This window comes from Gymnogyps californianus, chromosome 9, assembly GCF_018139145.2.
Source record: "Gymnogyps californianus isolate 813 chromosome 9, ASM1813914v2, whole genome shotgun sequence".
NCBI lineage: Eukaryota > Metazoa > Chordata > Aves > Accipitriformes > Cathartidae > Gymnogyps > Gymnogyps californianus.
Window position 1 is genome coordinate 10,109,849 of NC_059479.1, and position 144,179 is coordinate 10,254,027.

Consider the following 144,179-nt stretch of genomic DNA (forward strand, 5'->3'; position numbering starts at 1 on the left):
ACAATATCTTAAAGCAGAACAAACAACATTTCACTACACCCTTCCTCAGGCAGGAGTGAAAGGTAATTCTGGTATAACAGAAAATCACCACTGCTTCTGCAGTAATGACTTGGAAAAAACGTACTGCTGCAGGCAAGAGATGCAATTTGGTGCAGTGGAAACGGAGCTCCCCCCTTCCTTGGTGCTGGGGCAGAGCAACCCTGGGGTAGCAGCGGCAGGAGGGGGTCCGGCACTGGGTGCCGTGCTGAGGATGGCACCCATGGGCTCCTCTCCACCTCCTGTCAACTGGGTTTGGGTGTTTCCACAGTGCCACGGCACTGCCACGTGCAGATGGCACTGCTGCGGGGGACTGTGTGTTCATGAATGCAAGAGTCATGCTGCAGGCAGGGGGGATATCTGCTGCCAGATCCCCTGCAGAGTCATTCTGCCTCTAGAGCCAAAGCAGCATCAGGCCCCCGAGCATTTGACATACAGGCTGCTGGAGTTTTGTCTGAATACCTGATTTGGAAGGCAGTTTGCAAAGCCGTGGAGGGCCGCTCCTCCCCGGCACAGTGCTCGCAGGGCGATGCTGGCATCAGGAGAAAGGGCACTGCTGCAGTGCAGTAAATCCTGCAGGGATTGCCAGGGCTAAGGGTGAGTGGGCTACACCACGGGAACATTCTGTGATGTCTTTCTGATGCCTTATGGTAATAAACACATTTTTATCAACTGCTGTCATTAATGTTAGGAAAATACTGCAAATGCATAGTTAAAATCCTAGCAAACACTCTTGCAGCCATCCCAGCCTCTAGATCTCCCAAATGATGTTGCAGAACTTAACAGATGTCCATCCATGGTGTGCTTGCAGGTGATTGTCAGTCATAAATCCACCCTCTGCCCTCAGCACAGGATATATGAGAGAAGGCCTTAGCACGGAAGACCAGAGTCTGTCTGGTGTCCTATGGCAAGACAGAGTAATGTAAATGGATTAACTCCTGCAAGTTCAAGGCAATTCCCTGTAACAGAAGGACCTCTGTACATTGTTGTAATTGAGACTGGTGTGCACAAAGAGACCAGATAACTTGTATCATGTGGAAAATCATATTCACTATGGTTTTTATCTGTCTCCGTCAAATGCTTCTCTGCGAGACATTGTTTTTCTGTTGTGCCTCAGGTGGCACAGCCGTCACTGCTTTTAGATGTAAAACCTTGCAGCATAAGCGGGATGGATGAAAGCTCATGGAGCAATGCTCCAACTGTGCCATTCGGCAGGGTAAGCCGTGCACCCATCTCTGCCTGTGCTGGCCTGGATCTGGCAGCTGCTGCAGGCAGGCACCCTGCTTCACCCTCACTGCTCCCTCTGGCCGTCGGGGCCACCTTCTCCAATAAGGTTCTGCTCCTTCAGTGCAGGCTGTGCATGCCCTGCATGGTACTTGGAAACACAAGGTAGGATCTTCCTGCCTTGCAGATTTTAACCCCTCATTTGTTTTTACAACAGCAAAATAAGCAGCTGATTCTACCAAGCCCATGAAGAAAGACTTGCCCTTTCTGGGACTGAGTATACGTCCCCAGGCAGATAAGCTCCATGCATGCAGCACAAAGAAATATGTCAAGGAACAGAAGAAAACACTTTAACAGATAACATCTGTGTATAAAAAGCCCAATGAGTAACGACTAGTATGAACTTTGAAATAAAGGAGCCAGACCCTTCCCGGAGGAGCCGCAGCTCGATGTGCGGGGGGCAGCTCCCAAGGGCACCAGGCCTCAGAAAGCCTCTTCTGGGGGGCTCAGAAACACCGGCTGGCAGCTGAGCACATGCAATTTGCAGTGCTATTCAGCAATAAGCGTGAGGTGCCCTGCCAGCTTGTAGTAAAAGCAAATATTGACATTTTGGTGAGGAGAGAAGAGGAACTTGTAAATAGCATCTGGGATAAAACTTTATTTAAGCAGACAGAACCTTTACGCACACAAGCAATGTGAAATCCAGCAAAGACCAAATGTCAGACCATAGCCTTTAAAGAAGACAAATGACCACAGTAAAGGACACATTACAATAAGTAAAGCTGAAATTGTCAGCAGCCCTCAGAGCACTTGGAGGAAATAGAAGTTGCTTCAGCAAAGCTCCAGTATCAGCATCCCCCCCCATCATGATATGAGGCACAGTACATGCAGCAGAAGCCAATTTCCAGCTCATGCTACTGAGGATGACGCTGAACCAAAGGCAGATGATTTCTCCTCCTTCTCCAGTGCATGGCGATGTCGGCAATGTGCTGCTTCACAGCACAGACCAGCTGCACCGGGGAAATTTTCCATTGAGCTGTTCCAAGGCAGAAAAGCAGTGTTTGCCCAGGGGCAAAACTATGGGGCTCACACGCCAGCACCCCAATGCTGAACACAGTGAAGTTAACCCCTGGCACTGGCGAAGCAAGACAGGCACCCACCTACCCAAGGGGGGTCTGAGCTGGAAGGAGCTTCTCTGTATGAAGCAGGCACTGCAGAGCATACTCTAAATGAAAAGGGGCACGGCTGAGCACGGCTGCGTAACAGCGTTGAGGCTTGTGGCATCCTTCGTGCCTGGGCGGTGCAGGTCCCGGCTGGATGCACTGGTAGGGCAGGGAAACATACTCCATGCTTTGCCAGCCATTCGCTTGTGCCTCTAGCTAGCACTAAAAATAGTTCACTTTCATCAGCCTCAAGTTCATCACCAAAAGAGAGCAAGCAGATTTAATTCATTTGAACAGAGCTTCGTCTAGTCTTCAAGGGGAAAATACAAGCCTGGCTTATTGCATTTATTATTTATATGGGATGGAAACATTTGGGGTGGAGTGGCAGGGCCAGGCAGGGACTCCTCCTGATGGCAACTGTGACAGCCTGTCCTTATTCCTGCTAATGAGGGTCGGGCCAGATCCAGTCCTGTCTGTGGCAGCAGTTCTGCTGAACCCAGGGGTTACACCAATGCTCAAATTACTTCCCATTAGTCAAGGACTGAATAAAGCAAGCTCAGTGATGCTTAAAGCCCATGCAAAACCCCTGCACAGCACACCAAACTGTGCACACTCACATGCAGAAATGACTTGTTCACCTCTGTGTAGGTGATAGGTGATGGCCAAGTAAGAGACTTTCACAGGGGGTGGCTATCGCAGAGCCATGGTCTCAGGGACACAGCAGAAAGTGTAGCTTAGTCTGTGTTTCAAAGCATTTAACTCAGGTGGGTGCTGGGAAGAGCAGCTTGTTAGGAAACACGATGTTGGTACTCTTGTTGGATGCATCTGGCCCTCAGCATATTGAAATTTAGACTCCAGTGTCATCTCAGCCACTTGCATTTGATTTACTCCTCAGCCAGGAAGGATTTCTGTATTTCTGCCTATTGTAGTTCATTAGATCTAAAGAATAACCATATTGCTTCAACCTGAGGACTCATCCAATTTTTTATGCTGCTGTACACTGACACAAAACCAGTTAGGAATGTGAAACTATAGCAATATTTGCTTTGAGCCCACTAATGTGAAGTACTCGGGGACTGAACCGTGCCTGGATGCCGACCCCAGGGCTCTGCGGTGCAGCGGTGCCGTGCTGTGCTGTGCCGAGCACAGGCACTCCTGTTCCAGCACCACGGTCCTAATCAAAGGGAACATCAGGGCTCTGGCTCAGGGACTGACTGCTGCTCTGATGCAGATAAGACTACAGACCTGGCCTTAGACCACAGCCATGTCAAGGGTCTGTGGTGTCCACCCCACAGGGCTTGGGGCAGGGAAAACCCTGGGCCAAGCTGCTTTCCCCAAGCCCTGAAACACCCAGCAGCCCAGAGAAGCAGGCGGCATTGCCGCAGGGAGGACCTTGCATACTGGTGCCTGAACGCTCCCATTCCCAGGGGTAACACTGCTGCTGATAAAAGACCATTTCCCACACATTCTGCAGTTTACATAGTGATTAGCTTCTATGCTAATTCCCAGGGGGGGTAGCTGAATTATAATTGGATATATGACGTAGCAAGGGTGTAACTTGACTCTCAGAAGCCTTTTCTGAAGCAGATGGGTATCTTGATTATGCTGTCTGCATTTCTAGTCAAATGTTTGTTGAACAAGGCATATTTGTTATCTAGATCCAATGCACTCCCCTCCTGCAGCCGGGTGCTGAGGCAGCAGCTCTGAGCCGATGGGGGAAACCACATAGGTGCAGGTAGGTTCAGGAGCAGCACGACAGCCCCGGGCGTGCTCCTTGCGGACACGGGGCAATGCACAGGGACACGCATAGGCACAGCTCCACTCCTTGCTTCTCGGTCGCAAGCATTGCAGTTTGAAATAGACAGCTTTTTTTTTTTTAATATGTTTTTCTAAAAACCTTACACAATAGCTGGGGTTTTTAAATTGACATTTTTCTGATACCTTTATCAGGTAATTTAAATTTTTTTTTAAACCATCTACAATTTCAATCACCCTTTGCATATGTTCTGAAAGGAAAAAATGTAGGAAAAAGGGGAAGGGAAAAGAGCTGAGGTTCACTTTCCCGGCTGGCAGCTGCAGAGCTGTTTGGCCGGTGAGTGATGTTGGGGCCACAACTGGCAGGCAGGCACAAAGCAAGGGTGGGCTGGGAACATCACCGTAGCTCTCCTGGCCTGAACTGGCTTCCTTCAGGCCCAAGGAGACCTGGAAGGACACCGCAGACAGCTCAGCCCTATCCAGAGGAGACACCTCTCAAAACAAAACCCGGAGAAGCCGCGTCGCGGCTGTGCTCAAAGCATGGCCCCATCTGCCCAGGGCGTTTAGGGCAGCATCTCCCTGCATCAGAGAGAGATTAATGTGGGATGGAGCACTGAACTGTGGTGTCGAACTCTAGCAGCCATTTCAAAGTGCTGGGTTACATGATAAAAGCTTTAATCATTGAAGAAAACAGAGAGGGATAAAAATAGCACCGAATGCATGTAACACACTGTGGCACATCTGCTTACATGAGTCACTTTTAAGCACAGAAATTTTTTTGAAGGATTGGGACCTCTGATGTTATGTTTGTGAAACTTTAGCAGACGGGCTTAATAGCAGGGGAAACAACTAGAAAATCATCTGAATACAAGTTGGCACAAGGTACTATATATATGCTACAAATATATATATTTTGGCAGCGGAGATTTAAGGGAATAGCGTCCACGTCTGATTTCCAAAGAATCACTAAGTACTTATTTTTGTCAGCCAGTTTCTCCTTAGGGAATCGTTAAGGAAAAAACATCCCGGGGGCAGCAAAGCAGTACCTCAACAAACTCCTGAAAAGAGAAGCTGTGATTTTTAAGTTAGAGGAATCATTTGAAAAGGCACAATAAGTACCTGCCAACTGCTCAGATGTGGCTGGATTTCCACGGGTCTGTTTTCCCTTTGCTCCCTTGGGAATGTCTCCACAGCAAGTAGCTTCACACCGACCAGGAGGCTCAGACATGTCCAATCCAGAGCAGCCACACGCAGCGAGACCTGCAATCAAAGTCAGAGCTGGGGTGTTATCTGACCAGTGCTGGCAAGAGCTACCTCTGATTTTCCCAGCATTTAGAGGCTCTTAAAACGTTTATTGTCACTGGCCTCTCGGAGGTGGCAGCAGGTCTAGTGCTGAATGTGGGACTGATCTCCCCAAAGACACAGACTGCTTTTGATTTGAATTAAGCTTAAATAAACAGAATTAAAGAGCATCTACCAGAGAGATTGCAGGGGAGCAAACCAGCAGAAAAAACAAAAGCAAGGTGCTAACGTTAGTGACAGCTTTTGAGCAGAAAGGCCCTGGAGGTTGTGTCTTTGTCCTAATTTTACACTATTGGTTTCATACATTTCCTTGTATCCTGAGGAGTGTTATTACAAGATATAAATAGCTGTGACTGAGAACAGAGCAATAGCTTTGTCTCTTCTGCAGCAGAGACAATAACAATGGAGCATTAAGCAAGCAAAAACCCCTTGAAATAATAAGCAAAACTGATGAGATTCATTCACGCTTGTAAACACAATTACATTCTGTGATGGTACGTGTATGTTCAAATGAATCTCAATCCAAGGCTGATGGATGGATGAAAAGGGACTGCTCTTCCCTGTGAGCCCCAGGCAGACGCCCGAAGCAGGCAGAGCCCAGCCCCAGCGATGCCCCATCCTCCTCAAAGTGGGGCAAACGCTTTGAACAGAGTTGCGAGGATGTGAGAGTCACACGAAGCACTTCAAATTAATGCAAAAAAACAGTATGGATGCGGCTCAGTGCTGCTGGATGGCTGCAGCGAGGGAGCATGTTAATGCCTGTGGCCATTGGCGTAGCCATGCCTGAGATGAGCAGGACAGAGGTAGCAGCAGCATGTTTCAGTGAGGCCAAGGCATATTTCAGAGCAGAAGCTCAAGGCTGACACACTGCACCCATGCTTCTGCCTGCACTTACCTCCATACAGCCTTCTCCCTGCTTCTGTTGGCCATGTCTGTCCTATTTGTTGGACTATGCACTTTATCTCCATTTTCTTCAAAAAAATGCAAGGAATTCCTATTTGAAGAGCATTTCCCCAAAAGCTGAAGCTGTGGCATAGAAAGTAAAAAGCTTTCATAGAAAAAATTTTTAAGTGTCCTTTTACAGGTCAAGGCTACTTACAGAAGTAGCAGCAGCAAGAATGATGCCTGGTGGAGGCCTCAGCCTAGTCTGTAAAGTTTCTCGACGATTAGCCAGCAGTGGCAGGTAACAGATCTCAGTGGAAATCATTTCAGATGATCATCTCAGACCCACATCTCCCTTCGAAGGAGTTCACTGGTAGAGGCAGGGATCTGCGCTGTGCTGGGCATCACCTCTGCGTGCACATATTCTACTTGCATTTTCTCTCTGCATATTTCCTTGCCTGGCATTTCAACATCTCTTTTCTGACCTTCAGTGCTTTTTGTTGTAGATCCCATTGCTCAATAGCCTCCAGAAGCTGTCACAGGACAGCAGTTGACCTCTATGAGCTGCATTTTGTGTATCTCTTCCTAGAGATTTCCTTTCCCCAGCCAGTCATGTTTTCTCCCCGATCACAATACTCGGTCTCTTTTCATTTCTTACTTTACGACTTTTCCAGTAAGATACAGTGTTGCAGTGAGCAGCTTTTTGCAGTTCTCCAGCACTCAAGTGCAGCTAGTAACACCTCTTTTGTGGGAATGCTTTTCCTGGCTGAATTTGAGTGTCAGCTGTTACTCCTGCAGCTTGCAAATGCTCACAAGGGCCAAAGGCAATGTGCAGGACACTGGCACGTGTCCCCAGGACAGCAGAGCTCAGTCTTCTGGGGTCCCCAAAGGTCTGAAATGGCTCCTGTGGGTAGGGGGAGCCTGGAGTGTCACTTGTCCTCTGCTCCCACCGAACGGAGCCGGTGCTAAAAGTGCTTTGGGATGATTAACGTAAATGCCCCAGTTTGCCCTACAGTGACCAGTGTCTTTGCGTTTTTGCTTTGTGCATTTGTTACGCTCAATATTAATTGCTGCAATTAAATGCTGCTCTACCGTTATTAAAGATTTATAAAATTCTGCCGGTTTTATCTCGGGGCTCCCCGGGGAGGAGCTGGGGCTCTCCCGGCTGTCCCCGGTTTCCCTTCATGGTGTTCCCATCCCGACCTTGGAGATGCTCTGAGCCGGGGCCCCTGCACGGAGCTGGGGTGAGCCAGGTCCACGTCCAAGCCTTGTCCTGCCATCGCTGCTCACAGCAACCCCCTGAGCACCCGAGAGGCCGGGGAGTGAGCTTGGGCCAGTCTCCAAATGCTGCCCCAGGAGGGTGAGCAATTTCTACCCCAATGCCACTAGCTGGAAGTGGCAGAAGGGCTTAAATCCCTCCTCACTGCCTCAAGGAGTGGAGCCAGCCATGAGCCAGCTGGTGCTGCCATGGTGCAAGGCTCCTTGGTGACCTTTCATTTCTTAGGAGTATTATTTTTTCCTTTACACAAATAATATTTATATTCTACCTCACAGGCATTTCAGGGAATTGGTGAGTGGACCCTTGTTTGTTCATCTCTTCCATGCACGTTAAATGACTCATAAAATACACAAAATGAATTATGAAATGTCTTTGTGGACGTTGCTGGATAGGATCCCTGGAGCTAAACCGGGAAAATGGTTCCTCTTCCAACAGTGAAGTGGGACATACTAGGGAAGTTTTGCTCTTTAATGTAAAACTGCTTCTTACACTTCTACGACTTTCTTAAAAGCAAGAACCTCCCTGAAAAAAACAGGAAAAACAGAAAAATGGCTAGAAAATGCTCAGCAGTGGCACTCCTGGAGCTGTGGTGGTTTGAGAATGGAAGTGGGACAAGTTTCATGAAGACACAGTTTCTTCCATGACATTGATAGAGCTGCAAGAACTGAGACACTTTTGCACATACAACCCACAGTTCAGGTCTGAAATAGCAGCCACAGTCTTCAAATGCAAATAGAGAAGTGCCCTGGGGTTAACTGATGGTGTTGGGCAGTTAAACTGTCTGGAAAAAAAAAAGGTCAATCCCCATGGAGAAGCAGCGATGCATTGCACGATCTGACACGGGCAGCCGCACTGCACCGCGACGTTGCACCCGCGCTCACAATTTCATATGGACCAGTAAATTTCATATGGACCAGTAACATAAACAAGGGCTGGCCAGAGGGGGACATTCCTGCTCTGCAGGGAAGATATGGAAAATGTGACAGTTCCTTCCAGGCGCTGCCTCTGCCGTGAGCAGAGCTGCCAGAGCCCTTCCTCCTCCTCCTTGCCTGCCCCAGCAAGCAGCTGGGAGTGCAGGAGAGAGGCCCTCTCCTCCCGCTGCAGCTCACAGGGACGGGGATGGAGCGGGCACGGATGTGGAGTGGAGAATGCAATTATGTCTTGTGGGAAGCAGCTTCTGCAAAACCCAAATGTCTCCTGTTCCTCCTGGCGAGCAGCAGGTTCACATCAGCTGGGAAGTGTGATGTTAACCTCACGTCTCAAATACGAGAGAAATCTATTCTGGCAACAGGATACTCTCCTTTTGAAAAACAAAAGCTAGACACTATTTTTAGCATTTTGATTTCAGAGGTCGGTATATTCAAATATTTATTGGATCTCCACTCTTGCAAGGGTGTGTCCATTTGTAGCTGCTCCATGTTTCTGATTGTGGTTTTTCTTGTTCTTTTGTTAATTTCCAGCTAAAACGGCAACTTTTACAACCCTCCTCTGTGCATTTTCCATGTTCATGCTACGCGTAGAGTAACTGAGAACAATGGTACTCGCGGTGAGAACTAAATCACGCCTAGAAAAGAAGCAGAGCGAGTGCAGTTGCTGTAGCAGAAGGAGGTTATATCAAATTGCCACTCAGGAGGGCCCAAAGCCTCCACTGACCACCACAGTCACCACCGCCGGCGCCTCTAGTGCATCAGCAAGCTGTCACGGATGCGCCGGGGACCGGGCATCCTGGCTGCTCTTCTCTCTGGGGTGCTGCGTGCCCAAAAACTCCAGGCATGGGGATGAGTGTATCTAATACCTTTTTGTTTCTGACACCTACTTTGTATTTTGCAGCACCAGGATGGAGTCATGCTGCAAAACCCAGGCGGGATGAATTAAGTGGGCCAGCATATATTCAAATCAAATAAATTTGCAGCTGCCACTGAATCATATTCAAACAGCAATTGATTTGGGGAGCTACAAAGTGCACAGTGACTCATATATTTTTGAAGTGGTCTGTGCTATTTATTTATTGTGCTTTTTAGCATATATAATATTTATCTTTTTATTTGGTTTCTGCAGAAGCTTTGTGCACCCACAGTGTGTATATGCGTCTGTCTGTGGTTCACGCTCCCTGGCTACCTTGGAGGTGCCAGCCCGGAGGCTGCCTCCCATCTATGGCACTGAGAAGGGAGTGGAGGGCTGTGGCTCCTCGAAAAAGCTTTTCTGCCAACACTTCGCAGGGGGACTGATGACACATGCGCCGTGTTGCTGGCCAGACCCCTTTCCCTGGAGCGATGCCGATTTCTGTCCTGCTTTGGCTAAGCAGGGGCTCCACACTGGTGGAGGCTTCTAGCTGGGAAGTGAAGGGGGAGAGATGATTCCTTAGACTTCTTTAGCTGCAAAAAAAAGCAGGCACATTTTTGGCATAGCTGCCCTTCTCTTCTGAAGCAAATGGAGTGAGCTGAAGTGCCTAAAACCTCCCACCTAAAACCTCCCACCTAAATGGATTTTGCTGTTCATTTAGACAACCTTCTTAGAGAGGTGTCTTTCTTTTAGATTCAGATTACGCAGTCACCATCCCTCTTTATACTGAGGGATTATCTGTAAAACCTTGTACTTACAGCAATCCTCATTAAAATATAGTTTACGTAGAAAATACGTGTGGTTCAGCACTGTCAGCATCAGGCAGTGGTTTGAGTGGGCGTCACTGGGACACAGTCCACATTTCTGTGACCTGCCTGTGAAGATGTACCAGACTACTGGAAGGGGCTCGCAGAGCCACGGGTGAAGAAAGAGACAATATAGAGAGAGAGACATGTTCAATTATTTCAGAGGTACAGTGGAACATCAACTATACAGTGAAACGCTGAAGTTTGATTTTAATGTCTTTCCATTTAGCTGCAGGCTACTATTCAATTAAAATTCAGATGCACTGTATTAAAGTGCGATTCTTCACCGCCCCTCAGGAGCTGCATAATAAAAAGCAGGCAGCGTCCAGGACACCTGCCTGCATTTCTGAGCATCAGCAGCACCATGGGCAAGTATGAAGGATGCAGTGAGGCAGGAGCAGTAATTTCTCTTTTCAGACTTCGTTGCCGATAGTGTGACAGCACCAGTGAAAGTTTCTGCTGTCAGAAATGTGTGTTTTTAATGGTAAGTCTGTTGATGAAAAAAAATCACTGGAAGTACCTCAATGTCTTTTTTTCTCCTGAAAAGCTTTTGGGAGCCGCCACTGGGGCACTGCATACAAACAGTTCATGCAAGAAGACCAAACAGAGGGTTAAGCAGCTCAGCAATGATGCCTTGAGACAGAGCAGCTCTGAGGATGGACATGATTTTTCTCATTTAACGAGAATCCTCATTTCATTTTTTAATAAACTGACTCTCTGCCAGGAGGAGTCACAGAGGAGGCACGTCACCCCACCGGGATGCACAGGCTGGCCAGGAAATAGAGTTAGATATAAAAAATATAAAATGGATATTAAAAATATTAAAAAAAGATGCTCTAAATTCCTCCCTAAATAAAAAAAGGAATAAAGTCATCAATATTTTCAGGCAGCCCTGCATGGCCCAGCGTGGCTCTGAGCATCCCAGCAGGCTGGAAACCGTGCACAGCGGCGGCTGATGCCCCCCTGGGTGCACATCTGCCCATGCAAGGAAAACCGATTGCCGCTGGTGTACCCAGGGCGCACGAGTGAAAGGAACAGCAAGAGCCCCTCTGCCGGATAATGGCAAGTGTGCCAAGGTGGGGAGGGGAGGCAGAGGTTTGGCGTTAAATGGATGTGATAAATACAGCTAGGCGCTACAGGGTGGTCAGCATCCTCGGGAAGGCACCCAGGATGTCAAGGGATCGTGCTCGGCCATGAAATTAAAAAGGACCATTAGCTGCATCCTTAAGCATGGACTCGACAGGGCTGCCTGCAAGGCACAGCCTGTGGACTGAGCACATTGCAACCTCTGCTCCTGAAGGGAAATGTAGAACCAGTTTTATTTTCCCCTCTCTGCCTGACCACCTGGGTTAGAGCTTCCCTAAGGATCCCTCCCTGGTGCTGAAGGGATTGCTAGAGAGCAGATATTCAGGGCATCTGAAAGAAAATGGAGCATCTGCCTCATAAAGCCCCCCGAATTTCCAGCTGTGCAGGCTCCAATCATCACATAAAAAACACTGTCACGGAGCGCAGACAACAAAACGTTGGAGAAGAGACAATCAGGGCTCGCTTCTACACCTCTGGTTTTAATGGCACAAAGAGGAGCACTAGCTGTGCTTGCTCATCAGGTGCTTGCAACTATCTCCAGGAGCCTTTCAAGAATACTTTGAAAATGCTTGCTGTGTAGTTTAAAGGAAATTATTTTCAATGATGTGTTGAACCAAACGAACCGCCACTTCACTGAACCAGCTATCCTACATATTTATTTTATTTTCGATGCTGCATTTCACTGTTTTGTGTATGGGTTTGCCTCTGTACCCCATGGACAGATGTTCTGTGTGATCCCTGTCCCATTATTCAGGAGCGGTGTTTACAGCCATCACCACCCTGCAGCTGGGGCCAGCAGTAAATAAGGAGTTTCGAAAGCAATTGGCCGGGTTCACCTCCAGTATTTATTGTGCTGCCGAGTACCTATAATTTCCCTGCCAATACTCATGACCTGTAATTTACAACCCCCACTTTATGCTAATTCATTTCGTCTCATTGAAGGGAGGATTGCACGCTGCTGAGAACTTCTGCCAAACACAGAGGATCAAATTTTAAAATTAAAATAATCTCCCCCTGGCAACAAAGCAAGCAGAGTTTTACAGGCACTGGGGCACAGCGGGGAGGGCCGGTGGTGATCCAGATTTCTGTCAGCATTGACCCCCTCTTTCGCTGTGCCCCCTCTTTCGCTGTGCCCCCTCTTTCTCATACACAAAATTTAGGATGACCTATTGATGGATACAGAGCTCGTACACACAGGAGCTTTTGCTCATGCAATCTCTACATGGCAATGCACTGTATGGGAGATCGACCAGAACTGATGAAACCATGATACTACGGCCTGATTGCTGTTGTTTATGGCCAAACGTGCCTCACTAAATGAAGCCCACGTTAGAAAGCTCATAAAGAGAGTAAATCTCGGCGATCAGAACAGACATCCCCGGGCAGACCTTGCGTAGCAATCAGTCTGTTCAGGAGCTGGGCTGTGAACCTTGCAAGGAGTTCAGGTTGTTTCTTTTCTGATGTGTGTTGTGTTGTTATTTTTGTGAGTTTTACCTTCCTTGTGCCATTTACTCAGGCTCAGTGGTGGTCTCTAAAATTCGCCTCTGTCCTCTCTGGTCTTACAGACCTTGGTCTTACCAATTCAGTATGCAAGTAGCTGAAATGTTCCCCTATTGCTAAAATATTGGACTGAACGGCTTCTTTGTTTTCCCTCCACAGTCGATATTCTTGTGCTGGACAGAAAGACAAGGGCATGGACTTTTAGTGCAGTCATGACTCAAAACTGAGGATTTATACCCGTACGGCTTCAGCAGTAAAATACCCTGTTACGAGATAGCTGGTTTCATTAGACTCTGCTGATACTGTGCACGCTGCAGTATCTCAGTGGTGCAAGCACATTTCACCACGATTTGTTTATCTCTGAAGAAATAACTTAGCAAATAAACCCTTCACTGCGGCTCCTGCAGTCCTGTTTAGCCTTAGTAGATGTGCCTAAGTCTGCCTCAGGGCAGGAGAGCACGTGAGTTTGACATGTGCTCCCTTGCTTTTGGGAATATCATGATGAGGCACTACATTTTATCCTGTGGCAACTTGAAACTTCTTTTTGAAGCATTGCTTTTGGAAATGTCCACTGGATAGTCCCACATTGTTCCCCTAACCAGGTTTAGGAGTAGCTCAGAGGGTACTAAGATGCTTTACTACTGGGTGAGCTCAGCTGATGAATGGAGTACTTCCACATCACTGACAGTTACTATATTTGCTCCACTTGGAACCATTGAGCTGTTCTTGCTTGGAGACAGATTTGTTAATGTATTTCCTGACAGCGATCAATACTTTATTTTATATTCATTGTGATCTTTAGTTGGGAGTGAACCTAAAGACGGATTGCTTGGATATAAGAACTATTGATTGTTGCAGAAAGCCCACTTAGCAGCTTACATTCTGGAGAACAAGAGTATACAGTTGCTTGCACTGCTTTTGTAATTTTAGGGGAGCAAAGAGGCAGCTTTTCTGCCAGGACATAGCTAGGCTGTGTCATAACCAACTTCAGTCAGATCTTACGACTTTCACATGAACAGTGCTCCAGGGATCAGCATGAGTGTTTGCAAAAAGCAAGCGAAATCTGGCTTTTAATACTTTTCTCGTGATAGTAAAATAATATATGATAGAAGTTTGTATCTTGTTTTGATATCATAGTGATAAATGATAATTTATTAAGACATACAGGGGTTGTTAGAGTTCCAGATTTTCTATCCTTAGTGCTAATTACAAGGAAACAAAGGTGCATTGCTTTCTTCTATATGGAAAGAAATTCCCAGGTACCAAGCTAGCATATGTATTATGCCATGTGCCTTGAGCAAAAGAACAGTGCAGTGCTGTACTGCACTGCTATATTGCCTCATCAAAAGCCACTGCTCTCCCTGTTGCTCCAGAAGGAATTATGTACTTAAGCCCTCCATCTGGCACAGGCCACTTTTCCTGCACCCTGGTTGAACTGTGTTGGCTGGAGCAGTTTCCTCCACTGGCACTTGTTCCTTGTCCATCCCCACCTCTGGGAACGGGAAGGAAGATGAAAGTGATCTTCTTTATCCTGCCGCATTCCTGGCAAGATGAGGAGTGTTGAGCTCCCTGTTTCCTTTGTGTGATAAGAAAGACCTGTATTACTAGTTTTAGGAGCCAAAAGCAAGGTGATTTTGCTGAAGTTTGAGAATTTGGTTTTTTTTAATTCCTGTCATGTTTTTAAAGCTGACCTGCAGTCATATGAGAAGAGCTAGTACCATTTACCAGCGGGGAACAAAAGCATGTAAGCGTGCAATGATAAATTGTTTATCCTGGAGAATATACAGTCTACAGAGGTGGAAGTAGTTATCTGCAGTGACTAGTAATCCTGTGCAAAAAGTGTTGTTGCAGTTATTGCCCAAACTAGAAGAACAGTGAGGACTTGCAGAAGACATTGATTAACCCAGCATTTCTGTTGGCTGTTGGAACTTGTATATGGTAAATAAGAACGTAATTATTTAATGAATCATAAAGCATCCCCATGCTGGCACATCAAAGCTCGATGCTGGTACATTCTGCTGTACAGACATTTTAAAAAAAAAAAGAGAGATTGATGGGAATGATATTAAAAGCCCTATTGTAGTGCATTTTGGAAATGTGTAGAGTTGAAGCTGAGTATTGTATTTTGCTTTTTTCCTCTGACATTTGTTGGAAGCATTTCCTTACTTGCACTACTTCACTTATTGCCTAACAGTGAAAAAGAATTACATCTGGCTATTTTTTTCCAAGATAGTAAAAGCTAGAAAAAAAGCCAAACCTTGGAAAAGAGACAATGAAGATACAAAGCTGGCTTAAAAAAACCCAGATAACTGAGACTTTGGACTCTCTGAAAATCTGTGACTCAGACTTCAAATTCCCACCCCTCTCTGAACTGTCTCAAAACGTGTATAAGAAATTAAGAAAAAAAGCAACGTAGAGAAACAGTACAACTGAAATATTAAGTTGCCCCATTCCTCTTTATAAATGTGTATCTCAAATAGAGCAAGCAAGGAAAGACTTTACAAGAAAATTCCTGTATGCCTTACAAATAAAGGCTGTTGTGGAAGAACACCTGAATTACCAAAGAAATGGCTTGACCGAGTTGTGCATTGAGTTCTCGGGCATGACCTGCAGCCTTCCCCAGCTCCCCAGATGGCTCTCTACCACGACTAAGGAAAAGCACTCACTGGTCGTTTGTTAGTGACATTTTATTGTAATATTTTGTAGCATAAAGAAAACTATTTTAAAAATAGCTATTCCTCCAAATCTAAAATTCTGCTTCACTGAGATTAGCTGGAGGAAAAATACGATAAACTCCAAAATGACTTCAGAGGAAATGGCAAGTTCCACTGCTATTTATTTTCTTTGAGTGAAATCCTTTCGGGTAAGGGAAGACTAGGGGCTGGGACTGGCAGACTGCAGTTGGTAAAGGCTTGTTATTTGTCAGTGCTTATGTTCCCAAGGAAGGCTTCCAAAACAATTTAGTCAACTGAAGATGAGGAAGTCCTTGTTACAAATGTAAATGTTGCATTCATACAAGAATTTGCAAGACAAAGTGGGTAAAACATTTTGTGTGTCCACCATGATAACTTATACTCTGGGCAACGGACCTCTGGAGATGAAAGGGAGCGAGGGACTGTCTGATCCTTCTTTCACCCATTTATATGAAGCTGGCATGATACAGCAGGTGAGATCTACTGCTATTTCTTAAAAAGAATAGCTCAATCAGCAATCTTATCATACATGAGTTTAAAAAATAGGATTAAGATGTCAGTTTTACTTTTATTTTAGTCCTTCATGTTCTCAAACTATAGAGGTTACTGTAGCACTGGACAATGTAAGGATGCAAGTGGCGTATTTAGGTCAGTTACTGTCTTTGTAGTTGCTATGTTAAATTTTACAGCCACTCCAAATTCCTGAGGCACTTAAACCTCCGCTTGCACTGGATGGCCTCCTTTCTGCCTGAATGTTAGTTACGGACTGTGCTCCCTGCAGTAGCCTTCTCTGATTTCCCCATCTTTCCTTTCACTCCTTTCACATTTCATTTATCTTTCCAAACTCCTAAGGTTTGGATCAATTGTACCCTGAATGTTTTCAGCTTTTGTTCCCCCCCACACGATGAATTTTAATGCTCAGTGGCCAAAATAATTCCCCTTTCCTACATATTTTAATATTTTGACTGTGTCTCTCCAGTGAGATGCTCCATTTACATTGGAAATGTTTCTCTGAGAATAGCAATGATGTTTACGCCGATTTCTTCCCTGTTCTGCTGCATTTTTGCCTGGTAGAGAAGGGCAGGCTGCCAAAACAGCCTATGACTCTCTGCTGTCCCAATAATTATCATTTCCATGGTGGGAGACTGTACGGAGGGCAAAGAGAGACGAGACATTAAAAGTGGTAGCAACAAAAATTAGTGTTTAGGTTGGTGTTTTACCCTTGTTTTTACATTTGTGGAAATGATTGTGGATGATGAAAAAAGGTTGAAAATCAAGGCTTGCACACGCAGGGTCTATCTGTATTATAATTGTAATTTAAAATGCTAATGTGTGCCAGCACATACCAGGCAGTTATTTCTTCTTCCAAGCACAGGGAAAAACTCTGATATTTGGTAGTTTTGTAATGTAAAGGCACTGACTTTGCAAGGAGAGACATTTCAAATATCTTTTTCACTAAGCTTTAATAGATATTTTAGTGTCATTTTCTTTCGAGGGCTGCCTGCAGCTGTCTAGGCAGGCACGGCCGTGGCTCAGTGAGCTTCAGCTGGGTCTGATCCTACCAGTGCTGGCGTGGTGAGGAAGATAATACCTATTTCTCTGCCCTAAAGCATGAGGCTGGAAGCTGGTATTTCTATTTTCCTCTGTGGGCACCAAGAGTGTCTGGCGCTCGCAGCTCTGGGCCAGGAGAGAGGCTGCGAGGCTGTCTTTCCTTGCAGGAAATATCTGGGAAATGGGAGAGTCTTTCCTTGCTGGTGTTCCTGGAAAATGGCTGGTGCCTCCTGGGTGCTGCTGGAAGTGGAAACGGAGTAGGACAATGGGGTAGAGCACTGCTGGGACAGGGAACCTCCCTCCAGGGATTTTTATTTCGGTAACCTCCTTGGGGAAATTTCCAATTCACACCGTGGGAAAACAGCAAGAATAGGATGTAGGTATGCTCTACTCTGAACAGATTTTTTATGAGGCTTCATGAGCCTCAGCAAACACAATTTATTGCTGCTCAAATCCCTTTCTCCTTCTTGGAGGCTGAGGTAATACTCACGGACCCGCTCCAGATGGTCGGCTGCTGAGCAGCTTCCGTCTGCATATCCCGGCCTTCGGGACGGGATGCCAGCCTGCCACGAACCGGCTGCCTGCACTCAGCAGATGTTCCTTTTTACTCCAGGTCAATAAAATGACTTGGAAAAACCAGCTCTGTAGGATTTGTTGTGCATTAGCAGGGACCAGAGTAGTCAGTGAAGTTTGGAAATGCACTGTGTATGGCTGGAATCAAGCTGTCTATAGCTGGGGGTGAGGGGGAAAGTTGAGGGCTTTACAAATGCTTAAAATGAATTATTTTTTATCACAAAATATTTGCAGTATTTACTGCTTGACAAATATGAACCTCACCTCTCATTTAAAATGATTTTAATTTTGTGAGGCTGTTACTGTGGCACGAATATGCAGATCTATCCGACACAGAACATTTTCAGTATAGAAAAAGTGTAAATCCTGAAAGTAACTGTTTTCTAAACTGCAGAATGCAAAAGGTGAGAGGAAATAAAAAGTGCTCATGCAGCAGACGAGCTCGCTTCAAGAGCTGGAAGCAGGCAGATGCACCTCCGTCTGCAGCCTTACACTTAGAGAAGGGGTCATGGATGGTACAGTTCACTCTGGCAGGCGATGCTAGTCGAAACAGCTGGAGAAATGCTGCCTCAAATACACGTGTATGGGTACTCCCACTGCAGCTCCTCACGTGCTCAAATTCAGTTCACCAGTGATTATCTGCAGAACTGCAAATAGTGAATCTACCTCGTCACAAGCAATTGAAGCTTAATAGAGCTTAGTTCCTCTTCTACCCAAATTCTGCGTTCGGCTTTGTAATAGATTCTGTTATAATTTATGGCAAATGTTCAGAGTGAATTGTTTCGAGCTCAGGTGGTGGTGGGTATGCGTTATCTTTTCTTTTTAGATAAAATCAAGCTGTAAAATTTCTAAACAGGAAATACTGTTGCTTAATGGAAATTGTTCTCTCTATATAATCTGTAATATCAATGCAAAATGATTGCGAGGTGAATATAAACATGCTCTGTCTGAACTGGTAATTTTGTTCATTCTTTATACTGCTGTTAGATGGCAAAACCATATCTTGCCACAGCAAATTGTGTTCAGTATAATTATCAAATGTCAGATTTGTGAGCATAAATACTTAGAATGATGTTTTGAAAGGAACTATGCTGTAAGTAGACTTCAATAGGAAATGTCCGTGATTACAGTCTTGCGGTAAAGTTATGTATAAAAACTTACCTTGTAAATTGCTTTGTATTAGTAATTTTGTATATTTGTCTTGTGTTGTGTTTATACTTTGAGATGCCTGACAGAGAGTCTACAGCAAATTTAAGGTGGATTCCTTGCAGAGAAATATGTTATGAACAGAGACATCAAAGCTTTGTAGAAAAGTATGCTTAGAACAATTTTATTAACGACAAAATAACATATGAGCAACCCTAGTACACATATTTTCAATAAGGAATCCTTAGTGACAAAGCCTAGGTCTGCTGAATGGAGCTTTCCAGCCCTTCCCCTGCGCAGCTGGGCTGTCATCTCCTGGGAGCTTCCAGAGGTACGTCTATGGGTTTTAGGGCTGAGAGGTCCCAGGTAAAGCCTGGGAAAACTTGCCTAGTTTTCAAGGTGGAACCGTTAGAAGAACACTGGAGTACTATTAGCACTTGATTCGTTTGCCAAGTCCTTAGCAAAAAAAGTGGGTATATTCAACTGTGAAATGAGATGGAACCTGGGCTGTAAAAAAACCACCTTCTGCCATGTAAGTAAGCAAAGAGGGTCAGAAAGTTTCTGTGTGGTTAGAAGTGTGGGTTTGAAACTTGGACAAGAGCCCATGTTAAATGTGCATTGGAGACATTACCTTGCCTTGGCAGTAAAAAGAGCTGCAAGAGCATTATACCTAGAGGGGCATGTGTTTTATAGCTACAGTCTATTTAAATGGCAAATTTCACTTTCTTTCTAATGGAAAGAAATAAGTAAAAAGGCGAAGAACTCACTATTACAACCTGCCTTTTGTAAAACATTGTGAGTGAGCACATTCCAAGACTGGAGTTATTCTGTTTGGGAACATTTGTGAAATATCCAGCATGTTACTATGTCCATGTCTTTTCTCAGCAGAGATGTGTTCCTCCCAAGGTTTTCTAAAGATAAGTCGAGATTGGCGCTGGCTCATGCAAGAGGTCATTTTCAAGGACAGAAGTAGGAAAAATATACACAAAAAATTCTTCCTTCTGCAAATGAGATACAGAATTTCTTGTCAGCTTGAGTGTAGCGATGAGTTGGTTCTCTGTGCCTGAATTTGCTACAGTTGCTGTTAATGATGTGAAAAGAATACAAGTGAACCTGAAACTGCCCATAGCAAAATCTGCTAGAGTTACTTAACCAGAGTCTCTTTCACTCCGAAATAGACGACGTAGTGGCTTTGATAAGCCAATTTAAAAAATTTCCAGGTAAAAGACAGCTTTAAAAGCAAGCAGTGTTGGAGATATGCAGCTCTCAAATGGTGTGGTATGGTCTCAAATGTTGTTTAACTTTTCCTTTAGGGTTAAAGCTGGCATCTTTTAAGCCAAGGACATTTACCAAGTTGAAGTTAGAGAGCTGCTATGAGGAGTGGGTTGCAGTCTTGGCTAGAAGGCTACCTGTGGCTTCATAATTAGTTTTGCATCAAGTTCTGCCCTGAATTGCATTGCTGAAATTCCTGTAACTTCATTAGGGTTGACTGGATTTAACTAAGGCATTATTTGCCCTAAGATTACCTAGAGTCAAAAATTTGCTGAATGTTGGGGGTTCAGTAATTAAAAGTGTGTTTACAGGAAACAACACAGGCAGAACGGCAGGAGAACAGCAGTTCCCAAATCAAAGCTGCAGCCACATGAAAGAAAGAAGAGGCCTGTGAAGAAACTTCAGGGTTACCATCCTGCAGTGTTACAGGAGCAGGTGAAGCAATTCTGAGCTTTCCAGTAGCAAACGCTATGGTCAGGAGAGCAACCTGGGGTTGGCCTTTCACTTGCTAATAATGCTGGTCCCCAATTAAACCCCTGGAGAACACAAGGAGGTGTTTTGGTACTTCTATCACTCGCATTCGCTAAGTCACCAAGGGCTGTTGCTGCCTCTTGCTGTCCTCCCTGCTCTTCCAGCAGCTCTCCTGACGCACTGTGCTCCTGGGGACAGCCCCTGCCGGCAAAGCTTCTGCCCCTGTGCACCCCAGCCCCTCCATCCATCCGTCCATCCGTCCATCCATCCATCCGTCCATCCGTCCATCCGTCCATCCGTCCACCTCGCCCCCCTCACCGCCCCACGGGCACAGAGACCACGCCCCTTTCCTCTGACCCCGCCCCTCTCACTGCCACTCCCCGCCCTAGACACGCCCACTCATCTAGCCCCACCTGCCGCGCGTTGCCCCCCGCCCCCGCCGCTGCCCCTGGGCGCATGCGCACAGGCCCGGCGGCCCGCCATGTTGGCGCGGGCGGTGACGCGCGGTGCCGGGAGGCGGGGCCAGGCGCGGCGGGCGGGCGTGAGGAGCGGGGCCGCGCTCGGGAGTTTGGGAACGCTCCGGAGCGGGCCCCGCGGCCGGGGCCGGGCGGGCAGCCGCGGCCCGCAGGTGAGAGGGGTGCGCGGGGACGATGCCCGGTTCTTCCCTGCTGGGGGTCCCGGTGGGGCCGGGGGCCCTGTGTCCTGCGGGGCCTGTGCGGCCGGGGGTCGCGAGGAGGAGCGGGGCCGCCCTCTGTGAGCAGTGCGGGGCCGGGGCGGCGGGGAGGGGGCTGCCTTTCTGCCAGAGGGGGCTGCCCTGAGGGCGGGGGGAAGGGAGCGCTGTTTGCAGCGGGGGGTGCCCTGTTTGCAGCGAGGGGCTCCCTGCATGCAGGGGGGGACGGAGGTGCCCCGGTTGCGCTTGGGGGGGGTGGGTAACGTGTCTGCAAGGGGAGGGCCAGCGTGTGGCAATGGGGGGAAGACCCGGTTTGTGAGGGAGGAAAAGCGGGGGTGCCCTCTTTGCAGTCGGGAGTACCCTGCGAGGGGGAAGAAGGAGGGGTGCACTGTGTGCAAGGGGGAGAGCAAAAGTGTGCCGTGCCTCCGGGGAGGTGTGAGGTGGTTGGGGAGGAGGAGGTTAGCGAGGGCAGGCACAGGGGTCTTGCAGGACGAGGGTCCTGGGTGGGAATGGCAGGGAACAAAGCGGGACTGACCCGGCTGGGGGTCACAGCTGGCAGTTTGCTTCGGGACGGGGCTGGTGTGCTTTGTGCCTCTCTGAAAAAGTGTCTTCAACTCTCCTTTTCCAGGCATTGTTTCGCAGTCATTGTAATCGTTTTCTTCCTTCCCCCGACCCTTTCTGCCCATCGGTGTTTATTGTTCCTTAGTCTTTAAATAGGCTGGTTGAGGTCTGGGTGCAGGAAGGAGTTTTGGGGATTAGTTCTGAGATGCAGCCATTAGAAATGGGGATGTAACTGTAGGTTGTAATTAACTTGGCGGTTTCCTCTTCTCCCTGTTTGCATAAAATTTGGGCCAAACTCTGTTTGTACTAGGTGCTGTTCAGGACTTTTTGCCTCCGTATGAAAAGTGCGATATTAACTTGAGAGCCCTTGGAGTCTTGGCTTGGGTCCTTTGTATAATTCAGGAGATGCAAGGTGCACATCTTTTTCAGTTTTGTACGGTAAAGGGCTCTTTAGCTTGGATGTTCTGAGTGTTAATGAAACTGATGCTGACTTGGACCTGCTGTGAAGTCTGCATCAGAAATATCTCCCTTACCCATTTAAATATGGCTCATACATTTGAATAGAATGCCACAAAGGAATCTTCCTTATTCTTTCCCCAGTGAGCTACACATAGAGATAATGCTGATGAAGAACCTTCAGGGCACTATCCCTACTTCTCTGATTTCATGGTAAAGCCTGTTCTGCAATCCCGTTTAATCCTAGAATATGCTGCAGAGTCATGATAGTAAAAAAAAAGTTTGGGTAGTTACTAGGATTAAATGCTATCCTGAATGCACTTCTTGTGATCTCTTTGATTCTGTGACTTTCAAAATTGTGCTTTTAAACATTTTCCTTCACTTCTGAAGTTCAAAAAATTGTAGTGAGCTGCCAGCACAAATTAGCATGCTGCTCTGCTTCAAAGAAGCAAGACTGTTTCTAGTGAGCCTTGGCTTGACACCAGGTGTCAAAAAAGAATTAAAGTAACTTTGCCCCAGCCAGCACTTTTTTTAATTATTATTTTAAAGAGTTTCTTCTGCTCTTCTGTAAAAGATTCAGTAAACTGAAAGTCATCTGAGGCTGTGGTTCAACTGTACCTAATCTGCAACAGTAATAGTGGCTTGGGGACTTCTGCAACTTGTGGTATCACTGGCATAACTTCTGGTGGTGAAGCATGAAGGCATTAAGCAGATCAGCAAACTTACCCAGCCAGAAAAAAAGGGTCATGCACAGACTCCCTGATCCAGTTTGCAGTGTGGTCCCACAAATGATAGCAGAGCATGTCTGTGAGGAGATGATGAGCACTGGGATCATCTCAAACAGCCTGTGAGGATTTGGCTGGCTCAAAGCAGGGCTGAGCGGGGTGAAGCAGGGAAGGGAGTATGTTCAGCTGATATCGCTACAGAGGCAGTGTGTGAGATTGATGATGAATCCTTCATTAAGCTCTAAGGGGACTCGGAGGGGAAGTGAAAGGTAGCTGCTGCAGAAGGGGCTCTTGTGCTGGCATGTGAACTGGCTAGAAGCACTGTGGGATTGAGCATACAAATTGAAGCCTTGCTTTTTCTCCCTGAATTCTAGTGACCTTAAATGTGATTTTTTTTCTTTTGTTTTGCAAAAAGCTGAGAAAAATGTTGGAGTTCCTTAAAAAAAAAAATCAACAAACTGTCTCATGTTGAGTGTATCTCAGTGTAATATGATACTTGTATATGTTTCTTTGACAGTGGTGATCAAGCCCAGGATGTCTGGATCTAAAGGCATAACCTCTGCTGTCTGAATTAAAAGTTCCAATGATGTTACTTTAAGGGCTATATGTTCTTAGTGTGGTCCAGCTATTAGAAAGGGGTAGTTGGTCCACACTACAAAGAAACATGTTGGTAGAGACTCCAAATGAATTTGCAATGTGTTCTGCTAGGAGTGTTTCTGCTAGCACTACTATATCACCTCCACAAACACTACAAGCAAAGCTGTCAAAAATGCTCTGCTTTTTCATGGTTGTTATGTTGCTGTAGTAGCTGTGATGCTTAGTACGTGGCTTTTTTTTCTTTACTCTTTTAGTTGATATATCTGTGCTGGCAAAACTTTCTCAGAAACTGCACTATGGCAAAAATTGAACAATTATGAAGCATTTGTTTTAAGAGCTAGCAGCCTCAGAAAGTATTTGGTGTTTGGCTGTTTCACTGTATCAATAGTACAAAACTTTTCTAATAACTCTTAATAGCTTATGAAAGTTGACTGTGACGGCCTGGGGCTAGGTTCACAGGGATAGATGCCTTTATCACAGATCTGGCATTGTGTATATGGGTGTCAGTGTGAGTGGGAGGTAAAAGCTTAAATAGATGGGGCAACATATGTTCTGCTTTCCTTTCAAGGTTCTCTGCTTTGAGCTTTTTTTAATTCTCACAGCTGTATTGCATTGTCAGAATACTGGATGGAAACATTTTTATGGTTTTCTTTTTAACTATTTGTGATGCAACAGGTTTCTTAAAATTCGGAGGTTAGAGCTTTATGGATAAATTAAAAATGCTAGTGTGGAAGAAACTTTTCTTAATATGTTTGCTATCCCTAAGCAAAGTGTCTTTGAAAAACTAGGAAGTAATTAAGCAATGTTAGATAGTAGTCTCTGGAAGAAAAGGCATGCTTTCAGTGGCATTCAGGATAATTGATAAATTTGCCGGTTTAATCTGAATTATTTGCATAAAACTTTGTCTCTAAGGGGTTTACACAGTACTAAGTGTTTCAGGGTGAAAGCACACCTATGCTATATAGTGCAGATAGCCTGTATCCTGTGTCAGAAGGATCCAACAAGGGAAGTAAGTTGTAAGTCCCTTGAGATGGGAGATACAGGGAATTGCAATGTGTGACTTGGTATTGGTGGCAGGAGTGTTTCAGAAGTGGATTTCTTGAAGGTATCTTTTGGATTATGAGGTAGGAAGGAATCTGTTTGAACCCAAGAGGAGCTTGCAAGCTGAGACAAAATTTAAGTCTGACTCCTTTAATTGGCCTGTGTGTTTCAGCAGACTAACAGTAAGAAAATTCGAAAGATTTCCCATGTTCAGTGTCCTATAGTGAATTTGATGTCTGCCATGCCTATTTTGAGAAGCTGTTTTTAAGTGAATCAGGTGTACTAATTTTTTGAAGAATGCACCAGCTGCTGATTTGTGTCGTCAATGTTTTTGCTTTAGACTTGCTGTGGGAAATATGTCATTTTGTTTCCTTTTGTGGAAACAGTGCTTTGTTGTAAATACTAATGACACTGGTCATATGATTTCTTGGGGCTTTTGTTTTAACTTCTTTGTGATTGATGCAGCTGCTTGGTGGTGTGTTCTATAGTTGTGAAATGTGTGAGATTTGTTTGGCAATGCCAACACACTCTCCATTTTTAAAGCTATTCTGCTTGGTTTCTTTAATACGAAATATTTGAAATATGAGAAAGCTTATGTACAGGTGAAAGTGGAAATAGATTGTGAACAGAAGTTTTGCTTTCAAAGAAGTTCTCGGAGCTTTTGCCCCAACTTGTAGTTGCTTAAATTTTGGGGAGAACTTAAAATCTTTTTCCATTTCCATATTAAAGAGCATCAGTCTTACCAGGTGCCCCATGCCTACTTGAACTGGCAGGTTATGCGTTCTGCTGTTCCTTTCTGAGGGACCTTTCTCTGGAAGGGGGCCCAGACAGTGGTGCACATGGAAGGCTATTGACAGGGCAAAACTGCTGGTGTTTTTTTGTGCAGGTGTGGATGGGACCAGAAGCAGAACTGGCTGTCAGTAGTCAAAGCAGCAGGACTATTTACCTATGATGTCAGGAGCTTCCTTTGGCTCCTTCTGCCTACTGGTGTACGTACTTGTTGGTCCTGCCTCTCCGAAGTCTCTTAATTTGCCTGAAGGTGGGACTTACAAACTGCTTTAGGATGGAGGTCCTGCCTAAGCTGTTCCACCTTGCTAGTAGAAAAACAGTTGGTACAAAGCTTGTGGGAACGTGTTGCACAGGGTCTCATGGTTAAAACCAGGGATGGGATGATTTGAGTGCCTGTCCTAGCTCTGAGGACTTAAAAGTAGATGTTTTAACTGATATTGCAGTGCTCAGCATCTCAATATGTTAATCCCATTATGAATGTAAATTTCTATCTTTGCAGGGAAGTGAGGGAAGAACTTTGTTCCTTTATTCTTGGTGAGAAAAATAAACTGAGGGCCAATTTTATCAGTCTGTATCATTCAGAAATTGCAGACCAGGATTTAGCAACGTGACAAATGAAAACTGGTGCATTGTAAACGAGCTTGATTACACCTCCATCTGGTCAAGTGCAAACTGTTGTTATGAGGAAGGTGAGGTTCCATGTAATGAAAAAAAATAAAGCAGAATTTTTGAGGTGTACGAGTGATAATGATTATAATATTAGAGAGAATCCTGTAGGCCAAAGAATGCAAGGATAAACATGTGAATTTCAACCCACTTCCTTTTTCCTGATTGTTTTTTGGGATCTCCATGTGAGTGGTCTGTTCTAGTTTCAAATTGAATGTGTTCCATGTGCATTTCATTTAGCATCGTGGGAACTTTGATTCTTTTGAATAACTGACCTTATCTGATAATGCTAATGTGAAATATCCAGCCGTATGTTAAGATGATGATCTGAAATATCCAGCAGGTTTTTACTGTACTGGCACAAACCCCAGCTCTCTAAAGTTGAAGCTCTGTTTGTTGTACATTGTTGTAGTGTATTTTCTACATATTTAAATCTTTAAGAAATAAATGTGAAAGATTTCTTTTAAATTTTAAACTTAGTAAACCTATTATGGATTGAAAATTAACCAGAAGATTCACACTTGGAAGGCAAAAACTGATGCTAGAGGCTTTGGAAGCAGTTTGGTGCTGCAGGTACCTCATCTGATGCATCTCTGGGTGGTCCTGCCTTATGCCCCGATCTCCTGCTGCAGCTCCATTGGCAGAGCTAATGCTTGTGTGATTGCAGGGTGATTTCTTTCATGCTGCTTATCTCTTGGGAAACTAACCCACTCAGTAATGTTTTTATCAGTTTGCTAACTCACCCTGTGGCTACACCTTGCTATTGCTCTCACAGGTAGAGGCAGGAATGATGTGGCTGGAGGTGAGTGGAGGGAAGGCAGGACTGCTTCTCCCAGCAGATGCTGGGCATGGAGCATCAAACTCAGTGCTGCAGGACCGGGGCAGTGCTCTCACTTCAAACTAGTCATGTTTCCAGATGCCATTAAAGAGATGTTCCTGGGACTGCTGTTCTCCAGCTAGCTTTCCACCTGTGTGGGAGCTGAACGATCCACATAAATTCATGCCTTCAGTAAAATCTTTGCATGAAAGCATGAATTCTGCACTACAGTAAGGTAGGGGGGAAAGCTTTCGTCTCGGCTCTGGAGGAATCAAAGCACTGGCCGGCATACTGCTCACAGATGTTATCTAGCTCCTGAAGGAAACCAAGAGGGAGAAATAGGTTGCTCTTCTGCCTTGTCAACTTTTGGCTTCTCAGTGCCTGACTGTCAAGTAGCTTCAATGTTACGAAATAGGCCTGGTTCTGGGCAAGTTTATGGCTGCCCACAGATTTTGAATAGAACAGAGGAAGTGAGTAGCACATCCGTTATTTAAAGAAAGCCGTGAGTGGCACTAGAATCCTACAGACATTGGCATGTATTCTGTGTATATTTTTTTTTAGAAGCTTATTATCTGCCATGGGGGCCAGAGTTGTAGAAGACTTGTATTAATAGTTTATCCCCGCCGCCTCCCTTCCCTGATGGTCTTTCGGCTCACTGCTAGTGAGTAACTTTAAGTAGTAGCAACTAGAAGTTACAAAATACATATGTGGTTGTATTGCTGTCACTTATTAACAACTATATTTTATTGCCTGTTTATGTTGGAAGCTTTTAACAGAAACAGAATGTAACCAGTTTTGTTCTCTTTAATGTTGAATTTGTAATTTAGCAGTGATGTTGTTATATCTAGAAATTTAAGCTGGGCTCTTGTGTTTGCTGTTCTAAGCTTATTTTAATACAGTGGAATTAAAGTATTTCCATCAGGGTATATGCCCTATGAAATATATTTTATATAAACTAAAGACTTTGCAAGCTTACACCTTCAAACTGGAAGTCGTGAATTAAACACTTGAGCTACAAAAGAGTCAAAGGATAAATCTAGATAATTCAGCAATATTGAATCTGAATTTACTAGATTGCTCGAGTTGCCTTACATTGCTCCCTCAGTGGCTATGCAAATCAGACCAGTCTCTTGTGGCTGCTCACATTTGTCACGGAGGAGTAACAGTAAGTGCGTAAGCATTCACTGTCTCTGTTCTTCATTAGACTTGGGCAATATAAGAGACTGACATCTTTAATGGTAGAAGGGCTAATGTGGGGAGTTTTGTAATCCAGGTGAGACTTGGTACCATAGCTTTCCCCTGAGTCTGAAAATTTTGTCCTTAATGTCCAAACAGGGAGTTTTGTTATTTAAAAGAGAGCAGTAATGAGATGATCATGTTATTGGCTCTCTTGGAGTTGGTGGAAGTGTCATTAACTCAACTGGTTGCCTTAGTGATGTTGGTGGTATCACTTGTTATGAGAGAGCCTGGCCTGTATCTTTGCAAGTAGGCTAATCTTTTTTGGGAATGGTTTAGTAGCTTATCTTAATGTAAGGTTGAATACATGGAGGAGTTTGCAGTGAGGCTCTAAATGGACCATGATGCAACTCCCCTAGCATTTCCTTTCAGCAAGAAGATAGAGACCCAGAGGTTGGTTGGTTTTTTTTTTCTACCATGGTTCCTTAATTTTATTTTTTTTCTGTATTAATAAAACAATCTTGCTGATCTATATGCCCGATGGCATGGACTTCTAGAAAGTTTGCTATTTTTGGTGGATATTAAATTTTAGGATTTCATACTTAACTTTTTTTAAAGAAAATTTTAATCACTAATAAACTGTACTGTATAGCTTTTAATGAGTACATCTAACTTATGTTAATAGTGTGCTATCTAGTCCATCCTCTTAATTTTTTTCCCTGTAAAATTGATGGTACTATTTAAGAGCCACGGTGATGGACCAAAACCTTGGTGTGATAGTGCTTCACATGCACAGACCAAAAAGGCAGTTTCTGTTCCCAAAACTTGTTATGCTACTGTAGTCTTTCTTTCACATGTTATTTTTGTGGGGTTTGTGTGTGGTGGTGGGTGGAGTGAGTACAGCAGAATAACAAAATGGTTAACATCATAGGCAACAGCTTAGTAAGCATGTAGTCTAACTTTAGCCTATGGTGGTAGCATTTTTCTCTTTCAAAACTTGTAGCCCTAAGGCGACTTTATAGATTTTACCAGCATCTCTTGCCTTTCTTCAAGGGCAAAGGCTTGCCTGCAGTGTTACTATAGGTGCTCACATGGCTGTCCTGGCTCATGGAGCTTTGTGAGTTATATCTTCTCTGAGAGCTAGGGGAAATTACTTCCCTGGAAAGGTCTGAGCAAATGTAAGCAAGACTTGCCCTCCTCTTAAAATTCATTCCTTGGGTGATGACAAGTGTGCCAAGAGCCCTACTTTCTTCTGGGATGCCGGCAGGGGTTTCTTGTCTGGTTTTGCTTTTGGCCGTCATTCCTGGTTTGTAGAAGTAGTATTTCAGTGAGGGGGCTGTAAACCTTACCTCTGGCAGCTCAGACAATTATGTGAACTCTTCTGCAGAATGCCAACCAAAATAAGCTGGGGTGGTTTAAACAGCCTAAATAATCACTCTTTGTATTGGTTGATCCTGAGTAAATAGGTTAGAAAGTACTTAAGAGCAGCTCAGCTGGTAGTCTTCTGGCAGAGAGCAGGGACAAGCAGCTGAGGGTGCTGAGCTCTTCCATGGCACAGCTGTATCTAGAAGAGGAGATCCAAACCCAGGGCAGAGGTTCACAAGATAAAAGGCTGCTTGACAGACAGAAATGTGGCTTCTCCCCTGCAAATAACCTTGCGATTACAAGTGAAGTAAGAGAATCCCAGTTCACCGTCCTTGTAGGGAATGAGTGCATTTTCTGGTTAGGCTGTAGTGATCTGCTGGTGTGGAGTGAAAGAAGTAGTGGTTAAATTTAGACACGGTTTATAGGGATGCAGGGAATGGCTGTAGTGCTAGCCCTGTTCTGACAGTGCTGCCAGGCTGGCGGGTGCCTTGGGATGTGGTGTGGGGTTGCTGTGCAACAATGTCCTGTATTCCCCACATGCATACAGAAAAGTCCACGCTATGGTTATAACCAGCTCCCATTACTAGTTCAGATTGTTTATTCATTAGTAAAATTAATGGTAGGAGAGAGTTGGGCCGGAAAATGTGAATGTGCAAGAGAAGAGGTTGCATGGCAACACTTTACAGTCCTGAACGTGGAGTCAAGAATAAATAATGGTGGAAAAAGAAATGGGAGGAGGAAGAAATGAGTGGGTTGGAGGAAAAATGCTATCTTTGTATTGACTTTATTGTTTCAGTGCCATCCCAGATGTGTCTAACAAGTCTGACATTGTTCGAGATTTTCATTACTGAGAGCCTTTCATAAGGCCCTCCACTGTAATGCTTGTGTGTGTCACTGGAGTAGCCTGACACGGCTTTGCAGAGATGCGGGTTATGCAAAATGCTCCGATAGGGGATGGTGGGGAAGCCTGGATCTTACGCCTGGTTTTAGAGAGCTTCTTGCCACCAGGAGCTACTTTCTAAGTTCTTGTCTTTCTGGCTTTCATCACCAAAATGACCTAAGAGGCTTCCTGATGACTTGCCTGTGTCATCCCTGACACATTAATATTCTTTTAATTCTGGAACACGTGTCTTGCTGATGGCTGGCATATGTAGATATGTATTTATGAAAAGCAAAATAATTTGACACATTTTAAGGAGGAATAGCAAAAGAAAGAAAACTTCATGAAATAAGACTGCAGTAACCTCTCTAATCTTCAGGTAACTGCTTTGTTCTGGTTAAGAAGTTTGAATGTCCCATAGTGTTTCATTTCTTATCTGTTACTATTGGTTAACTTGCGGTTTCCTATGTGATTTTGTTGTTAGTATTGTTTCATTGTTTTAACTGGATGAATAACTTCAGGTCAGCAAGGGCTTGTAATTGAAAAAATGTTGTTCGTTCATTGAGTTGTAGAAGTGACCCTCACTTATTGGTGCTAACTGAATGTGAGAATACAAGTTGCCAAGTGTAATGTTTCAATTTTTTTCTTTTCTGAGAGGAAGCGCAGAGGAAGTGAAAGCTGGCAGCATTGTTGCTGGTGTTTCCTCACTCTGCTTTATGTTAGAATGAATAAAAAAACATGAATGCCATTGCAAATGACAATACTGCTAATTGCTCTTTGCATTTTGGGGTAACTGGCTGCTTTTTTCCTTTTCAATTGGACATGCTATCTTTTCAGCATTAAAAAGAAAAGCAGTGTCTCCTCCCAACTCCGGCTCTCCAGTTCTGCATTCTGGCCAGTAAGATGACTTCCAAATGGCTGTGAAACCTTTCGCCATAACTTTGTGCTATTTCAACTTCATTGTGACTGATGCTCTTTTTGCAAGCCCAGACAGATATCTTCCTGCTGTGATAGGAACTGTGGGGTGAATTTAGGAAAAACGTGCTTGGCTTAGTGTCATGATGCAAGGTATTACTTCTATTAGGACTTCTGTACCTCCTGTGACTTGTGTGCATTTAGTGATTTACATAAAATGGTGGCTCTACTTCTGAGATATACAGAGAGTCTGTCTGAGTAGTTTAAAAGCAAAAATTAGCTCTGGCTTTTTTAATTCTGCACTATTGTTGAAATTGATTTTTATTTGAAGCTGTGGTCTTGCAAAATTGTGTATGAAATACTCTGTATACATGGAAAAGAATAGGATGCCACAGATTTGTAGTGAGTGATGTGAACTTTCCCTCCAGGCAATAAGTGGAGCTATCCAATTTTCCACTCACAGTGGAGATAGAGCTCAAAGAGCTGCAGAAGCCAATAGTTAACTCTGTTGGAGATGCTGTACCCTGCAGTTCTTTAAAATAACATCTACAGTGAATAATAGTGTGCAAACGTGTGTGACAATTTTTTTTCTCTTCCTGAACCTTGTTCTAGATGTCAAAATTAACCTGGACTACTTGGGAATGGCGAAACATAGCCCTGGGACCCTGCCATGAACAGTAAGAAAGTTGAGATGCTTTGTGTATGCAAATAATTATTTTTTTTTTTAATGGCTAAACCCCAGTGAAACTGTTCCTGTTCAATTAACATAACTAGGAAACACATTGTGTAGTTCAGTGTGGATGTGCTCCCAGCTTTTCATGCAGTTGAGAGGCAGTACCGTAAGTCAGAGGAGTGGCTCAGTAGGAGAGCACTCTTCGCGAAACAGTTCTGGGGAAATCTCTGCAGCCAGTATGACACTGGAGGTGGGAAGGCTACTATGGGTGGTACGTTATGAAATTATTGAGGTGGTAATTGAAGAATGCTTCCCTGTAATGTATAATTATATTGTGAGACTCCATTGTTATCTAGTGTATAATTATATCGAGACTCCATTGTCACGGGATATCTTGAGCACAAATTAGTTTGAAATGTGATTAGACAAATTAGTGGAAGAAAAAAGTGAATTGCGGAGTGGTAAAGACTACGTTCTGGATGCAGTTTGTGGGAAGTCCCTAAGATGCTGGCTGAGGGAAGCTGTTGGAGTGCAGTGTCACGTTACTGGCATCACTCCTGAAATGGCTGCTGTTAGACAGGTAGCTTGGCTAAGTAGGTCTTCAGTCTGACCTTTCATATCTGGCTTGTGTGTGGTGTTTTCCTTACATGAAACTTAGCATTTAATAGATGTTGATTAAATGGTTTACGCATCCAAGAAAGCAGGGACCTTTAAAGATATTCTTTAGTGTTGGTCAAAATACTCAGATATTTTTATGTTGTTGGTAGCCTGAAACTTTCTAGTTGAAGGATACATAAATATTTATTTATGTATGTACATGCTCTGTATTCTTTATATAGCCTTTCCAGATGTTGCAGTAGGCATCCTTAAATTGATGCAATGAAAATTATTCTGATGAATTTTCCCAGTACAAAATAGATGACTTATGAGAGACTGTGTGGGTGAGTAGCATGCTTGTAAAGTGTAAATTTTCAGCAGACGCTATTGATGCTATTTGTCAGCCTTCACTGGGACAGAAATTAGAAGGCTTTTGTATTGTTAAATGTCATGATTTGGATATAGTTAGTTGGAAATGAACAGCTCTTGGAAACTCTTGTATCTAAACTCTTCACAGCAGTTTAAATGCTTAACATGCAAATGTTCAAATGAAAAATATTTCATTTTCTTTTGTAGAACTCTCTGACCATGTCATGTTTAATTCTTCCATGGGAGCAGTGTTTTTCCCAGGGCTTTCAAAAGCTGATTGATATACTTGAAGTGTTGGGCACTGTTAATATGTTGAAAATCTCAGAACTCTCCTTTGATGAAAATACTGTAATAATTTGATTCACAACAATTTAAAAATGTAGCCTTAGGTCATTTATTAGAGCAATTGATAAAGACACAGGAAGCTGTTTAGTTCTTTGTACAAAATAGTGCATGTAACACAAGGAGACACTGCTAAGACTGATTGCTTTCAGCTTTTTGGGAAGTTTGTTCAGCTTAGCTGAAAAAGATAAATGTATGTATTTGTAGATTATTAAATAGTTTTGAAATCTTACCAGAATGCAGCTAAAGCTTCAGTTTACTTTTTCTGATCATGGATAGACTGAGCTAACAATTTAAGCTCTGCTGCTTGGAGGTAAAACATTCATTCATTTTGAACTGTCATATTTAGCAAGCTTCACTGTTTGAAAGGTAAGGCAGGGAACTTTGCTGTTCACAGGTTTACTCTGACAAAACCTTGTGATTTCTTGTGGAGTTGAGAACAAATGTACGTAATGTCAGAGAATAATCATGCATGTACAGTGCCGGTAAGAGGAATTTTAAGGATGGAAATGATTCTTGGTACAGGTTGGGACATCTAGAATGATGCTGGGTTTTTTGTTTCCTGCCAATCAGTTATCTGTGTGGCTTCTCCTCTGGCTCTTCTCTTGAGGTGGTTATTGGAGCCAAAACAGCTGGACTGTTGTTGTACTGGTGTTCAAGGTCCTCGTGTTTGGGAGGTTCTTCATGTCCGTTTCTAGGACAAGTAGCATTAGAAATCCAAATCTCATCTTGGCTGTTAATCCTGTAGTGTTGGAAAATGTGCACATGCTACTAAGTAGTAAGCTAAATTAACAACATGTGAAACACATCTTATTCAACTCTCATGTCATTTGTTTGGCGTATGATAAGCCAGTGAGTGATGTGTGCTATGTTGTGCTCTGGATAGCTTTATGACCTAGTGTTTCCTGAATTATCAGTTCAGTGATTGTGTCTTTTTAAGGTATGCTCAAAATAGCTGTTAGAAAACAAAGGAAAACTAATGCAGCCTGGTGTTCCCTTAGCTTCCACCTTCACCTGTTAACAGCACTCCAGAATTAGTAAGCTTGCTGATGGTGATTGGTGTTTGAAATCATGCTAACCTTGATCCAGAAGCATTTTTCCCAGGCCTTTATTTGCATATGTAGATTTTTTTTTTTCCAAGGATGTGGTTTAGATGAAGCCTGCAGGTAAAGGACATGGCTGACAAAACTAACAGCAGGTGGGAAGGCTCAGAGTTTAGTGGAAAGTGATTCCAAGGTGGCTTGTCACATGGATACTTGAATGACAGCTTGAGGAAATACCATGGATTTAATTTCTCAGTGAAGCTGGTGGCTCTGATACTCTGGTGTGTGATATAGGAGAGGGGTACCAAAAGGTTTTGCAGCAGAAAATGGGAAAGTGGGCTTTAATGTTCTGAGCTTTTATGATTTTATTGTCAGATAATGTATGCTGGCTATCTAAAAGTCACTTCTGAAGACTGGAAGATTTCAGTCTACTGACGTGTACATTATTTTACTAGGAAGCTTCACAGGATTTCACCTCCTGTTGTTATCACTTGTTTTCAGTCTGGTGTGAACTGGCCTTTTCATTAACCCTTCCAGAGCAGTATTTAGTTGATGCCTCTAATTCTGTGGCATATACTCCCCAGAATGGAGCTCTTGACAAACAGAAGCAATCCATGTAGGCTAAGAGTCATAACTCTGTACTTTCAGGGCTCTTGAGAGATAATGATTGAAAACCTTTTTCCAGTCATAACCATGGAAGCAGAAGCCCACATTGCCTTTAACAGAGGAGTGGCATGGAAGACGCTTGCTTTATAGTCTGGACACGGACAAACAGGAGTATAGGCATCGTCATCGGTAGGGATTTGCTCGGGATTGTGGGTGTAGAGATAGCAGTAGGAGGGCCACGGCATTTTAGGCAGCTGCCACTGCCAGACCATCTGGGTGCTGTGCACCGCTCTGAACGATGCTTGGAGCTGCAGCTGTGGATGAAGAGATGGTGCAGATGTTTGGGCCAAGGGCAGAAGAGGCAGAGCGGTGCTGCTGTCCAAGCAACAAAGCCAATGTGAACCCAGGAGAGTTACTGACCTGTCAGGTCTGCGTGGCTCTGGCAGGGAGCTGGCTTGTTTCACTTGTGCTTTCCTGTGTTTTGGGACACTGGTCCCTGCTGCCTCCTTGTCCCCTCCTTGTGCTGGCACCTTAAACTCACTGTCACTGTGGTGTGTTATCTGCAGCCTCCTCCTTGTCCCCCTCTTCTTTGGTCCCAGGCTGGGATTGCTGTGTGTGGAGCTGGTCTTCTTATGGCTCAACCTAATTGGAAGAAAGTCCATTCATCCCCGGGGGTTGGATTATGCTATGCTGTAATTGCTGAAGCTCCCGATTTTGAGAGCTTAATACAGGGGCATCCAATATGGCATAGCATTTTCCTGCTGCCTATGGTGCCATTTTAAACTGCAGGTGTTTTTCTTGGATGTGATGTATAAGCAGTGTATTAATGGTTCGATCTTCTTCAGAGAACTGTTTTCTCTTGCTATATGAGTGAAATACTATACTGAGAAGCTTGATTTTTATACATAAAATGTTACTGAAGACTTCTAAGCTTGTGTGAACATGCTGAAGCTTGGTTTATTTTGTCTTCCTAAAATAGGTCGAATAAAATTTTTATTGAACATATTTTTAAAGTACGTTAACAAAGGACATTATGTACTTGCAGTTAAAAAGCATGGTAGCATTGCTTTTAGTGAGTAAAACTTCTTCACTTAATACAATTACTAAAATTCTGTTAGGATAAGATCTGTTCTGCTACCTAGAGTTGTATTTCAACAGTTTATTGGCTTCCTTTATGACACTGAGTTTTTCAAAATGCAGTACCTTGGTTGACTGAAGCAAATTGGTAGCTTCAGTTGTATCTTCTGTAGTCTAAGATATGGGGTTTCTTTTGTATGTGGACTTGATTTTTATTGAAAATGTTTAAATACTTATATACTTCTGGTTCATTGCTGGAAAATAGTAATGTTTCTACTTATTGATTATCAGGTGATACTCGATATATGTTAATGCTGCTCTCAGGTAATGCAACTCTGCCTGTTATAAAAACTGGGAGGCTATGCTAATGTCCAGAAACATGTACAAAGTTCACGCTGAAAACTGCCTACGTCAGGCTATTCTACATCCTACTTTTAAGATAAAAATAGGTATATGCTTCTCTGTATTTAGAGACAGATTCTCTTATTATTACTTCTTATTTAGAGACTAAAGCAGTTCTTTTAAAGTATACTTCAATGTCAGATTTAATCAGCTGGTGCTAAAAGGGAAAATGCTGCTTTCTTCTGCTCTTTGCGCGGTTGCTCAGTGGGTGCTGGGGATGTGCGGCTGCCACCAGGTGAGTGGGATGGCCTTGCTCCTCTGATGGGAGGCAGCGTTAGCTGTGCTGGCTGCTGCTTGCCCTCTGACAGCTGTTTTCTGTTGAATTGTGCAGCTGGTTGGTTTGTTAGGTTCAGCACAAGGTAGACAAGTGGCAGTTAGATCAAACTGAGTGTAATGTGGAACTGCGTCCTTCATTAATGTTCCCAGGCTAGAATTTAGCCTCTTGCTCCCTGTGGATTTAGTCAACACTCTGTTTTTCAGCAGTTCTGTTATGGTTTTAATTTTCATTGGCTACTATGCTAGAGAAAGGACTGTGTTAGTGTTGTAGGTCAGGCTAAATCACAGCATCTTCTGTCTTTGTGATTTCTGAGCATCATTTGAAAACAACTTGCCTTCTGTAGAAATGACATGTTTGAGGTCTGTCCTCTGACCTGATGAGTGTATTTTTCATGTTCACTGTATGCTCATGTTTGCCACTGAGGATGTGTGGGCTTGTTCGTTTAATGGCTTCCTAGACTGTGCCCCGCACGCCTTATTGTACACTTTGACATGTCTTGTGTCACTAATTTGCTGTTGTTTCTGAAGAGCTGACTGTAACTGATACAAGTAACCTACATAAGCCATATGCATTGTCTATCAACTCTGAAAAATCTAGAGCATTCTGATAGAAGACAAAATATAAGCATAAAAATAAAATAGTTAGTTTCACAGGGTGTCCACTATGTGAGTTGTGTGCACTGGCATATGACCAAGACATGTAATGTTTTTATTTATTTTATGGAGTTGGAATTAGAAGTAGTTTAACTTCTCTGTGAAATGCTAATCAATTTTACATGGGTCTTAACCACACCCTTTTTAAATTGTCTTCCTAAATTCATGCTGAAGGTTGTTAAGACAAATATAATGGGTTATATAGGAAATGAATCATTATTCATAAATATATGTACTTGCTTTTGCATATTTGAAAGAATGACGGCAAAATATAACGGCAGCAACAAGAGCAAACACCACAAACCAAAGAGATCTGAGGAACTTGCACAGCAGTGAGAAATTCAGCCCCCAGCTCCTGGCAGGGGGAGGCAAGTTAGTGCTGGTGATCAGATTTGTCCTTTCTGTGGACATAGTGAGTAGCTGTAAAGTTGTAAGCAGAGGCGTGAATTTCTCATATTTGTGTTGGGCATGTAGAATCAATGGTGAGGATGGAAAAGTTGATAGCAGCTCTGTCGTTAAAGTTGAAAGTTAACTAAAACTTTTATGAGTATGAAAGATTTATTTTTAACATGGAATTTGAACTATCTGAATTTCTGTGGTAATGAGACTTGGTAAATAATCCTCATGCACTTGCTGAATTTTGTACTTTATTTGAAGAAAATCTGTCAGTTGCCAGTTTTAGAACTTGTGTACATCAGCTCGCCCATCTTGCACTATTTGTTTTTATAATCTTTAGTTTTCTTCTATGTACAGGAAAAAAATACCTGTAGCATTCCTCATGATTTTCTACTGCAAGCCAGCCACGCAGCTCCAGAGAGGTAGTTTCTTTTGTCCCATCAGCAGTGTTTTTAAAAAAAAAAAAGCCTCAAATTTTAAAAAAAGAAAAATTCAGCTTTCACCTTGCAGTATAATTGGTTCAGCTTTCTTTCACAAGCAGAGTAATGTGAGCGGATAACATAAGCTGTTCTGCTAAAGCTTCATCCCAGAGAAACCTTCAGGTGAGGGGAGGAGATACACAGGTAGAAGGGATTTCATTTTTGAAGTCACTCTAGCTTTTTATTTGAAACTAGGCAACAGGGTTAAAGTTGTTAGTAGTAGTACTGACTGTATGTAAATAGTTTGGCCAGTCTAATGGGTTAAACAGCCTCTGGAAGAAGGTGCAACTGATCTATTCAGGTCTAGTTTTGTTGGGTACAGCACAAATTTACTGTGTGCAACTAACACTTATTTCTCCAAAAACTTTAACAATCTTGCAGCTAAGTTGACTTGGAGTGACCTGTTTAGCGAAATTACGTAAAGTGGAAGGATTAAAAAAAATTACTTTTATTTGTAGTTAATAATTGAAAGGTCAGGTTTTCTTCCCAATCTTTAAGCAAGCTGGAGTGAGCAGTATAGTTGATATGTACACATAAGCAACCCTATTAAAGACCACATCAAAGGAACATGGTTTTGACCTCACGGAGCAGGTGTATGGAAAGAAGATGCTCAGTTGTATACACAAACCCATCTGTAGTGTATGCTTGCTCAAGAGGAGGCCAACTTCATTTATTTCTTGGAATTAATTTAATCCCAACCTTAGAGTCTTACAAAGTTGAGGGCCACCTGTCTTTTGATCCCCTCATACTGTTGTGTAGTCTGTTTGCCTTATCAGAGAAGCCTGTGCAATGTCCACAGGATGGTAAAACAAGGAGTGAGACTGCAGTATCCATCCCAATTACATTAACCACACTGCACATCACATAGGACTTTGCAAATAACTATTTCTGATTATGATGGTAGGAAAGCAGTTCATATGTACGTGGTACTTTTTGAACACGTTAGTTTTATGATGGAGGATAGATAAAACATATCCTGTTTACTCAGCAGACTTCTTTAATAGAGGAAAACCTGAAGTTTATTTGAAACAAGAGGATGTCCCGAGATGTAGCAATACCAGGAGTCAAGAACCACCTTATTCTACCGGCTGCTCTAGCATTAGTGGGAGGGAGTGGGCAAGTTAGATGCTGTTAAGCAATTCTGTTTGATGCTGTCTCCGTTATGCCATGTTTAAAGTACTGCAAAGCACACACGAAATTTATAATTCATGCTTACAAATATTGTGTGCTGTTTCCTGCCACTAAATGTCTAAATCTGCTTTAACAAAATAAAATTTTAGACAGATTCCTAAATTAGCATTGCTTGTGACCTACTCTCTGAAGTCAGAATTTTATTTGTAATGGTACAGAGCAATTGGAGGGGAGAGGATGATTTGCAGAAGTTTGTTTTCTGTTATATATAACAGACCTGTTATTTCAAATTTGTTACATAGATTTACTGTTTTGTGACCATATCTAAAAATTCTAATTTACTTTTGTATGCTAAAAGTATTAATTAAGAAATAGGAATTTCTGCTTTGGGCTGTGAGTTAATAGTAAATTGCTTTAAAGAAATATCTAATTCATACAGCTACTAATTTTTTATCATTCACTTAATGTTTATCAACATGAAATATATAAAAGACCAAAAATCAGAAGTGTGGCTTTTTTCAGGGCTATTGCATAGTTTATATTTTGCAATGCTTGCTGCTAAATGATGTCAGCAAATTGAAATGTTCCAACTTTTTCACTGTCTCTTCAAGTGGAAGTACGAGTTCACAAACTTGAATATAGTCTGTAGTCTTTCATTTTGGTTAATAGCTCTAAGATATACTCTTGAGACATAAAAAAAATTGAACTAGGAGTTTTTTATCAACTCGGATCTTAAAAATGGAACTCATTAAAATTTTGGCCTCTTCTGTACAAATTAATGTGATTACATATTGCACAAATAATTAGAGCTGTTTCTGTCCCCCTTTATTTTAAAAGGTGGCTTTAATGAGTCACAGCTTCCATTTTAGCAAATTGTTCATGGGATAGGCAGGCTCAGGAACAACTGGGTTAAACCAAGAGATTATTTGAAAAATCTAGGGCATGTGCTCTCTCTGTTCACTTGATTAGTTTTCATAATTCATCCTTGTTTCCACAGCCAAGAGCGGTGTAATACATGCGAACAAGAAGCAGTTTTATTTCTTTTGTGCTCCTTTATCTCTGTAATTTTACTGGAGAAAGTTAGTGAAATGAGGAAAAAGTCATATTGTGTGTGAAAGTTTAGAATGAATCTTGGTCTGTTTTGTGAAAATCCATGGGATTTGAGAGGCAGATGCTATTTGGGATGTCTGTCTGTGACTCTGCTTCAATTCTTTTCTGTTTGACTACAGGTGCATGAAGAACAGAGGAGATATTTCCGCTTATCAGAGATGATGTGGAGAGACGCTTTGTGAGTAACTGACGTGTGTTTTCTAAAAAGCCCAAAATGCTAATGTGGGAATTAATTTTTTTTTTTTCCTAACTTAGAATAACTGTGCCATTTGCCTAACAGTTCCATTTGGTTCTGAAAAGCTGTGAATATAGAGCCCTTCATGGAAACCACAGACAAAGCTGATTGTTGAAATAAAGAGCTGGAAGACAGAGCAATAGAACATATATGGTTTCATAAATGATTAACCGTGATGCCTAACTTTTCTGTAGTGATCAGTCTGCCAAAGGCTTTTATTGTTGACTGCTGAATGTGTTTTAGACATCAATAAAACCCCCTGACATTGTATATATGGGTAATCTTTAGTAGAGTTAACTTGGTACTTAAGCTCTTCTGTCAAGCTTACAGATGCTACCTATTCTACATGACAGGTTATTAACACTTTATTGTCCTTGTCTAATTTTGATTGGAAGTCTGATATATTTGCCATAAAGAAGATGGGAATAGTAGTAGTCAATAGGAGCTTTCCTGAAAGTTTTCAGTTTGTGTCTGCTGGAACACAACAATATTCTGGGAGCATGCAGCTAAACTATGCTCCCAAAATATTACAGGAAAGGAAGAACCTCTATGACAGATTATAACTGTACCTAAATAAGTACTTAAAGGATTGACTTTTGTGGAAACAAGGTCATTTTTTATGATCACAATTAGGTGATGCAATGTCTTATTTGTCAGATGGACTCCATAAATATGCTATGTTTCTAGTGTTGTAGACTCATCAGCCAGCTCTTTCCTTTGGGGCAATTAGTCCCAGTGTTTCCTTATTTTTGCCAAATTTCCGTTAACAGTTGAGAATTAAAGCAGCATGTTATTTTCGGATTTTCCATGATAGTCTTCATGCTTATTTGTTTTTAAGTATAATATGAGTAATGTGGTCTTGAGTGCTTTTAAACCATAAGCTTTGATACTTTGGAGCTATTGCTTTGTTCCAATGATAATTATCTAGGAGAATGGTGCCTTTGTGGACAACTTGAGCTCTTCTGTGCCAAGAAAAACGCTGAAGTTAGAAGAACTGCTGTTACCTTGGGCACCTTGATTTCTAAATTTTTTTGCATTTGTAGTATTAATGCTACACCATGAAATTTTTTTTTTAAATTGAAAAATATCCTTTTATTATAATAGACTAGTAATTGCTTAAACTCCTAGGTAGGAACCAGTTTGGGTTCTTACGTGGGATTTGCCTTGTTTCTTACCTAGATCTAAGGAAAAGGTTTTTAAATGGTTTTTAGGCTTCCCTCATCCTGGAGCCCTTTGCATATTTTCATAGATATGGTTTTGTGTTTTGTAGTTTAGTAATGACTTCAAAAAAATTGTCATTAATGCTTAATTTCCTCATTCTGGGATGAGGTTCGGCATCTGCAAATAGTGGCTGGTAGTCTGTCTTGCTTTCAGTCAAGAGAAAATCTGCTTCAAGATAATATTGGCTCGTAGTCATCTTTCCCTTGGATTCTTCGAGGCTCTGCTTGCCAGTTCAGGAAGGCTGTGGGAGGATTTCTTTATAACAATGTCCCGGCCAGGTGCTGGATTCTTTATGAAGCAGCAGGAGAAATCCTTGTGCCGATCCAGCTGACTTACCCAGGAGATAGTGTTGATTTGATGGACTCTGTGACCTTGAGATCACTTTCTTGTGGCCAAAGTCCATGAAGACTTTGCCACAGTTAGCTGAGTAGCAGCCATAATATGGAATATTATTTAATAATAAAATAACTTTAAAAAAATTATATTTTTAGTACAAATATTACATTCTGTGATATGTTTTGTGAGTAACCAGAGTAGTGGATTATTTGATTCCTTGTTCATGGCACATGTTGTTCCCCTTGTTTTCAGATTCTGGTCAGGGTTCAAGCAGAGTCCCTGGATTAGAACTTGTGGGCAGAGCTTCCTTCTGCAGCTCCTCGAACTGCTCTGATCTGCCCCTGAGACAGTCATCTTTTGGCAGTCCCTCCTCTGACCCAGTAAGTCAGGTAGGACTTGCTCAGGGGTCTGCTGCTTCTTCGGGCTGCTTACTTCATGGATGACACTGTTCTTAAAAGTGTCCCTGTTTAAATTCTCCAAACTCAACAACAGAGATTTCTGCTGTTAGTAATGAGGTGAGGGGATATGACCAAAGACTTAGTTTGTACAGATTCTTTTGTTTCAACTTTCTAGGCTGCTTCCTTAGGACAAAGGAGCTTTTTCATAACTAAAAATCTTTACCCTTTGGAAAAAAAAAAAAAGTTCTTTAAACTCTTGCTGTAGCTTTCTAGAAGGTGTAAGGGTGAATGAAGGAAGTAGAAGTTGTATGGCCATCTGATCTGTAGAGGCTTGCATAAGTTTGTGCTTTAGACAGGTACAGTTGTATTTACTTGCCAGCTGGGTATTGCTCTACAGAGCTTGGAAAAATTTGCAGTTGAGAAATAACTTCATTATTTTTTTTAATGAGATATCTTCATTATTATCAGCTTAATAAAATTGGAACTTGATTTATCTCTTTTTAACACGAAATATAGTTTAGGTATAAATGTTCCAAGTATCAGTCTACATACCGTAAAATATTTTCATAGTGATGCCACAGTTGCTGATAATACATGCATTTTTCTTTGAGTATTTACAGATGTTGACTATGTTTTAGTGTGGTAATTTTCAGAAAAGGCTCTGTGAAAAATAGACAGCAGTTATTTTGTGGGGCTAGCATTTAATTTGTACAGATGGTTGCTGTTAAGGACCTTTTAGTCGCATAGCAGTCAGCTTTTCACAATCTTCAGCATATGGCTGGGTCAGGTTGTGCTCTGATACTTAAGAGAGCGGATAAGGCTTACAGCCAATGACACCCACCGTGAACAGTGTTTCTGGATTTGCCTACATTAAGACTCCTCTGTGTCAGCATTAGTAGCTGCAATAACAGGTAATATCTATCTGGCTAGCTTCATTAGTTCTTATGGGATTATTGCAAGGGTGAATATGGGTAAGATATAATGGGATAGCTTGTGAATTGAATAGAGTTTAGTCCTTGTTGCAGGGTGGAGGTGCAGGAACTGGTTTCTTTTCCCAGTTCTACATGATCATAACCTTGGCTTTAACCTCTGTGCTGTAATATCTCTTTCTGTGAGTGGTATTTATACAGTTATATAAAGTTTGTGGGATGTATAATGGAAATTGCTATTTACCTCTTACTGTTGTTTTTATCGTAGTTATTACTGTGCACTTACAAATGTGCAGTATTTCTGTATAAAAGTGGAAAAATGTTTCACCTTTTGAATGCTCAAGCAGCAAGCTTTAAAGGGCTTAAAATATATACTGCAACTTAGTCCATTAAGTTAAAAAGTGAGAATGTACAATAAAAGCTTTTTCATTTAGTAGTATTGACTCCTACATTCATGAACTTAAAACATATTAATTCCCAGGTATACTGGATAACATTTAACTTAAAATGGTAGAAATAAAGTACTTCAGCCAAAACAGAGATGCACACCCATTCCCTATGCTGATTTTTTTCCTGACAGGCTGAATGAGGGTGCCTTGTTCTACTTGACATCTGCCCATGTCTGAGTAAGTCTAATTTGTACAATAGTAATAGGTACTTGAGCTGTGCCCTCGGTAATCAGTAGATTAAGGGTGTATGTGACAAGTTGGACACCGAAGGGACATGCTGTATCTAAGCTATTCAGTTTCCTCGTGAATGGACTAATATGTTCCATTGGCCTTCCCTGATCTTAGTAACCACATAAAGCTTTATGCTATTAAAATAACTGACAGTCAGCAGCTGGTTTCTTACCAGGATTTTTTTCACTGCTAGTGAGGAGAACACAGGATCTAAATGTCATGAGTCCTGTTGTCTTCCTGGAGACAATACAGGTTTTTCTTTTACTTGTATTTGCTGAGTTGCTTCTGTGGGTTTGTTTTTTACATGCAATGCTTATCTAATCAAACTTTTGTCAGTGCAGTCTATTTCACCAGTGTGGATTTATTAAGTATAGTATAGGTGGTGATGAATGAGCTTTAATATGCTGAAGTTGTAGCCATAGATGACTTATATTGGAGAAAGGCTTTGTGAGGGATGGAAGATACAGGTGAAATGCAAGTCCTTTACAGAACACTGAAGATATGGTAAATCTGTAAGGACTCAAACATTTTAAGAACACTTCTACATCGAACTGATTTCATGTTTTTGGGCCAACTAAGAAGCTTCATAGTGTTTTGATTCATCTTGCCATAAATATGTGAGAGTTTACATTTGGTTCATTGTGCAAATCCAGGCATGAAATAGTTGATCAGCTGACTTACAATTCAAAAGAATATTTCATTTAAAACAATGTTTGGATACACGTACCTCAGCATTGCAAAACTACTGCTTTCTGCTACTTTACTTTCAGTGCAGTCGGTTGAGACTGTCCTTGCACAGTGCCCTGACCTGGTGTCACATGCAGCCGCTTGTGGAAACGGGTGAGTTTCAGGTCCCTGCCCCATTTGTGGGAAAGATGTGATGCTGTGTAACAAGGTAGTTTTTTCGTCCTTGGAAATCTTCAGGTAAAAGCTAACTTTGGCAGTAAAATAAGGGCATTGAAGAATGGGAGGGAAGGGGGCAAGGGAGAACCCTTCTGCCACCTGTATCGCGTGTTAGGTGCATGGGACTCACCAGCCTGGTTCTTCACAGCTCACTGTCCAAAACCTAAAATACAGCCTGAAATGGCGGATGCGGCAAGAGGTGCCCCTTCCGCTACAGTCTGGAGAGATGTGTCTGTGGGGGTCTACTGGATGTGAAGTATTGGTGGGGAAGAGCTGTCTGTCTCTGCTCTCGATGAGGCTGTCAGCTACAAAGCCGTAGCAGGCAGGCTGAGGTGTTAGTTTAGACACAAGGTGGAGGTCAGAGGCAGTGTCATCTTCAAGGTCATTGGTGTGGAAAGAGAGGCTCATTTGAAATGGATAAACTTTAGAAATCATGTACAAAGAGAGGAGGGACCTCTGACTTGTGGCAGACACAAACTAGTGGATTAGAGTTTGATTAAAAGAATGTGCTCCAGCTATGTATTGTCCTACATGTCACTTAATGAGTGTATTAGCAGACAGGTCTAGTTTTAAACTTCAGTTACATAAATCTTTATATAAAATGCCACTCTGCATTTGCTTTGAAATTTAACAATGTCTCTGGTATTGTCAGACTTGTTGCTCTTAGAGTTCAAATTAGGAAGCCTATAACTGCCAAAACCCGGATCGACTTGAGAGCCAAGATCCGTTAGGGCACAGATGCCGGTGTACTTAGGCAATGAAATAATCCCGTTTTAGCTCGGGGTACAGAAGCATGATTGTGTTCCTGCAAATGTTATGCAGAGGTTGAAATTGCTGAATGGTTTTGAGATTATAGGTTTGATTGCATTAAGACTGATAAAGGTTTTTCTTTCCCCATGTAACAGCTCTAGAGGTTAATTTTGCTGTCTGTACAATGTCTTATTAAAGGTTGCTGTAGCTATGCAGTGAAACAGTTTGTATTCTGATTTGGTGCAGGTGTCCTTCTGGATCGTTTTGGGACATGTTTTAGGATGATGAGGGCAAAGCAGTAGATCTTTTGGAGCTTTACACTCTGCACATTGGTAATGTTTCCATTGCCAGCTTGCATCCTGCATGTTAGAGTCTGTTTTTCACAAGCCAGATGTTTACATTGCTTTAATAGTGCTCTGTGTGTTGTACAAGCTAGTTTTGCAGTAGAATGGTTTACATAAAACAAGAATTACTTGTAATGATTTTAAATATGGTTTTGTATTATGGAGTTCAGTGTAGTGGATCCTGTTCTATTAAACAGTCTCACTTCCTTTTCAGCGTATGCGGCTTACCTGAAATTACACTGCTGGTAAATGGCATTTCAGGAAGTCTAAACTGATCCAGCATGTGCCTACTGCTGAATTTTAATGAACTCCTGTGTGCAATATGAAGTGTGTTGGTTTTTTAGTAACAAAGCTTCCTTAAATTTTAGACTTTGGACAGTTTCATACAACTTTTGTTTTTAATGGTGATCTCTTGCTTTTTGCTTCAAGGAGCCAAAACTGAATAGCTTTGGAAACAGTATGTTGATTTTTTTTTTTTAAACATAGTAAGGAACACTGTCATCTTTTCAGTTAAAGAGGAAAATCCATGGGGAATATTTTTTAAATGATTGTCTGATGCCCTTTTTAATGCTTGCTCCTAAGCAACCCTCACCCAACAGATGTTGCATCTGGGTGTTTGCAGCTGGATCAGAATAGCCTCTGATGCAAAGGCCTGAGTCTCTGCTGTTATTGTGCTAGCAGGGTGCTCGACAATCAGCTTGTGCCTCTGGTCATGTTCGGTTTTGGTGGCTTTTCATCAGAGATAATCACCTTTTGTACTGGGTTTGCAAAAGGCAAAGTGCTGCCTTAACAATTGCTACTTACTTACCCTTGTAATGCTTACCTGTGCTATGTCAACCTTGAGCTCCTGGTTCTTGCTGCAAAGGCTCATGGATAGTCTACCTTACTGGAGGCAGTCTTGTGTTTTAAATAAAAAAAAAAAAATTTTTGAAAATTGAAGAAACTTATGAATTTATGAAGCAGATTTCTCATTTTTTACTTCATCCATGTGAATGACTGACTCCGTGACAAGTTTAGATCTTTTATTCTTTTGAATTTAAAGATGCTATGCTTTTACTTAATTTTGTGTGTATGTGAAAATGTTGTGAAAAGTACAGCTCAATATCTAGTTTGCAGAAACTCTCCTTAGATAATATGTTGTTTGAATACTCACCTGACAAGCAATGTTGCTATACAAAGGTAAAACAAAATGTCTTTCATCCAAAGTGCTTATAACTTGGAGTGCAAAATGAGGGAGCAGGTGCAGATGAAGATGTACGGAAAATCAAACCAAGTGACTAAGAAGAAATAGTTGCAATGTTATCAGCACTCTGACTGTCAAGTGCCATGTGTCATTGTCGACTTGGTGGTTGTTTTGAAGGAGAAATTATCGCTGCTTATTTTTTTTTAAGGCACCTTTGTGTGTAAGGGGTCAGATGAAAGAAAAAACAGAGGTGCTTGTTGGATGGTTCGCCAGAGGTTGATCTAATTAAGGGGAACAAATGTTGCAAAAACAGCAAAGCTGAGCCCTGAAGGGCATTAGAAAGCAGCTTTTCATGCTCGATGTGGTGAGAGAAGCAGGAGTATTGGATGGATGCACTGTAGTAAATTAATGTGGCTGAAAGAATAAGGCAGGAAGACATTTCAGAAGTTTCAAAGGTTTAAGAAATGTGAATCTTGTCTGAAATAAGAATAATTTAATTTTGTGAAAGATGGATTTTACCTGAGTAGATATCGAGGGAGAAAAGGTCGCATCTTGAAGATGTTGGAGAAATAGTTCTGGAAAAAAATGTTGTATATTTGACAGTAACTCTTTATACAGGCAGCATACATTTGTGAAAGATGGCTTTTTTGTAATTTATCTGAATTGATTTGATGACATAAATTGATAAAAGTAATTTGTCAATGTAACTGCATTTGTTTAAGGCTCTTGCTAGCCTGAATGTGTAAGTTCTTTAGAGAAACAGCACCCTTCATGTTTCCTGTATCTTCAGTCTCTTGCCAAGGGAAAAGATCCTGCAAATAAAACATACTTTCTTTACTCCCCCCAGCAAACAAATTACCAGTCAGGCAAAGTTGCACATCCCTAATGATGTAGTACTGCAGGCAAGAGGAAAAGCATAAATGTAGATCTGTCCAAAGACTCAAAGTAGTATGTGGGTAGAAAAGAAGAAATGAAAAGATTATTTTGGTATAAATATTGTCACATTCACCCAAGGCTTTATAATATTAAAATGTCTGAAGACCTAGTTCAGCTTTTGAATTTCATTTTCCTTCTTGATGCTTTGTTGGCAAAGAGAACAACTAGTAAAGTTCAGTGATTTTTATTTTTTTAATACAGAATACTTTCATTGTCAGGAATGCCTTGTGGGTGTCGAAAGTGACTTACTGTTGATTTTCATTGGAAAGTAATTCAGATCATAACACATTTTCAAGAAAGATTTTTAATGAAGAAAAAAGGAAAAAATAAGTGCATCCTTGTGAAGGGAGTACCTCCATCTTCTCTACAACTACGTTTTAGGTATTGGAAACCTGTGATTAGATCCCTCTCAACGTTTTCTTCTCTAAGTTGAACAAAGATGAGTAATTAAATAAGAGAACAGTTCAATTTTCTCATTTCATTTACTGTTTGTGCTTCAAATTAGGCCCAAGTATGCTATCATTTCTGTTCGGACTTTTAACAGTTGAGGAGCACCGAAGCTTTGGTCCTTGCATTGAAATGGAATACTATGATTGTATTTCCTCCTAGATGTTCTCCTTGTGTTCATAAAGCATGCATGAATACAAGACAAGTTAATTAGAAATTAGCATCCTAGATTAGATCCTGTCTTTGCAAGCCAAAAGAAGACTAATTGAAGTTTATGGTAGTCAAGGGAGTAGCAGAAATACAGGCAACACAGCTGAGCAGTAGAGAGTAAATTCATGCAGAAAGAGTTTGTGTGCAGTGGTTTTGGGGAAGACTGCGATAAAGGCTTTTCATTGTGACAATATAAAAAGTGCCAATCTCAATTTTCCTTTTTTAACATCAGACTTTTCAGTTGATGGAATTTATTCTTGAGTCAGTTTTCTTTCTTCTGCTGTTGATAGCCTTGAGATATTTCTGTAAAAACCTTAAACAGTAATATGGAGATGGACAGCATGCAGATACTGTTGTGCCTGAATAGATTTTAGAATATGGCTCATCTGCTTTGTGGCTTTGTGTGACTCATTTTTATTTCTTCAAACAAAAAACCTAATTTCCTTATCAAAAACAAAAGATGGACTCCACAGATCTTTGGCAGCTGTTTGCTGCAACTTCATGTGTTCTACCATGTTAAGCACACTTCAGCGTGGCTACTCATCTGAAATTACGTACTACATTTTATCTGCTTTGGTCAACAGGGGAGTTACTAACCTGGGTGGCATGGATCATTCTGTGCTCAGAGGGGAGGTGTCAGCAGTGCTTCATGACAGATATGTTGTAAGTGCCTGCATTCCTGCAGAGATGTCAGTGGGGTTTTTTCAGGATGGCAGCCTGGAAGCCTTTTTTCCCCCATCTGGAAAACTGAGGAATTCTGTAAGAACTAATTAGCAGATGACTTTAAGAAACAAAAGGACCTAGTTAGTGAGTTGTAAGCTAATTTGCTCCTCAAATAATGGACTATGTGATTTTCAAACAAAGCAGAAAAAACCCAGCTTTAGTCTTAATGGTTCTCTAATCCAAGATTTCTGTGGATTTTTCTGATTTAGTTGATCCAGCTGCCCTTGCATCTGCTTTTAGGTATCCAAAGACCAATTTTAGAATGAAGAGGCAATAACAGTTACTGATCAAATCTTTCAGTGTACTAAAAACATTCGTGATATGGTTGGAAAGGTATTTCTGTCTTAAAATATACTGAAATTAGCCATTCTGTCTTTCTTGATTACATTCTACCTGCTATTTCATCTTTTTTGTGCTTATTCTTTTTTTTAGAAAGAAAAACCACAGATTTAGGGCGAGAGTAGAGATGATCACCTTGTCCCGGAAGAAATTCCAGCAACCTTATGTCAGTGGCTTCCTTTCTTGAAATACATTTCTTAATAAAGGAACAATTATGTTTTAACTAACTGAACCTGATTTCAGGAAGCTATAAAGTTGTTTACATTTTTATCTTGTGCTGTACTTCGCACACCTGTAATGGTAGTTTTGTCTGATCCGATTAATTTGTTGGAGTGACTGGCTTCGTTCTTTCAAAGAAACTAGAAAAATCAGTATGTTTCTAGTACAGCATCTTTCTGTAGAAAATCTTTTAAGATATATGCTATATCTTTGTTAGTTTTCATGCTTTTTGTAGTTGAATTAGGAACTTCATGCTTAAATGAAAAAGACGACACAAGCTTAGATGCCTTAAGTTTATAATTAAATAGCTGCTGGTACAAAAGTTTCTGGCACTGCTTTGTAAAGGAGCTTCATCATGCCAAGAATGTTAGTTTTTATTTTTTTCTGAGGACGTGACAGGGATCTGTTGGGTGCTTTTCTGCATTGCTATATGAAATATAGCAGCATGAATAAGAGTGTTTCAGTAGGAAAACAGTGTTGGTAGGATTTATCTTCCCTTGTAGGTGGTTGAAAATATTGCTGCATCAAATGGCATTGTTCATGACTAGCAATTTTCTGTTAATGCTATTTAAGACTTTCACATTCTTCATTTTGATTGTTAATGACATTTAAACCTTTCATTTAACTAGATTAATATATTTAAAGAACTGTTTTGAGCATTCTTAAGAATAAATGCTCAATTATTTCAGTTCCAAAGGTTTTATTGACACTAAGCAACATCATTTTTTAGCAAGTTTAGACTAAAGAAATCTAATAGAGCTCTTTCTGTAGTTTCATTGACTGATCTTGTGTACTTTGATCTTAGTCTAAACAGATAATTCATGGGATAACAGTTTAAATTATTGAAGCTATGTTTTGGCAGTAGCTAAATCATTCTTGGGGAATGATCCAACTCATCAGTATGCTGCTCTCCGCTTCCGGGGGGATTTTTCACTAGTTGTTTGATCTTGAATTAGAAGCAAAAGACTTTCTGCTTTTTTTTCCAAAACAGGCAGACAAGTGCCTTTTGTCCGCTGGATCCGTTTATGGTGACTTGAGCATATTCAGTCTCAAGTTTCACTTTTCAGATTTCTGTATGAGTGATATTCTTGTATACTGCTGTCACTCAGTGAATGCATCCAGCCTTTCAGCAGTGTTTTGGTCAGTCACATTTCTGCTTATCATGAAGAATGGCTGTTTAATGAATAATGCTGTAAAACTTGAACAAAAAATTCTAAAAGCTTTCCTTAGAGCAGAGTTATTACGTATGAGTTCTTTTCATCTTCAGAAGCATCCGGTCTCTAGTAATCCCAAACAGTACCTCTTTACTCCATCCTATTTCCCCCTAGTTACTCTGTTGTACTTGATTTTATTTAGCAGTCATGCCTCTCTGTCCGTAGCAGTGACATTACAAGTATTTTCTCTTCTTCTCATTAGGTCCATGAATTTATGTCCTTTGTTCTTAGGCATGTGCACTTGAATATTTTAGAAGTACGTTTTCATTTGAAATGTGAACGTTGGCATTTTCATATGAAGCCTTTTGAATATATTCATGTAAGAGCTAAAGTTAGAAAATAAAGAACTGGAAAAACTCCAGTGGATTTTTTTTTTGAGGAGATGACAAGTTTCTTATCTTATTTATTGGACACTTGTGTTGGTCACATCTGGTCTCAGTATGGTGTGTATGACAGTGTTTGTGCTTGTTTAGGAGAAAATGATTTCTTAACCTCAGTGGAAGAATTAACCTCTTCAGTAAAAAGTTTGTTTCTCCAATAAATGCTTTTAGCTTTCCAAATTACTTTTTTTTAACCAACCACTCCAAATAACTTAAGGATTAATAAAGTAAAAACTCACAGCTTTAGTGTTGACTTGCATTTAAATAAAATCTCTGGAATTTTTTAAAAGATTGACTAGGTAAAAGTAATGTTTTCTTTGTGATGGAATATTTGATAAAAAAGCAAAAGTTCCTCTTGTATGACTAGAAATTTATGTGCAGGCTTGATGAATATATTGGAAGCATAACATAGGGTGTACTGTTTTTTTTTTTTTTTTGCATGAAGAAAGGAATGGTGGTTCAAAGTGGAAACACCCTCTTGTATATTTAAAAGCTGGATTTTGTTTTTGGTTCAGGTATGTTTCTGGGTTAACTGCAGTTAAATTCCCTCTATACATGGCTTCTGGATCCTAACATCTGTCCAAATGTAGCTTTAGTATACGGTTTGTAAACCAGTGCCTTTGACACATGAAATGTTTGCAACTTGATATTGATGTAGGAAGCAAATAGGTATGGATCTAAAATAGTTTCTATTACATCTGAAGGAAGTGAGCCTACTGCTTTTAATGGGATGGGTAAGCTTGCAGACTAGGCTAGCTGCTTGGAAAGTCTGGCTGGTTTGTACTGTGTTCAATACTGCATAAGTAGTTTTTTCTGCAAAGCTCTGACTCTGGAAAGTTCTCCACCTGGTGATGTGGTGTTAGCAGTGTAATGTAATCTCATGCTGATTGTCACTTTCCCTTTTGTTTCCATATCTCTGTCTTCTGTCACTTGGGTGGATGTGTATTGGTTATAACTGTTCTCTTGATGGCAAGTGGTGGGTGTAAGTGTTATGAGTGTTTCCCTGCTCAGTTTGGTGTTTGTTTGAATGCATCAAGTTAAAAAGAGGGGCTTTATCCAAAGCAACATTATGCTTATGCTAAGGTGCTTCAGAGTCCTAAATCTAAAATAATCTACTCAAATAGCATGTATAGCATTCTCCCTTTGAGGGAGTACGGGATTTGTTTTTCTGCATGTAATTTATCTATTGTGACCCTATATTTAAACTGGGCATATCGCTTTTGGGTACAGACTGGTATAGTTCTTAAATTGATAATGCACAGAACGTTAGAAAACTTAAATAACTCCTGTTGTTTCAAAAATGAATCATTTTAATATGTAGTTTAATCTGCCTTAGCTAGCAGCCGATTGTCTAAATAAACACTTTTGAAATGAAAGTTATCATCTTGAAAAGCAACAATGCTATCTTTAAATTCCTTACTCCCAGAAAATACTTTTGGTGCTAATGTTCAGCTATAATCAGTGTGTTCACATAGTCAAATACGAAAGAATTACATTGGTCTTTATTCATAAAGGGAAGGCAAAGAAAACAAAACTTTTCCGTGGGTGCATTTGATTGGTTTTATTTCATTTTGCTGATAAGAAAAGAAGTCACCTAATTTTGAAAAGGGAAGCATACCCTTCTTTGTGGGTGCTAAATAGTTTGGTACTTCCTACATTTAAAAACAAACAAACAAACAAAACCCCAAAACAACTGAAGGATGTGTATATTTGTGCCTTACTTGAAGGGAAAAAAACCCCTACACCTGAACACCAAAAAAACTTGCGTTATAAAACACAACCAATCCAACCCCCCCGACTTGTGTATTCCATTTTTTTAATGCTAGACGTGTTCTGCCTGTGTATGTTCATGCGTGCAGCTTGGTAATATATTTCTGATGATTCCATTGTCTTTGGACATCTGGGATGTGTCTGTGATTCAGGTTTTAGTTCACTTGGATGCAAAATCAGGCATATCTTAGAAAATAATTGCACAGCGGTGGAGACTATGCTGGAAAAACAGGATACCCAATCTTGCCTGTGTGTGCACTGTATGGGGAGATCTGTAGGTTTTGCATCTGAAACTGATTTGTTTTAATGAGCTGTGCTTCAAGCTTGCTAACGTTGTTAAGGAGGTCTTGTAAAAATGAGAAGTGCTAGGTTATATTTGCATTAGTGTCCTGCCCTGGACAGTGAAAGCTGAAGCAACTATTAAGTTTTCACATGATCTGCAGAGGTATTATATAAGTATCCTGCAGGACCAGTGAAGGCTGTTGAGAGAAACAACTCGGTTTTTCAGACAGCATATTCTTCTACAGCTTGGTGACTACCAATCCCATAGATGCACACTGAAATCTGAAATCCAGATATCGGTATGATTTCTGGAGGTTATAGTAAACTTAACAACTGAAAATAAGTGTTATTGCTGCCACTGTCTGTCACAGAAAACTTTCAGCTATAACTACTACTATTCTGCCTTGTTACAATATTGTGCATATATTTATGCCTGACCTTCTCATGACATTTCTGAAACCTGAGCATCTTGCTAATCTCCTTCCATCTTCCCAAGCTATGTTATCACATCCAGCTCCATCACGGTGGATTCCAGACATTTTCAGCATGCGACTGCCCTGTTCCAAATTCCAGACTTCTAGTTTCATTCTTCTGCTCCAGCTCACCTGTTACAGGCTAGTTCAATCAAAGCTGAAACCAGGTGAGTGGAGGTGTATCAGCCAAGGGTCTGGAAAGAAACTTAATTTGAACTGAATGTGTTAAATCTTCAGATGCTCTCAATTTACTTCTGTTGTCCCAAAGAGCATAGAGGTCATGTATCAACAAGTCAGCAAGTTCCTCAGTACCTCAGCTGGACAAGGATAGCAAAGCTGTGTTTGCAGTTGCTTAAATGTGGATTGACGTGACTTGAGTGAGTCAGAGCAGTGTGGGAGTAAAGCAGAACATGAGAACTGAAGCAGAGGAGTTTGCAGGCTTTGTAAAGCTGTTCTCTCCTGGCTAGAGCAGCATCTTTGGCTGTTGCCTGGGTTCCTCTTTGCTCTCGCAGTGAGGTTTTCTCCTCTCTTGTTCTGTCTCCCCAGTAATTAGAGTACCAATGTGACTCAGTGTTCAGTTTTGTTTTCAGATAATTAGAGCTGGGCCCATATAGTAAAATACATAGTAGCCTGTCTTGGGTTTTGCTCAGGGGCTTTGCCAGGACATCACTGGTCTGTCATTGTGAACCGGAAATCCTGTTCATTGCTGCTGTTTAGTGGGGTGTGACAAAGATGTCGGCTGATGAGGAGTAATTACGTGATGCATGCTGGCTTGATCTCAAGTTAGACTAGCCATCTCTCTGCTATGCATCGTTTAGGAGTAGTGAGGAGTGTTGTTTTAGAACAGGAACGGCCTTGTTCTCTGGACAGTTAACGTACTGGGTTATAAGACCATTTACAATGCAGAACTTGGGAGCAAAGGGAGGGAGAAGGAGGGTAAATGAACTGAATCACATTACTGGAATTTGCTGTTAAAAAGAATTTATTATGTGCATTCAACAACGGAAAGCTAAGGCTCAATAATTTTACTTTTACTTTTGCCCTTTGGATTCTGTATGCTTTCATCAGATTACAGCAATGAAGTAAAAGCTTAGTCACACTGTGCCTTGGCATTGTTCTAGGGTGTTGATAAAAGATAATCATAAATAGGCTGCTTATCTGCAAATACTAGACTTAGTCATTTTACATCAAGATGCTTGATACGATGGCTGAGAATCCTGAACAACTTCTTAACTGTTTATTGAATGTATATTTAACATCCCTGGTAGTCTTCAAGAGGTCTTTTTAATAAATCAGTATTTTGTGCTTAAATTGAGTATTGCCATTCCCCCCCCCCCCCAATCCCTGAAAGCGCATTTCAGAACACAGCAAAATTTTGTTGTGTTTAAAAAAAAAAAAACCAAACTTCTCCCCAGCAGCTGCTTTTTGTGCAGCAAGGTCTTGGTAGTTTGTTTATGTTCCTACTTCAGTAAAGGAATCAAACAGAAAAAGGTATGTTTGTGCATGTTGTTGCTTGATTCAGGATGTGAGCCAGAACATAAGTTTGCAGAAATTTGATGAGAAGCGCTAAAGAAAGAACACTCTTATAGTGTTTATGTAAAACTCCTGTGGTCCACTAGTTGCTGTAACTGTTGGTTTCCCTGCACAGGTTTATTATTCACTGGACAGCTTTTATTTCGGTGTTTACAGAGACTCTTGTGGCAAATGTTCATCTTATCTTGAGCTACCAACTGCATTTCACTTCAAGTTCAGTACTGACCCTATTGAATAAATATCTGGCTTATTGCCCTGCCTTTCTCCCTTCCTAATCTGACTGCTGTGTCGTGTGCTTTTGGATTTGGAATAGTGTATGGCTGGCTCAGCAGAGGTTTCCCAGGTGACCCCAGAATTAATCTTGCCTTCTTTTCATGTTTCCAGTATATGCTATTCAAAGGCCTCAAAAGCTTCAGTTTTCAAGGATTTTAGTGTCATGAAAGTACTGAGTTCATTTGAGATTGTCTTTGAATCGCTAGACACCAACACTGCTTTCAGTTTAAAGTTTGAAGTTTAGAATCAGTGATCCACGTGGGTGAAGAAATGCTTTGCTAAACTGTGAAAATCTATTCAGTGGCAGTTACAAATGCTGTAAATACATGGGCAGGCAGGAACAGTTCAGGCATGACTGATGTCAGTGCTTGACTTTTTTTTGTTTAAATTTGATTATTTTAACACTTCATTATGTGGGATTATAGCATTGCATTTTCCAGGCAATGCTTTGTGCAATATGCAGTAAGACTTTGTTCAGGTGGCCGCAGTCACATTATGCCTGGTCTGAGTTACTATCGTGATTCTTCTGAAGTATTATTGTGCAACTTTGGTGTTATATTAGTTATTTCTGAGGTTCTTGGAAAATCTTTCAGGCAAATAAAGTGGTGTTGCAGCATGGCTTCTGGTGGTGTTTGTGATGAAAGTAATGTTTTGTACTTCTCATGATGTGTGTATACCCTCTGCATATTATCATTCTGCCTTGTGTGGGCAAAATGATAATTACAGCATCTCTAGAAACCAAACTGCTGAACTTAAGAATGAGTAAAAAACCTTAATTGTAAGAACACGTTAGAGCAAAGCTTTGCTTAACATAAGTTTTGCTTTGTTTAGAGATCCAGAAAATGATTATACAATGGGACACATACTGCAAAGAGCTGAATAGCTGAAAGAATATGCAGAGGCTTGTGGGAAAGTGTGATGAGCAAGTGGGGATGCTTATAGATGTCCTTGTATTTCAGCTGTGTCTTAGGTTGGTTCTGCTACTTGTACATAAGTACCTGAGCATGGTCTTGCGTTTGTCTGATACCTACACCAAACTTCCTAACTACATTTTAAATTCATGTAACTAAACTTGTGTAGTTCAAAGTTACAGTGGAAAATTATATCCAGAAATATCTAATTTGTGGGTCAAAGATTGTCTAAGGTTGGAGAATCGCTAGAAGTTTGTCTTGTGAGGAACAATGGAGCATCAGAGTTGACACACTTGGAGTCAGTTATCCACATAATTTATTAATGATATTTTGTACCTTATTCTATGCCTTCTTTCTTCCTTCACTGAAGATGCACTGCTTTTTCTGCTTGAGAAATTGTTGGTGGAAGCTTGACATCTAGAAACAGTTTTATATTGAAGGCTTAGGTTGGAAATGATAAAAAATTTCTTGAAATGAAGTCATTGCTTAAATTCATCCTTCCTTGTGTGCTTAGCAGTACAGATTATATTGTATAGATCCAGGTATAATACAGAAGGAAGGGTATTTATAGTTGTTCTTACATATCCATACATTTGTCCTACTGTAGTATTAATAATGCTTTGGTAGTGGGAGGTAAGGTGGAGAAGTTTGATTGCTGGCCTTGTATGTGACTGAATCACCTACCGTGCCTCTCAGTACAAACCACTTTTTTTTTATTACTTTTCGCAGTTTCTTCTGTGAATCTGTTGTAAGAAGTGGTTACTGAAAAGCTGATGGTGTGATAGCTGAAGCATGTTATGTGAAAAAGTTTCCTCTGTGTTTTTTCACCAGACATCTGCTAGTTTCATTTGAAGCTTTCTCTTTATTGTGTTGGAGAGCTGGTGAATAATGACTCCCTGTAGACCTTTACTGTGCTTTTTGTGACACTGTAGACTCTTAATGTATTTCTTCTTGCCTATCTGCCTTCCATGCTGTTAAGTCCAATCTACAAGTTGTTCCTTGTGCAGAAGCCATTTCACAAGTTTGCTCATCCTCTTCACTCTCTGCCTTTTCCAGTTCCTTTGCTATAGCTGGTGAGATGGGGCAAAGAGCAGAATAGCTCATATCTCAAACCAGGTGATGTGGGGGAACGATGCTGTGTTTGTCAGCAGGTAGTACAGGCTTAGGAACTTTAAGGCTGGACACAAGCTGGTCCAAGCTAATGATGTTGTACAAATCAACCGAAGCTTAAAAAAAGTCACATTTTGCATCAGTGTCCTATGTGAAGTGAGTTTTCTGGTTATGCTGGTTTTTTCCCATTTAAAATGGGAATTTATGAAAATGAGTATTTGTCTTGCAGAGCAGTTCTTATGAATACCAGAAGGTGGCATAACTGATTTTCCTAAAATTGTTTTGATTGTAAGAAATACACAGGATGCTACTAAGCTTATTTTAAAGCTGTTGGTCAAATTTTGATCTAAGGAAAGTTGGATCGGTGTAGCCCTTAATATTTAAGGGAGCTATTTAAAGGCATACTCATTCTGCTCTTTTTCAAAACGTGAAAACTCTGGTGGGATTCGTGCTGGCTTTTATATCTAAAGTTTTTGAAGTTGGAAGTAGTTTAACTGAAGTGCAGAACAGAAAGAAGGGGTTGTTCATGTGTGCACTGAAATTCCTTCATGAGCTGTTTTACAGAATCCCTGTTTCCAGTGAACACATTGTTTAGATATTTTGCTTTACCAGTTTCCAAAAGGGGACCAATTCCTGCCTGTTTTAAGCTCTTCAGGTTAGCTGGTGCTACGCAAGAATAAATTATTAATATAGTAACTTATAATTTATAGTTTTATGCTGTAGCAACTCTAACCACACGCAGATTTATAGGTGTACCAATGTTAAGTGTTAGAAGCAGTAAGTGGAAAGAGTGTGCAAAAAAGACCAATAAGCATTTAAACGAAAATCTGTTTTCAGCTTAATATGTATTTTGTTCTGGTAAACTGGAAACTTAGTCTTTGCACAGTGTTGCCATGTGTTTAATGACAAGTTGATGTAATACAGCATTAGATACCATCTGATGTGATGCTTTCCTTCTTATAAAAGCCTATCTCTGGCGCAGTCATCTCCACTATGGTGTGGATCCAAAAGTACTCAAATATACCTTAAAAGTAGGTATTGTTTCCATTCAGAGATCCAGTGGGACTTATTCGTAGAGCGAGTGTATTGGGCACAGTTGGCAAGGTTTTGGTAGCGGGGGTGTTGGTGCAAGGGGGCCCTATGTGGGGTGAGGCTGTGTCTGCTCTGTGCCAGACACAGCTGGGGTTCATTTTGCATTAAAACCCTTTTTGTCTGAATAGTTAAATTAATTGGCGTAGGACAAAACCAAAACTTTTGAAGTATTGAGATACGGAATTTTTTTCTTTCCTTCAGCTCCCTCTGGCAGGCAAACACCCGAATTACAACTGTTTTATTTTAAACTCTTTCAGAGAAAGGCTTGTCCCAACTCAAAGTTATCACAGTTGTTTGGTGTTGTATATGTATGCATCAAAAAGAGATTTTCAGCTGTAGAAAAGTAGATGACTGCAGCTGCAGAAGGTGCTGAAATACAAATATTTCTTGTTTTAGCTGACTTTTGTACAGTCTTTTTGTACATCACAGCTGTGCAATGCCATTTCACCCCAAGGACCTCTACACCATGCTCATCTATTGATTTTTTTTTTTTCTATAATGGGGTTTCTACTGAACCTGCTGTGATTCACTAGAGCAGCACAGATGAGAGCGATGCGCCTGTTTTGCATAGAAGTCTAGTGTTATTTGCAGAATTTAGAGCCTTTTTTGCTGACTTAACTGCCGCGAGGGCGGGTGGAAGGGAAGTGGTGCAGCTCTGCTGTTGGTAGCTGTCACCTGGGCTGAGCCCTTTGACCCACCTCTGTGCAGTCCTCTCCTTCTCAGAGCTTCGCCTATTTTTTCAGTTCTGTGTTTCCGAAGGACGGTTTGCCAGGGCGAAGTGGTCACATGTACAACACTATAAAGATGTAGAAAACCGTCTACAGTGTGCGCTAGTGCTGGTAAAACAGCTCAGCAGTGAGACCTGTAGAAGCTGCTGCATGGACATTTCTGAAAGCACTGAACTTCAATTTTGATTAAGAGTCAGATGTTTGAAGTTTTATGAAATAAAGGTTTATAATCAGGAGACTTTAAACTATTTGTTTTAAATATTTCACAGTTTTTAAAAATCCAAATAAGATTAGCATTCTTCTGTGGGCCTTTCTGAAAACAGCTTGTGCTTAGACTTTTCTCGCTATGTGCAATTATTTTATGCAAAGCAGTATGTCCTGATTTGATCCTAAATTATCCGGATAGTTACGTTGTCACTGAATAGGGATGTTGTAACTGCAAAGTTGTTCCAGTTTGCTAAGTGAATATCTTAAAACTGTCACTTTAAATCTGCTTTTGGAAATGAATTCATAGCTTGTATGTTTGCCCACCATAACAAACTTGAATGAAATAAATGATTCGCATCTTTTGAAACTTTGCCTAGGGAACGTACAGTTTTCTTTAAATTTATATTCTCATAGATGCTAGAGAAAAAAGCAATTTGTAATTTTCTTTCTGTAATTTAATTATTACACAGGAATTTTGACATTTGGTGAATTAGAATATAACAGTGTTTCAGAGAAATGGAACTGTTTAATAGGAAGTGTCATTTTTGTGATCATTCTCTTCTGGAAAAATCTAAATGTAAGCAAGGTATACATGTTGAAAGTCTCGTGTATTTTTTTTTTAAAGTTAATAACCACTAAGATTGTGCTAATTCTGTGGCATGAACATACTCATTGATTGTACACCCTCCCTACACCCCATTCAGCTGAATGTTCAAGGCTGTGCCTTTTGGGTCCTTTGTATAACAACACTCAACAGTGGGAATTTACAGAAAACCTTTTTGCCGTAGAAGATGACTAGATATCTTCTGAAGAGGTAGTATCCAACTCTGCAGAAATCTTGTAATTAAAGCTGCTCCGTGCATTTAGGACTGCAAGGATGGTTACAGATGTCATTGAGGTGTAAAACTTCTTGAGCTGCAAACACATCTTCAGTGTCTTTGCTCCTGGCCCCCTCCCAAGTGAAAGAACCTGTGAAAACTATCCATTTTTGTCAATTTTCACTGCTGCTGTGGGAATGGAAGAGCATCAAAACAAGAGACCCGGTTACTTGCTTTTGCTTTCCTTCTGGGAACAGGTAGTGTGGAGGTTATCACCAGCTTGATTTGCTGAGGAAGGGAGGATCCTGAGCAAACAAACCAGGGAGTTCCCCCACATTGTCTTTTGGGAAGGATTCTTTGGACAACACCTACCTTTGTCAAACGGGAGGAGTTGATTCCTGATTGCTTCTGGCTTATAGGCAAAAAAGAATTGAAGAAATTTAAAGTATGGGGGTTTAGTGCAAGACTCCCTTTGTTCCACGTAGCCCATTCAGCTGTTCCAGCTTCGGTACTAATTCCATCTGTTCTCATGGCATTAGTTGGAATGATCTGTGGACTTGAAACTCCTTTTCTAGTTTAGAGAAACTGTACTTTTTTTTTTTACACTGAATGGGGGAAATACTAATATTTGTGATAAACTTGAAACTGAACTTTTTGCTCCGTAAGCCTTTCACGTGCCTTTGTGTGTGAAAGCATGCTGAACTTGTAGTTCAAGTTGCTATTTCATAAAAAATTTTATTTAACATGCTGAAGACTAGCTGATGGCAAATAAGTAAAATGATTGAATCTGTGTAAGTGTCATATTTTTTCGTGACTCCTTAAAGGGATCCAGCCAGCGGCAGTGCAGTGACCATGGGCAGCATGGTGCAGCAGCTTCAGGTCTTCTCCCAGAAGCCTCATTCCCGCTGTTCGGCTCCCAGGTTGCACACAGCGATTTCTGACAACCTGGACTTGAAGCATCAGCATCTTTCTCGAAACTTCTTCAATCTCGCTCTCTGTCAGTCTTTGCTGAGGGACTCTGGCCTTCAGATAAAGATGTCAGACTGCCCACATTGGAAATTTTGTGGATTGTGGGTTAGCAGACTGGATCAATCAGAGGTGACAATGCAGTGGGAATTCCTGTGCTCAGAAAAAGTTTATCTTTTTGACTTTTAAAGAAATTGAGTCATTAGAAAAACACAATTAGAGCAGTGATCAGTGTGCTTTGTTCTTGCCTCCCCATGCCTGCTCTTTTCAGTAGGGACTGCTTTGCCTAGGTGTGCAGGACCACAAAAAACTCACTCCAGTGGATAAAGACAATAAGGTTTAGGGAATGCAAAATGACTGACAGATTCCATGTAAATAATGGAAGAATGAAAGAAAAAGACTACAAACTTTTATTTTGAGAATATTTTCAAAATACTTTAATCAACACATGGCTAATGTAATTTGCAGTTTGCTGTCTGTGGTGCAGAAATACTGAAGTTGTTAGTGGCTGGTGCTCAATCCTAGGCTCCTTTTAATTACTAAATTGTTTAATATATTTGCATCATATGAGTCAGATGTGTAAATGTGTTTAGGCATACTTTACTAAAATAAATAGCGCAGCCAACAGACCATAACAGCTGTGGAGAAGTGGTTTAGAAATAAATTCTTTGTAGTTCACAGTTTGACCTAATAAAAATAACTGTTGCTTCAGACCAATTATTTTCGGCAGGGTCAGTCTGGCTGCTGTGACTGTGCATTCAGATTTCTGTGGTGATTTATTAAATATAATCACCTGGGGAAGATGAGCACAGTTCTCTGAATAAATTGGTGTTAATTCAAAAGCATTTCTTCTTAGCAGTATGTTGTCAGCAGAGTACATGGGCTTATATCAAAAGTTGGAAACCTTCATTAACTCACTTTGGTTTTACCTCCTACTAAGTGTTTTAAGACCTTATTTTACCTAATGCCTTTAATGTAAGAGTAGTTTGCACAAGCAAAGCTGAATTTTTATTTTTTTGCATATTATAACCTGTAGCTTGTCATTAAGTTAACAGTGCATCTTGACTCTGGGAAGTGATTTCTTGCTAGAAATCTTACCTCAATTTTAGAGCAAAGCCCTTTTCAAGCATACATGCAAGAAAATGCAGGGTATCCATAAGTAGCATAAAATAAAAACTACTTTCATGGCCAGAAACACACACTTGGGAATAGATTTGAGATATTTCTGAGACTCTGTGTAGTTACAAAATATACCTGAAACTGAACTTAGTATTTTAATAAATTAACCCTTCTAAATATTAGAAGTGTGAATACTACAGGGATTAGGTTTGTTCATTTCTTCTGTGTTTCCCTTTTCCTGCAAGTTTCTGGGAACCTGACTTAAGATTTAACCTAAGTTACATTTTTTAAATTGTTTTAAAAATACCTGATTGTGACCTGATAGGAAATGGCGTGGGTTTTTTCAACTGTTTACTGTTGCTGAATAATTTCAGAAATTTTATACTTAGAGTATCAAGATATTTTTCTTGTTAATGAATGACACTTGTAAGGACCAGGGTTGTGGGTTTTTGAAGAATGTATGAAATGGAGAAACTCATTACTCAACGCAATTACTTCTCAGTCAGCCAGCTGCTGCCTCTTTGGTTTGTTGAAGAGCATACATTTTGGTAGTCTCAAAATCATGTGAGAACTTGAATCTTTCCTAACTAAGGTGTCTGGGAGGGAAGGGGAAGTGGCTGTGTCAGATGCAGTGTAATATATTTGTTGTGTGTGTGTGTGTGTATATATATATATAAAAAGTGTGTGTATATTGTGTGTATATATACACATGCTATGTATACAGACACATATATAGTATGCGTATGTATATTTATGTATAAAAATAACTTTCACTGAAATGATGCATCCTAAAATGTTACTGTAGCAATTTCCTCATTTATACAGGAAAAAAAATGCTGAGTGGGTGGATGGCAAACTGCAGTACTTCTTGTTAAACATGTGGTACATGCCCTGACTGCTTAACTTAATATTTAAAGACTTGGGGATTTTTTTTCCCGTTTTAGAAATGGCCCTACACATATTGCTATAGAGACAGGAACCTGTAATGCTTACAGCATTTTGACAGCAGGAGGGGTTGGCTACAAACCTAGTTTATCTCACTTCTTTATGCTTTACAATTTATGATTATTCCTTGTTCCTTGAGCAGTCAGCCTAATTTAAAAGAATTAAATATATTTGATAGTAACTGTTTTGTAAGCATCTCTGTTCCATTTATGAGGCCGTGTGCATCTTGAAGTCTACAGTGCAATTGCTTCCAAAAGATGCTGTAACTTATATCTGGTGTCTGAGGGCTTTTTTCCCCCCAGTTATTAAAAAAAAAAAAAAAAAATTTCTTTGAGACAACGTAGCGGACAGTAAGTCAAAGTACATGTGTAATTCTCAGAACTGTCTTCAGCTGTTTTAAAGCTTATTCCTTAATTTACTTAAAAATAATTGAAAGACTGTTTCTTTATAAGATAGATCTTTGAGGTTTCTAGGAAAGTTGTAGTTTCAATAAAAAGTATTGCCAGGTGCATATTGCCAATTTTTTCCTGTACTTCAATATTTGGGGAATGTTACAGTGTCACTGTGAGGGGACTGCAAACATAACTGCACTGGTTTCCTTTGGATTCCTCTTTAGGCAGAGATTTGCTTTCCCTTCATATGAATTTTGGTATGAATATTTTCATGATATATGGTCAAAGAAATTGTATTAATTAACTGACTCATATATAGGGCAGTACTGTCAACACCATCTTTTAATTATTCTCTTCTAGTACTTGGAACAGCTGCAGTTTAATAGATTGAAAAGCCAGAGGTAGAGGCATGAGAAGCATCCATGTGAAGGGGAAAGAGCTCAATAAGGAAACCAATTAAACTAACACACTTGTCAATTTTTTAGGGATCCTGAAGAGAAATGTTACGCATCCTTATTTGCTCCCATTCAGTTTCTAGACTTGTGGCTTTACAGCCATATTTAAAATGCTGAAATGATTTGATGTTGAAATGATTATTGCGTTTGAGCTCCATGGCTTTGATGTGAATATTTTACTGCATTTTGGGGATTTTGTTTTATTTTCGTCTTTATCAAAATGGTCTTGTGTAGCAGTATGAATCAGCTCAGTGGGCTGGTAGTTGTAAGTTATGCAAAAGACCAGAGCAATTCCTTCCAATGTGAGACTGAGTTTCTGCCTTCAGTTTGGAGCAAGCTTTGTTAGCGCTAATATCACATTGTAGAGATTTCATCATATAACAACTTATGTTTCCATTTTAAAATGGAAACATGGCTTTGAATCAATGATTTTTAGAACATAGGTGTTGGGAAAAAAATCTCAAAAGTCTGAAGATGTTTACTGGTCTTAACACCACCATTTTAACCTATTTTTGTGCGTTGGCATCTTTTCTACTGATAGTGTTTGTATAAGAAAAAGTCTAATGTTAGAAAATGTAATATTTGTGACACAAATATTTAGACCATTCTGTTTACATTTCTAGATGAAAATGGGAGATGTAAATCACACAGTCACTAACTTTGAACATTTTTCTTTCTGTAAGGCTAAAATAAGTCTGATGTTCTGGAAGTGCAGAAGACTTTTCAGGTCACGCTACAAAGGGTATGCAAGACTGAAGAAAGTTTCCATATAGCATAACCCTATTTCAACCTAGTGCTTTCAGTTCCTCCGATACTTAGTAGATGAATAAAAGGAGCGAGGTAAGCAGCTTGTTAGAGTGGAACAGCAAATCTTCTAACCGCAGCAAATCACTTGACTGAGCAGATATTTTTTGGTTTTGTTTTTAACAGTTTAAGGGCTGAAAAAAGAAGTTACACTCAATCTGTGAAAACTGATGAAAATCCAGGGGCATGTCTGGAAGTTAAGTTTTACTCTGCTTAGTTTTCCTACAAAAAATCACGTGGCATTTCAAGGCTAAGAATAAATATTTTCAGACTAGTATAGTTGTACGTTGCCACTGGGCTCTGATACATCTTTCTGCCTATGACTTTTTCTTCTTTGAACAACCATGAGGGGAAGTCTTATGGGAAATGCAGAGATGGTTTAAAAGTTTTGTTGGAAGTATATATGCCCCAGAAATGTAAGCATATTGGGCTGTAAGAGAAGAACTTGTATTTTGTAATGCAGGTAAAAGGCAGCAAAGGCATACGTTTTGACAGTCGGTATGTATGAAACAACGAGGTAGCAGCTTCGCGTTCAAGCTGTACAAAGGAAAGAGGAGGATATCGCAAGAAAAAGGAAGAGAATCACAAGGGAAGCAGTTTTAGCTGCATTCCTACCCTGAAGATCAGGGAGAGCTTGCAGAGAAAAAGATGCTGTGATCAGCACGCTTGCAAAGGGTGGTTCTGTGTGTGGTTTGTTCATGTGCTTGCGGAGTACAGTGCTGCGTGCCTGCTCCCCTCATCTGGGACCAAATCTTGCTTGTTGGTCAATAGCGAAGAAGGATTTGGGGTGGAGGGTAGAGGAAAAGGAATAAGAAATGCCTTGCTCCTTTAAGCACTCTTCTGTGTACCTTCTTTTTGTGGGATCAGAGCTGCACTGCTGTACAGCCTCGATCGATAGCTTCTGGCCTTGCTAACAGCTCAGATCTGTAAAATAGCAGCTTGGGATCTTGCCTTGGTCTTTTTATTTTCTTTTTTCTTATGCCACCTGTTCAGTTACTTCATGGAGGAGTTTTCTGCAGAAGTGCTTGATACAGTTCTTTTGCTGTTAGTGCAGCTTTGGAAATACTAGCATGGAAATGATTGCTTAAAACCCAAAGGCTTCCTCGTTCTCATCTTTTGTGTACAGAATAAAAGATATATAAGAGATTCAGATAATAAGTAGAATGTAACTTTAAGCAAGTTATAAATGGTAGATGCTTTTAATCTTGAACGTGAACTTGTGAGAAAAATACAGAAAACATGCCCCTTGAATGGTCCCAAGAAGCTGTTTAATCTTAAATAAAAAGAAAAGCAGATCTCCAGTTTGGTGCTCCACTTTGGTGTGTTTTCATAGCACTTGTCTAGGAATAACTGTTTCCTTGACAAGTAGGATTTTGCACAAAGCTGTAATGCTGCTTTTGGCCTTCAGTACCAGTTAATTTGGGGACGAGTGGCAAAGCAATGTAATGTGAGAACAGAAAATGTAGTATATTCCGTGGGTGCAATGCACTCCAGGAGATCAGGTTATTTCTCCCATGTTTTTAAATGTGTAACTAAACTGTTATTTTGACGTCTTAATTAAAATAGCAGAGTAATATACTGTGATTTTTCTGTTGTCTTAGGAATAATTTATGTAAAGCGTAGAATACATTTAGGTAATCTTTTCCCTGGGAATACACAACCGATTTGTGACTGTCAGGAAGAAAATGGTATTTGATTTATATTTTTCTCCTTGTGTGCAGGTAGGTGATTCATTTCTCACGTGGTGGTTCTTTTGCAACTGAAAAGCATTTGCCTGTTTCTAGAGTACCTGGCACTGCTGCTTCCTTCAATTCCGTATTTTGTACATTGGCTCTTTGATCAATTAGTGTGTGCTGGACATTAGGAGGAGATGAAGTTGGGCAGTGCGTGGGATTCATAAACTTCAAAAAAAAAAATGTTAAGTTTACTGCTACTGGGTTTTCTGTAAAGGTTTTAATTAGGTTGCTTGTAAATTAAATGAAAAGTAAATGGGAATAGAAGCACCCAAAGGAGAGTAGGTATTTGAGCACTAATAGCACTAATGCTGCCCTCTATGCTGAATGATCTTGTTGGGGTCAGAAGTAAGAATAACTGCTTTCTGGATGTGCATTGATTGACTTAAATACCAGTCAATGCTTGAGAATGACTGACTGTGTGGCTTGAGTTGGCTTTTATTTTACTGGTCAAAAGGGTATTTCAAGAGTTACTTTTTCAAAAGTGGCCCACTGATTATCCTTAGCCTCATTCTTTTGTATTAGTAATGCTGCTGTTAATAAATAAAATGTGTAATCGGCTCCTTGGGGTTGGCAGAGCAGGGAGATACAGACTGTAAAAGCAGTTACCAGTTGGTTGCACTGGCTGTGCACTCAATGTAAGGAAAGGAGTAACAGCATTTGCGTATTGTATTTTAAGAGAGTTTCTGTATGATGGCAAATGCAAAAGCAAAATTGAGTGTATGAATTCAAAATTGTGATATTTTTCTTTGTGGTTATCATAGCTGCTATTTAATCTCTTTCAACTTAACTTTTAGGCCTTCAGCGCAGAGAAGGCATGATCTAGTAGTCTGGTGTTATGTATATGTAGGAGACTGCACACAATATTTACCATGCGTGCAGACAAGCATGGCTGTTGGCATGTAAATGCATGAATTCTTTTACTAAAAGTCAGACTTCTTTATGCTAAAACTGCATACTTGCTCTCTGCAGGGCTAGTGTTTCTTAATATTTATAGCATATAAACACTGTTGTCCTACACAGCAAATGTCTGTTCAGTGTTCAAGTAGCAGTTTCTGTGAAATTTGTTGGCTGCGTTAATGCTGCTCATGTGTCATTTAGAACTTTAAAGAAGTGGGAGAGAGCTCCTCAATTGTTTGTCACATAGGTGCATCTGGTTTTGAATTAGTCCTTGGCTCTGATCATCCTGGGTTATTTTATTTCCTTGCCTGTGGTTGTGGTAACAGCTTCAAATGCCCAAAACTATTTTGGGCAAACATTTTCTATAATAGTGATCAGAAGCAGCAATTATTCCCCGGTGATTTCATCCCAAAAATAAACCTAACCATGTAGGTTTCACCATTACGAAATACCTATCAGAGTGTTATTAAATGTTATTAAAACGTTTAAATTTATAGAAATTCTGCTCCTGGTTCTGTTCTTTATTGCTGAGTAGCGTGACAGGGTGTTGGCTTTTTTGTGATAGGATTAAGCTGTCCTGATGAACAGAAAAATTGTCGTGCTGTACAAAGACTATTCTGAAATTTGTAGATTAAACATCTTAGCGTTGATTCGGTCTACTGTGGCAATACATTAAAAGTGATTTTTTTAAATTTTTTTTCCCCGTAAGGCAGTCAGTATAGCTGAAGCTCTACCTTTTTCCCCTAGAAATCTGCTCTGCTTATGCACAATATGCTATTAAATTCTCCGTTCCCTTTTTAATAGCTTGCCTTCTATGCTCCCTGCTGTCATCAGCCCTGGGAGGTCACCAAGCAGAGCACAGAGTTGCAGAGTGGTCCCTGATGGACACCTGCATGACCGTTTGTTTCATCAGTTCTTCAGGCAATTTGTGAGCTGCTGGGGGGGGCGTTGAGAATTAGATTGTTGATAGCGTCCCTACAAAGACTGCTATTAACAGCGTGCTACTCTCTGCTTCTCTACTGCAGAAGACAGAGTAATATTTGTGTTCCCATAGCATGTTGTAAAATGCATGAGATTTTGCTCATCCTCCTTGGAAATGAGAATAGGAAAATGAGAGCATCCTGAACCAGAAGCTATTAGAAGAGCATGCAGAAACCTGCAGCGATTTGGGCTTTATTTTGTCTTCCTAGCTATGGATTAGAAGGACTGATTTTTGCAATGGGCTTTTTCCATAATGGCATTCTTGTATTGTTTGGTCAGAGCTTGCACAGGAGGAAAACAGGCTGCTGAATTTAGTCACTGATCTCTATTAGCCGTGGCCTAAGGCTATGCTGAGATTTATATCCCATTTGTATTGTTGCAGCTCAAAAGAAGAATGTTCAGAGGATGACAAGTGTATTCTGAGTAGGTATGTTGTTTCATTTTCATATGAAACCCATTTTTTTTCCTGCTTCCATTGGTCAGAAATGAGGTTAATAGGAAGAGAATATAGTACAGTGCTGCAGTGTCCCTGTTAAGGTAGAACAATAGCATCAGAAACAGTTCTTTAAAAATTAGCTGCTTTTATTAAATAAAGCTGCATTGTGCTGGTGTGCACAGTGCAGTCTTCTTTTTTTTTTTTAAACATATACTGCAGTCAGTGCTTCCCTAACGAGGTGGCACTATTGTTGAGTTAGAAGGATAGAATCATCATATTGCTTTAGGCGACAGCAGGATTTAAAAGGAGATGCCTTGCAGCCCTGTTTTACAGATTGGAAGCATCGGTTTAAGGGCATTGGCAGAATCATTTCCTTGTTCTTAGCAGCAGCCACTGCTGTGTCAGTAGTGTGTGGAATGGAAGTCCTAGTTGGTAGTCTGTTATGGAAACGCTGTTTACTGTTATTGTAGTACCGTGGTGACAACATGCCATTGAAATGGAAAACGAGCTCTCCTGCTATCTGGAAATTCCCAGTTCCTGTGCTTAAAACATCCAGGTCATCGCCACTTTCTCCAGCATACATGTAAGTGAGAGAAATGAGGATAATAAGGTGGGATTGCTTTCGTGAGACTACCCTGTGGCAAAATACCCTGTTATGTATTAAATGACATTGGCACTCAGAATTTTACCTTGTTTTCTATGTAGACCCCCCAGATTTTATCCTGGATGTTTCATGATGGATGTTGTGTTGAGTCTTTCTCTCTTTGTTGAAATGTAGAGAAATTGTGCAGATTAAGCCATATTCATAATAATACCGTATATGTTCACTTGAAAAGTTTGTGTTGCTGTTAATTTGTAGAGCTGATCTTGAATTGACAAGTTAAGCTTTGAGGCAGGCTTTGTTTGTACTGTATATGCTAACATTTCCTCCTCCTGACTATTACACTTGGAAATTAAACATGAAATCACCTGCTGTATTGTACTGCACTTTTGTTCATGTAAGTTCTTGTATAAAAGAAATCATCCTGCTTTGGTCTTGTCTTATTCTTGAAAGTCTTAGCCTTAATACAAATTGAATGTCTTTTTACAAAGTTACAATAAAAGCTTAAAACATAAATATAAATCATTCATATCTGAATACTTATATAGTTATGCGGTTTGTCCATGTAAAGTAGCTTCACATGAAAGAGTATTTTAATACACATGGAAACAATATGCCTTTGTCTTGCCAAATCTTGACGGAGCTTTTGTTCACCTTTTGTTGCTGTGAGTTCTGTGTTAGCATATACAGGTGGCTTTTTTCCTTCTGTGAAATAAAACTAAGCATAGGGTACTGAATTGCTTCTGCCTTTATTTAAGGAAGCAGCTCTTTCAAAATGAGGAAGACTTGCTTTAAAATACAGAAGTAGCAGTGTAGATGACTTCCCTATCTGGATATTACTATAAAGACTATTACTTTCCAGTAGTATTCCAGCCTAATACCTACAATATTAGTACTTTAAAGCTTGTATTGTCATCTTGCAGATAGACTTTTGCTTCAGCTACTGTAGGGACATGCTGTAAGAAATAGATATTTACAGGTCCTCTGAATGTCTTCTTTTTTGGTTGTTGCTGAGAATTGCATTGATAAGCGGTGGAGCTGAAACAATACAACGCCGTATGTGTGGTCACTATTGTTCTCGGTCAGAAAGGCTGGGGTTTAAGGAGCTAACCTGGCTGTATAGAACCTGTGCTGTGCACACTCCTATTGAAGATTAGTTTTCATGGAAGTGCTTCAGCCTTTTCACTAACTGGATGCATCAAATATGCTTAGGGCTACCAGAAGATAAGCTATTTCCAATAAATTGCTACTTATTCTGAGTTTTTTTTTAAAAATGACCAAATACAAAGAAAGTATCATGATAAAAGTTGTGAGGCTTTTGAATCTATTTCAAGGAAACAGTATCTTTAGTGCTGTATGTTATGCTTTTGTTTTTCAAACTATAGTACTTATTACATGGAAGAAAGTCAGAAATACCCTAGTCTGATCTATCTGCTGCTGAAACTGAGCATTTCTTTTGTGTGTTGCCTTTAAATTGCTAATCTAGCTCTGTGTATGCTCCGGCTTTTATGATGGGGATCATGTAGCTGATTATCTCAGTGTGTTGAAAGTATGTGAACAGGTTTAGTGATCACGCTTAACTATATGAGGCTGAGCTTATCTGGAGCATGAGAAATATGTGATCAGCAGCCTTAATCATCTTTTTATAACGGGTCAATGTATCCCAGTGTTTATGGAGGTGTTTCTTCACTGGCACACAGTCCTGACATTAGCAAGACTCTTAAATGTAATGTTAACTTGTTCGTATATTTTATTATAAAGAATGAAAAACATTACAAAATGGCACCTATTTGATTAGGCGGTATGTATCAACTGATAAAAACAACCTTGTAATTTAGGTTGACCAGTAAAATAGGTGATGGAATTCATTATCTTCATTGCAGAGATTACAGTAAATTTGCTAATGTTTTATGTGATGTGATGTTTTTCACATTCATATTTATAAGTTTTCTTTCATAAGTAGTACTTTGCACACTGGCAAAAGGCTTATGTTTTGAGTAAAAGATTCAGGAATAAGTGGCATGTGAAATGGAATATGTATTGCTGTAAAATAAATGATCATAGAACTTGAATTCACAGATGAACATTTCTATACTTGATATTTTGGATCTAGAGTATACGAGGGTATAATTGAGCTTTTAATCCCTTTAATACTTGACATCTTAATCTTATAAAATAGGTTTGTAGTGTAATTTGGAATGTAAAGTAGAGAGGTCTTACAGGTGATTTTTTTTTTTGTACTTGAAATTCCAGTTTTTCAGGTTTTTTTAGTAAAGTTGACCTTAACTTTAACAGCTTCATCCTGCTTATGATTTACAGGTAACTTATCTAGAAGTCAGGACACATAGATTTTATTAGTGTGTTTTTTGGTCTGTGTACATGATACCTGAACTCTGCCTTAGTTTCCTTGTATCGAAATGCCGAGACTGGCGGTTAAGAGCACGTTTGGCTTCTTGGATGAAGCAGGCATCTACCAACAAAGTACCACCGTAAAACAGTTAACTGTCCTGCAAGCTGTGCAGCTGGGGTGGTTTAGCTGCAGTCTCTGCTTGAAAAGTTTGCAGGAGTTCCCGAGGTGGGGTATGAGTACAAAGAGCTCATCCCAGAGAGTTCTCTGTTGCGGGAAATTTGTGGCTGGGTAGTACATGAAACAGAGGACCTGCCGAAGTTGAGCTGATGACTTTGTAGGTGAGGATGTGGTTCTGTTACTGGGAAGTCTGCTGGTTTTGCTGGGTCTGGTGCTGCTTTCCTGGCAATGGGAAGGAGCAGCAGTGAATCGCTGCCTCTTGGCCGGTGGTTTTGTTTACCACCAGTTATTTATTAGGAATATTTTCAGGTTATCCTGACTGCAAGAGGTAACTCTTCACGTTATACAGAGGGCAAAGGGTCCCTCGGAAGGGGAGTGCAGACATCCCCTGGCTTCTGGTGGACCTGGTCCAGAGTAGCTTGAGCTTTCCCCCAAGTTGATGGAGAGATCCAGTGATGTTGCATAGGGAAAATTAGGTAGTATTAGAATTGGAGCACTGCCATGTGACCAATATATGTAGGTGTAATGTAGCCTGGCTTAATGCATGAGTTTGGAATGTGCAGATAGGTGTGCATGCACATGCCTTTGTCAAGCTGCTTTACATTTTGTTTCATGACACTTACGGCGCTGGGGTTTAGAATATAGATTCTTTTTGTCAAAATGAGTGTGAAAGCTGTTACAGCATGTTTATGGTCCGCTAGTGAAACCATATTCATATTTGCAGTTGTGTTGACTATGTGGGGACAGACCTAGGTGACTTAATGTATTATGTGGGCAGGTGAGCAGTTTCAGCAAGTGAATCAGAGAAAAGGACAAAGTGAATAATACCAAGTTGGAAAAGTGGTATTCCTTGGCATTGCAGCTGTGTATTGACAGCCACATGTTAAAAAACAAAAAACACCCAGTGACTGACATAAGCAGAGGTTAAGAATTGAAGCACTACTTCAGAGAGGGTGGGGAACGGTTCAGAATTTGGTTGTATATAACAGCTTTGAGGTAAAAGGAATATGTGTCCCAGTTATTGTTCATGGGTCGCGTCATCTCATACATTAAGAACTAAGGAGAATTCTTTCTTATTCACACTAGCAATGTCATTTATATTGTTTTCCCAAGTTGTGCACATCTTCCATTACCATGAATGGAAGAAATGTTTGTGGAAACTCTGGAGATTAAAGTACTATGATGGACATCTACAAAGAATTCAATAATGCTATTTTCAAAAATACTATGACATAGGATTATTCTATAAGCCTATATCATGTGAGAATGATTGTTAGCTGTTTTCTAAAAAGTTAAATGCTCAGTTAAGTGTTTTTAGTCTCCAACATGCCATGTTTAAAAAGAAGTAAAATAAAAAAAATTCTTAATGCAGCATAATCTGTTTGTAAAATTAGTGCCTTCTCTGCTTTTGCATGGAATAGTGTGTTGATATTTTAAATGGAGACTATCCTTTGCATGTGTTTTCATAAATAACTGACTAATGTTGGGAGAAATAAACAAATGCGATACTCCAAATATATTGCTATCGAAGGGTTTGCAACACAGTCTGTCTATCCTGAGTCATGTGGTTGTGAAATTTGTCCGATAGGAAATGCTTTGCAGTAATGGAAATCAGTTACTGTGCAGAAAAGTAGAATAAATTCTTAATACTCTGGAGTAATCAGCATGAGTTTTAGCTGCTTATATAGGTTAATGCTTTTGTGTCTTCTTTCAAATCTCTGATTTGCTCTACAATGAGCTCTTTGAATTTATGCTATACAATGATATATACTTAAATGGGAAAAGATATGTATGCATAATTCATCAGACCATCTGTATTAGTTCTCTTTCGTGAGACCACCCCATGTGTTTATCTTCATTGGTCATTTTTAGTAAATAAACCCTTTTGTTGGGCTCTTGAGCATTTGACAGACTACATGGTATTCACACCAAAACAGATTCGCCTGTCTTTGGCAACATGTCCATTTTAAGCAGTTACTTCCTAGATATTTCAAATTTCAACATGTTGAAAGTCAATGTGCAGCTCACCCCAAATATTTTTTAAACTAATTTGACAATGCATGCAAACAGATGAATTAGGTGGGTGGAAAATAGAAGGGGCTTATAAACAGAAGACTGCTTTTAATCCCGGCAATTTTGTGTATAGAGTTCTCATTTGTGCCTGTTGATCTTACTTTTGCTTTTTAAATAATAGGTATTTCAGTAGATTATTCTAAGTTCGAAATGTGAAATTTCATTGCAGTAATAAACTGGCAAAAACAAGGAAAAAACCCAAACCTGGTTGTCATGAAGTTTCCCAGTGCTAGTGGTTTTTCTGGGCAGACCTTTATAGGTGATGCTGTGGTTTACAGGTCCTCAAAATTACATTTGCCTCCTTATATAGCATGATGTTGCAATATTGACTTTATGTTGTGACATGCTAAAGCATCTTTATTGAGTTGTCTTGAATATGTTACTCAGCCTATTCTGCCAGAATGTCAGTTCTGCCAGTTTGTCATTTTTGCCATTATTTCCTTGTTATTGTGGAAAAATCTTGTTCTCCACTCTCTACTTGCTGGCTTTTCCAGTGTTATGCAGTATTTTCTGTTGACATTTGGATGGGGATACCTATGGATTTTTATAAAATACTTGGTGAATATTGGGGTTTTAAAATAATAGTCACTTCTTCTAAATGGTAATAGTGGGAATTGTAGTGTAATAATGTGTAGCTGTAACACTAAAGTGGAAGAGCACATCTATATTATTGCTGTAATATTTTGTTCAGCAGTGACTGAGATTGTTGCAATATCTAAGTTGCAAAAATGTGTTTTGTCATGGGATGGACAAGTCACCCACACCTGTTATCTGACATGCTTAGATTTAAACACTTTATCATGTAGGGGAAAATATTTTACGTTTTAAAGTCATTAATGCCACCCTACATTCTCCCCAGGAGATTGTAATAAAGGAATGCTAAAACAACTGTGGGAAGTGACAAAGCAAGAGGAATGGTAGAGCAGACCTAGGTAGCAGAAAGAGCAGGGGTTAATTACCAAACCCCAACGTCAGAATCTTGTTTACTTTTTTGCTGGCTTTTAAGCTATCAAAATTATTCTGTACAGTATATAGGAAAAAAAAGCTAACACTCTGAAAAAGAGTTGTTTCTAAATTTGTTACAGGAATACAGTGGGATGTATATTCTATGACCAAGTCTTGAATGTGCAGGTGCCACCTTAGACATATATAGGTTTTTGTCTCTAAGGAACCATTCTGCAAACTTAACAATTTCTATGTGTATGAAGACTAACTTTAAGGGCACATCAGGTAGAGCTGTAATCTGCTGGTGCATGCAAAATGTTTTTCTTAAGTGTTTTGTAATGCACAGGAAGTATTAAGCTGCCTAGCTAAAAGTGACTTGCCTTTTGAACACTTAAGACCAAATATAAGGGGCAGAGACTAGGATGTGCAGTGTCAGTCCAGCCTAAACTGTGAAACCTCTGAGTGACTGTTGTATTTTACCTTTTTGGACATCAAGGAAATAAAGTAGTTCTGATTCTGTATAAAAGCTTACAAAGCATGTGTATTTGCTTTGCTTTTTCTGTTTTTAATAGTAGGAATCAATAGGCTAACACCAACTTTGGCAAAAAGTCGTTAGAGAACCGTTTCTCATTAAACAATCTGAGTCTGCAAATTTAAGCTACAAATGGCTCAATGAATGGTAAACCCTTTGTCAAATAGATAAATGTGGATGTGATACTAAGGCTCCCAGAGAGACTAAATACTGTTAGGAAGAAAAGCTTTATAGCAATGACTGAGCCAAATATTGCTTTCTTTCTGTGGAAAACAAATTTGAATTAACCAGCAAGCTGTAATTATGCTGCAAACAGCTTGAGACCTCTGATAGTTGTTTAAGAAGGAATTTTGGGGAGAATATTTTCTGTGTGCGTATCCTTGGGAAATCATACCAAAACAGCTGATGACGTTGCTCAGTCCTCTTCTGCTGGCTTTGTGGGACCTAATTTTGTGCTGGCTTTGGTCACAGTGTGGCCTTACTAGGAAGTGATACAGAAAGGTTCAAGTGACATTGGGAATATCCTCATTTTTGTGTTGTCCTCCTTTCCACCCAGATCCATTGACGTTTGGAACAGTGATCGCATCTTCAATCATCTGAGTGTTTCTAGTAGCCTTCATCATTTCTGTTGACATTGTGGGCTTGTGTGCTTGGGCAGCAACTTTTTGTCAAGATGGTGATTGTGTGTTGACTGTATTAAAAAAAAGAAAAGAAAAAAAGGGGAATGTTAAAGGCTTGACATCTATGCACTAGTCTCCAAAACTTGGCTTCTAGAACAGCTTAAGCACATTACCTTGAGCCTGACTCTGGTTGAACAAGGTTCAGTGTCCCTGTCCGTCAAGTCCGTTTGTGTATGTTGTTCCCCTCGTGGCCTTGCTACCTTTGGTGATTGTGCTTGCTGAGCTGCTCAGGCTACATTGCTTCGGTACTTTATTTCCCCTTTAGACACCTTCTTAAGCTGGTCATTGCAATGAGCATCTCATGCTGTAACTGTGTCCGAACAGCAGTTAAAGTTGGCAAGCTACCTGCCTCTGCTTGCTGCCCATCAGCGTGTGTCCAGAAATGATCTTTGTACTTCTCTGCTGATTTTGGGGGTTTGGAAGGCCTATATCCTCCTCTCCTGCTGCCCTTGGCCAGAGCCTTGTGAAAGTAAAATATGACTTCTCACTTGTTTGTTCTACTGTACAGAGCCCGGTTTTCTGTTCTCCTTTTACAGAACACCTTTAGAGGAAAGGTGGAAAACGGATATAGGAACATCTATTTGGGTTTTTTAATTTAAGAAACAGTAAGCTTTATGCCTTTCTCCTGGAGTGGAGATTTAGAAGAGCTCAGTATCAAGTTACTAAACAGATGTTTAAATGTTCTGCTGTTACTGCTGTCCTTTTAATCTATAAACAAGGTTAGCTGTAAAAAGTGAGATAGTCAAATATAAACATCAGAGCATTGCCCAAGGTGAGCAGTATTCTGCACTAGCTGCTGTACCTACTTTTGAAAATCACACCCACAGTAGTTAAAATGCAATGTTAATTCACTTGAGGTAAACATTCGCAAACTTCTGGTTGCGGTGGCCCCTTTCAAGTAAACCGTACTAAAATGGCATTTTTAAGAAATGCAGAAACCTGATAAATGCAAAGTAAAATTATCAGCCTCTAGTTCATCATTAAAAATACAGCCTTTAAACTGTACGGTAAAAACAGTGACATCTGAAGCTGAGAGCATGGGACTAGTGGTCATAATAAGAAAGTAAAAGAAGGCATTATTCCTACTCGTAATGCTTTGTGTGTATCACGGAGGTGATACACAAAGTGATTTAGGTCCTGCCTTCCAGTGCTGTTCTTACGTTCATCCTACTTTCAGATCGTTAGCAGCAGCCTGTGTCCGTACCTGTATGCCCCCAAAGCAAGAACTGAAGTTTGCCGAACATGGTGGTTGGTCTGTTGAGAGGAGTTAACCTTCTCTGTCAACCTATTGGAACAAAAATGACCTTTTGTCTTTGTTTTCTCTTCTAGCTGGAGTCATGTATCTATTTTAAAATGTAAACTTGCATTTTCTATAGAAACTTTTGCTGTATTTTTGTAATAAGAAACCACTAACAAATTATAAAACTGACTAGTTTTCCTGGGTTATTGATACTACAAAGGAATTAAGTTAGAAACTCCTGTTAAAAAGTAGTAATAAAAAGATGAGATGTTATTTTAGGGGAGGACAAATGTAAAAGTAACTTCTTTGCCAGAATAAAGGATTTCCTGAAATTGTATGGGTAGAAGATACGGAATGGAAGAAATGTAAAATACCATGATTGTATAATTTGTTCATCTACATTATAATAATATTTGAATTTCTTAATAGAAGCATTAGGAGATTTTCTTTTATACAATGCTGCCATATCAGTTATGCTTATTGAGCTCCTAGGTGGCCATGTAATTTGTTGGAGAATTCCTAAATTCATTACTCAGGAAGCTGGAACATCTGTTCATAATGGGAAGACAGTAAGATAGTCAATACTTAAATTATTTTTTGGCAGACTAAGCATACTAAAATACTTTTTGGCAGATTACGCATACAAAGTAAAGAATTACTCTATATCTAATAATAAATGAGAGTTTCATTGTATTTCACTGGCCTTTTCATTAATAGATTCATTAGCAAAATACATGCATAGCTGCACGTATAGGATAGCCCTGTAATATACCAGATTTTTTTGATAGATCATAAAATAGTAAAGATTTGTCTTGTAATAAGAGTATCTTAATATGAAATTGAAATCTGGTTCTTTGTTTGTTGATAAATACCAGAGTACTGGCACATGCCAGGAGTGATTGCTGAAGATGCCATTTACCAGTGACCAGAACACTTGCAGTCATGGTTCATTGAACAGTAATTTGACAGAGAAAATAAGGTTATAATCCTTTCAAAAACAAGCTATTGAGCTTCACCAAATTAAGAATTCACTGTCTGGCCAATATGGCTTTGGCAAGCTTTTACTGAGTTATGTAAAGACTGTGGGTTTTAAATAAATCAGAGAACATGCACTCTGAAATATCTGTAGCTGTAGGCTGATCTCCTTACTTTGTTTTCAAAGACTGTGCACTATGCTCTGACAATTTCAAACAGATTAATGGTTTACTGATGTAAATGAACAAATCTCCAATAATATTCATAGTTGCCTTGTTTCTGTTGCATCAGAATGGGTTCAACTACTTCTGAAGAAAACATCATAACAGGATATTGTTTTATTTCATTCCTGCCACTGAGCTCTATACAAAATGGAAATTCCATAATTTGAATATTCTAGTTGAGAGTAAAACTTGTCATAGTTTCCACAGATCCCTGCTTATCATGGGTCACCTGGATGCCTCTGAACTGTTTTAACAGGTTAATATTTGCTAAGTGCTTTAGAAAGCAATTTGCCTCTGTGAATCATGTTGTAACTCCAGCCAGTTAAAAAATATTTGTCAGTATTTGCTGGAAAGTTCCAGTACTTTAGCATAATTGTACCTTCCTTCAAAATATGCTTTGAGATGTGGGCAGCTATGTTTGTCAGCAAGCCTTCGGCTAAGGATTGAGTGAGTAAGGTTCAGATTCTGGGTCTGTCTACAGGGTCTTGTATCCTGTCTTGGTCACAGGGTTAGTGGCTCTTCTGCTGTATACCTATTTCTGTTTCTCCTTTAAAGTCAGTTCACAGTTTCCATACTTCACTGCAAGTAATCTATAAAGATTGCGTACAGAATTGGGAGCAGTAATGGACAGAAGTCCTGTAAATACTTTGGTCAGTCTGTGTGTTTTCAAATTGCTTATTTAGTATTCTCCTGGGATACTAAGCTCCTTAATGTTTGTGCCAGTCCAGATATTTAGTTGTGCCACTTCTCAAAGTGCAGGGGTTAGCAATTAAACCGAGAAACTCATGAAGACTCATTGAGATGACTTCCAATCTTCTTTTCATTCACAGGAGTCAAGTGTTCTTGTTGTTACCCCACCATATTTTGTCCTGTGTTGTGACAAGATTTAAGGAATTATATAACTTGTATCTTTCAAATTAAGGAAATATTAAATACTACTACTGAATTGTTCCAATCTGAGCTCTATTTTCTCTACTACGGTGGTGCTTAGCTATGGTTTTCCTCTGCCTGTGCTATGAAAAAAACCAACCCCCCCCAAAAACCCAAACAAACAAAACCCCAAAATGCAAAAAGTCTTCACGTTAGCCTGGTAAGACTCTTGAACTATTGTCATATTATTTTTTTTTTGTAGCTCAACATTTGGCTTACGGTCATCTTTCTAGTTCTAAAGTAATTGCTAATTGCACAGATTGTCAAAGAGGGTGTTCGGTACCTTTTAGTAGATGAACAAGATTGAAAGTAATATCTTTAGAGGGAAAATAAATGAAAGTGAATCTAGTGGGCAATCATCTACAGAAAGAAAACTTACTTTTACATCTTTTTTAATGGTAAAAAGCAAAGCTATCTTCCTTCAAAATTGATAGGAAGTTAGGAAATTGAGATATATAATTAATATCCATATAATGCACACTCCATATTTCATCGCTACAAAAATACCAGTTGGAAGTACTTGGAGGATTAACTTGGAGTCATGAGAAAAGCACATTTGGTTACAGTAGCTAGGAAAAAACTATGCTGTACTTGAAAGAATCAACATAAGGTTAGAAAGAAAATTCTGACTGACAGCTTATTCTGTGATAGCAACTAATTAACCTCCAGTGCCTTTCTCTGAACTGCCAGCCACTGCTTCCCAGAGGTCACAGAAAGAGTCAGGCAGCTCCTCTGCCTTGCTATTGCAATGTCATTATTCATTTCACATTGAACTCCAACATTCCCTTGTTCTTAACGCTATAATGTTCAACGCCCTCCAGACCAAATGTATGCATTGAAAGTGGTGTTAGTATCCACATTTAGAGCAACTTGCTGTGAATTATCACTACATGTTATTGTAGTTTTAGCTGTCTCCTCCAACTTTTTTAAACCCTGGTTAAAAATGCTACTGCTGCACTTTTTGTTTAATGATTTCTATTGATCAGAACAATAAAATTAATTAGAAAATGAATTAGCTTTCTTCTTTGGTAGCATGCTTAATTGTGATACACTGTACTTAAAGTAAAAAACTGATATATTTACATTCATTATTATCTAATTAATTGTAGTGCTTAGCAGACCTATGTTAATGAATGTAAATAATGCCTTTGGTAAGTGTCCAAACAAGACAGATGTACTTACTGTGTTTTTGTTGGGAGTTTGGTCAGATATAAAGTGCGTTACCCGTCTGTTCTGGGTGTGAATGGCAGAGTTATTTCTGAATATTCACTTTACAGCCCCCTAAACAGAAGTTATATTCTGAATAGTTTAAAATTTCTTTGCAGGGTAGTTTTAAATTACTCTTGTTGTATATGATATAGTGCTTGGGTTTTGCTGTTTCTTTGTGTATTGGTATCGACACAGTGTGTAAGAGCTGTTGCATTTTCACTTTGTCTTACAAAGATGGGTTTCTCTTGTTGTGTGAAGATAAATGCTGAAACTGGTACAAAGCCAATGACAAACTCATAATTTCTGGTCGCTCCGGGAGTGCTCTTTGCCTCTTGGTGAATGTCACAAGGCTGGGATTCAGGGGATCAGCGTGCCGTTGCCAGGTCTTATTGCTGACTTGCGTTGTAACTTCTGCCAAAACCAGCTCCTGAATGTCACTTTCTGCATAATGGGAGAGGGTGCTCAGCCTTCTGAAACTGTTAAGCTATAGGTAAAAAAAGGTGGTGTATTTAAACAAACAAACAAAAAACCCCAAAACAACAACGCCCACTCCCAACCAAAACCACAGGGTTTTTTTTGTCATAGTTGTTTAGATATAAAGCAAAAACCAGTATAGGAATAATATAGTCTGCTTATCTTTGAGTTTATTCTCGTGGAGTCATACACAGCCAAGTTAATGTTTGAGACTAGAACTGTAACATTTATATTCTGGTGGTTTTTTATAATATGGAAGTTTGCAATTTTTAATGTCTTATTTGCATACGCAAGTTCCTGTACATACATAACAGCAAATGTGGAATAGAAATAGTGAAAAATCTCTTCTGCAGAAGAGCATCAAGTTGTGAGCTGCTGAGCTTATATGTGTGATATAAGTATTAGACAACTGCCTATTATGTATTGAAAATCAGGTGGGGGAAATAACTGCTTATAGCCATACCTGGCATGTCGAATGTGTACTTTTAAGTATTGCAAGTATTTTGAAATACATTGTATCCTCTCTGTTGGCTGTGCAGTTGTGACAAGGCATCTTGTGGCATAGAGGACCTCTTAGGACAAAGCTTGGGAGGTTGTATGTAACGTGGCCTGTTCAGAACAATCATGGTCAAGGTCTTTGCCTTCATTTGTAAAACTTATGAAGTGTGCTGGCTGTTGGGAAATAAAGTAGCGTGGTGTATGTGGTAAATGTGGTAAAAAGCCCACTCCAGACAGCCAAGAAAGTTGGTTTACTTGTATGTTTCTTTTCCTAATGATTTTAACTGAGGTGTACATCTTCTATTTTCTTCTGAGTTTAGAAAAAGTATTTTAAAAGCCCCTTCATAAAATGGCTATCTGATCTGACATTTCAGGAAGATCTTTCAAGAGCAAATAGTCAGATTTATGCTAGTTGAATCTGCAGTTCCTTCCTGCCCACGATTACAAGTCTCTCCACATTATTTTATATTTCTTCTTAGACATACACAAATTTAGAGACTGGGTGACCTTTGAAATTGTAGAGTCTATATATAGACTCTTTCCTTGATGTGATTGTATTAGAACTAAAACAAACACACACAAAAAAACCCAAAGCCAAAACACCCTAGAACAAAGTGAACAAAAATATTTTGGGTCATGAGCTAGCAACTGCTTTGCTACTGTGTTACATTGTTGGATGCATTTGTTGGATGCCAGAGATAGTTTGGAGAGCACTTTTCTAAGGTATGCTCTGTAAAACTTATAAAACAAATCCAGAGCATAATTTAAATAAAAATAGAGATAATTCTCTTTCAAAAATGACACAATTCTTGCATGCTGCAGTGCATCCACATTTATTAATTTTTTTCAGATGTCCGAGGATTGGGTTACAACATTAGAAGTCAAAGTTATTTAGATGTACCCTTGTTCCTACAATCTGTTGTTATGTCTGTGTGCATAAAATCTCACTGTTTCAAACCCATGTACACTGTTGAATGGTGAATTTGTTTTGAATATGTTTTCATAGCTGACCTTATGTACTCATGGGTTGGAACTAAAAGCACATCGGTGCTATCAGGGTAATGTGTGAGTTTCAGAAACTGCTCTATATAGTCCATGTACCCAAAGAAGGTGGGGGTAAATTTTTTTTTTTTAAAAAGAAACAAAACTTTTCTGGGGGGAAAAAAATTATGAAAATTATTTTTCATCTGCAAATTCCAAATTTGTCCTTATAGTGATCGCAGTCAAAATTGGGCGGGGGAAATTTAAGCACATTCTTGTCACTTATTTAAAGCAATTTCTGAAACTAGCTTGGAGGCCAATGTTTTAACCTGCATGTTTAAAATTTGGAAAACTTTTTGTATCTGAGATTTGCCGCAATTATGTCAAACTGCTATGAATCTTTTTTGAAACATGGAGTCTTTATTAATAATGAAGATGCCCTCATCTGTGGATTAACAGCTTATGTTTGCTAATTAATATTGTGTGTATATGCATTATACTGCTATGCATGCTAATAGGTAGTACATTAGATCACAGAAATTACAGGAACTAGTTCCTGTAAATATTTCTGAAGATGAAATTTATTTACATTTCATAATAATTACAGGTTAGGGTAGTTAGAATCTCATATGCATATCTCTTTATGTAAACCTAATTTAAATCTCAAGATTAAAACGGAAGGCTAATAATAGTGCAGTAATTCTTTAACAGTTCTACCTAAAATTAGCCCTTCCTATCTAGATTTGGACAGTAATTGCTTGGAATCAAAAACAAAAGTATTGACTTCACATTAACAAATCTTAAATTAAAATTATGAAGTGGTTGCCTGCAGTAGCAAAATACTGGATATCATGTCCTAAAGGAGTTCTTCTAGTTTTATGTTTCTAAAGGTAGCTTAAAGTTACAGCTTGAAACTCCACTATGTATATTTTCTATTATTATGTTCATACTTGAGCAAGGTAATGCAAGCCATAAGAATGAAATTACTGAACTTCAATATTACACTTAGAGTTTCAATCTTTTAGCTTTCTGTGGCAATCTGTTAAGATACTTGATTTTGACAACTGGATGAAACCCCTACAAGCATCCTACAATACTGGAAGCACACATAGAAATAAAACAGTGTGCAAATGTCTTAATCAGGGAGGTGGAGGTGGAAGGAAAAGGAAAAATTTATTAGCTGAAAATTAAGTTTTTGAAGTTCCACTGTTTTTGAGACTGTTAACCCTTCCCTTTCTTAGATTAGCTGAAGGCGACCACTAAGGACTGATTCTGTTGCCTGTTGATTTTTGACCTATAGCCTCTATGCTGTTACGTTTCGTCCCAGAAGAGCGTGGTTTTAATACACAAGAGCACTGAATGGAAATTAGTTTGGTCTTAAGGTTTTTTTTGTTCTAATCTTCTTAGATCTCTGGTGGAAGAGGAGGATCCTCATATGAAAGTATCTCTTGGTAGCAGCGATATGGGCGTCTCTGCCCATCTACAGTCTTCTAAGACAGGGACCACGAGATTTTTCACCAGCAATACTCACAGTTCTGTGGTGTTACAGGTAATTAAATATTCTTGTGTCAGTATTGATCTGTACTCAGAATTTTGGCTGCTCTAAACAATGCCTCCGCTTGATAGACTTTATCAGACTAGTAATTCCTAAAAAGCCTCAAACAAATGCATGTTAGTGTGCTGTGCTGACAATGCCCACAAGCAAGCATGTCTTGTAACTTCTTTTCCGGCGAGTTAAAGGTTCGACTTTTAGCAACAGCTTGGAAAAAAAACCCTGGCCTTTTCCTGGGGTTGTATCCCTGTCCACTCTCAATTTCTAAGAGGTAATATTGTTTAAACTGTGAAATGACAGCTGTATCAAAGAAGCTCACTCGAATATAATCATGTAATTATGTTAGGCAAACACTTGTACCATCTCCTGTGTGAAAGCTGCCTTAGGGATGTGATGAGGAGAGCTCCATGCTCCTTCATGTCCCTAAGATGGCAGAGCCCTGCCAAGTTTGGTGTAACACCCTGTGCTGGGTTTGACTATATGGCACTACCATATGGTAGAATATTCCTCTAATGGATAAAAATGTTATCCTCTCTGAAGCTTTAAGAATTTAAAAGTAAAGTCATTTTATCTTCTCTTTTCTGCTGGAGCTTTTACATGCCATACAGAGTCAAGCTTACAGCTTGCATAGCTCTTGCTACTTTCCAGTGCAGCCTTTGTCAGGAGTGCAGATGACTTCTGTATGGTATGACTTCTCAGAGAACTGCCACTTATTTTTTTGATTTGCTGCCTAAATAGATTGCCTAAGTTTTGGGGCAAAAATTTGACCTTGTTTTTTTTTAATTCAGAGAAGCTAGTGATTCTTTTGTTTTAGTTTCTAAGGCTTGGGTGTTTGTGCATAGCTGTCCCTCATTTGAACGCTAGGCAAAGTGTTCAGAGCTTATTTCCTCCTCATTGAATTTTTTTTCTTCAAAATGTGAGCAAATGGAGAACTGGTAGTTGTAAAGCCTTGTTTGTAGGAACTACAGGCAAGTCATTTGAGTCATTGAAATACATTAGTTTTATGTAATCCTGTGTTTGGCTTCTGATTTATTGGAGCTAATAACTCATTTTTTCATTTGCACTCTGTTCTTTCCTGTGTGCCAGATTTGATTGTTAATTTCTACTTACCTTTGCGGTTTTAAAAATACAGCCTTGCTTTAAGATATCTTAAATTTTAAACCATGCGGGCTGATGCCAAGACTGCTCTAAGTGTTAAATTTGTAAAGACAATACTTACATTCTTGTTAGTGCTAGAAAAACATCAGACATGCCTAATTGAAGGAATTTGTTTTATGTTTGAGCTTCTGTTCTGCAGTGCGTGAAGGAGGCGAGTATTCCACCCACCCTCCAGTATCCTCAACCGGGAGTATCTTTAGAGGAAAATCTTTCTCTAGGATGCTATTGTAAATGACTTTATTACAGTTAGCCATTATAAGTAATTCGGAAAAGATCAGATATATCATATCTTACTTTTGAGTTTTTGCCATGTAAACTTCAGTAATAAATTTGATAATCATGGAACCAGGTGACCGCTTTCCTTTCAGGCCCCAGTATTTTGCAGCCTCATAGGTTGCAAACACTTAAACTGGTGTGGAACAGAAATATGTCTAGAATGCATATGTGTCTGGAAAGGGTAGGTCCAAAAAGATATCAGTCCCTACCTGAACCAATTGCTGGAGTGCAAGCTTACAAAACAAACTCCTTCCTGAAAATAACTTAATTAGCGGAATAAAGCTACTTTCTAAGGCCCAGTGTACTTTGCATTCTTCAGCCATTTCTGGAAAATAATTATTATTCTGCTTGTTTTCCAATGAATAATTATCATTGAATATATTAGAGATAATGGCTGTAAGATGACAAATTATTTCTTAGCGACTTTTTGGAACTACACTACATATGTACATAAAAGTAAGTATTTACATAAGGGAAATGAAAGAGATTCCTGCTCCTCTCCCAAATCAAATGGATGCTTCATATTATGCTCTTCTTGCAGGGTTTTGACCAACTGCGGGTAGAAGGTTTGCTTTGTGATGTGACGCTTGTTCCAGGAGATGGTGATGAAGTGTTTCCAGTTCACAGAGCAATGATGGCTTCTGCAAGTGATTACTTCAAGGCTATGTTCACAGGTGGTGTTTTTGTTAAAGTAATACATACTGCTATCTCCAAATTGCCATCGTTTGGACACTCAGACACATGTTCAGTGCTGTGTGTGAATCAGCCCAGGACTGCGAACAACTCTATGTAATTGTACTCTCTCTACTGTTGCATATGGGTTTTTAAATTAAACTTTAAAATTATATTTTAATTTTGTATAAGTTTATGAAATTATTTCAGCCCAGTCAAAATGATCATATAAACTTACCTACATGTCTTTTTCAGGAGGAATGAAGGAACAGGATTTAATGTGCATTAAGCTTCATGGCGTGAACAAAATAGGCCTAAAGAAGATCATTGATTTCATTTATACTGCAAAACTTTCCCTTAACATGGACAACCTTCAGGACACTCTGGAAGCTGCCAGTTTTTTGCAGATTTTACCTGTTTTGGACTTCTGTAAAGTGTTTCTTATTTCTGGGGTAAGACTTACTATTTGTTTCATGTTTACAATGATTAAGACCTTGGTATGGGGTTTTTTTAATAACAATGACTGTAATAGTCAAAGTTAAGTCTAAAACTTGCCAGTATTCATAATTTGGATTCACAAGGAACAAGTTTGCTTTGTAGTTTTCTTGAAATTTTTTTCTTCCGAGTATTATGTACAGTGTGAGTTTGATATAAATGTTATACCACATTAAAATTCTTCTAATTCCGAAGCATATTGCAGTGATGATAGCAGCAATGATGATTTGTTACTGGATTTCTTAGTTCATGCCCTCACACTCTATATCCTTCCATAAGGAAGCTACTTCGTGAGTTAAACTGAAAAAAATAATAGAAAGGCGAGCTGCTGTTGCTGTCTGTTAATATACTTTCTCGAAACCCCTTTGTTTTGAGGAACGAAGTGATCAATTGTAATGATCATCACAGAGACCATTACGTCTTCTTTGTAAACCAGTGAACTTGGTCACACTCCTTTAGAATAATATATCCTCTAAAGGGATTACTAGTAGGGACGTTACGGAAGTGTTGGTTACATGAGAAAAGCAGCTACAAGGATTTTACGTTGATTGCCATATTTTGCTAGAACTAAAAATGGCTTTGAATGCCTACTGGGAAATGTTTTTTCACAATGACCAAAATAAGTGCTTTTGTAAGCAGGGGACAGCCCCCAAAGTAGCAACCCTCTCCTCTTCTACCAATAATGGTTAGTTAAAAGAATGATACTTACATAGGACGGTTGCTTTTGTGCAATTGGAACAAATAAAAAGTTTGCCCTGCAAAGCAGTATACTGTAGTTCCAATGCAGTACAGTCTACTTATGGTTTAGAGTTGCCCTGCTGATTTTTATTTATTGTAGGGATTAAAATCTCAGGTCCTGAACCCACTCTTGGGAGAGGGGGAACTTTGATAACAACCTTTTTTTCCTCCTCCTTTCCTTCCCTTTTTCAGACTTGGTGTCCTGTTTTGTTTGAGGGTGTGCTTTGGAGAAGAATGCCATGCTCCCTTCAAGTTGAATGTCAAACAGTTTTGCAGCTTTCTCTGTATTAAAAACAAACTTCTGTTTTTGCAAAACCCAGTGGTAACTGGGTTCTTGTGTAAGCTTTTTCCTGGGTTCTGTCTTCATGGGCGGGAAAAGGCATAAAAGGCATGTAAGGAAAGAGATGTGACCTGAAAACACTCCTTCATTTATCTGGCTCCAACCTCTTGTTAAAAGCATTGGATTTATGCTCCTCTGTTTAATCGTGTTGTTTAGTAAGCATAGCTCACATACACATTTGATCAGCTTGGGTTGTTTTTCAGACGTTTTATTTTTTGAATGTCCTTTACTTCTTAAATCTCAGATATTGGAGGTTTCAGGGTCTCACTGCATGACTGCACTCATTCTAGCATTACAGTCAACTTACTGCATACATTTTGTATGCTTCAGTTATGTTCACTTTATTTCTATAGTTAAAACAGTGCAATCTCAGAATATGGGTGCAGTTACCGGTTTTCTAACTTAAACACAGTATATAAGCAATGCCAATATATGATGCTTCAATACGTTTCCTAGTTCTTACCCTGCTGTCTTGTATTAATACAACTCTTTGTCCTGCCAACAATAAGGAGCATCTACTTTGTGGGGTTGCAGAATGAGAGAGCTGTAAGAGCTGTGCTGTCAAAGCAGTTCTGCCTAGAGACACACTTTGGCATTATTTTTAATGTTTCCTGGAGGTTTTCTGATGTTAATTGCTTATATACCTCACTAGAAATCTCACTTTACCTGTAACAGGGAAACTGGTGTGTTCTGCATGAATGACAATATTATTTGGAATTCAGCTTTCTGATAGTCTGTAATGAGAAATAAAGTAGTAGGTATTCCCATTGCTTCTCAGAGTACAGGCTCAGAAATGTGACCTCCCTAATGCAAACATGTACTGGAATTTATGCAAACAAGAGGACTCCAAGCTGCTAATGACAGCAATCTGTTTCATAAGGAAAATGTTAAAGGCATTTAGGCTCTATAACACTACTGCTTTGCTTCTAATTTTGGCATGTTTTCTAATTGGCCACTTCTCTGAGAATGTTGTGATAATGTCTCATTAATCTTAATACTCTTAAAGCCTACACCACCTATTTTATGTTGTTCAGGGTTTTTTTACCTTCCAAAATGATGCAATCTGCCTCTCCAGGGTTGACATTGCTATAATGCCAACTGGGAATAAGGTCTTGGTGTTCTTTTGAATCAGGGATTTGGAGCGACCTCCCTTTGATGGGAGGTGAGCCCCAGGGCCACCGTGTTGCCCGTTCCCCTTTCTGGGTAGGGCAGCTGCTTGTTTCTTTTGCTTTCTTAGGGAAAGAGCTTTTTTCATCTTAAATGGTGTTATTTGGAAGAATTTTTTTCATTGTTTAAAATGCTTGTTTTCTGAAGGTTCCTTCACTTATGATGTTGACTCAGTCACTGTTTTGGTTCCAGTAAGAAACGTCTCGTTTGATACTATATTTTGAAAGAATCAGGAAGACTTTATTCATTCTCTTAATTTTATTGATTCTCTTTTCTGAAATACTTTAATTTATACCGATGTCTAAGGGGACATAATCTCATTCATTGTATAACTGTAGAGAAAGTACAAAACTAAGTTTGTGCTGTTAGCCTACTTATGTTCTCAGCATCCTTGTATAAAGAATTTTTGAATGAACTTACTCTTGAATTTGTTGGAACAGGAACAAGAGTTGGTGAGCAAATGGATTGGTTTCTTTTGCTTTTTTTAATTACCATATCTTAGCTTTACAAATAGTACTCTCCATTATACTAGTTTCACTCCATTTTTGAAGGAGCATTTCTGTAATTTAAATGAGTTTTCTGAGCAAGTCTTGAGCTTATTTCTACTGAAATTAGCTGACTGAGAGCAGCATCTGAGAGCTGATGTAACCATTCCCAGACAAATACTTAATTGTCTTTGAATTGTCTAGGGAGTCCATTATTAAAGAGATTACAGAAGTCAGTTTATGTAAAGCATAATGTAACTGTGTTACTTCATAAGAGGGTATTGGAAATATTTACAAAGAAAAAAATAAGCTTAAGGTAACAGCTTAGTTTGTGTAGAAAATGGTGAGACCTTCAAAGAACGGCATATGTTGTAGCTGACTTGTAAGTGTTCTTTTATTTGTTCTGCATTTACACCACTCCGGTCAAGTAGCCCATTGCTCTCATAATCTTTGCTGTGCAGCCAGACTGACTCCCAGAGAAATACTGGAATACTTCCTAAGATGTTTTCAGTCTTACTTTTAGTATTGTTTTTAAATATTTATAGCTATACGATAGACTAGGACTGCTCCCAGGTTCATATCTAAATGAGGCATAATGTAATTAAAATTAATAAAAATGCTGTGGAAATGTTTTCAGAGTAGTGAGTGCTAGAGAACACACAATAACGTTTTTGCAAAAGTAGCAGCAGTGTACAAAATGCAGAAAGATGAGAAACCTATCCGAGTAAATTACAACACTCGGGAAAATCACAGTGTAATGGGGAAGGGGATGTTATACTGTAATTAAAGAAAACATTCTAAAACACTGAAAATTAATGTCTTGGCTGTACCTTTCATGTAGCTGCATAAGAAAATTTTATTCCTTCTATAATTGTGGCTTACATTTTTGTAACAACTAGCAAATTGTCAAATATTGAGGTCTCAATATTTGCAAGTCTGTCTTGTCACAAGAACTTGGTTAACTGAGGATGGAGCAAGACGGTCTCAGTTTTGTGGGAGCGTGGGATCTAATGCCGGGGCCGGTTCTGCCAGCCACCAGAAATCCACCTTTTCTCATGTGGGGGTGCGATTGATTCTGTTTTCTGACCTGGTCAAATTTCTGTGCTGTTATTTCTGGACTTCTGTATATGGGAACCCACAGAAAAATTGAAGATTTCAGGGGAATGTAAGCTCTTTTAAACTTACACCCTTTGAAACACCGTGTTAAGTGCTTCAATGTCTAATAGTCATTGAAACAAAAGAAAGTTAGACGCCTAGGTATTTTGTGGTATTGGGCTTGAGGACTTGATGTTCTGTGCATGTTATTTCTCCTGAATTGTTCTCCAGGGTTCTCATGCTTGCAGTCATTTTGCTCTGTGTCCAGTTTTGTGGTATTTTATAGTCAATTAAGTTTTTACCAGAGCTTGGGAAGTGATTGCCTCAAAATTTCAAAGAATTAAGTCAACTGCTTTCTCGACGAAGTACTTTGGCTTTTGCATTTGGTTTTTCAGGCTGTAATAATACTGTGCTGTGCTTGACCTTTCTTTTTGAAAAGCTTTTTAGTATTTTCTGGAACTTTTACTTCTGCTTTGTAATGAGCAATTACAATGAGTAATGTGAATGAGCAGCTCTGTGCAGTAGTCAAAGCCCAAGTAAAATAGGGTTTATTTAAAAATTCTCGACTTCATAAGAAGTTGCTTAGCTGTTTGACCACTTATGGCTTTTAGCTGGTTCTGTGTGAGTATCTTTAGTTACTGGATTCACTGTACAGCCAGTCTTACATTTTCATCTGACATTTCCATTCCTCCCATTTGCTTCAGTGGGATTTCCAGAAGTAGCAGTTCCTTCTGTTGATGAGTTGCTGATTGACTGACTTCCCCAGGGAACGGTTTCCACACCTCTCATAAGTACCATAGCATAAGTCAAACTTTTTTTTTTGAAAATCAACACTTGAGTAACTTAAGTACTTAAGTGTTTAAATAGCATTATTGTACTTTAACACTGTCCGATTTTGAATATTTAAGTGGAACTGACTATTGCATTTCATTCTGTTGAAGGATTACTTTTTGGCTCAGGACTTAAGAATCTCTAGAGTATATATTTTTATGACTGAAATCTTTGCAATATAATTTAGCTTGGTACGTTGGTTGTTATCTTAGAGCACAGTAAAATTGGTAATAGTACTTTTGGCAAGGAAAGTAACCTTTAAGAAAATATTTAATATGGTACCCTGATTTGAGGTGAGTGGTGGAATTTGTCGGTGAGCCAAACAAAGTGCACAATTTCATAAGCATAATGGGGAGTACTTGCAATCATAGTATGAAAAAAACCCCAACCCTTAGTGCAGTACAATTCCGGTGGATTAATTAAGGGTAGTATAAGGTAAATTTTCTGAGTGTTAGGGGGTGACTAGAAACTGCTGATGTCATGTTCATCAGTCGTTAACAATGTGTAATGTGTCAATAAATTTCTCAAACGTAAGCGTTCCAGGAATACATTCAATTGCATAGATTTACAGTGTAACAGTTATAATACATTAACTGGATGCATGCTGGGCACTTGATAACTGGCATGCATTCTGCAATAGGTCTAAATACTTCATTGCAACCTGAACACCATGTACCAATGGTATGTAATCTGTACCTTTTTTGCTTTGATCTTTTGACTTCAAGCATGCCTTTTCTGTATGCAATAATATCTTTGTCTGCTTACCTTGATATGGAGAAATTGCTGCATCTCTGTAGTTCGATGCCAGTAAATGTATTCCAAAGTAGTTTTTAAATACAATAACTGTATAGCAAGAGTTAAGATTTGTGGTATACTCTGTCAGCTGTTTGTTAAGGGGTGATTTTTCCATTGTTTTATTTTTATTATACAGCTTGAAAGAAATTTTAGAAGTAAGAATGTCCTGTTTCATTTACTTAAATTAAGGTATGCTGTTACTTCCATCATGCAGTTAATTTATGTAAAATAAAAATCCTAAAAGGAAATGTACAGAAATTAGTTTGATACTGACTCTCAAAAACAGTCAAAAGAAGAAAAAATGTTTCTTAAGCATCAGAGAATGTTTATATCAAAATAAAATCACATCAGCTGGCAATGACCTATAGAACAATGTGGTCTGACTTCTAATACAAAAATAATTTCCATGTATATATTGCACAGATTTTTTTATAATAGAACTCCTGACAGTCTGCTACACATTCATCTTCTAGATAGGACCTGATTACAGGGTTAGTGTTCCTGGAGATGAAGAATAAGATTTGGAACCTTTGACTGTATCAAGGTGTTTCAGGATGTGTGAATGAAGACTTTTGATGACTGCAGATCTTAACTCTAGGGCAAGTTAGGTCAGTTTCTAGTGAATTAAAAAAATCTCCTATTCCCATAATCATTAAACTTTTGAATTGTCTAGTATTAAAGGGCAATGATCAGATTGAGTTATACAGTATTAAAATCTTGTAATCTCTGTCATGACCAGAAGGTCATTTGAAGGTTTTTGAATTCTTAAGCTGCAATCAGGTCATAGTCTTCAATCTTTATAATCTTTTTAAAAATAACCATGAGATTTGGAAGCTTAAATTCTTTTGGCATTACAAATACAACGAGAATCACAAGTTGTGGGAATTCTCAACATTGAGTAGGACTGACATGCACAGAGACTAGAAAGCATGTGTAGATGAAGCTTGGATTAGAATAAGGATTGAATGCAAAAAACCCCTGCAATTCTCAGCAAGAAGCGTTTGAAAATTGACTTGCTTTGCATATGTACCATAGAGCTTGCTGAAATGAATTGGCTGGGTTTACTGGAGACCTGCCTTAAGTTATGTCCCATCCCTCCCATCTTTCTTCCTCCTTCTTCCTTGGATCCCAAGTGACCTCAGAAATTTAGGAGCCAAAGATGTAAGAAAGGTAGATGCAGCAGCAGTGTAAGAGAGATGGTTACCAAGATATGGTCACTCAAGTATTGAATTAAATTAGGGTGTGATCCATACTGCTAAAGCATTTCATGTGCCTAGGTATTTCTAGGGGGAATCTTCCTAGGTTCACTATTTAAAAAAAAAAAAAATTATATATATATATATAAAAAATAAAATCACTACTTTTGTCTTATTTTTGACATGTATTTAATTTTCAACATATTCCGTAAGAGCACTCCCTTGACTTACTAAAGATCCAATTTTGTTCATTTCTAAGGAATGTATTCATGGAATTGAACACTGTAAATAAATTGTCTGAAATATGTGGCACTGGAGAGGTAGCTGTGCAGCTCTTTGGCTGCATTGTGACAATACAATTTTAATAATATTAGAAAATGTCTAATGGCAAGACCTATTTTTGCATTACTCTCTGTAACCTTGGGCTGATCACCTCTCCCTTTACTTTCCACATGTCTTTCTTACAAAGATGTTTGCAGAGCTTTACAAAGATGAAGTGCTGTATAATTGCTGTGTATCATCATTGTATAATGTATTTGACATAATTAATATATGCCATCTGCTTGTTACTTGTCTCATTTCTTCCTTCAAAATAAGGCATACATTGGGTCTCCCCTTGCAGTCATGAATATATAAATAGCATTGAATATTTATTTGCTCATGTGTAAATCACCTTGAGCATTGCGAAATGATGAAATATTGGTGATTCCATAGTATTCATTAAATTCTACATTATCATTTAGACACCAAATTAAGAAAGTGTTTTGATTCCTCTTTCTGTTTACTTAATAGGTTTCGTTGGAAAACTGTGTTGAGGTTGGGCGAATTGCCAACACATACAATCTCACAGAAGTGGATAAATATGTTAATAACTTCATCCTGAAGAACTTCCCTGCATTATTAAGTACTGGTGAATTTGTGAAACTCCCCTTTGAACGTCTTGCCTTTGTGCTTTCAAGTAATAGCCTTAAGCACTGCACTGAACTTGAACTCTTCAAGGCAGCTTGTCGCTGGCTACGGTATGAGGAGCCTCGGATGGAGTACGCTGCAAAGCTAATGAAGAACATCAGGTTTCCACTGATGACGCCCCAGGATCTTATTAACTATGTTCAAACGGTGGACTTCATGAGAACTGACAATACCTGTGTAAACTTGCTATTGGAAGCCAGCAATTACCAAATGATGCCATACATGCAACCGGTTATGCAGTCGGAGAGAACTGCCATTCGATCGGACAGTACTCACTTGGTGACATTGGGGGGAGTGCTGAGGCAGCAGCTGGTTGTCAGCAAGGAGTTAAGGATGTATGATGAAAAGGCCCACGAATGGAAATCCTTGGCTCCTATGGATGCACCAAGGTACCAGCACGGCATCGCCGTGATTGGAAACTTTCTTTACGTAGTTGGGGGCCAGAGCAATTACGACACAAAAGGAAAGACGGCGGTTGACACGGTCTTTAGGTTTGATCCTCGCTACAACAAGTGGATGCAAGTTGCATCTTTAAATGAGAAGCGCACCTTCTTCCACCTAAGTGCCCTCAAAGGACATTTGTATGCAGTCGGTGGTCGAAATGCAGCGGGTGAGCTAGGTGAGTGTTTCTCCTGAAGCACGGCTTCTTGCCTTGCCTTGCTTTTTAGGCCTTGAAATACTGTGCTGCCCTGTGAAAGGGGGGAGAGGGAACAAGTTGTTGGTGTGCAGCTTCTTTCTGGCAATGCTGCAAATGCATAGAGAAATTTGTCTGGATAGTATTAGCAGTTAATTAAAGGGCTTCCACAAAAAAATTTCCAAATACATGTTTCTTGTGTATTGATGCATAATATCCAATGTCTTCACCTTTATTGTCAAACATGAAGCGTGTGTGTCTACCTGTGTAAGTGTGTGTGTATAAATGCAACTATGTACAAAAAATCATTACTTAAGCTGAGAAACCAAACCCACTCTTTTCACTCCTAAGGGATACATGACTTTCTAGCTGAAACTCACTGTTGAATGAAGGTTACATTTTAAAAGATGCAAATTTTCTGGAATAGTCATTTTGAAATGCTAGTAATTTTTTTTTAAAGGTAGGCTAATGACTGAGTGATTTGTTTCACTCACAGATCAGTAAGATCCAGATGTCCTGACATTCTGGACTTTTAAAATTACTAAAAATGTTATATTTTGCCCGGGATCTTGTGACTACACAGTTAACTTATTTATATGAATGACTCTGTGCTGCTGCCTCCTTTTTTCCTTGCAAATGATGATTCATTTTACTTGACCAAAAAAAGAAAAAAAATCAATTTCAGGGAAATACGATGGTTGGAAACAAAGAATAAATACATAGTAACTTTAAATTTAACAAAAGTCTGTAGAGGATGGCTCATATTAATCCACTGCATTTTCCAAAGCCATAGTGGTTAGCATTTGCAGTCAAGTCTGGGAGCGTACACTCAATTGTAAATTTGTCTGTGCTTTAAAATTGAAAGGTTACAGTGACTATGCTTGGAATTTTAGCATAATATTATATTTAACCAGATGTAACAATCCATTATTTTGTTTGCTGCTTTCAGCCCAATACTTAACTGTGTCAAGTCTTTCTGGCAGTATTTCTTGCTGCTAAGATTTGCTTTTCAGAAATGCACTGATATCTTTAAGTGCAGTGAGAAACATGTTTAATTGAAACAGTACAAAACCTAATTTGTGCTGCAGCATCTGTGATATTTCTTTTTAATTAATGCATCTCAGTCATTCACATACACTTTGTTTCATGATCGTATTGCAAACTTTCTTAGGAAACATACAGTACATTGCTTCCACTACACAAAACTGGGCTGGTTTTGCTAGAAGTTTAAAATCTATTCTAATATTTGATGAAATTTGACATTTAAAAATGCCACCTGTTTCCAAACAACATGGAAAACTGTTTTGCAATAACTTGTTTTTCCTAGACAGCCATTTTCTGATGCAGATCCAGAGGTTTTCAGAGTTCTTAGATGTCACTTTACGTGAAAATACGTTCTAAAAGGCAGCTTAATACCCTGCAAAAGACCAACCATACAAACTAGCATGTATTGATCTTTATCTTGAGTATCAGAAAACCTGACCTTCATTGAGCTATTTTCTAATGGTATGAATTAATAGCAGATAATCAGATTGCTGTCCTTGTGTACTGTACCACTTAAACAGAGTGGGGTTACGTCAGTGAAAAAGTTGCAAGTCTAACAAAATCAATATGAAATAACACTGTCACCAAGCCAGTGCAACCTGTGTGTAGAGCAGGCTTTAAGTGCAGTGTTTTTCTTAAGTTAGATCAAGCAGTATTGTTCTGCTGACCTCAACTCTTCTGCAGCTTTAATTAAAATACAAAATCTATCACCTGTCTAAAATTGTTCTGAAAAGATATCATTAAAATGCCGCAACGATTTCCACACGGACCTGAAAAATGTCATTGGATCATTCTGTGGGAAGAGCACTCTATAAATGCTAAATATTGTAGCTGTCTGATGCTTTGATTTGGGGCTTCAGTTTCTTTTCTTGTTAATTGTGAGGCAAGTCACTTTTCATTTTCATGTTTCTTTCATAAACCTTGACAGCTGAAAGATGAAATCCAGCTTAAACTTGCCATTCTCTTCAGATGAGAAACTTTCAAGCTTTTCATAGAAGAGAAGGTCAAATGTGTGTTGGACAGGTATTAAAGAAGTTGCCCTTGGGTTCAAACTAATTTCAATCTGTTGTTAGAGAGGAAGAATTCCCAAAACCTAAATGCAGCTTTCTGGAAGATCAGCCCTTATGGAAAAGGGCTAAAGGATTAAAGTTACTAAAATGAATTTCTTTATGCCAGTGAATGTCAGGAGAAAAAATAATAAAAATTATACTTTTTTGAGGCTCTTTATCAAGCCTTCCCAAAACAATTTTCAGATGTTTAATCTTCTGAGAACTTTGTAAATACCACTTTCTACGTCAGTAGTATGTGCTTTAGCGGTAATAGACAGCTACTGTTTTAACAGTACATGCTACTGAGAAGTTTGGTTCATTGGTAAGGACGAGTGAATTTGCACGTACGTGGTACATGCATCGGAATATGGTAAATGTATCTTTGAAACATACCGAATTATGAAATTATAATTCACATTTTTCGACCCTGTGAAAACTTCGGGCTGTGCAGAAGCATGTACCACTCCTAGAAGGATTGTGCATAATTCTCGTTGGTTCATTTTAAATGTCAAAGCAGGCATCTGCCAAAGAAACTCCCAGAAGGCAGGGAGAAGAGCACTCCTGCATGAGGAGGAGAACAGCACGTCTGGAGAAGGCAGGTGTGCAAAAGGCAAGACTTTTGGAAAAGGAGACAAAGGGAAAACCAGGTGTCGTTCACAGAGATGCTCATGAAGCAGAGCTCATCGGCCATTTCCAGCTGTGCTGTTGTGCAGAGCACTGGATATGGTTTTGTCTTCTCAGACAAGTAGATTTTTGTAGCTCTTTTTTGAAAGAGTTCAGTTGTGGTGCTTGATGATGGCAGAAGCTGTGCCTTCAAGTATTAGAAAACTTGTGCAGTTAGGTACTTTCCAGATACTTCAGGCTCTGTTGTTGATAGGCTTGAGTGGAGTTTGAGATTTTTATATATGGGCTTTTTCTAAGCACTTTAGAGGATGTTGAGTTGTGACTGAACCACAGATTCATTGATACCTTCATCATTATGCTGCAATAAAGACAGAAAGAGAAGACTTCTAGTCCAGGGCAGGACTGTTACTTGTTCTTCTGACCCCCTGCCCAACAAGTGGGAAGGCATTTATTTTCCAGGTGCCCTCTATGATGCTTAACCCTCAAGTCAAACAACTCCTTGTTTATGTAAAAACTTCTCTTGTAAGCCTATATAATGTAAGTATTTCAAATGTTGTTGGTTAAGAAGAAAAATATGCATCATTACCCCGCTGGGCTGTTTGCTGTCTGTGTAGTACTGTGAATATTGAACCAAAGTGTGAACTGGAGGACCTCTTGCATAGAAGCTTGTTTTGAAGTGGCTCCTTGCTGTGCTAGGGACAAAATTACTCAGGGCTCTGTTTAGTTTAACCAAGTCAACTTTGAGTTCTACAGAAGCAAGCTATGTTGTAGAAATAATATAACAAAATGAAGATCCTGGGTTTTGGGACATCACACACAGTTGCTAAGTGCTGCTGTAATAAACTTCAAAACACATTAGAAGCTACTGACAGAGGAGTGATAAATATCTGTATACCCCTCAAATAGCAACACAGATGGCACTATAAAATGAGTGCAGACTGAGCATCCCTTGGGACTGTCAAAACTTTGTGGTTTTTTGAGATTGCTTAATTCTAGTAAAATAAGGCCTGTCTTTCCAGGGTTATGGTAATGAACAGATCAGAAGTTCCACTGTTAAGCATAAATAAAGCCTGATTTGAATCATTCATGCCGTTGGGAGAATGAATCCATCAGTCTCATGCTATATAGGATATATACTTAGGTTCAGTAAAGTAGCAGTTCTTTTGAGTGTTTTGTGAACTGTGCTCTGTCTGGAGATGATGTATAGAACATCCTGATGCCTCTCTTAAATTGATGGGCACCTTTTAATAGCTGAAATTTGGAATATTTTTTCCTTTTCAGTGCAGAGGGGGATCTTGTTAAGAGAGAGAAGTGGAATGACCTTGCAAGGAAACAGGGAAACTACGCAGAACAACCCGAGGGGACTGTAGGGTTTTTTCAGCTGGGGAATAATTAGCTTTGTTTTAGAGCATGGTAGATTTGAGTTGGAATGATTTGTCTGAAATACTGTCAAACAGTATTTTAGTTCTACTGGGGGTGTTTGAGAGAATTATGAAGCCACATCAGAAAGTGAGGGATCTTGGGCTCAACAGCATCCTTTCTCAGATAACTGATGTCTTTACAATGTGGTGATAGTGATGGCATTAATGTATACCAATTTCTGCATGTTTTATTTTCCCTTGCTAAAGTGATCTTTTGACTATGGTTTCTCTCTTAAGTGCAGTCTGTAGTGCAGAGCGAGATAAACAGTTGTCCGGCGTTGAATGTCATGTTAATCTGGTTGCTGCTGGCTTTGCAATTGCTTTGCACATACTCTGCTCTTCCTGTCCTTACAGTGTATTAGAAATTTAAGTTCCTCACCTCAGCACAGAGTGGAAGCGCTATGGGAAAGAGGATGCCTTTGTTTGTGTGAAAGCAAGTAGAATGATGATTTTGGTGCAGCGTAGCAGCGAACAGCAGGTCGGAAGGGTCTGCTGTCAGGGTAGAACTGGGACAGCTATAATTACTTGCATGTCAAATCTGTTTTTCTCTGTTCTTGAAATTTCTGCACATCTTTGTTTTCTTCTGATTGCTAAATAGAGCAGAGTAGAAAGGAGCTTTCCTTTTTAGAAAAGAATATTGGAATGGATGAATACATTTATACAAGAAAGCATGGGTTTATTTGGGGATTGGGCAAATACTGTGTGTGGTGTCAAGATGGCAGTACACAGAAATACAACTCATAGATTTTAGGTGTAATTTGTGGAATCAATTCTTTGTGCCTATACCTTTATTTGGGCAAGAGGCTGTCTCCAGCATTCACTGGCTTTATGGCTGTGTAAGTCCTTGATGGATATACAAAGTCTGCAGGATATCAAATGGGGAAAAATATCAAAATTTTTTAAGAGGAGGTTTTTTACTTTGAAAAAAAAATAAAAAAATAATCAAGCCTGACTTTAAAAACTTTCGTTGTAGAAGAATGCTTGAATGCCTTTTTGTACCATTCCTTATGCAGACTTTTATCTACCTGTACATGTGTGTAATGTGAAAGGCAGCTCGAGGCTCATTTCCAATGCTGAGGTAGGAAATGCGGTAAAAAGAAGGCTAGATTGTAGAAGTGTTCAGTGAAGGACTGATCTCTTAGACTAAACTTGGGAACTTGCCCATATTGGGCAGGTTTTTTAAATCGTGAATTTGGCATGTCAACAGTAGTGTATAGACACACTTGACTTCGGTTATTTTGCATCAGTTTTTTATTTTTTGTCCATCTTACAAAGCCCTGAGATGGCTGGCATAACTGGGAGTCCATGTGCAAGGCACTCTTACAAAACCAGAAGCACTTCCATTGCTATTTTTAAACAGTTTCAAGAATATGAAATTAATCATTTCATACTTGCGAATCAATGTATTTAATTTGTTTGAAAGAAACATGAATTTACTGTGTTTTGCCTTACATCATGAAGTTAATGTTCTGGACCAGCACTCTTCTGTATTTTTTAAATTTAAATTTCAGCTCCTGGGTGGGGAAAAGCTGAAGAAAATGCAGTGCACTGTAACAATTTAGCAATTCTTATGTGCAATATAGATTTTTGTTTTTATTTTATTTTTAACCTTAGATGATGCTGAACTGGTTGTCAAACAGTATCCCTGACACTGGAACTGGAAGCTGCTATTTTGAGTGTGTCTACTTGAGATACTAATTGCATGGAATTACAAAATATCATCCTGTTTTGCAACAATAAGGAGGTTTTGCATTTTACAGCAGCTAAAAGATAACTCAGAAGGTCACTGTGGTGTGCTCTTTGCTAAATTTTTCCATGACTAGGGATTTTTTTGGTGGTAGTCTGAGACCATAGCTATACCTTACTCTTCCAAAATGCTCCAAAGGATTTTTTTTTTTTTTAAAAGGCAGATTTGGAGTTAGGGTGAGGTACCTTATAGTCACTGCATGAGTGTTACTGATTGATGTACTTTACTGGCCTGGACAGTACTGCTAATTCTGCAGGCTTATACTAACACTAACTAGTTTCTACCTTTAAAATGGCAAGTTTCTCAGCTTCTAATTTTTTTTTGTCTGTTTCAGTTGATGTGTAATTCTGTACTGTAAGTCACAATCACTGATTCCATAGAGCTGACTCAGATTTTCTACCCTTGATTGAATAAAAAGCTTGTTCTAGAGCAAGTAAAATGCCACTTTCAAAGACAGATTCAATTTTGTACACATAGCCCATAAACCTCTCTTCAGAGATTAAGCATTGTATAACAAACATTAGAATCTGATTCTTAATTTAATTATTTAAAATTAAATTTAATTTGTCTTTAAGATAACACAATTATTGATAATTGCTTTGTGCATCATAAGGTCACTATATTACAGGGTTTTTCAGGATCTCTTGCCCCTCTGGTCATATCGTACTATTCAAGCTGCCAATCTCTACAACTTGCTCAGATCCATTATTAAATCTGTTTTCTATTTCTATTCTCTGTGTTTATTGCATAGCTCTTTTCCTGCAACCCCACATCTCTTCCATCCCACTTCGAAGAGAGGATTCCTTCTCAGAAATGCTTTCTCTAAGGACACCTGGGCTCTGGGTTTCTTTTTAACTTAGTACTGACCACTGCAGTTTCTGATTTGATAAATCCTTTGATCATTTTAACATTCCAATTCACAAAGAAAACTGCACAAATGGAGCTGTGTATTGACACAGGCACTGCTTCTCTCCATTCGAGATTCAGTGATGTTTCATCTTGTATTTTTTTTAAAGCTTGGCTTTTGTAAACTGTTTGAATTAGTGACTTGCATATGCTGTGCTGTGTGTTGCTGTGCAAGTACTTAAAACATTGCAAGGCAATAGAAAATTAGTCAACAGTTGCTGCCCCCTTTTGAGGGCACAGGACCATTTCGATGTGAAATACCAAGAGGAAAATCTAGCCTGATTTTCTGCATGGGTGGGATGTTGCTGAAGACATGGGTCTGTTCTGATTGCCAGATGTATTGATCCTCTTTGAGATAGGTTTTAAGTTTATTCTCTATCTCTCTACAGCAGACACTGAAGGGAGTTGTACAAGAGGAAAGGGTAGAAAAGCTGAATTCACCCAGCTTCGTTGCCATTTTCTCTGATGTCCTACAGCTGTGCCTCTGGCAGGGTTCAGGAGCTGGGGCAGGCTGTGTGTCAGGCAGGAATGGGAATGAGACAAGTGGAAGGCAAGAATGCAAGAGGGTTTTTTCTTCCTTTTTGTTCTTCTGGGATGAGGCTTGAGGTTTTTCTGTATTGTGTCTCGACATAATGCTCAATAATTCCCTTGACACTTTCTCAGCTGAACAATGTTTCTCATTGATACTTCCTCTGTTTATGAATATATTACTGCCACTGCGACTGTACTCAAAATCAAACTGCCATGCTACCTTCAACATTTTTATATTCTCATTTGTTTTAAACAGCCACTGTGGAATGTTACAATCCCAGAATGAATGAATGGAGCTATGTCGCAAAAATGAATGAACCCCACTATGGTCATGCTGGAACTGTGTATGGGGGATTAATGTATATTTCAGGTAAATAATTCCTATGATCATATCACCTCTATGAACCAATTACTTATCTAACTTTTCCTGTTTCAGTGGGAGATAATAAAAATTAGTCTCTGGTTGCAGTAGGTTTGTCATGGTATAAGCAGTGATGCAATTTCCTATGAAGCCAGTCAAATAGCATATATACTGCAGAGTCTGAGAAAATTACTTTAGATGATATTATGCGTTTACATAGTAAATGACAGCTCTGAATTCCAAAGCAGTTATTCACTTTAACTGTCAGAATACATTTTTCTGTGGCAACACCACATATATACACTTATATAGCAATAACCATTAAACACATCCTCTTTGATACATTTTGGAAAGCATTGGAAATTTTAATACTGTAAAGAACAACATCTGCCTTCATTGAGCCGATGGAAAGGGCTAAGTTTTCATGTTAATCACAATATACGAATGATGTCTGTACTTTCACTGGTCTTTCATTTGTAATATGCTCAGTCCTATATGTCACCGAGGTTAGTTTCATTCCTTTTTTTTCCAAACTGGGGGCAATAGGTTTTCTGAAAATCTGGTATCTGCTCAATTTTTAAAGAGGATTCAATCTGTCTGCCAATGATCTCTACAGAGATCACAGACCTATGTATGTTCTCCTACTGCGATTTTAAGGGATGTCCTCTAAGAACTAAGCTGAAATTCAGGGTGGGAGGTGGGACAAGGTACTTGGCTGTAAAGAACTGTTGGGGAGATGCACTGGAGCAGATTGATCTTTGGGTATTTTGAATCAGGGGGCCTTGTGCCAGTAGTCTCGGAGGGATTTCTTTTAAAACTTACCATAAGGTACAGCTGCTTATTTTTCTATGAGCAAGTCCATTAAGCTAGCTTCTAATCATTGTGCTGCTATTTGTACTTTTTTTCCATTTTGCTTGTTTTACTGCAGGTGGCACATGTATATGCTCCCTGCTGTGTTTTTTCACGTAGATGCTGTGTATTTCCCACAGATTTTTCTTTTCCTCCTGTCCTCTTGGATATCCCTGTGAGACTAGACACTTTTGGGGTTGAAAATGTGAAGATTGGTTCCTTTGTCATTAAAGCGTCTTCTCTCTGACAGGCTCCCAAGCACTGCCACTACTATGGCTGTCATTGTCAGGGCTGGACAGTCCTCCTATTTTTTCTGTATTTAATTCTTACTGTCCAATTGAAGAATTAAGTACTTTCTTGCATAACTCCTGTAGACACAATGCCATCTCTGTCTGCTAATAATCCAAGCATGATAATTCAATGTTGAATGGTTAGCCCAGCAGGAGGTTGTTCAGTAGCAGTGTGTTCTCTGCATATTTTTTAGCACCTCAAATACAGTTGCATTATGGTTTTAAACCATAGCTAATAAGCCTACGGTGTCTGAAATTGGTGTGACTGCTTTCCGACCTGCCTAGTGACCTTGCGGAAAGGTGGGACATTTCATCCACTGATGGGAAATCACCCTGTGATTTTCCCTGAAGCCTCTCCAACTGCTTTTGCAGGGAACTATGGAAAAGGTAAATATAGAGAGAACCATAGGCATCTATTAACAGAAGAATATTTGAAATCTGTGTCCTCTCTCTCTTCAGTTCAAGTTGATGGAAAAAAGTTTTCTGAAGAAAATTCTGCTGTGTGATAGGACCACTTAAAACACAATAGCGTAGTATCAAAATTTGAAAGGGAAATGGATTCCTGTTTTCTTGATGGTGAGAAACAAAACTACTGAACTGAACAAATGTAAGCAAAGAAATAATTATGCCAAAATGAAGCATAGGTAGCAATTTTCTGTTCTTTTAATCTGCCAGTATCATCTTATGTAATGAAGTACTGTATGAGACATGGCTTCTTTCCACATTCAGATTTAAAGGAACAAGGTACATTAAAAATGTCATTTGAAATGGAGTACATGTGATAGTAATCTAAGCTAAAGTGAAGAAGTTTTAAGGAAGATGGAATTCATTCACTAAAATGTATTTTTTTTTTTGCTATTTAATGCTTATTAGGGTGAGCACTACTCTAACATGTTTTTTATTTCTCTAGGGGGAATTACCCACGATACTTTCCAAAAGGAACTTATGTGTTTTGACCCTGACACAGACAAATGGACTCAGAAAGCTCCGATGACGACAGTCAGAGGTCTGCATTGCATGTGTACTGTAGGAGACAAGCTATATGTTATTGGTGGAAATCACTTTAGAGGAACAAGTGATTATGATGATGTTCTAAGCTGTGAATATTACTCACCAACTCTAGACCAGTGGACTCCAATTGCTGCCATGTTACGTGGGCAAAGTGATGTTGGGGTTGCTGTCTTTGAAAATAAAATCTATGTTGTTGGAGGATATTCTTGGAATAATCGGTGTATGGTGGAAATAGTTCAGAAATATGATCCAGAAAAAGATGAGTGGCATAAAGTATTTGACCTTCCAGAATCACTTGGTGGCATTCGAGCCTGCACTCTTACCGTTTTCCCACCAGAGGACAATACAGGGTCACCGTCTAGAGAATCTCCTCTTTCGGCACCTTAGAAACATCCCTTGACTTATGATGTTGTAGTAACACCTTTGCACTGCATCATGGAGTCTATTATTTTTCTTCAGTAGTTTCTGTTAGGCTTAGCCTACAGCATTTCGTACAATTACTGGAAAAAAAAAGACTTTGACATTATTTGTGCTGTTTGTTTGGCCTAGAATGTTTGTGAAGTGGTTAACAAAAAAAGATGTACTCACCCGAGCCAAATGTTTAACAAATGAGAAGATATTGTCTATAAAATGTATGAACTAGGTACGTTATTAATGTTGTGTATTCGGTATGAGGTACCTTATAGCTTACATTTGGAAGCCCAATGAGTCAAATTTGAAGACTTTATATTGAACACGTTCTTTCACTAAATTTCATGTTGAAATCCTTTTTCCTTTCATTTTTGACTGCAGATTACAAGGGGAGGTAGACCACATCAATGTGAACTATGACAGAAGGTTGCCAAGGGGCCTGAGCTACCTCCCTCTTTTCACAGAGTATTTTTGACATATCTGTTTACCCACCTGACTTTGTGGGTGCTTTCAGAGCATATGAAGTTTCTTAGGCAGAGGGGAGAAATAAAATAATTTTAAAATATTAGCACTATACAGGAAGCGGACCTTGTTTTTTATAACATATATTGAGTGTTTTTCCTGAGTCGGTTGAGTGATGCTTCAGACAAAAGACTTAAAATGTTTGGGTTTTTTTAATTTGGATTTTTTCAGGAATTGGCTTCCGCTTCATGGGAGCACACACTATTAACAAATGGGAATTCAGTGCAGTTGTATATTCTGTTGTATGCCTGTACTGAATATAGGTAGATAAGGGCTAGAAACATTAACTTACGCCACTGAATTTGACCAAATCGTTTCATCAGATCAAATTTAATCTACCTTTTCTCCTGTGCTGTTGAGATAACTGGCATAATGTGTCCTCTGTATAGTCTCAGTTAATAAGGTTATTTAGCACAAAGTGCAGCTTCAGCGAGAGAGCTGCTTTTGCTCAGTGAACTTGGACTCCCACGTTTTACCTTCTTCTGTTCAATAAAACTTTTAACTGCAGTTATTCAGTCTAAGCTACCTCATTAATGTATTTGGTTTTCTTCTTCTGCCTCACTGTCTCCAGGATACGCATTACGTATATCTGTGTGGGTAGATTAATTTGCTAGGAAACCAATGCAGAAGTGATCATGAATGGGTATTTTTGACCTACTTTTAAGAAACTATTTTGGCCTCATGTGTTAATTTTATTGTTAAGGACTGACAAAAGAACAAACTGTCTTAATTTTTTTCATGGAGAACTACTGCTTGTGTGCAGCCGTGCAAATTTTCAGAAATCTTTGCTCCAAAATACAGTGCACTGCTGACAAATTGCAGCTCTGAGTGCTTATAGAAGGCTAATACCATCGTGCTTGTTCTGAACTTCCCGTTGTATGTTACAAGTGGTTTTGCTAATGAACACAGTCAGAGGGGCATCATCTGGGGAAAACTGTTTAAATCAACTTATTTTATTGTGTTACCTATTACCAATAACCCTGTAAAGCTTAATAGACTTTTGTTGGAAGTATGCTATTTGTATTTTGTCCCTGCTTGATGCATCAAGCAGCAGTATTACTATGGTGTCAGTTTTGGAAGTACTGATATTTATTCTTTATGCAGTTTACTAGTAATGATCACTACCAAAATGTTATGTGTAAGCTTTAGGTTTTATAATTGTTTTGGTTAAAATCAAAAGCAATTCTTCCTCTTCAAAAAAAAAAAAAAAAAATCTTAATTCTGCGTAGCTGTGCAAGGTTGTTACAGGTGTTAATAGTGGCACCAGTGGATACTCTTGGAAAGCAGCCAGTCAAGATGAATTGATTCATCACCTTAAGAATATGCTTCTAATGCTGTGCAAAGCACCAGACAGGAAAATGTTGCTCTGTCGCTTAATTATATGTCAGCCATTTAAGTGTTACATGCTACTAATTTTTTTCCAGCTCAGAGACCAGATTTTAGAGCTTGCTTGAGTTTAAATCCCCTGAAATCCATATTCCATTTCTATTTTATTAATTGAACTAATAACTATTTTATTAAACTAAACTTCAGTTGCAACTGAAGTAGTTGCAACTCCTTTTGGATAATGGAAATATATCCTGCTGTCTGTATGCTGGGGATGAGGAGATGCACTGTTTAAAAGTGGGTATCTTCACTGGTATTCTCCATTTGGAAGAAGCTTAGCGTGGGTTCTAACCATTATGAGATGGTTAGAAGTCAGGATGTCAAAGTTTTGTGTCTGAGCCTTGAGAATAGCCCAGGAGCTGGTATATGGCCACAATGTAGAGATTTATCTTTTTTAGTGACTCATCTGTTCTACTGAAAGTGGAAGAATTCTTTTTGTATGTCATTTTGTCATCAGTGTTGGACATAGCATAGTGGATTAAATGTAGTGCCTCAATCAAATTAATCTTTGAGGTTTTTTCTTATATCTCCCTCTGGATTAAAGTGCTCATAATGATATTAGTTAACATCTACTCACCAGGACCGAAAAGCAAACATCAAAGATTTGCCAAAAACTGCGAACTATTTTCTTCTGTAATGCAGAATAAAATGACTTGATGCTCATTACATCTTTCTTAACCATAGCATAACAAACCCTTTCCATCTCTGAATCCACAGCTGTAGGTCTACATATAGATATAGCAGATATTCAATCTCCATTTTCAGTAAGGCTGCTTTTATGAAGAGTAAGCCCGTCATAGTATCTAGAGCCAGCAGTGTCCAGAAGATAAGCAGCTGCCTTTTTCATAACTCTTGAATGCTTTCCTTTTTGCAGTTATAGTACCTAAATTAGAAAAGCATCTGGATAAAAAGCAATTAGTAGATATTTGACCTGAATGTGAATAAGGCTCCATTAGTGTGCTAGCAGGGAGAGCCGCTGGAGCTGTCTGCCCTTCCCGATGATGGCAGACCTACACTGCAATCTCAGAATTCATTTGGACTTCGCTTTTTTTGGTGCCCAATTAGCAGCAAACGCCGAAAGTGCTCACTTCCATATACAACTTGTCAAAAGGCCTGGCTGATATTTCTGCAAAGAAACACAGCACTCTGAATGACTCAAGACGTCTGGGATGACATTTCCCTTGTGCTGTGTTTTGAAATAGGACAAGAATGATGGGAAGAAAACCTGGGAAAACCCAGATTATTTGAAGTTTCTTTGCCCTGTTCACATCAAAGAGCTGATCATCTGCAGATGTGCAGTTTTCTGTGGTTCCCTTTGCCTTAGAAACTTGTGTAAAGTCTAAGAGTCTGGCCTCGGGGAAGCAATTCATGGCAGGACCCAACCTGTCTTGGGGCATTTGCAGTCTTGGCATTCTTGGGATAATGGAGTTGTCATGAAGGGGTGAGAACTGGAGCAGCAGAAGGCAGCTGGCTGACGGCCTGACCTGTGGCTCTAGAGTTCACTTGTGCTGAAGAATCACTGTGAGTCTTAACCTGTTCCCAGGACAAAAATGAGTTGTTTTCTCGTACTAATGCTACTTTTAAATTGCCCGTTCTGTTTCTGAGGGGGGGAATCTTCAAGGACTAGCATTTTAGTAACAGTCAGAAGTTCAAACCAATAGTCTGATTCTTTGGCGGAATAATGGAAATCTTGGATTAGGGCGGTTTGCATACAGATAAATAAAATTCTCCCCAAAGGCTTACAGTCTTAATCTGATGGGCTGATTGGACACCAAAAAATAATTTGATGCCACAGCAATAAGTGCAATACAAATGTCTGGAGAAGTTTATAGCCAAAGATTTGGGGGATTATCTGATCTGGAGGATTATCTGATCTGGAAAGATCAGAACACTTCAAAAAAAAGTTCACTCTACCTACTAGAATTGTTCCTTCTTAATTTACCCTCCAGCTGGTAATTACCTCATCTTTGCATTGGTGTCTTACTCTGCTGGATGCTAGTTTTTTAATTCTTCCTTTTTGTAGCTGACATCTTTGTTACTTCCTCTGCTCCTAATCAGAATCGATAAAGCGTGAAGCTTTTCTAGTGGCATGGTCCTCACATCAAGGGAGAAAATAGCCCACTGCTGGTATGTAACATACTTTTGGTAAATGTAATCATAATTCAGCTTGTGTGTACTTGGAAATATAGAAGCAGTTTTAACCTAGTAAAAGGTATGTGTGTGTTGAAGGAGTAATGCGTGTCCCATTTCCTCCTGGCTTGCACCTTACATGGTGTTTTAGGTTGTGCGTAGTGATAGGCTACCCAGAGATCTGGAGGGTGAGTCAAGCTCTCTTACGTAGCACTTTATGCTTTCCATGCTCTGTGAAAGTGTTCTTTCCTTGCACAGCATATGTAGCTTATCAGGTATTTTTTTTCTTTTGTATTTTAGTTAAAATGTGAATGATAGTTCTTTGTGTACAGATGTGGTCAGGGAAAAAAGTCTTAAAATGCAGAGTTATGTATGCTTTTCTTAATGATAAAGTATTTGGTCCCATGAGTATTGCAGGACCCATTCAGCTGTGAAAAGGTGATTGCAATTTTGAGAACAAGCTAGGGAATTAGGATGACTTTACTGACTGGCACGAGTTCACATGTTCTTGTTGCCAGTCTTTTACACATCATTAAGTGAACTTTGTAGTCTGTAGGCTCTGTTGGACCTGCTGATTACCTGTTCTGGGGAAAATGTGATGGAATTTGTTCCACAACATATCTTACTCAGTAAAACAGCATGGCTAGTTTTTGTCAGGAATTCCAGCATTAGTGATGCACAGGAGTCCTCCAGAGTTATTTAATGACCAGGTGATTTGTAGAAGATGCAGCCCAGATAAGCTGGGAGTGGTGCTACAGCAGGAGCCATGCGTGGTTGACATTCCAGAAGGGATGATCTGGAATGGGGATTGCCTGCTCCTCTGTGTATTATTTTGGCTCTTGAATGCCGTTTTTTTCTCCATCTTTGGGAGTGTTTATTGCTGCTGTTTGGATTTTTCACTTTTTATTCATGAAATGAGTAATGCCTCTCTGAATCTGTAGTGGGAGTGAAAGGTTGAGTGGGTTCTTTCTGAGCTGCATGCTGTCAGGCTATCCACATATTCATTAAAAAGTTTTCTGTTCGGGGCTCTGTTCCCTAAACGTTTAGAAGAATTCTGTTTGCAATGTGAAAAGATCCCAAATGAAAATGTGTTTGGGACTGGAAACACAAAGCTAGTAAACTTGCATAGTAAAATTACAGTTCTAGGCAGAAAGAAAGCTTTTTTTTTTTGAGTTTGGCATGATTCAGAGGTTCATTTGGACATTGAGCTCACACAGACTGTCTGGAGCAATCTTTTTTTTTTTTAAATAATTTATAGTTGGCTTAGGTGAACCAGAGCTCAGTTGTTCATACCTGCTTGCACTCTTGGCTGGCCTGTCGCTGTGTTCTCCCCTAGACAGCTTTCTGCGCTGGCTGGCATCTGTTTTCTCTAGGCAAGTGGAAAAGCACCTCTCCTGTCTTCCATGCTGCCTGTTGATTGAGTTCCAAAATAAATCTGAGCTTTGATTCTTACATCTAACGTACGTTGTGGCTCTGGCCTGCTAAAGATCACGTGGAGCTGTGGAATGAGGACCATGGCTTTGACATCTAATTACCTACCAGCCCCTTGCTGCTTTGCAAGATGTTCCCAAACCCAGCTAAAATCTGTGTGCAGGAGGCAAATCTCTAAGGCTGACCTAAAATTTTAGTTACCCTGGCATCTAAAGACCACCAGAATCTCCTCATCCTCTTTTCAAGGAGGGTTGTGTACCAGAGCTGCTGAGTCCTCTGGAAGGGGGTAAATACAGCAACTCTTTGGTATGCAATACTTCTTTCTTGGCCATTGATTCTGCCCTTTCTTTCTTCTGTGCCTGTATGGAAATTGCAGGAGGGAGGGTCAGGGTTTGGTCACGCTTTCCAGATCCCAGTAGAGAGCAAGCTTGTTTACTCTCATCTCTCCGCACAACATTGGGAAAAAGAACTGTAGGAACACTTAAGATTTTAAACATTAACTCATGGAACAGTATCAATTAATGAAGGAAAAAATTAAAATTGGTCCATTTTAACATGTGTTCCCCATATCCAGGATTGTTCCAAAATACTTGGCCTCTGTTGGATTAACAACTTTGCCTTTATCTCCCTTATTCAACATCACTGTAAAAAAATTGCTTGGTTTCTTCTCCATTTGTTTTTCATTGCTTGTAACCTTTTCTTAGAAGTGTGGAAATAATTTTCCTTACATGTTTTATGCACCGAAATAAACACAACACTGATCACCTGAGTCCCCTCCCCGTGTTTCTTACGCAGTGCCTGCCAGTGTATCTTTCCATATTTTTTTACCCAAACCTTTAACAGCTGTCAATAAATATCGTTACAAAATCATGTAACTCCTGCTAATGGGTGCAGGCTCCTGTGCTGCATTGTTAGGTATGGTAAAGGGGGGTCATCCCTCTTCTTAACAATTAAATACTTCTGGGAAAAAAAAAATAATTTGCTTTGGAGAACAGGCCTGCCCTGGATCAGGCATTTAAATGCAGATTATTTTGGCCTGTGCTTGTTAACTTTAGTTTTGAATATCTTACTCTTTCAGATATATTTTTGCAAATAGTGCCTTTGTAGCTTTTTTTATAGAGTGTGTGTATTCCTTGCTAATAGACGGTAGAGCACTGGTTTGTGAGGTTTACTCAGCCTCTGCCTGCAAGGCTTGTGAGGTTTACTCTCCCTTTCTGCCCACAAAGGCTCGTTGAGAGCGATGCTCTCTCAGCTTCAAAGGAACAACCTCGTGTAACTAAAGAACCTGCACCAGGGACAGGAGAACTGAACTTGGATGGAAAATCAAAGCAGCTTCTTAATTGCAGTTAAGAAAGAAAAGTCAACGTCTCAATTTGAAAGCCTGTGTTTCGAGAAAGGGGAGGGCGAGTTGCTGTCCCTTAGGCATGTTTTGTCGGGAGTTCAGGGTATTAACAATGAAAGGATTGTTGCTGTAAATAAAGACAATTAAGTAAAACCCTGAGTCTGTCCCCAAAACAGAGACAGATTGCTTCTGTTGATATGCAACATTATTAACATTTAACTGTGTGTATATATGGGATGTCTCAAGTGCTCATGTAGAACAAATGCCTCACTTTTCTGCTGTAGTCACGAGTGATGCCCTAGTTCCCATGAGTCATGGTGTTTTCTTTGTAGTCAATTCTGAATAATGTTTTAAAATTATATAGAATATTGGAGGATATACTTCGGGGGTTTTTTTTGTAACCATTTTTTAAAGCCAGTTTCTGTATCTAGCTATTACAGCATTATTGTGTTTAGTTGAACCCAACAAACATGAAACGTCAGGTTTTGGTTCATCATTCAGGTTTTTTTAATTGCTGCTGCTTCTTTTTGCTGTAGAGAGTTTTAAGGAGGGGATGTTCCTTCCTGTGGCAAGAAGAAACAAAGAAAAGGAAACATTAGATGCCAACTGGATTATAGTGTATGCTGTCAGCAGCTCTGCAATTTGGGACAATTTTATGATTTACAATCCTGTCAAATTTATTTGTTTAATAACCCAGGAGGTTTCCATTTGGCCTGCAGTGACACAGTGCTGGGAAAGGAAAAAATCAAACATCTTTGCGTTATTCCCCGAGCTGGACTTTTGTCATATGCTGTGGAATAACAACGCACGCTCGTCTGCACGAGCACCGAGCCTCGAATCCCGTTTGTGTGCCCCTGCCTGGGGGACGGGTCCGCTCCCCGCAGTGAGAGCGGCCGCCCAAAGCCGAGGAGCATCGCGCGGCTGCCTCTGCCCCAGCTGGGGCTCCAGCCCCTGGCGCTGGGAAGCTGAAGGTCAGTGGAGGGAACGTGAGTTTGTGAAGGCAGGGTGCCGGCTGTGCCTGGCTGAGCAGGGACGAGCAAGCCTCGTAGTGTGGCTCCTGTGCAGACAGCGGAGCCCTGAAAATCTCTTCATCCGACAGCATGGAAGAAGGATTTTTTTTTTTAATCCGTGATTGTTCATAGGAATAATTTGAATCTTGGCTCTCCAAAGCGTAGGGCAAACTTGAGCTGCAATCATTGTGTGTAGAGGTCACTGTAAGAGGGTGTCTAGACAAGATCACTCAGTTTTAGCCCTTGTCAGCCACTGATTTTGGAGAGGGTCGGGGCTTTTTCCCCCCCATTTTCTGCCAAGTCCTTAAATATTTCTCACACATCTTGTGTGTCTGATTCCAGGCAGGTTGGGGCACGCAGAGGCTACGTAGTTAGGAACGTGACTGAGACCTCCTCGTGTCACCGAGCGTATGTCCTGTACTTTGGGATGCCTGTGAGAAAAAAAGCTGCAGCCCTGTTTGCTCTCTCCTTACTTCCTCCCCAAAGAAAACACATCCTATTTGTAAACATATATTTTCATTAGACCAGGCATCGGATCTGGGAGTTTTAAAAAGATGTGTCTCATTCTCCATCTCACTCCTCATTTTTGCTGTCTATTCCAAATTAAGATGAATTTTTTTTAGTCTTCCGTTAACACCATGTGGCATGAGAAACCATGCCATTCAATAAACAGCTGCATCTTGCAGCTTAGGGTTACTCCAGAAAATGCATTTCCTAAGGAATCACATTTCATTTTCCTCTTCCATATTTATACACTTATAAATGTGGACTTTCTGGAATTTAGATAACTTGATAGAGATGATGTGTGCCATATGGTTGCTGGGACAAATTCCAGCTTCATTAACAGTCCACTGGCTGAAGGGAAATAGCAGTTACTATTTTCAGCAGTATAAAATCAGCCTATCAATTAGCAAACAAATTAAAAATTACAGGAGTTTCTTTTTACAGAAGCCCCTACTCTTAGTCTTCTCCTCCTCCCCATGCCCCACACAGAGCTGACTTTGCAGTATCAAGCCATTAAACCCTGTGTTCATCTTACTACTCGGCCATTGGAAATGGGTTAGAATTAAGCAGAGGAATACTCAATGTGTACGATGCAAATATGAAAGCTAATAGGCAAGAGGAAACCTCTATATTAGTAAATCTTACTGGCACAATGTTCACTGAGAGTGGAGGGAGGCAGCTGCTGGAAGAAGCCCCAAATGTTGCACCTGGTGGGCAAAACCAGTGCCCTAAGAGCAGGAGCATTGTCAACCTCCAGCGATACGTGACCTCCCAGCAGTGTGGCGCTTCAGCTTCACAGTAACAAGCGCTGCTGTTTGCCCGAGTTCTGCAAGCAGGTTCTGGATGGAGATGTGGGGAGAGCAGGGCCAGAGTCTTGGAGGGGCACCCTTGGCCCTGGCTGTCCATGAGCTGAGTTCAGAGACTGGGTCTTGGTAGGAGGGTGTGATACATCTTTATTTTCCGAATTCTCCTGTTTGCTAAAGGAAGACCTTTCTCTTTCCTGTTTCTTTTCTAAGCCACCTGGAAAGTCTGTGTTCCCTTATGCATGAAATGGGAGCAAATAATTTATGACACTCTTTTGATGCTGGTTATCATCTAAGGTTTGAAGGACTTGTTTTCTTTGACTGTTTATTGATTTTTTTTTCTCCTTTTTTTTTTTTGTCTCAAAAGCCCTAACATCTTGTGATCTCCCTGAAGGTAGATGATGGGCAGGTTCAGACCTTTTTGATGTCAACAGTAACAACTATGCTGTCAAGTAGCTGTATTGACCATGCATGGAAGGCATAGGAGAACCTCATGAGGAAGCACTGGTTGTTCTATGAAAGCAGTTCTTGAATTGCTGCAAGTAACTGGGCTTGTTGCAGGAGTAAGTGATTGAAAGTCGGGTGTGGTACAGATTAAATGTCTAACACGGTACAGGCTGCCCCTCCTGGCTCTGAACCATCCCTGCTCAAGTGTGGGAGGTGGCTGCAACCTGGCTGGGTGTCCCATTTGGCTGGTGCTGAGCTTCAGCCATGCTGAAATAGCACTGCCGCATGCGGGGTGAGAGGGCTTCCCCATCTTCCAGATGAGTAACTGCTCAAAAAGTGCAGCGGCATCTCAGCCAGCTACCTTCTGAGCCAAGAGATGCTCGTCCCTGTTGGTTAATGCCTCTGCCAAAATGCTGCGTGTTGCTGCTGTGTGATGTGAACCATCAGCCCCTGAACCTACCTGTGCTGCTCTGGCAGTGTGCCCCTTGCTCAGTTGTTGGTGTCTACTCACTAACTGTGGACTTTATCCATGTGATTTGACAGCCTTCAGTAAAAATACTCAACCAGACTAGTAAGTAAAGCAGTCTGACCAGGCCTGTGACCTCGTTGTCTGCAGATCCTGGACAGCATGTTCTCAGATGCATTACACTGAGGTATGAATATTGAATAGCCTCGTGTGCCTTTCAGAATTGGAGAGGAAGGGCCCAGTCAAAAGACTGCAAAGTTGCTTCTTCTCTGGACACGTTACTTGTTGATTGGTTTGGTTTTTGGTTTTGGTTTTTTGAGAAGCCAAAGCATGTGATGTCAAGACCCTAGCAAGGGAGACCCCAGGTATTTGAATTACTAACACTAGAGATACTCATCTGGGTTTGTTAGGCAGTTTGTTTTTCCTCTTCCTCCTGGTCCCTACCCCTTTGCTTGGAAAATACACAGATGACTTCATGTCTGACAACTCGGAATATTGGAGGGGAGTGTTTCCCCACAGGCACCTCTGTTCCTGCAGATCAGAGCAGTTGTGGCACTCTGCAGTGTCTGTCACGTGGGCTCCTGTTACCATAGCACTGCAAAGGTGGCATCAAGGAGAAGGTCACCAGTGCATGAGCTGAACTGCAATAATTATTTTAGTAACTCTGCTAATGATAGTGGAACTGAGCTGAAAATGTTGCTGTCTGAAAGAGTCAAGCCACAGAAAGCCACCTAGTTTTTCATTACAATTCAACAGGAACTGGGTCTGCTCCTGAATGCAGTTAGTTTTGAAACCTAACCTTGCCTGGAATTGTAGGGGTTAAAGCCCATCTCTACTTTCAAGACTGGTGGGTACCTCGAAGCGTGCAAAGTAGCTTGCAGTCCAGTTGTGTGTCTTCTGCTGTGCTGTCTGCTCTGTATTTAGGCTGTCTTGTCTTGCTAATCACATCACATCTGTCAGCTGTCTGTGGCTAGGAACAAATTGTAAACAAGCTGTCAAGGTGGAGTGGGATGAATTGTTTAAAAAAAAAAAGGGGCAAAAAATCAAAGCACCTTGAATGGCTAAATAAAAAACTTGAGTGGCTAACTAACATCTAAATGTTCTTTCTTCCATTTTTAGTGCTTATTCCATCATAGATGATGGATGATGGTTTATACATCAACATTTGGTTGTAAAAATATGCACTACAGGGGCAAATATATGACAGTTTCAGCCCTGCTCCTTCTGATTGCCTGTAGGAAGTGCTTTACCACTTCTCAACAAGCTCCCACCTTTGCTTTCCATCATTAAGACACTGGAAAGAGGTGCAGTAGTTTAGTGGCAACTTGTTCGTAGAAAATGTACAGCCCCACCAGCAATTTCACCAGCAACATTTGTCCTATTCAGACCTTTCCAATTGCCTGATATTTTTGTGCTTCATTTACCAGGTTTGCATAATAGGACGACTCTGGTGATATGATTGCAGACAATATAAGAGAAAATACATTCTGTAGGCACACGAGAAAGCTTTACAGTATACTTATTCAGTAAAAGTAACTTTGGTTACTAACTAAAAGTAACTTTGGTTACTTATTAGAATATCACCAATAATTGTATGTTCACACCTGAATAAAGTGGTAAACAAGAAGGATGTAACAGGAGAACTTGTTTCCCTCAGTTGAAAAAGATGCAATGTTAAATACTCAGATGCAATGTTTTTTGTTCATTTAAGGTCCATTTTCCTTCCAGCACCAGTGAATGATGTGGAACAAGGTGAGATGTTTGTGTGTGGGTCGCAGATCAGATTTGTGGGTCGCAGATGGGATTTATGTGTCTTGATGAAAAGCTATTTCAAGTAATTTTAGGCTCAGGAAAAAAAATCTGGAGCGTATTCTTAGCATTACTAAAGGCACAGGGTGGTGTGAGTTTTGTTCGTGGCTGTCACCAAGCAGTGAGGGAGCTTTTTTTACCAGAAGGACGTGATAAAATGACGGGTAAAATGAGAGTTTTATGAAAGCTACATTGATATTTAAAGCAATTTTAGTAAAAATACTGCTTGCTTTTCAGCCTGTTTGATAGATTCTTAGGGTTTTGCTGCTTAAAGGTGGTGGAGGCCAGGGAAGCATTCAGGCCTTGTGCATGCCCTTTTGCAAGGTACCTGAGAGCTTCAACACCCTCCTGGGGCACAGCTTTCCGCCAGGCAAGGGAGCATCTCGCCTGCAGCCAGGCTCACTGCAGGCACGCTCAGCCTCATCTCTTGCAGCCTCTTCCCATTTGTGAGAGGGGCCGGATTCAGCACTCATCTGCCCAGCAGTTTTGGGCTGCCTCTGTTGTTACTGGCTGCTCCTCGCTCAGCCGTGCTATTTGAGTGATCTCTAAACTGGGTGCCTTCTGGAGAATATGAGAATTACTTTGGTAACTTCATTTTCTCAATATAGAAGTTAAGCGAAGCAGAGAAGGCAAACGAGCTCTTGCATGCAAAGTGGTATTTGCTGTCTAACCAGATCCCAAGAGGGTCCTACTGCCAGGCAAAATCTCTAAGTCTGGGTTTTGGGGATTTTTTTTTTTTTTACCCCGAAAGAGTTGTCCTGTATTTCAAAAAGCATCATTACATTTCTTCACTGATGGGTAACCTTTGTTATGACAATAAAAATAAACATGTGGCTGTGATTGTTTTTGTCTTCCTGATGCTATTTTGCAAGGTAACTAGGTGCTTTCTCTTGCCTATAAGTCATATAAACAAATAGCCTAGTTGCTGGTAAATAAGGGAACTGACCTTGAGGGGCAGGGAGGGAGAAAGGGAGATCCTGATTTATGCAACGGTTGAGCCCAAACCAGCCAAACCAGTCCCATGACCAGCACGTTCATGGGAGGTGCTTTGTATAGTCTTAAGAATTCCCAGTTGCTTGCTTTAACACTTCTGTAAAACATACCTTTTTTTTTTTCTTTTTTGCAAATTAGGCCTTTGTGTGAAAGGGCAATGCAGGGCTGGTGCTGTGTCCCGCAGGCTGGAGTACTTCTGCAGGGGTGATGTGAAAGCAACACCCACTTTGGAGAAATTCAACAAGCAACTGCCTGTAATTCAGGGGCCAAGTTCTTGTAATGAAGAGACGTTGGAAAGCTATGACTTAAGAAACCAAAACTAGCCTGGCGTAGATATAGAGCACTTCGGTGAGGTGGTGTTCCCAGCTGGCACAATACCCTGCCAGGTCGGTGCGGCTCATGTCAAGGACACCCAAGAGGTGCCATAAAGGAAATGAAAGGGTATAGCTGTGGGTACAATGCATGGTCTGAGCACAATGAGATGTATAGTCTAATTTATACATGCGCAAGATTATTGCTAGCTTTTGCATGTAGTGATTTGGGTTTTTTTTTCTGTTATATTCTCACAAGAAAATAACTGATTGCTCTGACTATTTTTACCACTCAAAGGCGTAAAGCCATCGTTTAGTTTCTTTGATGTATTTTCCATGTATATTAGTCTGTGCTGTTGTATTAGATAAGACTAACCATGATTTGCTAATGAGAATTACTGTATTCCCAGAGAGAAACCAAGAGTATTTTTAGCAAGGGGATAGACTAATGAGATCACCAAAAGGATGCGTGGTCACATTAAATATTGCTATTTAATATACAGACATTTTGCAAAGGATTAGACATTGTAAATCCAGTGCTCTTTCCAAGTTGGATAAGTATCACTTTGAAATTATATTTAATTGTCCACTCTAGACTTTTATGTCATTTAGTGTGTCTAGCCATGCTATTAGTGACTTACATCAGGGAAAGCCTGCTGTGACCTTACAATACACAAACCTCTAGACAGTCCCTCTCCAGCCTTCTCAGGGCAGTCTGTTGTTCAGGAATAAAGGCTTGGCATAAAGGAAAATAAACTTTAGCTGTACCAATGGAGGGAGGAAAAAAAAAAAAGCCTATTTCTATGTGTAGAAGAGCCCTTGAGGCTGATCATCTTGGCATACGTGGATGAGTCTGATGGCCTGGGGCCCCTGAGCTCTGGATCCAGCTTACCTTAGAGAAGGTCCTGAAGTTGCCATTGTAGAAAGGAACCTGCTTTGAGGCTGAGATGTCTCTGGGAAAGACCAGGAATGGGGATTAAAATACTTTCTTTAAAATAATTAAACCCAGAGGTTTAGTAGTAACTGCAAAATGGGTTAATTCCCAATTGGAGTTGCCTCTTACTAAGCGTCTGATGGCGTGAGAGCTGACATGCAGAGCTCCCGCTGAACTGCACTAAATGAACTCCTGATGGCTTTTCTCCTCCAGCAGAATTAAAGCTGCCTTCCCCAAATTAAAGCTGCTTTTTTCATGTAAGGTGTGCAGCAGCAAAACTCACTGGCATGGTAAGCAAACTGATCAGATGACTTATTGCCCTGGTTCATGGAAATGATCCTTGAGGGCTGGTTGCAAATGCTAAGCGATGACAAGTGCACCCACCGGAAGCAAAAGGACCACCGGAGCCCTGGAGCATGTTGCCCAGCATGCCAGAGGGTGAGCGCTCAGGATCACAGCTGGTCCCCAGGGAAGAAAAGCTTTGCCCTCCGAGGCCCCCGTCCTGGGGGGAAAATGCTGCAATTAAAGCTGGCCCCCAGGGCAGGTAGATTTTCCAGCTCTCATCACTCATCTTGGTGCATAACACCTATGAGTAAGCAAGAGAGTTGCTGATGGCCAACACATTGCTGCCTCTGGCTCAGGAATTGGGCTCTGCCCAGTAGACATTTGCAGCTGCAGCTGCCTGGCCTCTGTGTGGAGGGGCCCCAGCCTGCACCCGCTTGCATGCGGATGTCTCCAGCAGTGGCCCCATGTTGCTGAGCTCGCGTGTGCAGTGAGGTTCCCATGCACGGTGAGCCCTGTGTGCATGTCCCTGGTGATGGCAGGGACTGTGAACCTCTGCATGAGCAGAAAACCCTCTTCCTTGTGTGCAGGGGAAGAGCCCAGGTTGGTACCCGGTTCTCTGCAGAGATTTTTAGCTGCTCAAGATGGGATGCATGTCTCTGTGGTCTTTGGGCCCTGCTGCTCATCTTCCCCTGTCCCCCCCTGTGTTACAGCTGCCGTCCCCTCCTGCTGGGGGAGAAGTTTCCCTTCTCTGGGCAGCAGCTTGCAGGAAACCTGGGGGCCATTTACCCTGCACTGAGGCCGTGCGGGCATTGCTTTGGTGGGCGCTGGTGAAGCAGTCCCCGACTGCTCCTTCCTGCACTGCGAAACCTGGATGTGGGGAAGACACCCGGGCAAAGGGGAGTGTTTCCAGCAGGATCAGTGTCCAGCGTGGCCCGGCAGGTTGTGCCCATATGCGAGAAAGCGGCTCTGTCTGAGAGTTTTGAGCTGAGCGACCAACTACATAAGCTGTTTTGGGAGCTGCAGACCTAAAGGGTGGAGGGGAGAGCACCCAGCCCTGTCCGTGAGGAGCAAGAGCCCCGAGGCTGGGAGCAAGAAGAAAACAGAGCCCCACCAACCTGGCATGCCTAAGGCAGCAATCCGCTGCAGCCGCCATTGTGATGTGCACAGGCAACGGGAGCAAAGTCACCGGGGGCACAAGTTTTAAATAATGTCAATATGTTCTCAAGGTGAAAGTTGGCTTTAGGTAGTTGCTGGTAAATACAGCGCTGAGATATTTCCTTGTGTCTGAACAGGCGCAGGCTGCTTCTCTGCAGCTGGTGACTTGGATGGAGCCTGGGCCTTCAGCAGGAAAAATAATGAAAAGACGTGCACGGCCCAAGCCACTCTTTGGGAAGCTCATGGATACACACTAAAATGAGAATCCCAGCAAGTCGCCAGCTCAAGCAATGCCTGTGGGATCTCCAGGGGGAAAGTGCAGTGGTCAGTCATCCATCATCTTGTAGGGTTTTGCTAAAAAAATTTTTATTCCCCTCCTCCAGGTGAGAAGACTAGAGCTCATGAGGGGGACGGTGTGAGCAGGGTCACTGGCTGCCCATGGTGGGGAGAGCTGGCCTGGCTGCGTGGCTCAGCAGAAGTAGGGAAGGTTGAGTCTGGCTTGGTGGGAAGGAAAATATAGAATATGTTAGAGGTCTAAAAAAGTGAAGGAAAAAGGAGTGCAGTAACAGGAGTAAGGGAGCCTTCAACAAAAGGGAAGATGTGCAGGAGAAAAGGTGCTTTTGTATCACTCCAAGGGTGCATCGAGTCCCAGCACATCTGGGACTGCGCCCTCTCTGCCCTCGGATGCTCCTCTGGCACGGCACCAGCTCCCAGACCATGCTTCAGAGGGTCTTGATGGCCTGGGGTTTCTGATCTGTGTGTTGGCAGTGCTCAGGAGGACAACTTCTGTGCTCAGTGGGCACACAGTGGGCAGGCTGTGTCTTCCCAGTAGTGGAACTGGGAGCAGAGCTGAGCCCTCTGGTTACCTCCGGTCTCTGCACTTGCCGTGGTTGTGAATCTCAAACCCCAGGTCGTAATGAGATTGTCATACAGAACAAAAAGTGGTATTAAAGAAAATTAATAAATGTCAAAATCCATATAAAAACCCCATAGTTCTCATTACTCACATGCAGCATGACACCCCCAGAATTGTAATTTCCAATTTCATCTTCTCTGGCTGACCACAGATATGAATTCATTCAAATAGCAAGGAAGGAATTAAGTGTTAATTTAACAGAAAGGAAAGGCTACTAAGGAATTAGATTAGATTCTTAAATTAAATATAAACCTGTAAAAAGGCTTTCTGAGTGTTTCCAGCCTGTCTCCTTGATAATTCTCTGCAGTAATAAAACAAAATGGTATCAAGTGTCTGGCAAAGTGCTGAGGCACTACCCCCAAGCAGCAGGACAGAAGTGTGCTGATCCTTATAATGTAATTTTTTTTTTTTTTTTTTTTGGAATAAGCTTGAAAATTTTGGTTTGTCTCCTTGATGTACCCAGAGCGGCTTGAGCTGGGAGCAGCTGAAACTGCTGGCAGGAGTAGGCAGGTTCGAGGCATGGCCTGGGCTGAACATCATCCTTCATTGTCCGCGAGGGCTATACTTAGCAGCAAGGTATCGAGGCTTGCGTATCAATTTTTAAATAGGGTTTTAAAAGCCCTTTCTCTAATGGAGCATCCAATCATGCTCCATAATTAAAGATCGCAGTCCAGCCAGCTCTGCCTGCGGAGGGGGAGACAGACCCTGTGCGCCGCCACTCGCTTCTCTCTTATCTTCCTGGCTTGGCAGAGGAGGCTTCAGAGACCTGTCACAACGGAGATAAGGACAGAAGCAAATTAAGATTTAGGAATTTCTTCTGGGAGTTTTCTAGGCAAGAAGAGGTTTTTAATTGGTTTTAAATTCTGCAGCAGCCAAAGGTCTTTAATTAGTTTTACATCATTCTCTGGTATCACTCTCCTTTTCTACGTTTAGCCCACCGTGATTTGGGCTTCTTTAAACAGATAAAAATTTACTACTTTTCTTTGTTTCAAAAAATCAAGATGCTGAGTGATTTCATGTAGATGCTAAATAGCAAATGAATTGTCAAACTTAAGCCTGCTAAAGACAGTATTTTAGTCTAATGCTGCTATATTTAGCTGCTATATTTAGCTTGTCTGATAAAGGCCTACTAACTTCACTTTTAATTATTTTTTTGTTTTCCTTGTAGTATTTAGCTGATTAACTGGCTTTAAAGTTTTCAGCTGGAACTCTTTATTTTTTTTTACTCACTTTCCCAATTTTTAAAATCTTTAAAATAACCTTACAAATATCCTGCCTTGCAGAGCTCTGCTGCAGCATTGACGGTTTACAGAGTTAATTTTGGCAAACATAAAAAAATGAAAGTATGCTTGTATAATCCTTAATCAACTTTTCTTTTTTAATGGAGCTCCTGCTCTGCAGAGCGATAGCTGGGACCTGCGGGCGCTGGCTTCGGTCCAGGCAGGCGTGCAGATGAGCACCAAAGCCTCTTCCCTGCGCCTTGTGCCTGGGGCGGCACAGCCTCCAGGAGGTGGGCCCTGACCAACACCTTCCGAAGACAGTAAAAATGGTCCTTCTGTCTTGAGCAGATTTAGAGTTGGACCAAAAATGCATCAATACTCTACTAAGAGTCCAGGTGGTGGATTATTGCTCAAGTCCGGACAATAGATTTGTTAAAAACCAACCAAACAAGTGAGGAACCACACTGTCATTTGTCCTGTCTGGCCAAATATGAACTAACTCTTGGGACTAAATTATTTTCTGGGTATTTGTTGATTTAACTGGAATTGCTAAGAGTGAATGCTGCTCTGCTATACTGCCTGTTGTCAGAAAAGAGACTTGTATCAATAGATGGAGAGATTTGTCTCCGTATACTGATTTACTCTATCGCCAAAAATGTTTTTATGCCCAAAATCTGCAGTGGTTTTGGAAGTTGCTCTCTCCCCTGTGTTCACATCTGCATGTGGATGATGTGGTGACGTGTCTCAGCAGTGCACTTGTTTTCAATCATGGTACAGGCAGAAAACGTGGGTGAATGTGTGGGCAATAACGAGCCTCAAGGAGCTGCTCGGGACAAACGCTGGCTGATTGCAGTGCATCATGCCCCGCTCCGGGAAGCATCGCTTGTCTTCAGCCAGAAGATGCAGCACCAACCTGGGGGTGAAACTGCAGCTGCCCGCACCTCTCCAGCACCATCCATGGACACCACCGGTGCCGTTTTCCTCCCAGTGACCGGCAGTGCCATTTTGGTAACGCATCCGGTCCCTGCAGCTTGCACAAAACCCTGGGTACCTTCAGACATGAGTCCCCTGTGCTGCACCCATGTCCCCTGTGTCTGTTCAGCTCCCAGCAGTGCAAAGCAGGAGGTTAATTCCAATTACAAGAAGGACTTATGTTAATAAATAAATGCTAATATAAGGGCTTTATCCAGGGGAGGGGAAAAACCCAAACGTGTGGTCAAATCACATTAGTTCCACTATTTAAAATTATTATTATTCTGTCTGCATGGGAGAGGTTGCTGGTTTTGCTAGTAATTCCCATGAAGAAAGGCCTTTTCATGTGCACCCAGGTGCCGCAGGCTCTGAAGGCAGACGCTGCTGCTGCTGGCTCGTGGAATGGGACAGGCCTTGTGTTGTAACGCTAATTGATCATTAGATAATAAGCCACTGTCCATCAGTCAACAGCCATGGCCGTACAGTTTGTTCCATCCTCTCTCAAGGGTCTTGTTCTCCATGCTCTCTGCTCACCCTCTCTCAAGGGTCTTGTTCTCCATGCTCTCTGCTGGATTTCCTTTAAGGATAGCTCCAGTTCAGTGCAGTTGCCTGTGATGCTGAACACCCCTGGGCAGCTGGAAGAAGTTCTGCAAGCTTCTCCCACTCTCTTTGACTCCTGTCGCTTGTTCCAAGGAGGAGCTCAGCTCCCACCGGGGCTCTTGGGGAGGGTTCAGTGCTCCCCAACACCTTGTGAACGGCTTCGTCGCTGCGTCCGTGCTTTGCCCGTGTTTCAGTCCCTTGTTACCGCTTAGGGGCTGCAGGGAGGAGCAGCATTAAAATGGTCAAAAATGTGTATTTGGCAAGGAAAAGGCTCTGGCAGACCCCGATAAGGCCATGTACACCATATTGTACATACATTATATTGTATGTACACCGTAGTGCAGCCTAGGGAAGGGCTGATTGGTGACCAAAGTGTCTGCAGTGCTGCTGGTCTTCCTTGGGACCGCTCCCTCTAAAACATGAAGGGACCAGTTTGATGGGTAGATTTCCTCGGACAAAATTAGCAAATTGAGCGTGCTGAGAAGTCTGGGCGTTTTGCTTTCTATCCTGGGAGGTGTTTCTAGAGGAGCGGATGCTCAGCAAAATCCGTTGCTCGATGCTGACTCCACAGCTGATCCAAAATAACAGTAATTTTTCTGTAGATATTTATAAAAGCTTTTTTATGCTTAAAAATCTTGTGGAAATACTTCTATTAATTTCTGTTTATGCACTGTCTTGTAATATTTTTTTTTTGGCCTTCTTTGAAAATCGTGGTATTTTCTGTTTAAAAATTCAATGGGAAAGAGTGAAAACCACCACCTGTTTTTTTTTTTTCCTGTGAAAACTGCCGTTTCTGATGAGCAGACATCCTCTACCAGACGTGTGCTTCAATGAGAGGGGCTGGGTGGCTCTGCCTGCCCATGGAAGAGCCCAGGGCTGCCTCTGTGCCCAGCCCCAGCACGCTGCCGCTTGGGATCCTGCTCAGGTCCATCAGCCGCCTTGCAGTTGCAGAGGAATTGGGATGTTTTTGGATGCAAAAACATCGCCTCCCCTCAGCCAAGCACTGATCCTGCCCTGGGGAAATCCAGCAGCGGCACAGAGCAGAGTGCCTGCCCACTGTCCCCTGCATCCCCTATGCTGCATCTGAGTCTCAGTGAGCTCCTGCCTGAGCTTTGGTCCTCCAACCTGGGGCTCATGGGGGTACGGAGATGCTACTGCTTTAATAATAAGCCGCTGTTTGTCTCAGCAGACACCGTCAGGTAAATGGAGTGCGAAAGCATAATGACTCTGGCATAAATGGGAGAGCATTAAAATTAATGCAGTTTGTTGATGTAATTGGTAGCTCATTAGGGTGAGTACTAAGCTTGCCTCGCTGCAATGCTGTGGTCCAGAAGCTGAGCCCGTCCTGGCAGCTGGCTGTGCCGCTGCTCCTGCTCGCCCCTGTGCCCTGATGGTCCCGGCTGAGCTGAGGAAATCCTGCAAACCTCCAAGGGTTTAGTCACTACAGGCAGGTCACCGCAAGGTCTCCTGGCTTGGTGCAGGAGTTGCTGTCACCTCTGTGTGGACTAAACCCTTTGCACCCGCTGAGCCTTTGCTGCTGCTCCCTACGGGGCTGAGGCCTTGCAGACACAGGCTTCAGCGGCTGGTGTTATAAACCCCCTTTTTCCTCCACTGCTTGATTATTTAGACACGAAGTTTTTCTGGGAGGCAAATGGGAATATCTCATACTCCGTGTCCTGCGCATCTCCTTACACAGAGGAGCTCAAATGCCATCTGGGCCCCCAGGCTCAGCATAACACAGACAGCAGAGATGAGCCAGCAGTACACCGACCTGCGCGGGGCCAATTAGCATGGTGTCAGCATGGGTAATAAATGCTAAGTCACATGCACTGAAGACTCTTCAGCAGCAATACTGATGGCTCTTCAAGAGGGATGATTCTGGTGGAGTGGCTTTCGATTTGTTCCTGGCACATACGTCTCTCCAGCATGGTGGTAGAAATTGCTTCATTACAAACTATTTCACAGCAGCAGACCTTGAAAGTTTCTGAATTAGAAGCAAATTGCACCGTTAATTACTTTTTTTTTTTCCCCCTTCAGATCTTGATTCTTCAGGAGATGAAACACGTTTCTTACTGCTTCCCTTCCCAGGGGCCTGGGGCAGTAATTACCAGCCCGATGCAGAGCAGGGGCGAGCCCTGTCTCTTTGCAGCGCACTCTGCTCTTTAGCTGTGTTAGGTCCTCTGATATCACTACCTTTTCTCTGACTTTCAGGCTGATCGTTTCAAGGTTTAAAAAAAAGGAAAAGAAAAGCCTGGTAGTACAGTGCAGTTTTACAGGTTCGATGTTACGTCTTCCTCTGTAAGACAGCTATTGCCTTGAACGTGAGCCTGGCGTGTTCCTTGAACATCACAGCTGCTTCATGGACCAGGATCCTTAATGGCCACCATGAACAGGATTGTCATCACTGATAATGTCCTTGCTCTGAGAAGTCCCATTTCAGCACAGCCTGCTGGCAATCCCCATGGAGCTGGTTCCTGCTATTAATTCCCAACCGCTCCACCTCCGAGCAGTAAGTCACACAGGGAGGTTTCACTGACTGCCGCGCTCTGGATAGATAAGGACAAGTGTGTTTCCCTGGTCCAACAAGGTAGTTTTCTTATAAAGAATGATGTGCTATTGGTCTGGCATGATTTCCCATAGATGAGAACACATGGCATTTTATTCTGTTTTCCACTTGTTTTTATCCTGTTGTCTTACAACTGATTATTACATTCTGATAGAACAACAGAAATGCTGTTCCCCTAATTAGATTTATCACAAATGTCCAGCCTCCCAAGTATTGACAATTAGCAAGCGTTCTTCAGATGGAGGTAATTGTCCAATATGGGAACATCGATAAAGCAATAGAGTGATTAACAAAACACTGAAAATGTATGGATAAATCTGAAGCTGTCTGATCTGGGTCTTCTCAAAGCAAGCAAGCAAATAATAAGGTTAGTCAGAGGACAGATTCATCACTATCATGAAACCAAATTGGTTTTTATAGGTTCGTGTGATTGAAAAGATTCTTGCAGGCTGGTCTGGCTGGAGGCCAATGAGAGATGATTGGAGGTATTTGGGAGACTGCAGCTTCCTTGCTGTAGCCTGCAGTAATTACTTTGAGCAAGAAGGTTAGTCAATACCCACGTACGTCTCTTGTTCATATTGCCTGTAATTCATCTAATCTCATACGTACATCTTTTCAAAGGTATTTTTTGGTTCTCTGCACTGTGATGGAGGAACAACAGAAAAAAATAAGCCTTAATAGCAGTTTGCATTGATTCTTGCACCAGAGAACTGCTGAGGTGATGGTAGGCTGTGCTGTACAAGCACTGCTGTCCATGGAAGAGCAGTTTGGGCTTTTGGGTGATGGGCTATTGGCCAGCGTTAGGAAAAGGAAGGATAACAAGGAGGCCTGGGTTAACACTTCTCACCGGATAAAGCTAACGACTGTATCTAAGCATGGTGAAATTTCACAGTCAGTCTTGCAATTTTGCCTTGTTATTAGCTACTTTGTGTGATGCTGTAGTAGGTACCCTTGGCCTCTGGAGAGTTGGGCTGAGAGCATCTTCCCTTAGAATGTGTTACTTTTCTGCACCTCTGTGTTTCAAACGTGTTTCTAGATCTAGCCACTTACCTCTGACCGTTTCATATGTTTCAGTCCATAAGATTTCCTTGCTAACTTCCTGGCACAAACGAGAAGTCTAAAGATGCGCAGCCCACGTGGTTTGTCTGATCTCAAGCTTTCCCACTCTGGAAAGCAGGGAGGTGATTTCTGGTATCAGCTAATTCTTGCTGTTGTCTCTGCCTTGCTTTGTTCCTTGCCAAATGCTAGGAAGTGGATTGCTATTGTCTTAGGCTTCTGTTTGGAAGTATCAGTTCCGTAACTAATTACGTATGAAATCAGACTGGTTTTTTTAAACACTTTGAAGTTTTTGCAAGCATGACATAGAGTAAGAATAATACAGAAATAGACCAGTATTTCCCCTTACTTTGAAGTTACTAAGCCCACATCTAATTACAAAGTGATTGTGTCTCTTCTGAACATAGTTTTCAAGCAGTATTAATACTCTTAAATATAAAACAGGAGTGCAGGAGCTGCAAGGTTAGACTCTCTGTGCAGTCTGAATTTTATGCTGAACTCCAAGTTGCCTTTCAGTGAGTGAAAGCATTACATAAAACATCAAAGCCATTCTGTGTGCTGCAAGGAACCTGCCTGCTTAAAAAAGCAAAATCAATGATGGAAGGCATTGCTTAGTTGTCTGTTTCTACAACTTTTCCTAGTCTTTTTTTAATAATCATTTATTTATAAGTTGTAGGATTAATGCCTGAGCTGCTTTAAAATGAGGACCTGGGGATGCTCCAAGGTTAACAATTGTATTTTTATTTTCATAATGTTCTATTTCAGTTATTAAAAGCTATTGCACCCGGTGATAACAGTTACCCAGAACAACAGATAATTGAATAGGTTTAATGGAGCCTTGATTTTAAAATACTTGCTTTGAATGACAATGTGCAAAGCTAAATAAATGATGGATGAGCAAGATTAAATGGAACAGAACTCTAATCTGCCTTACATAATATAGGAGACATTAATATAATTCTAAAATACCTGTAGGTAAAGAATATGAATGTCATAGTCAAGGAGAACACGGATGCTACTAGCAAACGTTATGTTCAAGGTCTGGGCGCAGTTTTACGTAAAGCAGGAGCCCCTGAGCAAGCTGAATTTGCAAGTCGAATGCCTGAACACATCCATAGGAAAGCACACACTTGTTCTGACTCGACAGTAGCGGCAGCTCATGGAGGTGTGGGTTAGTTTTCTGTTAACACCCTGGTCTTGTTGGGTCCATCTGGACTTTTGCTCTGCCCTCCAGTCCACGGGGCCCTCAGTATTAGAGCAGTTGTGTCCCTTGTGATGCCCAGTTTTGGAAGATGGATGAGATTTCTGCAGAAATCCTCAATTTATCTTTTTAAAGCCCTTCAGGTGTGAAGAGAGCAATTGGGACAAGGTGCTTTTACCCCACTACCAATTTAAGCAAAGGCTCTCAGTACCATTTTGGAAATGACGCAAGGTTGGTGAACCTGGCAGTGCTTCAAAACTATTTTAAAGAGACACATGAAGGTCATTTAGGGATTTACAAATGTAACAAATGTTAGTTAAGGCTTCTTGCATGTGTACAAGCCCAGTCAAGGGAAGAAGCCTGCTGACCACTGCTCTCCTCCAACAAAGCTGTCTGCAGTGCTGGCTGAAATGACATACTTGTCCTGTGTTACTCTCATCTCAGAGAGGTACTTTCCTTCTTCTAGCTCTGCCAGCAGATACTGTAGAAAAACAGGCAATCTCTTCATATCAAATTTATTCTTTCTAGTGTCGGAGAGCTGGCCAGTGCTTAGTAGGTACAAATTAAAGCAATTTGCAGAGTAACATGGGGTTAGAAAGGCATTCCTGTTATCTAACAATCCAGAAGAAAATAGTGTCAAAATAATAATATGGTTAATTAAAAAAGTCACAAGTCTGCCCTGATCTGGTTATGCACTGTTAAAAAATACAAAGGCACTGAGAAATTGAGTGCAGTCGCTTCCTGACATTTTTCAACAGAAAACCCCAAACAAGCATGCAGTTAGGAGTGAAGCCAGAAACGCTGGGGATGGAGGGCTTCAAAAAGGGAATCGTATTGCAAAGCAACATGCTTATTGTGATCTAAGCCCCAGGGAGAGTCCACAGCTTTATGCAATTGGAGCTGTGTTTGTCCAGGATGTGGAGATGCTTCTTGCAGGAGCCCTGTGTCTTTGTCCTGACCCCACAGACTCTCCATGCATCGCTCTGCAGGAACATTGCGAGCTCGGTGTGATCTGGGGATACTGCTGGACAAATGCCTTCTAGAAGTTTTGTCTTTTTGAGCATTCCCATTTTGTATAAGATCGATTTTAAGCAGAAAAGGAAAGATAACCTACATGTTCATCCTCCTGAGACAGCTTTTCTCCTAGGCAAAACAGGGACATCCATGCTCATACGCAGTTGGGTCTGTTTTTTTCAGACCACCTCGTTAAGGATTCAGTTCAGAGCCATATTGCTTCTGCACTGAGTCATCTGGATCAAGAAAAAGACTGTTTTCAGCCACCAGACTAGGATGATAAACAAGTCTCATCAGACATTTTTCAGGGTCATGGGTTAATAAGACCATAAATCTAAGGGTAATTTCTCTGCAAGCCACAATGAAGTCATAGTCTTCAGCACAAAATGTCAGCTTTATTGTTCCAACGTTATTTATCTGAGAAGAGCAGTTATAGGTAATTTGTGAATTGTGCAAAAACATGAACTCATGCATAATAATCTTAATGGAGCTTGTTTACATCGTCTTCTTGTGCATAATTAGCAAAACATATGATCCAAGTTGTTCTCCTCATTTAGAGCCCTGTTTTGGCTAGTCAACATAGCGGAGTTGGTGTTGCCAAGAGCTATACGGGGTAATGTTTTCTGATAGATTTAGTGTGTGATATCTGTGCGCAGCAGTAGGATCTGTAAAATTATGACAAAAAGATCAAGACTATCATAAACAGTAATATCTGCTGGAACGAAAGCTGTGATTCCAGCACTGGCGTTTCCTCTGTGCCATGCGCAAGTGAGTGTCATCAGCTGTGTCTCATATAAAAGCCTGACATTGAGGGACTGATTATATCACAGCCTTGAGATTGTGCCTTCTAATTAGATATGCAGAGTGAATAATTTTAGTTCAATTAGATGTTGCTGGCTGGACAACCAATAGCATAATGCGTGTCTACACTAAATATTATTATTAAACTCTTTAATGTCCTTGGTTACTGACACTTGGGTACTGGAAATTGGTCTTTTGGGTTGTTTTGGGTTTTGTTTCTTGTTTTTTTTTTCCCTACTTTGGCATTATTTTACAGCATCCACCTAAATTAAAAACAGCAATAGATGTTATTTAACATCTTTCTACACACTTTAGAGGAAAGCCAGCGTTGTTTATATCACTGTAGTTATGATACTAGTTCTGAGGCTGATCAAATGTTTGTTGTCAATTAGGATTCAGTGAACTTCTACCTTTTTTTCCCTGCTTTCAAGCCAATTCTGACTCATGCAGATGTAATAAGTTTCTGAGAAATTGTTTATGTAGCCTGGTCCAACGGGAGACTTATTTGCAGATAGATCTCAACGAGTTACCTGTCCCCTATTCACTCTTCATCATGTTGCAATGTGTAATTTGCTTGCTAATTATGTTGTTTGCTCCCGTCTTGGATTTATGAAGCTCTTTTAACAGCAAAAATCAGTAGGATTGAATAACCTGGGTGGATGGGCTCTCCCAGAAAGCCCCAGTAAGTAACCTGCCCTCTCCACTGCCATCCCTGGTGTAGGTGCCCACCTCCTCCTCAGCCTCCTCCATGCTCTCTCACCCCTCCTGCTGCCTCCGTGCCCCGCTGGGCAGGGCTCTCCAGCTTCTGCCTTCCCTTCCTTGCCTGCTTTGCTTAGGCAAGAGCTGGAGGCTATCCCCCTGAGCACCTGGTGCAAAGCCCCTGCCTCTCACCAAGGATTTCAGCGCCATTTTGGCTTACTGCAGGTTGCTTTTCTTGTGATTTTCCTAGCCCCTGGTGTAAAGGGTAGGAGGGAGAAGGAGTTCTGGGTAACAGATATTTCCCTGTTGTTGAAAGTGCTGCTGGAAGGGGAAAATGTGGCAGCAAGAGCCTACACAGACTAGATGAGGAGAGAGCGCAGCTGAAAGGAGGGAGAAGATCAAACTTCACAGCACCATGGCCACCCCAATCAAATCCCCGTACTTAGTCAAGCCAGCTGCAGCTGCTCCCCCTTCCTGGAGCCGGTGAGCATCTTCCATGCTCGAGGCAGATCTGAGCCAGGGAATTGTCATAGCTGCTCCATCTCCAGCTCAGCCGCTTCCTCATTGCCTTCTCTGGTAACTTCTTTCATTTTAGCTGCTTTTCAGGATATACTGTGGCAGCCTTTGGATGAGAGCACCCTCCTTCTGAAGGGAAGGAAATCGTGCTTCTCCCTGACACCCTTTTGTGTTTTCACCCTGCTCCAGGATCTCTCTCCCTTGACTTTGATGCTAGCATCTTCAAATAACGACTGCTCGTTGGCACAGCAGAGCCAGGCTCTAATTTCCCAAAATCAAAAGCCTTTTCTAGCTCTGCAGTGTGTATGGTCTGTCCAGAAGGTGTATCTGCTTGAGCTGGCGAGAACAGGTATGCCTTACACACAGCAGTGTCCCACGTGTATAGACAGAGAAATTGCTTATCATGTCTTTCCTATAAATGAGGTTCTTGCAAGTAGCTAGTGAGCTCAGCACGGACTCTTTCTGAAACTGAGAGTCTCATCTGAAATCTTTCACTTTTGGAGCTTTCTGGTCCCACTGAGCCTTAGTGGTGCTGTGCTGTAGTATCTGCAGCACAGAGTGCTCCCATCCTGCGACTCTGCTCCAGGTACTGCTTGGAGCAGGTATCCTAGCTCCCTAGATGGGCTCCGTAGCATCCCGCACAGTGTGTGGTTTTGGTACCTTATTAGTTTCTTAAAAAAAAAAAAAAAAAAAAACAACAACAAAAAGAACTATTTTCCTTGGTAATTCAGATATAGGGCCAAGATTCTGCCCGTGAGGTGCAGTTCAGTTAGGAATGCTCCAGCATTATTACTGTTCATGGGGGTGGAATCTTGCTGGTTTGATTCCTTATGCTGTGGTACAGTGGCACAGACCTTGTCCTGAATCATCTCCTCTTGGCACATCCCTGGGACCTGCAACATGTGGCGCTGCTGCGGGGCTGTCCCACTGCAGGCACCCGCGTGTCTATCCACTAGCTCCGCTGCCCCAGGTAGCATTGTGGTCCCCAGTGATGACCATGGAGCCTGCAGGCAAGTGTCCTGGAGCAGAACAAGTGATGAGGAGTAGACAGTGTGGGATTTTCATTCAGACGGACGTCTCAGGGGAGGCTGAGATTTCCCCCAGCATGGGCCCGTCAATACTATTCCTTTGTACCAACACCCCGCTCCCTCCTGAAATTGCATGGGGCCAACCCTGCATAGTATTTCAGGAGATGCCAGGCTGTTTCTTTGTGGCTGTTTATGGCTTCAAATGTTTTTCCTTTTATTGCATACTTCAGATGCAATAAAAGAGAAATGAAGGGGCCATTAAAGGAAAATGTTCTTCCCTGGCATTTATCTACTCTGTGGGATGTTTCCAGAATTGCTCCTGAGTGAATGCTGGCTGTACCCCTGCACCATTTGTCCTGTTACCCTCCACACAATACTGTCTTTGCTTGCTGGTACCCCTTTTCTGGGGCTGGTTTCCCACCCCTCCAGCCGGCTGTGCAATGTGCTGGAGGCCTAGCAGCGGGTACGACTTGGCTGCAAAAAGCAGAGATGCAGGAGCCTGTGGCTGCGGGCAGCGCTGCAGCCAAAACGCAGCCAGAGCTTCGGGTACTGCATCTTTTTTGAGCCAGGCCAGCTAGTCTCAGCCCTTGCTGAAAAGCTTGGCAAGGTGCTACTCATTCCTTAGCTTTCCATGTTGCTGCTAAGGATTTGGTACTTTTGGAAGCAAGCCTGGAGGATGCAGGTCTGACCTTATCCTTATGGTTTACGAACACAGCTCCTTCTAAATGCGTGGATCATGAGCCAACCCTGCAGCATGTCCTGCTGGTCCTGCACAAGTCTGGGAATGTGGGGGAGAAAAATAGTGTGAAAGCATGTAATTAAAATTGGTCTAACCCTATGCACATGGAGCATTTCTTGGAGCGCAGGTTTTCTGCATGCACTCACCTTAGTGTTAGGGAAATTCTGGGCTGAGCCTGGTCACTTGTCAGGGGGATGCAAAAGGCACAGTCCCAGCATAAGTGCCCTTCCTCTGCCAATCCTCGTGAATGGGCTCCAAAGGCATTAAAGAAAAGTGATTGGGGACTTATTAGCAGGCAAAGTGACATATCTTTCCCTGGCTTTGGTCCTGGAAATAACTGAGCAGTTTGGAGATTTCCAAAACAACTGCAGTGGGATATGGCCATCCTCCATGGAGGCTATGAGCAAGGAGCATCAAACTGGAAAACGGGTACCCTCAACATCAGCAGACACCCCTCTTTTTCTTTTCAGCACTGATGTAGGAGGCAGTAAATGATGAGACTACTGTTGATTTTTCAATTACAGCTCTTGCCTTGCAACTTCTGCCATCTGCTAGGGGTGAAGGTACCTAAAGGCATCTTTATTTTAAATCCTACTTCATAACCAGTAAAATGTTAAAGGAGGGCAAGATAACTTTGTCAGACAAATTTGATACTGGTTTTCTGATTGTTTTCTTTATAATAAGTTTACAAGCTTGGTTGATTAAGGTAAAAGGATTATAGAAGAGACTCTCCCACCTTGCGAATCTTTCCTACTTCAAAAATAACAACACACAGAATTTATAATCAGCAACAGCGTAATTTATAGTCAGCACCGGACTTGTGTAGAATAAGCTGATTTTAATACAGCTATTAAGGTGACATACAATGCAAAATAAATGTAGGCTGTGTTGGAAAGATAGTGAAGTTTTTGCTTTAACAGAGTGTTTCAGAGGAGAATTTATGGTTTACTGTTGCATATGCTTTAGTGTTTGTAATGGCCCTGGGTCTCTAACCTGGGGGGCTGGTGGCTGGTGTCAGGTCGGTTAGAGCCAAAAAACTGAGCTGATCTCTGTCATCTGTGCTGCAGAAGTGAGAGGTTGCTGCGCAGCTCTTGGCACCATTGGTGCTCCCACAGCATCATCTTGCACCTCCTCCGGCCCTTACAGATGCAACAGCTTCATCCTTGGCTCTTCCTTTGCCCAAAGGTCATTGTCGCCATGTGTTGTTTTTCTTTTCAATCTAGCAAAGTCTTACAAAGCCTTATGCTAGGAGGAAACGCTCTCTTTGTGCTAGGGCTCAGAACTGTCAATGGAGACTTAATTTGTCTTTTACACTTTGCAGCGCTCTGTCTCACCGCTCCAGGCATGACCCCATCGCAGTGGCGGTCATTACTTTTGGTGGGTGGAATTGGCAGTGAACTTGCATAGGCAAGGAAAAATCTGTCTCTGAGCTTGTCATTAGGAGACCACTTTAATATTGCTACGGGTAAGCTCACAGGAGAGAAAGGGCTTGCAAGGTATGAAAAACCCTGCGTGTGTCTGGAGGCTGCGAGCACAGGGCTGAGCAGGCAGCTATGGGTGCTCAGAGCAGACCCCTCCCAGGGTGCTCACACACTCGATGGGCTGCACTTCACTGGGAAGGGACCACCCTTCCAGAACCTGCCTTTCTGTTTAACCATGTTCTGAGCTGGCCCTGGAATGTGGTGGTGACAGCAAAACCTGACAGTTTCTGTCTGACAATTGCAGAGCAGCGGCCCTGGCCTGCAGGGATGTATTCAATTCTCTAACATTTTCTGCACAGCTCTGTGATCTGTAGGTTTATTTTCGTGAAAAAAAAAAAAGAAAAAAATTGTGTTCATTTTTGGCATGTGTCTCTGTTATTTATAGGAAAAGTAACAAAGGGAGAAGTTATTTCTTTTTTTCTTTTTTTCTTTTTTTCTTTTCTAGTTGCTCCACACAGCTCTCCTTGCTCATGTGCTGATAGCAGTCATTTTTATGTGAGTAAAGGGGATTATTGATTGTTTCTTTTCAGTTAGGTCTATCCATAATGTGTGTGAACACAAGCGCCTTGCGGATCTCTCTGCTGGTGTTCAGTAAGTCTTCCAGAATCAAGATATTTTTGTGTTTGGTTTTTTTTAAATTCTGAGGGCTGACAGGACCAGTATCTCCCAAGGAATTGTCAATTCGTTGTTAGAAACCAAGCTAACAACAACATGATTTATCTCATGAGCTACTCCAGAGAATCAGACAAAGCCTTCTAAGCACCAAAAAACATTACCAGAGTTTCTTTCACAGGGCTCCTTGTGTCTCTTTGGGATGCATTGTAGATGCCAATAGAAAAATTAGAGGCAATTTGTGGATATTAAGAAATGATTGAATAGCAGAGCTGGCAGGGAATGCAGAAAGTCATTTTGTCCCATGCTGGCTCCAAGGCAGGAACCACTTACATGAAGATATCTGCCTGCCCTAATCTCAGGGAGCCCATCCCAGGAACCCCGATGGACCAGTTTCCAGAGGTCACAACCATCTAGCCCTGTGGTCCTGTCAAATCCTCCTTTCCTCTATGAGGAACAGACATCAAAAAGTGTTCATCCTTGTCGGCTTCCTCAAGGTCTGTCTTGCTGGCATTTAATTTGCTTTTTCTTTGCTTTCTTTTTTTGGTTAAGTTTGCTTGAAATCAGATTTCATGCCAGTACTTCTCCCAGGCCGATGCCAAGTTGATTTGAGACTAACTCTTGAGTTCATGAGCACAAAATCACTGCTAATGTTATCTCCTTGCCTTGCACTTCTAGTTCCTGCACTGAAGTAGTTAAGTTTCAAGCTGAGGCTTCTGTGGGATAACTGGAAAAAAAAAATGGCATCTTCCATAACTTGTGTCCACTGCAGGAGTCTCTGCTTTCATTCCTTCCCCTTCATCACCTTCAGCTCATCTTAAAAGCCGCCAATGGTAGTTGTGTTGCTGCTTGGAGCGGTGTTTGTGGCTGTGACCATGTCACTCGCACACTTCACGAGGCTAACGTGCGAAAAGTCACGGAGCGATCCCAAATTGCCCCGTTCTCGTGCTGTCCGCAGCTTCAGAGAAACAAGGAAACCGAGGTGCTAATCACTTTGGGCAACAGGCGTTCAGGCATACCTCAGCAGCTTCATAATACAGACTGTTATATCACAAGATAAAATTAGACTCTGACCTTGAAACCTATCTGTGGCAGAGCAGGAGCTGTAGCCTTGAAGCCACCCACATCCCATGTAATTCTCTGGAAATTATGCACTTTGAAAATGCCTGTCTTTCATTCTGACAAGCTTAAACCTTTTCTCATGGCACAAAGTGCTCCTGCCTTCTTTTCCAGACTTTGTCTCCCTCCTCCTCTCTCTGCTGTGCACCGCACTTAGAACATTTTCTCCTAGAGCATCTTCACCAGAAAAGATCCTTTTTATCATGCATGCAGCAGCGTGAAAGAGAGAGCTGCGCCGATCATCAGCTCTTCTCAAGAGTTACTGCAGCCGATGTATTTATCTCTCAATCTCAGCTCCCCCTGACAGTCCATTCACAGGGGAAAAAAGGAAAAAAACCCAAGAAGAAAGCAAGACTGAAGCCTTGATTGTAAATAGCTTTTGCGGAGAGGCAATATTATCTACTTAAAAAGCAAGCAAACAAACAAAAATGCGCACAGAGAAAGCCTATCTCTCCTTTTGTCCTCTGAGTGCAGCCTTGCTGCTCTTGATGTGAGAGCAGAAATGAGCAAACCGTAATATAATCAAAACGCTTAGAGATAATGAATGTTTTGGTACCTGTATTTAGTGACAATGTCGACTGCCCCTCCGTTAATAATAGGTGTGTTTTCAGTTCAGTGGAAGTATAATAAATCTATAGCAAGTCTGGGTAGATACCACTGATTTCCACTTCAATGGAAGCAGATAGCAAAGTCAGGTCTTTTATGACACCTAATCAATGACAAACCACCCAATAACGCATACGCATGAAAAGTGCTAGAAACTCCAGTAGCCCCCGTGAGCCTAAAACAGTCTGGTTGGACTTCGTTCAGTCTAGCAGGAGTTACTACCAGGTGTAATACATTATCACTTCTATTTAATTTTATGCCAATTATAATGTGCACAAAGCAACAGCGTAAATCAGGACAGGAACTGTGCTTTCTAATTTGTTTTTGCACTGTTCCTTGCTCTGTCAAATTGCTCATTAGCAATTATGATTAAAAAATTAAGTTTTTAAAATTAAACATTGAAAAATGACGTTAAAAAGCATACTTCTCACAACAATTTTCAACATTTTTCTCTGAGGTTTTTATTAAGATGAATGTTGAAACTACTTAGACCTACGGTTTGTTAGAAATATTAATCTTCATAAAAACACATTAAAAACAAGGCATATTTATTCTGAATCTTGAAAGCTAAAAGCCCTTTTCTGAAATATTTACATTTTAAAGCTCAAGGTAATAATAATGAAGTCTGCATATTTAAAAAGGAAAAATTTACTGCCAGTGAAACCCTTTGACTGTTTTTCCTTGCAAATAGCATATTTTCAGTAAGAGTTGGGTCTCTCCACTGGATGTAACTCTCACTGTAAAACAATGTGAATGAATCCAATGCTGGAGTATCAGAATGTGAATCATTTCTCCCTTTCTTCCTCAGTGAATAACATGTTGCTAACAAGCACTCTTAGTAATGTAGAGTATTTCTGCAGTTGCTGGAGGTGGGGACTCCCTCTTACTCATAGACCCCAGGATAAGAGCGAAAGAGAGACTTGAATGAGGCTGGGAAATGTTTGCTCTTGCAGTGAAATGATTAAAATAATCTCACCATACATCATACATAATAAGAGTTAGGTACTCTCCTGAGACAGCTGGGGAACCCTTTAATAATGAAACACTTCACCTCGGACAACAATGGGTCTTTTGAATTACTAGATCTTGGAAGAAATAATTTCTGGTTTGATTGGAAAGATCTGATTTATACCCAGATAAACCCTGGGCCGGACTGAAAATGTATCTTTGCTCGCTGGGAATATTTGTGCTGTCCTGGACACAAATGTGGGAGAGGGGATGGCTCCTGGGGCTGAGCTTAAAGGTGTTTTGGGTGTCTCTTGTCATGCACAACAGCCTGGAGAGACTTTTGAAAGTACATTAGAGGATATATTTCCACTCCCACTTTCTCTCTCTCTCTCTTGGTCTCATGATCTCTTCTTGTCTATTCTCCTTTCTTTCATTAGCACTTTATATCATTTGACACTTCATCAGGATGATGGCCTGTTTACTGTATGCAAATAATTCCTGAATTATGCATGAATAATTATGAATTTGCGTATTGGTTTCCTAAACTGGCATATTGCCATGTAAAATTAGCTTCACTTGAATGTGAGCACAAAAACATGCCGACATGGTCAAATTGAAATTGAAGGAAGAGCTCACCTTGAAGGGAACACGAACTATTGAGCTGCTGCTAGAAAAGAGCAAACTACAGCTCGAGCCTGATAGATGCAGCCATGATCCAAGGACTTGATGAGGGACTGGGGCAATGGTGTGCAACGGGACGTGGTCTTCTTGCATTGTAACACCTCTTCTGGATCAAAGGTACCTTCCAGACATCATCTTCACATATGGCAATCTGTCGTGGTTTAACCCCAGCCGGCAGCTAAGCACCACACAGCCACTCGCTCACTCCCCCCCACCCCTGGGATGGGGGAGAGAATCAGGAAAAAAACCTCGTGAGCTGAGATAAAGACAGTTTAATAGGACAGAAAGGAATGAAAAACAATGTTAATGATAATAATAATATGACAATAGTAATACTAAAAGAATTAAACTGTACAAAGCAAGTGGTGCACAGTGCAATTGCTCACCACTCATTGACTGATGCCCAGTTAGTTCCCGAGCCGTGATTCACCCCTCCCAGCCAGCTCCCCCAGTTTATATACTGGGCATGATGTCATATGGTATGGAATAGCTCTTTGGCCAGTTTGGGTCAGCTGTCCTGGCGGTGTCCCCTCCCAGCTTCTTGTGCCCCTCCAGCCTTCTTGCTGGCTGGGCATGAGAAGCTGAAAAATCCTTGACTTAGTATAAACACTACTTAGCAACAACTAAAAACATCAGTGTGTTATCAACATTATTTTCCTACTAAATCCAAAACACAGCACTGTACCAGCTACTAGGAAGAAAATTAACTCTGTCCTAGCTGAAACCAGGACACAATCCCTGGCTTGACTCATTCACCTGTGCTAGTGGAGTGATTTGGTGCATTGCCAGAGGTCAGAGATGGGCTGTAGGACCCGACCTGACCATGCACACCCCTTGTGAATGGCCTGCAGTGTTCAAACTGCATGCTGGAAAGGAGCCACAATGAGGATTTGAACCCTTTTGCGTTTCCCCAAGGTTTGTGTTCTGACAGGATGTCGTGGTTTAACCCCAGCCAGCAGCCAAGCATCACACAGCCGCTGCCTCCCTCCCTGCCCCCCCGCCCCTCCTCCCGGTTGGATGGGGAGGAGAATTGGGAAAGAAGGCAGAACTCGTGGGTTGAGATAAGAACAGTTTAATAACTAAAGTAAAATATAATACTAACAATAATAATAATGAAATATAATAATAATAATAGTAATGAAAAGGAATATAACAAAAAAACGGGGGGGGGGGGGCGGGGAAGGAAAAAACCCCAGGATGCACAATGCAATTGCTCACCACCCGCTGACCGATGCCAGAGCTGCAATCCACGCCTCCCCGCCAACTCCCCCCTGTTTATATACTGGGCATGACGTTCCATGGTATGGAATACCCCTTTGGCTAGTTCAGGTCAGCTGCCCCGGCCATGCTCCCTCCCAGCTCCTTGCACACCTGCTTGCTGGCAGAGCATGGGAAACTGAAAAGTCCTTGGCTTAAGATAAGCGCTACTTAGCAACAACTAAACCATCGGAGTGTTATCAACATTATTCTCGCACTAAATCCAAGACACAGCGCTGTACCAGCTACTAAGAAGAGAGTTAACTCTGTCCCAGCCGAAACCAGGACACAGGACTGGGTCCCAGTTCAGTCGCTGGGGCTGACTGGGGCCAGCATGGGCACTCTGAGGCCACACATGTCTGTCTCTGGTGTGCCGATGTATGCTCTGTCCCATCCTGGCAGAACTGTGGATGAATTATGTTGAATAATCACAAGTCAATTAATTAAATTGAAATGGGGTATTTAACTTTTGTTCCTCTGTCATTATAATCTCCTACAAAATCTACTTCTGAGTAGCCAGCCTGCCTCTGATCAGATGAACCAACCTGCTTAAAAGAAGACTTCAAAAGCTGAAGGCACCTTGTTTTCTCTTGCTACCAAGTGAAGGCCAGAGGTGTGCCCACTGGGCTCCGTGCTCTGGCATCATCCTCTGAAGAAGTTCTGCTATGCAGAACCCCTCAGCAGACCCACTTTGTGTAGCAGAACTAAGAAGGGGGGTGGAGGTGGTAGCAGCCCTTTCACAAGAAAGAGTATAAGTACTGAAGGTCTTTTTTCCTTTCTAATATTTCTCCCAAGATGACATGGAATATATTTAGAGAAGGGCTGAAGACAGACATTCAGTAGGCACAGAGAAACCATTGAAGAACTGTTCTCAGTTGGCAATAAGGGCTAATTCTGGTTTGAAGCTCTGTTGCCCCTTCTAGTAAGCTCTTTGCTAGGTTTGCATTTAATAGTTGCAAGCTCATGTGTCTCTCCATAAATGTTCCAGTTACCCTCTTCTCTTTGAATTTCCTGCCAGGACAGAGCTGTTGATGACAACCTGCTTGAGCAACTCTTAAAAAATCTGCACCAGCCTTGGTGTGTTGGTATTACGGTGCTTTGTTCTGTGTTGTTTGACAAGAGTTAATTAAAACAATTGTTATTAATTATGTTATCTGAAATATTATCTGAGTTATCCTGTCTGAAACGTTTTATTTGTATTGCAGTGCGGGAACCCCAGGATAGAGGCATATTGCTGTCCTGTAATTGCAGGCGTCCTTGGCTCTGCTCCAGGTTTGGTGAGTGTTATGCTGGATCAAAGTTTGCTTTTTGGTGGGGTTCTGTCTAAACTCATGACTGCAGTGAGGAAAAGGTTGACATTTTCAAAAGCATCAGTTAACAAAAAAAACCATGTCCCTTTTCTTAAAATCTTATGAGGGGACACGTTATTCTCCCAGTAAATCTGTTATTCGTCAGAAACAGAGTTTACTGTAGTAACTTTTTTCTATTAAAAAGAGAACTAGTAAAAAATTCATGATAATTTTATTACTTTTTAGTGTGAATCTGATTTCTCAGCAAATGGAGACATAACATTTTCTTCATTTGGCTTGCCTGGGTAGCATGGTTTCATGGGGCCATAAACTCAGTGACATCTACAAAAAGGTGAGCTGATGCTCCTTGCTGCATCCAGCAAGTGACAGAGATGACTAAATGAATCTGAGCAACTCTGTACCTATGGACAGAGTTGAAGCAGAATTTAATGACTAATTTTGCAGACTCAGCAGAGATAAGGCTTCTAGATGGTATTTTGCTTGTCCAGTATCACTTTTCCTTCAAATTTGAAGAGCTGAGTAACTCCGGAGTGCTTCCTCTTGTCTCCCTCCTTTTTTAACCAGACTCCTGTACTGGGATTCAGGACAGGGATCATCTTTTGGCTGCATGCACATGATACATCCTGCATAACTGAGCTGTGAGTGCTATTGGGGTGCTCCGGTTGCTTACAAATATTGTGTTTCAGCAGTGTCTCATGCTGCGGTGAGTGCTGGAGTCTTCCCAGCTTCCCTTTTTAATTCCCTTCCTTGCTCTCTGCCTGGGGAGGTGTCCTGGTTTCAGCTAGGACAGAGTTAATTTTCTTCCTAGTAGCTGGTACAGTGCTGTGTTTTGGATTTAGTAGGAAAATAATGTTGATAACACACTGATGTTTTCAGTTGTTGCTAAGTAGTGTTTATACTAAGTCAAGGATTTTTCAGCTTCTCATGCCCAGCCAGCAAGAAGGCTGGAGGGGGCACAAGAAGCTGGGAGGGGACACAGCCAGGACAGCTGACCCAAACTGGCC

General features: G+C 40.8%; 1 protein-coding gene across 5 annotated transcripts; it reads left to right on the forward strand.

The window, feature by feature from the left end:
• Positions 1 to 21,170: 21,170 nt before the first annotated feature.
• Positions 21,171 to 112,543, forward strand: KLHL13 (kelch like family member 13). 5 transcript variants are annotated; one of them, XM_050902080.1, is made up of 9 exons: positions 21,171 to 21,209; positions 31,852 to 31,916; positions 40,514 to 40,572; positions 85,066 to 85,207; positions 87,186 to 87,318; positions 87,572 to 87,768; positions 95,251 to 96,046; positions 103,640 to 103,753; positions 105,794 to 112,543. In XM_050902080.1, the coding sequence occupies exons 3-9, from the start codon at positions 40,553 to 40,555 to the stop codon at positions 106,279 to 106,281; spliced, it is 1,890 nt and encodes a 629-aa protein (XP_050758037.1). In that variant the 5' UTR covers positions 21,171 to 21,209; positions 31,852 to 31,916; positions 40,514 to 40,552; the 3' UTR covers positions 106,282 to 112,543. The 5 variants fall into 5 exon arrangements, with proteins under 5 accessions (XP_050758037.1, XP_050758038.1, XP_050758035.1 ...); XM_050902081.1 differs by lacking the exon at positions 31,852 to 31,916 and having other exon boundaries at positions 21,174 to 21,209; XM_050902078.1 differs by lacking the exons at positions 21,171 to 21,209; positions 31,852 to 31,916; positions 40,514 to 40,572 and adding an exon at positions 69,681 to 69,760.
• Positions 112,544 to 144,179: the final 31,636 nt, after the last annotated feature.

What these genes read in the sequence shown, in the direction of transcription:
- KLHL13 (XM_050902077.1), top strand. Translation starts at nt 70,255, where the DNA reads ATGCCATTGAAATGGAAAACGAGCTCTCCTGCTATCTGGAAATTCCCA. An exon ending in CCACTTTCTCCAGCATACAT is followed by an intron (nt 70,353 to 85,065) that starts GTAAGTGAGAGA and finishes TAATCTTCTTAG; the next exon opens with ATCTCTGGTGGAAGAGGAGG. An exon ending in ACAGTTCTGTGGTGTTACAG is followed by an intron (nt 85,208 to 87,185) that starts GTAATTAAATAT and finishes CTCTTCTTGCAG; the next exon opens with GGTTTTGACCAACTGCGGGT.